At 41.4% G+C, this 130,299-nt stretch overlaps 3 protein-coding genes across 4 annotated transcripts; 1 reads left to right on the forward strand and 2 right to left on the reverse strand.

Annotated features, from left to right (window-relative positions):
• Positions 1-33,704: 33,704 nt before the first annotated feature.
• Positions 33,705-38,852, reverse strand: npas4l (neuronal PAS domain protein 4 like). The gene is made up of 9 exons (XM_034101322.1): positions 38,752-38,852; positions 37,539-37,702; positions 37,212-37,357; positions 37,027-37,126; positions 36,565-36,829; positions 36,357-36,466; positions 35,812-35,947; positions 34,485-35,713; positions 33,705-34,392 (listed from the first exon to the last, which is right to left on the reverse strand). The coding sequence occupies exons 1-9, from the start codon at positions 38,850-38,852 to the stop codon at positions 34,364-34,366; spliced, it is 2,280 nt and encodes a 759-aa protein (XP_033957213.1). The 3' UTR covers positions 33,705-34,363.
• Positions 38,853-44,631: 5,779 nt separating this feature from the next.
• Positions 44,632-74,091, reverse strand: klhdc3 (kelch domain containing 3). The gene is made up of 11 exons (XM_034100611.1): positions 73,996-74,091; positions 72,083-72,324; positions 69,149-69,325; positions 68,817-68,932; positions 68,657-68,728; positions 64,515-64,728; positions 64,099-64,185; positions 62,655-62,763; positions 50,998-51,071; positions 49,651-49,729; positions 44,632-47,364 (listed from the first exon to the last, which is right to left on the reverse strand). Exons 2-11 carry the CDS (start codon positions 72,234-72,236, stop codon positions 47,298-47,300), a joined length of 1,149 nt encoding a protein of 382 aa, XP_033956502.1. The 5' UTR covers positions 72,237-72,324; positions 73,996-74,091; the 3' UTR covers positions 44,632-47,297.
• A 12,195-nt stretch (positions 74,092-86,286) lies between these two features.
• LOC117459740 (uncharacterized) lies at positions 86,287-116,872 on the forward strand. 2 transcript variants are annotated; one of them, XM_034100831.2, is made up of 33 exons: positions 86,287-86,933; positions 87,707-87,796; positions 89,054-89,200; positions 92,015-92,161; positions 92,705-92,896; positions 93,820-93,903; positions 94,067-94,185; positions 94,266-94,380; positions 94,462-94,539; positions 94,642-94,757; positions 95,687-95,849; positions 99,855-100,000; positions 100,104-100,200; positions 100,786-100,935; positions 101,178-101,327; positions 102,041-102,297; positions 103,255-103,390; positions 103,808-104,002; positions 104,405-104,557; positions 105,510-105,727; positions 106,042-106,225; positions 106,310-106,465; positions 107,127-107,507; positions 109,760-111,655; positions 112,805-112,924; positions 113,030-113,104; positions 113,193-113,279; positions 113,381-113,472; positions 114,745-114,830; positions 114,919-114,976; positions 115,069-115,280; positions 115,807-115,956; positions 116,046-116,872. In XM_034100831.2, the coding sequence occupies exons 1-33, from the start codon at positions 86,433-86,435 to the stop codon at positions 116,318-116,320; spliced, it is 7,026 nt and encodes a 2,341-aa protein (XP_033956722.1). In that variant the 5' UTR covers positions 86,287-86,432; the 3' UTR covers positions 116,321-116,872. The 2 variants fall into 2 exon arrangements, with proteins under 2 accessions (XP_033956722.1, XP_033956723.1); XM_034100832.2 differs by having other exon boundaries at positions 95,732-95,849.
• The last annotated feature ends 13,427 nt before the right edge of the window (positions 116,873-130,299 follow it).

The following is a 130,299-nucleotide window of genomic DNA, read 5'->3' on the forward strand; positions in this document are numbered from 1 at the left end:
ATATATTTATTATATTGAAAGCCAAATTAATACATAGTCCCCTGAATCTGGAATAACGTACAATTTACAGCCTCACGATGTCAGGAACTTTTCATCTACAGATTGCTTTGGTCTGGTTTTGCTCTTCACTGATTGGTTACTGAGACTTTGAAATTAAACGGACCTCCCCGTTTATAAAACGGACCTCCCCGTTAATCCGCGCGAAACTACGCGCGAATTGTGGCGCAAAGGGCGTTCCATAGATTGAGAGGATGACAGCGCGTCTAATTTTGAGGTGGCCCAAGAGCCAATCACAATAATACCTGCGATGCAGTGAACCAATCACCTTTGAGGGGGGAAAAACCTATCGTTGATTAAACATTATCCAGTGTTTCCCCTACCATTGTCTTGGAGGGGCGCTGCGCCCCGCCAACGGAGCCCCGCGCACCTCATGAAATTCAAGGTGTTTAAAAAATATATATAATTTGTTTTTTAAAATATATATATAGCACCAAATTGCAAATAATCTATAACTACTGTCACTTTTCACATTGAACATGTGCTTTTTTGTTAAATAAACTAAACGCTTTCATTTCAAGTTGTGAATTTAGTATTTTTGACCCTAAGAAACACTGATGCATTAATCAATAACAATAAGCTCCTATCTCTGCTCCAGAGGATTTAAAAAATATATATCCCAATGCCACAAAAAATGCATCAGTGACGTGGTTGATATCTTGTCTCTAGAAAACAAAAAACTGAAACAAGCGGTATCAGTGACTGTGTGTTTGATGTGGCTCTTTGCAGTAACATAGAAAAAATGTGGCTCTTAACCTCTGACTGGTTGGCCACCCCTGCTCTAGAGTGTGATCCACAATTTCACAAGTATACTAAGGTGACTCACACAGGCCAATTCAAAGCAGAGATCACGATGCTTCATGGCACAGTGTATGCCAGGAGATTAGCATACCTGCACTGTGTATTAGAAAGCTTATCGAGCAGCCTATGTAATAATTCCCTGCTGCAATCACCATATTAGGTTCTCTGGTAATCCCAGAAGGTAAGGCTGTCCTTGTGGAAGAGATGAGTAGTATCATGGTGAGACTTTGAGACATTCAAAAGAAGTTAAAGATACCTTTTCCACTTGATTTTAACATATTTATTTCCTCACGTTATTGTCCCACATTTGGATCTTCATATGCGTAGATATTGGAAACAACTCTGAAGTGCTTTCCGCTGACTATTATGGAAAGAGAGGTGCCCGCCTTAGGAGGAATCACTGCAATGCTGCTGAAATTAGCGCCGGTGTTAATTAATTTATGCGACCAAAGGAACCTAATACACAGCCTCAAGAATAACATCCCCTGGTACTCGAAAAGGTGGTACGCTTCTTCTTTTTTTCGTACAGGAGCGCGGTCATAATCTGAGGATTTCTATTCAAGTATTTCCATAGAAAATGAGGTAGGGCTGTACGAGAAATATTCGCTCTGAGAGTAAAAATATGTCATTCTATGATTACATTACTACTTCTGAAAGTGGCAGTAAGTGGTGTTCTGCAGAGTTCTGGGGCATTACAGAGGGTGTTATACACTGAATATTGAAAGACATTCGTATGAAACATGGCCTGTCTATCTTTAACACTGCACACAATGTAATAAGATGGATGAGAATGTCATGCTGGTTGTTAAGGCATTCCATGTCATCTGGGATAACACCGTTAAGCTGAGAGCCCGGTTTGCTCCCTCTGGCTGGAGCAAAAACGCTAGAGGTGCTTCCCGGCTGTCCTCCTGTGGTCAATTAAGAAAAGCCATCAGGGTTTGTTTTAATCTAAGGTCGACACAACACTTCCTCTTACTTTGAAATTCTTAGGATAGGGATTTTATCATCTGGCAGTTCTGCATATTTATGGGGCTTCGCAAATACAGGTAGAATAAAATAAATAGAGAGCAGGGGGCTGGAAATATGCAGTGTGCTGCAAAGGTGATGAATAGGACACCTCTCACTATCTCTTTCATCTAAATCCCCTCACCTTTATTAACACATACACTCTGTCACAGTGTGTCCGTCTTAAGGAAGCAGCTCTAACAAATAGATATGCATTATAGTTTGCATAACCCCCAAAAAAAAAACGGCAGGAGCTACAGTATATTGCTGTTGGTATCACTCCAGCAGAAGAAGGGAATTCTACAGCTTTGTGTCTGAGGACTTTATTGTAGAGAGCCAGTCTTGAAAGCCACAGTGACCCTCTTTATTAATTAAAAGTTAATCCCAAAAAAGCAGGTGTTAAATTTGATTTAGACTTGGTCCCCCAGGAAAAGAAGGGAAACAATCCCTTTGAGATTTTTGTGTCAAATTGTGACCAAAAGTAAAGTAAGTTAATATCACACTACCCTGTCTTCACAAGTGATTATTAGTTTTGCAGGCTGCAAAAAACTTGTGCATCAACAGCCGCTAAGCTAAAGGAAGACTCTTATTGGATGACGTAAAGTAGTTCATTTAGTCACTTGCTAGCAACCTCTTTTTCTATGACAAATAGAAGCTTTGGACATTCACGAGTGGAATATTCACTGACGTATTTTATGTTGTAGAAATCTTCAGATTGTCTTTACCACGACTCATATTTCAGGCTTCTAACCACTAACAGGTTGAAAAAAAACATTGACTTTGAGACAAAGGAGTCCTGTTGGAGTCACGAGGGAGACACATGTTTAACTGTGCAAAGTATCTCTGGTGTTTTTTGTCCCCTCTTGCTAAAACATGTGTATATTCTCCATTCCTGTTCATGTGTCCTCTCGCAAATATTACAGGCCCCGTGCATCTCCTAATCGTTGTAACCAGCCTGCTCTCGTCTATCCCACATGCTCCACTGATATCCAACATCTAGTTTCAGGGGGCCTGTGGAACTGCTAGTCAGCTGTTCCTAAGGCTGACTTCATCTCTGGCTACGCTTCCCTGCAGTCTCTGGATTTCCTTGCTCTCACTGAGACCTGGATTACTCCATCCAACACATCCACCCCAGCAGCTCTCTCCACAGCATATTCCTTCACCCATACACCCAGACCCACTGGCAGAGGAGGTGGCACTGGTCTCCTGCTCTCTCCCAAATGGAGCTTTTCCCTCTACCAACTACCAAATTTCTCTCCTTCCTCCTTTGAATTCCATGCCGTTACTGTAACCCATCCTATACAATTAACCATTGTTGTTCTCTACCGTCCACCAGGCGCCTTAGGGGACTTCTTGGAGGAATTGGATAATCTCCTCTCACACATCCCTGAAACTGGCCCTCCCACTGTACTTCTCGGAGACAGAGAAGATATCTGAATTAATATGTATTTTAACCGCCTTTGCTTTCTCACTGTCTCCATCCCCTCCAACTCATAAAGCTGGCAATGTCCTTGATCTCATATTCTCAAGTAACTGCACTACTTCTAACCTCTCTGTAAACCCGCTTCACACCTCGGATCACTTTTTCATATCATTCTCTCTACCCCTTTCCAGACATAACAAACTAATCTCTTCTAATTCTGCACCTGTCCGCCGTAACCTTGGTTCCCCCTCCCCCTCCCCCCCCCTCCCCCTCCCCCTCCACTCTTGCCTCATCGGTTCTCTCAGCCCTCCCTTCCTCTGACTCGTTCCAACTTCTGCCTCCAAACTCTGCTGCAGAAACTCTCCTCTCGACTCTTTCATCCTCTCTGGACTTTCTCTGTCCTCTCACATCTCGGCAGGCTCGTCAGTCCCCTCCTGCTCCCTGGCTGAATGACGCACTGCGTGCTAATAGAACCATCCTTAGGGCAGCTGAGCGGTAATGGTGGAAATCCCAACACCATGACTAGGGCCACCAGGGTGGGTGGAGGGGGTCCGGGGGACGGGTCTGGGCTGACAACCCAGGGGCACAGCAGAGGACCAGGAAGGGATCTCGGGCGGACGGCCCGGGGGCAAAGCAGAGGACCAGGAAGGGATCTCGGGCGGACGGCCCGGGGGCAGAGCAGAGTTCAAAAAGGGGAATTCGGGCGGACGGCCCGGGGGCAAGGCAGAGTTCAAAAAGGGGAATTCGGGCGGACGGCCCGGGGGCAAGGCAGAGTTCAAAAAGGGGTTCTCGGGCGGGCGGCCCGGGGGCAAGGCAGAGTTCGAGGAGGGGCGAAGACCACAGCTCTCAGGGGACCGGGCAGGAGCCGGTGTTGACCGGACAGTAACCAGAGCCGGTGGGACAGTTGTCGGCAAGATTCCCCACGGAAGAGGACACAGGACCGGCAGGACCCCCGGCAGGAGAGTTGACGGCGGGACCTCCAACGAGACAGGAAAAAAGGGTTGGCAGGACCCCCGGCAGGAGAGTAGTCGGCGGGGCCTCCAACGAGACAGGACACAGGGTTGGCAGGACCCCCAGCAGGAGAGTAGTCGGCGGGGCCTCCAACGGCACAGGACATAGGATTGGCAGGACCCCCGGCAGGAGAGTTGTCGGCGGGGCCTCCAACGGCACAGGACACAGGACTGGCAGGACCCCCGGCAGGAGAGTAGACGGCGGGACCTCCAACGGGACAGGAAAAAGGGTTGGCAGGACCCCCGGCAGGAGAGTAGTCGGCGGGGCCTCCAACGAGACAGGACAAGGAGCTGGCAGGACCCCCGGCAGAAGAGTAGACGGCGGGACCTCCAACGGGACAGGACAAAGGGTTGGCAGGACCCCCAACGGAACCTCCAACGGTACTTGAGTAGGGACTTGAGTGGGAACTCGAGAGAGGGCTCGAGAGGGAACTCGAGAGGAAACTCGAGAGGTAACTCGAGAGAACTCGAGAGGTGACTCGAGAGGAGACTCGAGAGGAGACTCGAGAGGGGACTCAAGAAGGGACTCGAGAGGGAACTCGAGAGGGGACTTGAGAAGTGTCTTGAACAGGGACTCGAGAGGGGACTCGAGAGGTAACTCGAGAGGAGATTCGAGAGATGAATTGAAAGGTAACTCGAGAGGGGACTCGAGAGGGAACTGGAGAGGGAACTGGAGAGAAGGCTTGAGAGTGGACTCGAGAGGGAACTCGAGAGGGAACTGGAGGGGTGTCTTGAAAGGAGACTCGAGAGGAGACTCGAAAGGAGACTCGAGAGGAGACTCGAGAGGGAACTCGAGAGATGACTCGAGAAGGGACTCGAGAGGGAACTCCAGAGGAGACTCGAGAGGGAACTCGAGAGGAGACTCGAGAGGGAGCTCGAGAGGGAACTCGAGAGGGGACTCGAGAGGGGACTGGAGAGGGGACTGGAGAGGGGACTGGAGAGGGGACTCGAGAGGGGACTCGAGAGGGAACTCAACGAGGTGCTGGAGTTGGCCGGTACGCCGACAGGCCTCTGGGAGCTGGCGTCGGCTGGAGAGCCAACAGGAGACGAGGTGCTGGAGTCGGCCGGTACGCCGACAGGACACGGGGAGCTGGCGTCGGCCGGAGAGCCAGTCCTGGAGCCGAAACTGGAGTTGGGACCATGGCTACTGGGGCCGGTACTGAAGCCGGAACCATGGCTGCTGGGGCCAGAGCCATGGCTGCTGGGGCCATGACTGGGGCTGGGACCATGGCTGTGTGGGCCGGTTCTGTAGCAGGCACCATGGCTGCATGGGCCGGTTCTGGAGCCGGAACCATGGCTGTGGGGACCGGTTCTGGAGTCGGAACCATTGCTTCTGGGCACGGAGCGGAAGCCTGGACCCTGGCTGTGTAAGCCAGGTAATGGAGAATGGAATCATGGCTGAGTGGGCCGGTACTGGTGCATGGATCCATGGCCTTGTAGGCCGGTTCTGGAGCCGGAACTGGGGCTGGAACCCTGGCCTTGCGTCTCTTAGGAGTCTTTTGGAGGCTTCGTGGACCTCCAAACGCCAGACCAGACCCCAAGAAAGGGTCAGAACATGAAGACTGGCACTCAGGGCTACGTGAGAAAACCCTAAGCCACTCGGGCAACAAGCTCCAGAGCCAGGAATTGCGAGCAACCTCCTGACGTGCCTCCTTCAACGCAGCCTCTCTACCCCGTCTAGATGAGGCGCCTTTCCACGTATAAAAAATGTACTCCAGAGAGTATCCAAGACATTCCGCCTGTAGCATCAAATGGGCTGAGTCTGCTGGGTCCATAATGGTCGGTTCGTAATGTTACGATGTGTGAAGCAGGTAGGACCCAAATGCAGATTAACGTGAAATTCCTTTATTTCAAGGCTATAATGACAATGACAGAACAGAACACTCACCGAGGACAAGCCAATACACAAGACGAACCGACAAAGACAGACAGAAAAAACAGAACTTAAATACACACAAGACTAATCACACAAACAAGACACAGGTGAGGAGGGAGGAGAAACACAGGGGCCACAGGTGAACACAATCGGGTAATCAGACACACCAGGGAAACTAACGACAGGGAACCACAGACAGATCTAAACAAGACAAAACACAACGCAGACAGAAAACCAAAAACAGATATAGACAAGACAAAACACCATAAAGACAGATCGTGACACTCTCCTGTTATCTCCATCAGAACAACCTTCTGGATCCGCACCAGTCTGGTTTCAAGGCAGGTCACTCTACAGAAACTGCTCTCCTTGATGTCTCTGAGGAAATGCACACGGCTAAAGCAACCTCCCTCTCCTCTGTCATCATCCTTTTGGACCTGTCTGCTGCATTCAACACGGTGAATCATCAGATCCTCCTTTGCACTCTCCAAGAACTTGGAGTTTCAGGCTCTGCACTTTCCCTCCTCACCTCATACCTCAAAGACCGCACCTACAGGGTAACTTGGAGAGGGTCCGAGTCCGACCCTTGTCAATTATCTACAGGGGTCCCTCAGGGCTCTGTCATCGGTCCCCTCCTCTTCTCTTTGTACACAAACTCGCTCTGATCTGTCATTAGCCCGCATGGTTTTTCATACCATTGCTACGCTGACGACACTCAATTAATTTAGTCTTTTCCCCGTTCTGAAACCCAGGTTGTCGCACGCATCTCTGCTTGTCTAGCAGACATCTCTCAGTGGATGTCTGCTCACCACCTCAAGCTCAACCTTGACAAGACTGAACTGCTTTTTCTTCCGGGAAAAGATTGTCCAAGATCGGCCCCTCTGTTGTTTCACCGATTCAGACTGCAAGGAATCTGGGTGTGACCCTAGATAACAAACTGTCCTTCACTGCAAACATCGCTGCAACAACCCGCTGCTGCAGATACACTCTTTACAACATCAGGAGGATACATCTCCTCCTGACCCAGAGAGCGACGCAGCTTCTGGTCCAGGCTCTCGTCATCTCACAACTAGACTACTGCAACTCCCTCCTGGCTGGTCTACCTGCATGTGCCATCCGACCTCTGCAGCTCATCCAGAATGCAGCGGCTCGTCTGGTCTTCAACCTTCCTACATTTTCCCACACCACGCCGCTCCTCTGCTCCCTTCACTGGCTTCCAGTAACTGCTAGAATCCACTTCAAGACACTGGTACTTGCGTACCATGCTGTGAATGGTTCTGTCCCTTCCTACATTCAGGACATGGTTAAACCATACACCCCAGCACGTGCACTCCACTCTGCATCAGCCAAATGGCTCGCTGCACCCTCACTGCGAGGGGGACCCAGGTTCCCATCAGCAAAAACACGTCGGTTTGCTATTCTGGCTCCAAAATGGTGGAATGAGCTCCCCATTGACATCAGGACAGCAGAAAGCCTACACATCTTCCGGCGCAGACTGAAAACTCATCTCTTTCGACTCCACTTCGAGCAATACAAAAAAGAAAAGCACTTATATACTAACTAAGCACTCATAACTAAACACTTAAATACTAACAAAGCACTTATATACCAACAAAGGACTGGATTATCTAAAGCCAGTTGAGTAGCACTTAAAATGTTTTAGCTCTATGAAACCTAATGTATTTATATGATTCTGTTTTCTTCAAGTTTGTATCTTCTTGGTTGAATGCACTTATTGTAAGTCGCTTTGGATAAAAGCGTCAGCTAAATGCAATGTAATGTAATGAGATGAGAGAACTGTAACTGGTAAAATGTATTTTTCGGGTTTTAAGACTCATTACTGTCTCTCAATTTGGACTTGATGGTGACTTTAAATATGGCATGATCATCCGTCTAAGAATCAAACCACCACAAACCATCAAACTGGCAACTATCTGCACTGTTAACTTCTTTAAATCAGTATCCATTGCTTGTAAGAACTCACCAGATCAAGAGAAATCCAGCCATTTGCATGTAATTGGTTTTGCTTCAGGGAACACTCACATGCTGAGGGGGGCAAGCTAGGCTTTAGAGGCACAGTATACTATTGCTGACCCCAATAATAGCAGGATTTTACTGGTGTTTTATTTATTTGACACTCTACAGTAAATTAAGTCTATGGTGCTTGACTTGGTATAATATAGTTTACCTGATCTATTTATAGCCATGGGAGCTACATCAAGACAGAAATATCTATATTTGATTGCCATGAAATGTGGTACACACATGGATGTCTCCCTCAGGGTGATTTGTAATAACTTTGGTGATCCCCAGACCACAGGCGGTGCCAGGGGATGAAAGTAAATCAGAGCACCCCCCCTGTGTAGTCTTTTTGCTGGGTCCAACACTAGGTTATTGGAGCACCCATGGATGTAATAGAGGCATCTGCCAGGAGACTTTCCACTGACCGGCTTAAAAAGCAAATAAACACAACACTGGACAGTTATGCCTATTTAGAGCCAAGTTGTTGAAGTTTTGCAAAAGCGTTAACTAAAATCTCTAACTTCCCCAGTATGTCAGTTGACAATTAGCAATTAGCAATTGCAGTCATTGGATTGTTCCCCTTAAAATCATGCATTACAGTATACACTAGCCGAAAAACATCACACAATACTTGTTTACTTTAATGGTGACCAAACGTTTGAGACCCACTGAGCTGACTTAGACTAAAGTTAACTGACTAAACACTCAGAGTCCTTTACCTCACCTGAGCTGTAGTTATCAGAGCCTCTCAGTCTGACAGGAGATAACTCTCCTCCACCTTGTTGTAGAAATGGCTTCTCATATCCATTAGCATAGCTAGCTAGCACAAGATGCTAACAACAACAATCCCCGTAACCGGTGCGCTAGTGCCACACACAGACATTTTTTTCTTTCTTTCTTTCTTCCCCCCTTATTTGCGGCACCCCCCATCGATGGATGCGCCCTTTGCATTATGCCACAGGCCGGCCCTGCACCAGAGAACATTTATCTGCCATCCGACAATACATTCATTTGCTAGAAATGGCACTTTGCAGCCTATTGAAATAACTAATTATGATTTTTGAATATCCTTATTTGAACTAACCGGCGCAGAGGGCAAAACTAAATAAAAATAGCTTGGACACCGCGACACACATTATTAGCGCATGTAATAGCCTGACACTTATCATAAAATGTACAGCAGCAGAAGACAGAGATGGGATGTTTTGTGAATTATTATAACATATAACATGCAGCAAATGGAAGTCATGGAACATGATTTGTGTCACTTAAGGTGCTCGCTGAGTGGTGCATCAAATAAATGATACAATTAGGGCATATTTAACCTTTTTTCTAACCGTTCTATAAAAATTGATTTTTACTGACGAGAGTAAATGTAATGTTGTTACTTCGTCACCTGAACCCAGATTTGCCTACAAAGTCAGGACTTTCAACGTCTTTGTGTCAGCTGCTTCATTGATTCCTGTGTTTTTCTGCTGAATCCACACACCTCATTTAGGAGGTTTTCGTCACCATCAAGTGCACCACTTTTTGCACCACTTTGAACAATGTGTGTCATCAGGAATTACTCTGGGCATGCCTCTCTGAGCAATAGAGCTACACTTAAGGTTTGCCAAAACATTTCCCCGGTGGACACAGTTGATTTAGGCGGTAATAAAAAGCCAGTGGACACATACATTGACCCTATTTGTGCTTAAGTAGTTTGTGTCCAGTTTCCAATTGTCTCATTTATCTGTGATAGTCATTAAAAGGTAATGAAACAATCATAATCTCAGTGTGTCATACTATATATTAATAGAAGATCATAATGACACAGGAGCTTTGGAAACCGAATGAGAATATAAATGTTTGTCTTTTTATCGAGAGGAACCACACTCAAGTCTAACAAAAGGAAGGAATTACAGCTAAATACAATTACTGAAAGGCTGAATGGGTTTAAGATTAAGAGAGTATTGTCATTATTTGCGTGGGAGTGTTGATGTAGAGCAGGGGGTGAATAGTAAGTGAATAAATTGGCTGCGAGACCGGATCAAGACTGCGACCATGAGTCAGACCGAGTCCATAGTGGAGGAATACATCATCATCAGTACCACTGTATCCTGCCGCAGACTCGGGGTACAGGAGGTCGATTCACGCATGGGAAATCTACAGTGAATCTTAAATAGTTATTGACAGCCCTCCGGTTGGTAAACCTCTCCCGGAGCCCAGAATTGATTGTAGGTATTGTGCTGATGCAAATAGCTTTGCTGCTATGAATGTTTGATAAATGTTGGGTCGGTGCTGAATGCAGGGTGAAGAGTTCAGAGGTTTCATTTGCAGCGAGCTTTGGGGATCTGGTTGAGACGGCAGCCATGGCCAAAAGGTTTCGTCTGTCTGAGCACATCGATTGGCAACAACATACTAATGTGTTTATTGATGTGCCAGAGTAGGTATACAGATTGGATATACCCAGCTGATAAATATGTCAGTGATTCATATACACTTATTTTTGATTACAAAGGAAGTTGGCACTCTTGAGCATGTTGGAAGAACACATATTTTGGTATAATGTCCATCCACTTCCTTCAACCCGTCATATGATGTATATCACAATCTCCATTCTGTGTGTTTTAATATTGGCAATGCTTTAAAGGCAAAGCTGTTTGATCAAGGAGATAGCCTTTTTAATATTCAAAAAGAGCTGCTGGCACTATGGCGGATTGAGAGTAGCCCTCCTAAATCCTTTATCCTGTCCAGTTCAGTACAAGAAATACAAATGCTGTGTGCATGACACTGTTTCGAGGTAAAGAGAAAAAGATAACTCAGATCCACCCAGGGGGGTTGATTTTGTTAGTCCCCTGGGTGGAGAAAAGAGGAAGGGTTGTTAAGTGGACTGTCGAACCAGGCTGAAAAGTGTAATTCCGAGATTAAAATACAGGGACCACCTTTTTTATTTTAAAACAGTCCTTATAAAAAGAAAAATGACGTTGTTTTATGCCATATGGTATTAATCAAGATGTTTCTGAGATGATTAAGCTCCATACAGTCAGCCTTGAGGCATTTTAAAACCTGAAAAAAGACATTCAAAATACAAGATTATTTTTAAATATTTATTTCAGTATCCATAGAAGCCCAATTTCCACACTCTTCTACCAAAGCGGGCTCTTTAAAGATGCTGTCATTTATCAACACATTTTCATACTATATGTGATATGATTAATTATATTTATGGGAGGTTAACTTAAGCACAGACCCTTATTTTTTTACTTCTATTCCTGGGAAACAAAACATTGGGTAACACACAGCGTACTTTCCGCAGCCCATCTCAAAGTTCAAGGTTCTTTATTTAGTCATACGAATATACAGTAGCTACAGTGTAGTTATGCCGATGAAAATCTTGTGTCACAGGCTTCTCCAACAGTGTAACACAAAACACAGATAAACAGAAAATATAGTGCAAGTAAATAGTAATAAAAAATAAAAATAGTTTAAAAAGTGAAATCGTGCAACAAGAGTCTATATGCAAGTTATTGAAATATTATGATATACAGGTAAATAGATAAAAAATGTTTAAGTAGCAGCCAGATGAATATTAAGGATGTTGTTTTAACTGTTCAGGTGTTTAACAGTCTTATTGCCTGTGGGATGAAACTGTCCCTGAGTCTGGTGGTTTTAGTCCGGATGCTGAGGATGCCATGGAAATCAAATAGAGGCACATCAGCGCTGTCTGAGCCACCGGAGGGAGCCAGGAGAGACAAATTAGAATGCTCTCCCATATCCCTGTCTTTCTCATACTAAGAGGGGAAATTACAAGCCAATCTGCCAATTCATCAATGGGTAAAATTAGCTGTTAACACCAGGACAGACCGTGATTATCGCAGTTCATAGAAGTGCCATAGAAAGGATGGAGGAGAAAACATTGAGCTACACGGTATCGGTTGGCTTTGTGATAAGAAAAGTTGTGCAGCAACCTGAGAAAAAGAAATTCCAGGAGCTAAGTAGGGAATCGTGTTTGCTGGAGGATGAAGCCTCTGAGGAGATTAGTGCCAGATGAGAAAGTGTGGAAGGAGATGATTGATATGGACAAAAGATCACAGTGTGTCCCGGTGTTCACTTACACACTGCTGGATCTCAGGCTTCACATTTTAAATCAACACAAGGTAGGATTATAAAAGATTACCAGTGTGATCAAAAATAAATACATTAATTCAACATGTTTATGTTTTAACTCTCTTTTATTTCAAGGTCTAAAATATTCTAAAACTATTGAATCCTAAATCCACATTTTTAAGCCAGCCTTTCATCTATACCCCCCTTTTCCACCAACTTCTGCAAAAGTAGGAGAAAAGGTGAAATACATGCCTACAAAAAATACCAGAAGTATTGTGTTTGAGCATGCAAGTTGTTGTTTGAAAGGTCACTGATTCTAATGACATTTCTGAGAGGTTTTGTAAAGGGGCCAGCTGATGCATGGCGAGCACTCCACCACACGCAACAAAAACACGGCATCCTCAGAGTGGAACATGTCTGCTAATTGATGCCACCCCCCTTTCCATCTGTGTCGTGTTTGTGGGTTTGTTTAAGTTTGTTCTGTACCTTACTCACTTTGAGCTTGTCACACACCTCATTTCAAAAACATTTGACACAGCATGTAAGAGAGACGCTTATTGACAAGCCGTCATGTTTGAATAATGTGTTTCTCTTGTTAATTACTGCCTCTGCATTTCTCTGCTGTGCAGCCAAATATAGTGAGATTGCAGTTGCGGAATTAATTGCCTAATTGATTTAGCTTAGTGCATCTTCTGATTGTTTTCAATATAAAGAGGTACTAGCTTTGGATAGTGTACTGTAATCCAGGGCTTCCACATTTGTCATCAGCAGTTACATGTGCTGCAGCACCTCTTTTCACCCTCTGTCTGAAACCAGAGCCCAGTCTGCTCTGATTGGTCAGCTTGCCAGCTGTGTGTGATTGGTCAACCACTTATAGATGTCCCGCCCCTTAACCTATCTACAATAACAACCCGAGTATAGTGATGTCACCATGTTAAGGAAGTAAACAAAGGCGTCCAATGTAGGCGTTTCAGGCAGGGAGGGAGTGTATGGTAGAGAAACTCCCTTTGAAAGTAACAGGGATTTGTATTGCAAACTATTTACATGCACACAAAACGATATATAACACACTACTAGAAAGGGAAAACCCCCAAAAGGTACAAAGGTATTACAGTATTAAAAGTAACTAAAGTAGGAGTAGACTTGCACATATCAGAATAATGTGTATGGATTTTTATTATTGATACATTAATGTTTCTGCTGCGAAAAGGTAGCGATTATCTTTATTACTTTCTGCCATGTGGCTTAATACTTATTAATTCATCATCATTTATTAGTTGATTATATTTTGTCAAAGAAGCTAGTAAGTAAAACTGGGAAATTGAATGCAGTGGAGTGCAAAAAACAATATGTGTCTCCAAGATGTAGCGAATTACAAGTATAAAGAAGAATATATGGAAATAATCAACTGCCTTAATCGTACATATATCTAGACTGAAACAGTTTTTATTCAGACATATAATTCACCCAGAGAAACACAGGGGTCTGCAGACATGCAAGTGGCTCTATAAATATAAACATCTGCATGCTTTTAAAGTTACTGGTATGTTGTCATAAAGCTTCTGATGATGCTACTTGTTAAGGTGCTAACATAGCTAAAAAAAAAGCGTACATTTACAACACTAATGTCTTAAAAGTTGTTTTATAAAAATGTACATTTGAAGATGAACCATTAAGACAATTACATTTTTCCTAAAAGATAAGAGCCTTCTTTGGTCATCTTTTGTGCAGAGGAAAATGATTAATGCACCTGACGCTGCATGTTTTCACAATTACAAAATCCTCCCTGTAAAATCAATCAAGACATGAATAAAGATGACCTGACCCCAATGAACCAGCGATAATCATTAAATGGCTATCCTCATCAGGAGAACCTCACACTGCGGCCACAAACAGGAACCCGTGGTGTTTCCCGATAGATAACTAGTCTTTATGATCCGTGGCGTTCAATTTAGACAAGAAACCTCTGGATGGACTTTTGACATGCACGTGTTGGACCGGCGCTTAAGGACGTGGAAGCCGTTCCATGCCGTGCATGAGTGACCACATCATTATTATCCCATGAGCGGCTGAGCAATGCTCTCATTGTCACCTAACTGCTCTCTCACCTCATTTGCATTCAAAGAGCAGGATTTTCCTATTAAGGGAAGTTAATAACTTGCAAATACTCTAAAATGTCAAGCTCAGCAAAAGGCTGCTCAGCAATTTAAACGCACCAAAATGCCTCGAACACATAGTTGAGCAGTTGAAGTGCACTCGTCCAATGTTTAACCATTCTTAAATCCTCCTATAATCTGCAAAGTTTGATTGCTGCCGAGTAATGAGGACATTTCATCAACTTCACACAAGTCGGCAGGGATAAAATAATCTCTGTATTTCCTCACTCAATGGAGCAATTCACCTTTATAAGTCACTCTTGGTGAAGATACTAAGGTTAGTCCCAGTCCTTTCACTCAGTTCCTAATGTGGCCTGTAAAGTGCAGTAGTTGAACATCCAGAGCTTTTCATGCCCTCTCTCACTCAGGCTGTTATGTATTTAAGCGGCTACCACTGTCCACAGTGTCAGTGGGGACATAAAAAGAGCCTGTGACCTTTCATATGGACGGACATGTTCCAACTGCTGATCGATAGAAGAGGAAGAGACACAGACAGGGAGGACTGCTGCAATTCTCGCTCCGGGGGAACACACACATCTTTACCGCCCACTAAAGCTGTCAGTCACAGCCTGCTCTCCTCCAGTAATGGCTCTGTGATGGAAAGGCCACACTCCGCAGGAGAGCACAGCCCAGCTTAGATACACTATGTGATGTCTGAATTAGGATCGCAGCCAGGTTCAAATTACATTTTCTTCTGGACCTTCAAACCAAGTCAAAGTTATGTGAAGCATTATTGCGGGATTTATTGAAAAACTGTGTTAATTTGTGTACAACTAATTGTTGAAATAATTTGAATAAAAAGCCTTTATGAAACAGAGAATGCTTTATTATAATAATAGGATTGTTACTTTGTGTGTACACATTGGAAACAGTTTTTATACCTATTTAAAATAGAAAAATATAAATGAATACAAACTGTCCTCTGCTTGAATGACATAATTGTGATCCTGAAAGTAGCTTACATATCGTATCCTTATGTACCGATTTGACAATCAATTTGATTTTGGAAACATCTTATATCAAATTGTGAAATGCAATTCACACCCTCTCTGATTTGTGGGTTTTCAAAACTGAATACCTCTAAACACTGAGCTATTTATTGCATCATTACCTAAAACACCTTCATAGGTAATTGGTTATTCTCTTACACAGATACATTTTTATATGTTCATGCTTTCAGTGTTTTTTGTTCAAAGAGAAACTCACAAAATAATTATTGCTCCCCGTGAAGAATGGCCTGAGGTCTACAGCCAAAGAGGATATGAGAAGGCAATTATTTAAAATGACAATGCGTATTGTCATTGGACTCGTAAATGTACATTTACACACTCATTTTGACTTCACAGAGGCTTTTTAATAGCAGGCACCTGGTTTATCATGAAAACTGAGTTATTAGACAGAGAAAGACTGAGGGGGGAAACAGTAGAGGTTTAAATTATTTAACCTTTAGCTGCTTCTCTGTCTCACACAGCTGTGGAGGGAGAGCAGTCCTGCTCAGTGTGGGTCATTGGCTCTTTTATTCATGTATGTAATGTTCTCTCATTCCAAATCAAATCGTCTCTGGTATGTGAGAGTCCTTTCAGTTGAAAATATTAAACTCGTTTGAGCCAAGCTCCTCAATCATTTTTGAGGATCAACGTCTCAGGAATGTACAAGATGTTACAGATGTATGCTGTCAATACAATACTCTTTGGATTTATTGTAAATTGTATATTTTGATAACCACTATTCATGGTCCGACGTTTCTATTCTTATAAGCTCATCAATAAGTACACAAACCAAGTTGAATATTATTTGTATTTAAAGAGTATCTTATTTTTAACTGAACCTAAAATAAAGATGGAAACTGGAAACACAAGTCCCACTCTGGGAATTATCATTGCAAGAATTTCAGATATTACCTTAGCAAATGGACTTCACATGTCTCAAAACATCACCAGGTGCATTACCATTTACAGTGCATATGTCTCTGTATTGGCTTTAGTTGGCCATCTATAAAAAAAAGCCTTCAAAACCTGGTTTAGGGAAAATGTTACTTTTATTTAAAAAAAGAAATGAATTAACTAAATTAGCATAACATAACATAAATGTCTGGACACCACAGCGGGTACTTTTTCCCTCTTTTTCCGGCCCCATAAAACCGTGGTTCTGTCAGGCCAGGGCCAGGGCTGAACTAGTGACGTCAACACTCTCGACTGCTGATTGGTCAGAGATAATCGTCACAAGATCGCGCGCGAGATCATCCCTAGCGTCGCATATATATCTAGAAGCAAGCTTGCAGCATTTTTGTAAACGGAGGAGCTACAACAATGGCAACGTCAAAGAAAAGCACACCGTGGTCGACCGAGGAGGTGACGACGTTCCTACATCTCATTGGGGATGATAAAATCCAGCGGGAGCTCGACGGAACAACTCGAAATGTGAAGCCGATCGCCCCGCCTACACTGCGTTGCTACCCCAAGTCCTAAACTGTAATGGAAATGCGCCACGGCCTCGGACGGCCAGCGAGGCAGCCCGAGGCCTGAGCGAGGACGCTTAGGGACGCTTAAACGGGGCTACCCCGCTGCAGTGGAAATGTGCCATTAGAGCCTACACAAAAATGTAACAACTCAATAATGTCAGATGATTCAAACTTGCAAGTTTTAAAGAGGAAAATGACTGAAATAGTTCCTCTCTGGTCATATAGACTTTATGCACATATAGGAGGCCCCATTAACATGTCCAAGTGTCCTTTGGAATGTTAGTGATCCTCTAATTGCTCCTGATGACCTACGGTGTGAGTGCATGTGAATGATAATTGCTCCTGATTAGCAGGTCACACTTGGTACAGTACAGCATGCTCTGACACAGGTGAATGAATGTGTTTAAATCAGTTAAATGGATGAAAAGACTAGAAATCTATTTCCAGTCTGATTGGAATCAATTTACTATCATGAATGAAAGGTTGCAGGAAGACATTGTTATTAATGGTCAAATATAAAATTACTGTGCCTTTGATGTTAACAAGCAGGTGTGATGGGTTAAGTGCCATGTACTGTACATGTGGTGAAACGGCAGTCTATGTTAATGTAACGTTCAGATGAAAATGTATTTTCTCTTCTGCATGGAGGTCGGGTGGATGGACGGGTTATCCATTGTCCCATTTGAAGCCAAAAGACAATGTTGACTTATAATAATTTACGTCTAATTTCCACATGTTCAAAAACCCAACCGTTATGCGGGTGAAAATACAAGTTCACCCTGAAAACTAATACAAAATTCATTTTAGTTGTATAGATCGTAATTTAGTAAAGAGACACGATTGGAATTAGGACATCAAAATGGCTCAGGCATTAAAGGTAACTGTAAGATTTAATGTAAAACTAATGTTACAGTCACAACACTTCACACAATCAGAATCTTAACTATCGAATGTGTGGTGCAGAGGCGATATGACATGTATGTGCAGACTGGTGAGGAGCAGTGTTTGCAGATAAGAATACAACACCAGTGTGTAACTGTGAGCTCAATGCTCTCTGGTCCTGTGGGTGCCTCATTAGTGGAGTGAGTCATCGTCGGCTGAGAAATCGAGTGAATGCAAATGAGATGTGATGGAAGGCATCTCTCTGGGTGGCACAGCCAGAGTCTACTGTACTATAAATCATCCTCGTGTCAATGCCTCAGCGTTCATCATCAAAACTCCCATTAGACACCCAAACCTGTACAGCCAGAGTCACACAACCTCGCTCGGATTAGAAAGAGAACACAGGAGCGCTTCATGTTGCAACAACACATGCCATAGCTCACAGCGAAATCAAGACGTGAGCGCAGTACAGTACAAAGGAAAAATGTGGTAGGCTCTGTTGTTCTGGCCCTGGCTGTGTTAGTGGAGCCGAAAGCAGGAATTCTTGCATATTGTGTTAGAGGCAAAGATGGCCATGAAATGAACCTCCAGAAGTTGATTATTGTATTTTCTTTATTAGAAAGTGTTTTTCATGCCTGCTAAAGTGTATTGAGCATTCACAATGTTTTTAGGGTGGTTAAAGGATCAACCCTCGACAATGAATCTTAACCTGGCCTAGGGCGTGAGTTCTGTAAGAACACCAACTTCACTAATGGATTCAACTGCATAAAAAGTCTTACCATGCCATCCTGCCAAAAGAGGGGATGTCAGGTAGGAACATTTGGCAAGGAATATTTTCAATTTGCTATTCCCTACTCTGAACTCATGCTTAGTCAATCACCTTCAAACTCTGACCTTCAGTTTAATATCAAATTCAGTGTACAGCCCTGAAGCCAATGACCCCTTTATCATACTTGCTCGGAACACGCCAATCTTCGAATCCGCCTTGCATTTTGAATTCTAAAGTAACGGTGTAAAGTTTTGTGACTTCATCTTGTAGGGTTGCAACTCTATCGAAGTCCAAATCTGTCCGCAGACACAGAAATACGAACACCTGGCATATATGACTCAAAAAAGTTTTCAGTCTTTGTTTCTGGTATACAGAAGGTGTCTCCAGAAGCATATTTTGCCATGATGACACATACACAGTCTCACAAGCAGAAAAACAATACTAGCGTCGTCACTGGTAACCCTGCCAGACCTGAGGAAGGTGGGATAGAGGAAACATCTTCATCTTCAGATTCAATCACACATGCAAGAGAACAAACACAACACATTTGATGTAATCATTTTCACAATTCCTACCAAACGTTGATGTTATCTTCTCCACTCTTTTAGTATTTTAGGGATCTTTTCAATAAAAACTAGGCTCACTGAGAAGGCTGACTGCTTTAGGGTTTATTCAATTCAAATCAACTGCTTTCCTGTCCAAAATCCAAAGAGATCCTGTCAGATTAGCTGCACAAAATCATTATTGATTTTTGTTTGTTGGAGCACAAAGCTATGTGTGTGTGAGGACTGTATGTGTGGCTGTGTGTGCTCTGGGACGGCACCATAAAATATGTGTACAGTAGCCAATCCATGTTCATTTGACTTTCTAATTACATCTTTATTTTCCATTTGGCAGACAGCCCGAGCTACATTATCAGTCTTTATGTTTTATTCTACATAGCCTGGACTCTTGTACAGTTGTTCCAGCAGTGTAGTGTGTAGGAGGAGGTGTGCATGAACTGAATATGTGACCATCTGAGGTCCCTGCAGACGTGAGGCTACCAGGATCACTGTCAGCACATTAATGTGAGTGTAAAATGAATAGATTAATGAGCGGGTAATGCCAAAGTGTCACCCGGGAAGCATTGTCCTCAATCCTCATCATAGTGCGGACTGGAATGAGCTAAATAGTGATCAGCAAAGCAGATAGGTCCTGTGTCCTCTTGTCTTTTCAAATGAAACATGATTGAGTTACACACCAAGAGAGAGAAGGAGCATAAAAGGTGCCAATAAACAATACGTTAGACAGGATTCACAAATCACAAGTCATTTTCTAGCCTCAATGATATTTAAATGTGACAGAAACCTCTCAGCAGTAATTTATTAAGATTGTTCATGCTAATGAAAGTCAAGAGATGACCTTGATTGAGCAGAAGCAAAAACACTCATGGACGTTTTCTCTTTTAATATTTGAAAGGTAGTCTGACCGTGTCTGTAATATATTAGAAATCGTTTATTTTCAACAGTATTAGATATTTTTTCATAAAAAAGTATCCTGTATTGAACACAGCTAATAATCTGGTATATGAAATGCAATATCTAGGATGTTGAGGCACAGTCTATTTACCATGAGCTATAGCCGGTGTGCACTGTACAATCTCCATGGTAATGTTCTCCTATACTCTTTGTAGTTGCAAGCAGGAACACTTGTGACTGCAATATGAAGATGAAGTAGCTCATCATGAATAAATCAGTGTAGCCTACAATGATCTCGTTGGATCGCTTTGTACGTTTACAAAGGCAATTTGAGTATGTCATTCACTGCCACACGACACGTGTTTTTCACACAAACCAACAGAAAACAATGTTAATGCCCCACACATGAATGTGTGTCGTCTTTTCTTTGTTGCTCATTGTAATGAAATAGTGTCATTGAGTTGTGCAGGGACACCTGGGTACTCATATTTCTACATCACTGTTTTTATTTCTTTCAAGCATGCAGCGTCTCACTTCACCCACACATTGACCCCCCGGCTGGGTATATTTTGCGTAGCTGTGAAAGTACACGAGTTTTTTTCTTGTTTCTAGTGTTATTCTAACTTTTCTTCCTGCTTGATTTGAATTACCGTCGAGAGGGAGACGTTTCGTCTGTAGTTGAGAGACTTCTGCCCCTGCTGCGTTAACTGTCATTTTGATTTGTCAGAACCGTATGATATTATTCAGAATGATTCATATTATTTACATATCATATGTGTTAATAAAGAAGTCTTCCAAGTGTCCTGTGGAGAATGTTTTATTCAGAAATGCAACTTTCTTCCTTCTCTGTAACTTGACCCAATATCTAAACTCTGCTGTTGATGAAGAAAAAGATTGAAAGGCAAAAGTCTAAATGTGAAGATTAAACGTTTCTCTGAGAGTCAAAAGGAAAGATTGAGAGGCATCTCTGTTGTGCATGAGCTGAGGCCTTGTGCCCTTTAAGTGAGTTGCATTGACAGAATTATCAATGAGGGCTAAACCCAAGCTAACTGAGCGTTGAAAGGGTCTGATGATATGTTGTGAATTTTAAACAAGCATCCATTCAGCCCACACGCACAGTCACACAGAAGAAGACAAAAAGGCAGTTTAATTGTACACTCCTGTCAGTCGAGTAATATTGAATCCAGTAACAATGACTCATGGAGTGCTTTAAAACAAAAACCAAAGCAGACAACAGCCACATGAAAGGTTACAACACAGTGGAAAAAAGTGCATTCCAAAGTGGGTTTGAGCTGAAAGCAAATTGTTGCAAAGGCAACAGACATAACCTTTATCAATTACGCATCTAAAACATGGCCGTGTTTCTGTCAACCTGATGAATGTAAGTCCAGTATTTACTCAATTTTTTCCCTTTCTTTGGTCTCTACCAACTCTGGCTATTTGGCTACAAAATGTGTTTTTTGGTTTGCAGGGTATGTTGAGTCTGAGGTTGGAGATTTCAATGCCAGGAGAACAGGATGTCTTTTAACCTGGCTAGAAAGCCATATAGGGTCAAAAGTTGTATTCAGAGTTTCTGTTTGAAATCATTGATTAAATAAAAAAAGCGCTTTCACTCATCAACTCCTTTAGAAAGTCACTATTCTTGCAAAAATCCCATGGACCTCTGTGAGAGAACTGAGCTTCTCTTCGGAGGAAGAAAGTCTTTAGAGGGCGATTGATTTGTTGGCTTTTCCTGACAGTAGCCTATGTGAGTGATACGGGTTTCTCAGCCAAAGGTAATACACTATATGCAACTAACCATAACCCTAACCCTTAATCACCCTACCACACAAGGCTTCCCAATTATAGCAGCATACATTTTTAGTTTGACACATTACATATTTGTAATGAACAAAAGGTAAGGGTATACCACAAAGCTAATAGAACACTGATTAGACATTATTACTAGATTTGGATGTAAAAAACATATTATATTTTTACAGTTAGCAGTTTTCTGCCAAGCATTTTATTTAAATATGATTTAAGTACTTAGGAGGCAGAAGTGACAATCCCAGTTGTGGATTCTGCACCTGGATAGGACCATTGTTTACACACATTATAGATCATTTGTACGAGGTTTGGTATAAAAGTTACTTTCAAATCAATAAAAGTAATGTAAATGTACCCAATTAAAAATGAAAAGGCCTACATCAGCTTTTTTTAACAGGCCTTTGTACGTTTTGTACACATTTTAGAGCATTTTAATGCATGTTTTTTTAAATGTAGCAAGTCATTTTGTAATGTTGTCATGTCATAGCTATCTTGCCTTTGATGAAAATAAAACAGGTGTGATGGATGCAGTGTCATGCAGTGTACTGTACGTGGAGGCGTTAACTGTATGGCTACTATATTATTTTATATAAAGTAATGTCACAGTCAGAATACCTCACACAATCTGAGTCAAAACTACTGTGGGATGTTGTTTTTCGTTTTATTTCTTTATCCTTCATGCAGCATCTCAGATCACCCACACAGTGAGTTTATTTTGCCTAGCTGTAAAACCACCAGTGTTGGGCAAGTTACTTCCAAAATGTAATACAGTAGCCTACATATTTATTACTGTCTTTTTTAAGTAATAAGTTACATTACAATATTACTGTCTCTGAAATGTAATGAGTTACACTACTTTTATATTACTTTTGAGTTACTTTACCAAAATAACCGCAAAAGAATGGCTAGGTATTTTAAATGCTAAAATGTAGTTTAGTGCAGCTCATTATACATCCAGTGAAGGGCAATGTGGTATAGCATAACAACTGTGTAGGCCCTTAAGGCTACTAACAACTTGTATTACACGGCTTAGTGTAAGCAATCGATTCTGATTGTAAATTCTTAACATGTGACACGTTGTTAATACAGTAGTACAGTACAGACCACTGGCAAGGACTATAATGAAGGTTGCTAAGGAGGATCAAGAAAGAGAAAGGAAAAGAGGTTAAAAGACGGAGCGCTGGACGTCAGATAAATCACCAGAAGAAGGCAGAGAGGAAGTAAACAATAACAGGAACACGGAATGGGCTCTGTAGTTTGTTTAGTATGGCCGTGTAATAAGCGGGATAATGTGCAGCGAGGCGGTCATTACGGGGAAAATAACACCCGACAGGCTGATCAGGTAACCCGATCTTGATGAGCATGAAGGGTAAACACCAGGCTTACTAATCTACCCGCACAATTGGTCTCTGGTGTCGGAATGTTGGTCGCGATGTTGGTAAATTCTTAAAAAACAAAACACCATTTAATTTCGGGTTAAAATTAGTTGTAACTGCGTTACTGAGAATTGTAACGGGCAGTGATGTACCTGAACGCGTTCAATGAACGATCGTTCATGAACGCGTTCATATTTTGGGCGAACGTGAACTGAACGTACTGTATTTCCGCTAGATGAACGTAATTGAGAACGCGTTCATTCTCAGCGCTGTATAACGGCGTTCAAAAGTGCGTTCATTCTCAGCACTGTATTATAACGGCGTTCAAAAGTGTGCCAGATTTCATATGCCTTTCAGCCGAAAACCCAGTTAAAACACACCGTAAACAGGCTTCAAAATAATGCGGAAAACCACCCAATCTGGCAACAGCAAGCTGCCTGTGACGCGTACGCGCCTGTCACCCCTGGCTGTCGCACTAAAATATAAATATACTAAATATATCAGACTCCTCACAACAAACAATGTGGAACCGCGGAACCGGCGAGCATTGAATGAATGAATGAATGAATTAGTATGGACGAAGCCGAGAGCAGCTGCAGCAGCACTCGCTCAGAGTGAGACTCTATGGCAGGGGTGGGGAACCTCCGGCCTCCGTCCGTATACGGCCCGCGAGACAATTTGGTACGGCCCTCGAGGTAATTTATAAACACACGCAAAAAATAAAAAAATGAAAGAAATCTAGACCGCAAAAAAATTAAACAAGCGAGTGCCTGTTTTTCCTGGCCAAGGTCAGGGTCCTTGAACACAACACGAGCCTAACGTGTCATCACGTGGTATATGTCTCGACTGACAGGGGTGCAGTTCTGACGGAGAGCACCAGAACGCCACTCCAGCACTTCAGAAATTGCAGTACCGATAAGTCCATACACATGCCGCAGTTTCTGCGTGTCTGTGTCTTTAGTTGAAAGCCCAGTGGCGATCTGCTCATCTGTCATTCTGATCAGACAGTCAATAACTGTGTTGTTATCATTAGCATCTGGTAAGCTAGCTATGCTAACGAATATAAGAAGCTTTGTCTACAACCAGTGAGGTAAAGGCACATCTTTATATGATCATTTTTAAAGTTATAAAAAAAATAAGAGAATAAAGTAAACAGGTATAAAATACTATATGACAGTTATTAATAAAGAAGAATACAGTTTGAAAGGGTAGTGATTTGTCAAATATCCATACATTAAAAGAAAATCTGCTTACAGTTGTGTTTGGGTGTTGAGAGATGTGTCCATAGATCTCCTAATGTTGCTCTCAAAGTGCAACAAATCTTCCCAGGGGAGCATGCCCCCCGGACCCCTCTAGAGGAGGTTAGGTCCCCCCCACTTAAACCATGTTCACATGGATAGGAAACTAAATACATTTGCACAAATCTTGTGTCCATATCTTTCTGTGTTGGTGGTCACGCCACACCCTGCACGTGCATGCATACGGGAGTCATGGTGAGATATCTGGATTAGGAGGTTGCTTTTTCTTTGCACAGAATGAAATGAATGGGCTGTGATTTTAGTTTTTTTAAGCAGAGGTCAATAACTTGTACGGCCCTCTGAGGATATTGTAAACATTGCAATGGCCCATTAACATCGTACAGGAGACAAATAATAGCTCGCAGCAACGTATTGAAAAAAGAACTATAAACTATAAATTAGTTCATTTTTGAAACCATGAACTTTAGTTCAACATTTTGAATTATGAACTATGAACTGAACTAGTTCATTTTAAAATATGTGAACTGTGAACTGAACTAGTTCATGTAGAAAGTGAACTTTCCCAACACTGGTAACGGGTAGTATTACCCAAATGTCATTAATGCATTACATTACTTCGTTACAGCAAAAGGTAATACATTACTGTAACTCCATTACTTTTGTAACGCGTTACACCCAACACTGGAAACCACAAGAGTTTGTCTTGTCCTTAGAGTTATCCAAAGTTTTCCTCATGGTTGGTTTGAAGTAGGCTAGAGACGGTAGCTAAGGGAAGCAGTAGCCTACTTTTCAAATGGTTAAGGGAACAAATTGGCTAATGCAATGTGAATACATATTCAGCTGTTTCCACATTAGGAAGATTGAAGATGAACTTTTATTAATCCCTCATGGGGAAATTATTTCTCTGCATTTGACCCATCCTAGTGTTAGGAGCAGTGTGCTGCCATTTTGAACGGCGCCCGGGGAGCAATGTGGGGAACGGTGCCTTGCTCAGGGACACCTCGGTAGCACTTGGTCTTTCGGGGACTTGAACTGGTGACCTTCCAGTTCCCAAGCCAAGTCCCTATCGACTTCGCCACCACCGCCCGGAAAGTGGATCATTACATTGATTTACACATTACACCATTTAATAAGGTATTCAAACCAATTTCCAAATGGGTTAGCCCAGCGCCATATAGATAGAAGAGTTACGACACCGGAAGTCCAAAAACGGTTATCGTCACGTGGTTCATGTAGACGAGGATCGTTCCCCGGAAGTTCATGGCGGGCAATGTGAATGCATTGATAACAGGAGATAGAACTACGATTTTTGTTAATTATTAGTGAATAAATGTTTTGATTTGCAATATTTATACAACAAATCGATATGTGTATGTATTTACATCAATATGTTTTAAAAAATAAAATAGAATTTGCTAATATTAAGTGATAATATTAGGATTAGTGTGAACAACTAGTTTACATGTTACTAACAGTGCCTTGGTTAAAGAGCCTGTTGCTGTTTATTTATAGCTTTGAATTCTTTCAAACCAATATTATCTTCTTAAACTTGTATGGTATTCAGGAGCATCACTTTCTAATGTTTATTGATACATTTAGAGGGAGGGGATCTAAAGTAATGCATTAAAATTCAGATTGGATTCATTTCTACCATTTTCTTAAATTCATGGTAGTTTCAGTAATCCCCTGGCAATTGAGGACACAAGTTATCTAAATGACTAATGTCATCTTTATGGCTTTCAGAAAGGACAGGAGACCGACAGGTGACTATCAAAGGACTAGCAGCAGCAGCATGATGATGATGATGATGATGATGTTAAATGTGTTGTTTTAGGAACATCCATTGCAAATACATGGAGTTCAATAAACATTGAATAGCATATCATGCAGTTTGTCGGTGCCTTTTCCTCCGTGTTGTCCTGGTTTGCTGTGCTGCCTCCTAGTAGCCACCATGGTTTGATGTGCTGCCTGAGGATGCTCCAATCGCTCAGAGAAAGGAGTACGAATGTACGGCTTCCCCACTGACACAGAGCGGAGGAAAAAATGGCTGGCTCAAGTCAGCAGGAGCAATTTCACGACCAACAGCAACAAAATATGTGATGTAATTATATACAAACACTGCATTTGCACTTTTTCACAAAACGAAAACCACACCATTGGGAAAGCTTAATGTTTTGTTTAATACAAAAAAACAGGGAAAGGCTTGAAAAACACAGAGTTGAGACTCAGGGTGCAGGGTGAGGGTCTCAGTGCAGGTATTCAGGCTCCATTGAACCCCCCTCTGGTTCCTGTGCTGAGAGAGGGAGTAACAGACAGGAGAAAGGGTTATACACACACACAGCACACCTATTGGATGGGAAATGCCTTGGGGAGATAAGGTGTTTACTTATATAAAACAGTAGTATTAAACGTACCTTGTGTTTTCACTCTCACTTAAGTCCCTCTCCCTTTGCCATCAATCCAGAATCAGCTGAGCTGCAACATTATACAGACTAATAATCAACAGAATCACAAGGACACAATATGGCTCTGCTAAAAACACTCACTCTTACACGCACCAAAGTTATATTTATCTAATATTTAACTCCCTCCACCCCCGCATACAATCCCGTTTAGAAAACCCTCTTCTCTAATTCAACATGTTGGACGAAATGACATTAAGAGAACGGAATTTACAATGAAAAGGCTGTTCAATGTGTGTTGCTAACTTGCTTCGGTATGCTAGCTTAATCTGTTATCTGTAAACGTTCCCTAAATCTACTAATTTAGGGATAATCCACTGACATCCTTTAATACACATGTTCATTTGAATCAGATGTACTGATAATATCCGCAATATAAATCTTTAAACTTCTTCTTACCTTTAAAAGTCCGTCACGAACGGTCTATTATGCTGCAACTCCACAGCTCTGCCAGCCTTGGCGCTAACTTCCGGGGAACGATTGAGAGGCTCCACGATCCGCCATTGCTGTAAAAAAGTGGTCCATTGGAGTGAACGGAGATGTCGTAACTCTTCTATTAAATAGCTCTGGGTTAGCCTATGCATCAATTGTGATTTTTTTTTGTCATTTATTTTGTGAACCTCTTTTTATTTGATTATTTTCATTGATGGATTAATTAGCATCCAATTAATTGCTTTTTAATCATTTCCAACCTCTGAGCCCCATTCATGTTTATTTGTGCTGGCCCCTGCAGGATACTACAGAAGTGGAGAGATAAACATGTTTATGATGAATTCCCCCATATGGACGGTATATTTGATGCACCTCTGGCTGTTCTACCGCATGCGGGTAATCACTAGCAATCACTGCAATTTTGACCAATTACTTTAAATACCTACATTACACCAACAACAGCGGCGCTCCAGAAATAAAACTGTATCATGCTGCTGTGTATTGGAATTTCAGCACAGAGCATTGATTTTCAGAATGCTGCAGGTTGAGCCTATGGAGGGTACAAACACAATATGTTGAGAGACTTTACTCTCCCTAAATACAGTAGTATTGCTTCTGCAGGAAAAAATAAATAAACCCATGTAAATCTGTTTGGAATTGCTGTTAAGCACAATATTACATCCAGGCACGTATTCTCAAGTCCCCAAATGGAGAGCCTAACATTGTTTTCAATACACACAAATATCTATCATCAACAGAGGATAATGTGTTTGGCAAACCTTGACACAGTAGGATGCAATGTCTACTGTGTTTGGTGCACAGGTGCATGCCGTAAGCAGCAAACTCCTTCCTGAGAGAGAATGGTTAAACATAAATAAAATATTCATAAGCATGTGCGCTCGAATGTAAGGCTTCCGTTTGCATTCTTCTCCCTGGTTGGCTGGCCTTTCTCTTGTGAATATCAAGGAGATGTGTTGACTCTGCATGGCTGGGATCCAGTGTTTAATCAGAGCCATTGTTTCAGGCACGGTAACAGAAGAGACCCTAAAGGAACAGGCTGCAGTCTATTTTCAGGGTCTTTTTGTTTAACCCAATTACTGTGTCAGTGTGTGCTGACTGAGCCAACACCAGTCAGGTGATTCCTTTGAAAAGTAGGACAACAATGTTATAGAGATGCAAATGTGATGCAGTCAAAACAATTGTGGGCTGCTTTATACACTATGAAATAAAATAGACAACACACCAAGGATCTGCTCGTTGAGTGTTGAGAAATAATTCAGTTAAAATATCAGCTCGGGTCCCCCACATGACAGCGTGCGAGACCTTTTCTAGTGACCTCGGCGACTATTGTCTGTGTCACCGCTTCCATCTGCCAAACAATCCCGGAGCATAATAGACACAACACATTCAGGCTTTCCGCACTCTCCTCTATTTAAAAACAAATGTATACCTGAGATAAGCTTTCATTAGATCCCTCAAGCCCAGTTGCAGTGACAATAAAAGCATAGAGCCGGTACATAAACGAAAACACGGCAGCGCCACCTGAGGCCCTGTTGTCTAGAATCAGTGAGACTTCCAATTTGAGGTTTTTTTGCAAGAAAAATTAGGTAATCATTTATGAGAAGCCACCGGTGAGCCAGTATATGAAAACCTTTCTGCTTGTGGGAGACGTGGATTTGAAAAAGATAAATCCCATCCATGAGCTGCTCTGTTAAGCTGCCCTGATGCGCTTCTCCCTCACCATCCACCCTGCAGCCATTTACCTGAGAAAGCACAGAAAGAGCTACAGAAGTAGGGCGGATGACAGTTCTGCCGGTGTTTCTCTTTTGTCAGTTCCAATGAGCGCTATCATCTTTAGCCCCAGAGTCCCTCTCAGATCCCAGATATGAATCGTATAGCATCATCACTCACTTTCACTGGCAGACTCCTCCAGTACACTTCACCAATCCTTTGAGGCGTAGATTTTGTTAATTTTATCTCACTTCATCTTAATTTAATATCAGGGAGGCGGGAAGGCCACCTGTGTAATTAAAAGATACATTACACCACGTTATAGATATAAAGTGTGTTTGTATTCCTAATTGAATTTATCTGTATACACACATGTATCTTGTTGTTTACCCTTGGCTTGAAATCTACGTGCATGTATTAACACTTAAATGGTTCCTGGGCAATACATTTATTTGACAGGCTGTGTCCATGTTTAAAATGGGTGTAATAACAGTGTAATTATGGTGTGATATGGGGTTAATATTGGTGTTACATGGGTATACTAGGGGTGTGTAATTACGGTGTTATATTGGTTTTACATATTTGTAATATTGGTCTTAAAACAGTGTAATGTGGGTGTTATGTGTTATATTGGTGTTACATGGGTGTAATAGGAGTCGGATAACAGTGTAACATGGGTATAATAATGGTGTTATATTGGTGCAATACAAGTGTAAGATGGCTGTAATAACAGAGTAATATGGGTGTAATACGAGTGAAATAACGGAGTAATAGGGGTCTAATAATGTGTGTAATATGGGTACAATAACAGTGTAGTATGGGTATAATGTGGAGCATAGCAATTCATAATTTTCCAAAAGATTACATGTCCATTTAAAGGTTAAGTATTTACCTTCATGTCACACATTAACGTCCACTGATCTACTGTAATACTACTGCTGAACTCTAATACCTCATTCACACCAACGGTGTTTCAGGGCCGGTTCGGAGCTGGAGCTTGAAAAGCACCGGGTTTTCCTGTTCACACCGCAGCGGAGCAGCCTCTTAGCTCCGGAATCCGGTTCGTTTCAAGCACCAAAAAATTGTCCGGCTAGAACAAAAGCACCGCATACGTCACGCTTACGTCGAGGCGGGGGCAGGGGCGGGATCAACTCCTGAACAACAACAAAAAGCCGCGTTTTATCCAGTTTGTACACAACGATGGAGAAACTTAACAAGCAGCAGTGGTCCACTGAAGAGACCAGCTACCTACTGGGAATCTGGTCTTCCGAAGAGGTACAGAGGAAGCTGGAGCACAATCGGCCATTGTTGTTGTTGTCGGTGTCAGCTGTGAGGGGTTTCTGCGCGGTTTGGCTTTATGAAGCAGGCACGCAAACGGTTAGTCATGACGCAAACGATGACGCAATGAGGCAGCACCAGTCGGACTCTGGGCGGTGTGAAAAGAGCCGGAGCCAAACCGAAGCACCGGTTCTGAACCTGAAAAGCTCTAGCACGGAGTTTGAACCAGAGTTGCGTTGGTGTGAATGAGTTATGTGAAACACCTCGACGTGTCTAATAATAACCGTGTTTCCACAGCTACAGAAAACTGCCAAAGCAACCCAGTCACACGGCATTTCGTGTTATAGTCACAAAATTAATTGAATCTATTGATTCGTGTTCACCAACACGATTTTCGAATTTGTTTTGTGTCACAGAACGATTTTAAAAGCAATGTATTTCTATTGGTAGTATGTTTTGTGCCTGCAACACGTCTTTTTGTCTGGTCGGGTCTTGGAATACTAGAAGCTGTGTGGTTCATAAAAACATTTTCTTACTCAATATTTTTACCCTAAGCCTAACCCTATCCCTTTTATTTTAAATTGTATAATGTCGGAGTTTTTTTGCCGTCCGCGAGGAAAAGAAATGGGGCTCAGAGCCTCAGAATACTGAAATCTGTATTTTTTTGTCATCTTTTTTTCCTTCTAATTTGTTATTATTTGGTGCAGGCACGAAACATAGCCTACTACCAATAGAAATACATTGCTTCTAAAATCGTTCTGTGTCAGAAAACTGAAATCTGTATTTTTTTGTATCTGTTTTGTCTTCTAATTTTATTATTATTTACATTGCTTTTTAAATCGTTCTGTGTGACATGAAAAAAATGGCGAAATCGTGTTGATGAACACGAATCAATAGATTAATTTCGTGACTATAACACGAAATGCCGTGAGACTGTGTTGGCCAAAGCCTTATGGCGCTTTTCCACTGCAGGACCTAGCACGTCTTAGCACAGCTTAGTTTGGCCTTGGTAGGCCAGGCTCACTTTAAACTGTGTTTCCATTACAATTTAGTAACTGGGGTAGTTACTATAGTAACGCAGTGTAGGCGGGGCGATCGGCTGTTCGGCGGGCGGAGCAACGCTGTGTAAAACTGCCGTGACGTCATCTTCAATGCGAACCACAAAACCAAAACATCCGCCGTTAGCTGTTAGCACTCAGAGCTCACAGCTCCTCGTATCTGTTCAGAAACTAGACAAAAGTTAAACAAGTACAAACCACAGTCTGTCTGTGTCATGGCGAATACAGTCGCTGGTTTATTTATGTCTGTAGGCCGTTGTTGTGAGTGTGGACGGAGCATATACAACGTTAGCTTAGCCTGATCGATCCGATCTCCATTCAGAAAAACACGCATTTTAAAAGGTTTTTCGCCTGCCGTCTTGTCTGCAGACCGATATCAGTATGTTGTTACTTCGGCATCATTTTGAAACGTGTATTACAATTAAATCACGGTAAAATATGTTCATTTTGTTTTAGTTGTAGCCCCCTTGCCAGCGATTCTCTCTGACCATTCAGCAGTCGAGAGTGTTTACGTCACTAGTTTAGCGTATTCAGCCCGGTTGTTGGCCCTGTAAGAACCTCAATTTTGGAGGGCCAGAAAAAAGGTGAAAAAGTAGCCCTGAGCCGGAACTATCCCTAGTTGAAAAGCAAAAAAAAGTGGGCCTGGCTTGGCCCGGCCACTTAAACCGCGCTACGTGCTGCAGTGGAAAAGCGCCATTAGACTGTCATGCTCTCTAATCTGTAAAAAGACACATGGCTGTTGGGAGTGTTCACAGCCTGTCCAGGTGAGGAGAGGAGGTGGACGTCTGCTGTCTCCTTGGTGTGGACAAACACGTCATGCACCGAACTTGGTGTTGCCGTGCCCGGGGTAAAATATTTGTACCCTGGGTAACATTGAGTGATGCGGAAAGACTGAAGCACAGCAGATGTGGGGACTTGTTAGGAACTTTATCTTCCATTGTACCCTTCAACAGAGACCACTCTTAATTAGGTCTCCATGGATAACACAAGGCATCTGGACTGTTTGCTCATGAGCGAACTGAATGATACCCTTTTTCTGCTCTCATGGGCGCACACTCATACAAACGTGCACACGCTCCTCTTCTACTTTTTTCAAGCTTGTTCAAGTAATATTACTAATAACATGGATATAGCTGTATTGCTGGGAGGCTGTTGGAGCTATTACTCCATCTAGTGGCTGTTTCTAATCTGCATGAGAAACACATGGGGGCTGCATGACACACTGCACCAGCTGCATGACTGTCGTGCCCCCTTTTTGTTTCCCATTCGTCCACATGGACCCTGCTTTATCTGGCTATTCATGTATGCATTGACTGTTGTCATCTGTCAAAAGAAGTAATTGATTTCCTCTGTATACAGTTGATGTGCTCTGGTTGGTATGACCAGCCACGAGATGTAAAATCAATGAAGCACTGAGCTCGAGACGTTGCAATCTGATCAGATGCAGGGAAAGTGCACGTAAAGAAATAGTAGTCCCATTTGTTATATATAACTGTTTGAAGTACCTTTGTAGTGGAAAGACTCCTACTCCTGCTGTATTTACTCCCAGTCCACAAAACAGTATTAAATTGTACACATGTGTTGTACTTAAGCTGCAACAACCAATATGTCTGTTTTAAGAATGTCTCATGGTGGAACTTATATGAAATATGTTTTTCTCTGAAGCTCTGAGGAGTTTCTTGGCATTTTTTCAGGTCATTTATTTGGCTTTACAGCCTAATACTGGTTTACTAGGACCAGCCTCATATAACAGTGTTATCATAATTCAGCAGGCAGCTATTTTCAGCAAGGGAAAACTAAGTGGCAAAAACAAAGTGCATCCTTAAAATAGTGAAGCATTTAACAATCATTTATCTCTCCAAATCCCAAACATTTTATAAAGAGAAAGTTAATATTGGGCTTACATACTGTATCTCTATTAGGAACTACTGTATTATGTCAAAAATGCAATTTTTTACAACTTGTTGGAATATCCACAAATAGCCAAATGAATCAGTTTATTTTTAAATGTGCTTTCAATTATTTCACTGTCTCATTTTATTTAAATGGTTCATCTTGGCCCTAACTGTATATACATGTGGTATTGTGTTATATTAGTCTATGGCTGCTTTACTGTTAAAGTCACCGTGGCGAGTTATGCTTATCATTCATTGAAATTAGTTTATGTAGACGAAGATTATTCGAATACCCTCATCATATCACACAACGCATATTCATTTTTCATCTGTTTTATTTACATTACACATTTCAAGCAAATTGCAGTAATAACACGGTGTACCAGTGCCGTGAAAAAACATCAGTGGAATGAATAAAAAACATTTCAAAACTATTAAGCGAGAGTAAAAATGTTGTCAAAAATAAATATAATTTAATAATGAAATTCACACTTGGATTGTGTTTAGAAGTACCATCGAGGTAGGTGTAATATGTAAAAATCATCATTATCTTTTTTTATGTATTCATAACAGCATAAAAGCATTAATGTCATAGTCATCAAGCTACAGATTTTAAGGCACCTAACTCCAATCAATAATATATATAGTCCTTTAAATCAGCATACCTTCATATTTATAAAATTCATTTGGCAATGACATTGATAAAGTGCTCGATAGTAAACTGTGGTCACTCAGCATTAGAACAAAAATATACCTCCATTTCAGCGTGTAAGCGTTGTCAGACACATTATTAAAAAGTACCTTTCTCATAAAATGTGAGACATCAGCACAACATAAAACACAGTCGACAGCAGTGTGGAGAAATGAAGACAAAGCTGCAGTGTTGAAAAGTGCATGATCTACTTCAGACGCTTTTCTAAATTCAGAAAGTAGTCCTTTGAGGAAACAGTGTCCCAGCAAAGATGTCCTTTAAATGTCTTCCGTCGCATTCATCTTCGAATCCAGCCCTGACAATATGTCATACAAGTGGTAGTGCAGTAAGTCACAGACTTATTTCAGTACAGGTTTTCCTCAGTAAGTCCATCTGAAAAGAGACAGAAATAACATTAATTCATTGTAATTTCAATATCTGAACGGTTAACATTATTTAACTGCTGTATTGGAGGTATAAATCACCTTGCTGAAGTGCACTCTGCATATAGTGATTGAGTTGATGCAACCCAGTGTGTTGGTCATGGCGTCCCAACTGCAAACTGTAGGGATCCATGGCAGCGAACTGCTCTGCAGGCAGGGGGTCCTCTGCGATATTTGAGGAGACACAGAGGGGCCCCTGCACCAGCTGATGGGGCTCACTCCTGCAATGCAACAGGCCCTGCTGGTAGTTGTACGGGACAACCCCAGGGCCAGACGTGGTGCTTTTTGTTGGGACCATGTCCAGGTCTTTTAAGATGCTGTCAAACACGGCGACATCCAGGACCATCTCGCGCTTCAGAGGAATGTCTGAGGGGAGAGTACAGTGACAGTCGCAGGAGGAGGGCAGGGTGTCAGCAACTGAAGGTTGAGCCACAATTTGAAGCGGGTTCGGGCTTTGATACATGGAAAAGCTGCTGGCTAAGGAAGAAATCTGCTGAGCCAGAATACTGATCTCTTCCTGCTCCCTCTCATTGTAATGGTTAGGCTCTGTGGACGTGGGAGACTGGTTGGGGGTGAGAAGGCCAGAATGTGTGGGCAACACATGTTGAGGGACATGATGCACCTGGACCATGCCGCCCCCCTGTGGCTGCTCGAGGAGGCAAAAGTCATCTTGATGCAGAGCACAGTCCACTGAGCCTTCACACATGTCCAACACAGACAGGCAGTCTGGAACTAATCGAGCCTCGGCAGTACACGCTTGGTAATCATAGGTGGGAGACGAGGAGGGGAGCGGGGAGCGAGCGCCGAAGGCTGCCTGGTCGAAGGTGTGTTCAGTGGATGCGGGGAGGGAGTCGGTGGGGGATTGGTCACAGGTGAGCTGTGCCTCTGGGTAGGAGTAATAGGAGGGAGAGCACTCAGGGGAGGACAGCAGCTGATCAGAGTATCCATGCACATCCATCAGGAGGTCACGGCTGAGCTCCTCCTGCTGCAGCGGGGAGCCGGAGGAGGCCGGGCTGTAGGGGGGGGTGAAGAGAGAAGGACTGTCACCCAGAGGAACAGGGGAGCCTTGGGAGTAAGCACACGCCACATAGTAAACGTCTTCCTCTGACTCCCTCCTCACTTTGGCACCTGGCTCCTCACTTTGGCTGTTAGACGTCCTCTGCCTTTTAAAGCATTTTGGATTGGGGCTCTGAGCGTGGGGCGCCTGCTGGGAGGAGGGCCTGAAGGCATCACCGCTGATTTTCTCCTGAAGAAATCTGGCCTCTGTTTCACTACAAGAGCAAAGCAATGTATTAGGTCGGTTGTTGAATTATAAACATTTTCATACAACATCATCTCAGGTGTGCTGAAAAATGTAAGTTTGTCATACCTGATGATGAAGTTTGTGCAGCTCACAGTCTGGCTCTCAGAGTCCTTGTTAGCTCGGATGTAGATCCAGGTCCAGGACAGATCCTTGCACTGGAGTCTGAGCACCACCTCTACCTGGAAGCCCTCGTCTGCTTGCACTGAAGGAAATAGGAAAGAGAACATTTTGGTTATTATTAAGCACAATAAATAGGACATGCACACAATGAAATTAGAGCTAAATCTTTACATTTCTTATTACACAAAACTTAAGAAATTGGAGACACTAACAATCCCATTTCTATGCTCATTCATTCAAACCTTCTTAGATTAATATATATGTATATGTTTCAATATAGGTTTGTAAGAAAGCTAACATGAGCAACATATACAGCAAACTCTCAATAACAACAACATGGAGTATTTCATGTTCGAAAAAGGGAGTAGGAAGAAGTGAATACTACTGTATGCTTGCTGTTTGTAAATGCAGATAAGTTTGACCTGTTCTGCAAACATATTTTAAATATGATTAAAGTGTTGTGTATGGAACTTTTTTTTCTGTAAACTTACTTAAACTTTTATGACAAGCTGCACTCGAAGACACATCTTCAGGGTGGATGAGGCTGTACCACGATCGACTGATCATTTCTTCTGCTGAATACCCCAAAAAATACAGAACACTGAAAAACAAAAAGCACGGGAAATGTTTGTTAGTCACGAATACAATAACATTTACATTGTATATCTGTTTAAAGGGGGATCTATAAATGTACTGTACCTGTCCGATAGCTGAGTGAAAGTCATATCCAATCTGTGCACACTGTTGAAGCTCTGGCAGAAGCTGGAGTCACAGCTCTTTAAGCGGTCGACTGTGGGGGTGCAGAGGGTCACAAACAGAGGCTGGCTGGTGGGACAGGCTGAAGAGGAGGAAGGGTAAGGCTGAGGGACAGACTGGAAGCTCCCTCTCACCAGCATGGAGCAGCAGCTGCCCTGCTGCAGCTTGAAGGCCTTGGAGGTTTGCATACAACATATAAAGCTCCTCTCTGAAGAAAGATGCAAGGAAAGGATTTTTAGAGATTGTACCAGAATGAAATTTGGAGGAAATTTGGCAAGCAAAGAATTAGATAGATGGATAGATAGATAGATACTTTATTGATCCCAATTTGGTAAATTATTTCGTTACAGAAGCAGCAGTGTCAAATCAATACTGAAGAAAACATATCAAAGTCTTGAAAGTTACCTGTGGATGAGTTGCTGTCAATGTCCAGGTTAGATTTAACAACATGAATGTCAGAGGGTTCAACCATGTCATACAAAGTGTCTCCTTGGAGCACATCTATCTGAAAAAAAAGTGTTCACCATTAGATACAACACAAAGAAATATAGATTCAACTAAAGTATCAAAAGATGTCCGAATTGACTTACCATGGAAAGACCGAGATATTCAGATGCATTTTGTGACACGTAGACCAGACTCCCCTGTGCAGTAGTGACCAGGATGAAGCCGTGCATAGCTGGAAGGAAGGCCTCGTGTGGCACCGAGCAGTGTGATCTCACTCCAGCTGGGAGTCCTGAGGGAGAGAGGAGTGAGTTCAGCCTCGGAAACACTCCATGCATCTCTGCAGGTTGGCACAGATTATCTTTGAAATGGTACCTGCAGCACTGCAAACTTTTACTTTGACAGCGACGCAGGCTGAATGCAGATTAAGAGGCTTAAAGACATACAAGAATGACTGAAGTGTGAAAACTCACCCTGGAGGAGAACAGACTTCCGGATGTAGGCACAGATGGCGGCCATGGAGTGTAAGTAGGAGAGACGCTCCTGGTCCTCTTGGGTGATGGGCAGCAGAGCGCGCATGCTCCTGATCTCATGATTGATTTGGTCCCGTCGGGCTTTGGACGCTCCTTTGGTGGATCTGTGAGGGACCATGGTTCACTGAGGTCAGAGGTGTGAAGAGAAACTGAGGAAAACTAAAGCTGAGGAGCCAAAGTTTATTCTACTGCCACACTTGCATTTCATAAAAAAACTGTCTCCCCAAAGGGAAAAGCAAATCAAAAGTTATTGAGCTTGGTGTCTCTTCCTCAGGGGTTCCTATGGAAACTGCTGCTGTGTCTCAGTAGAGTGTGTGTCTATGTGATCAGTATCTGTCTGGGTCCATCCAGAGAGAGCCTGGGGCTTTTATAGCTGCCAGACCTCAGCGTGGGCGTCGCACACAAAAGAGAGGCTGGGCTTCAGTGCTGCCTTCACTGCCTCAGAGAGAGACACAGAAACGCCACGGATGGAATCCAATCAGTTTGTCTCCCAGCACCCTAATAATAATAATAATAATAATAATAATAATAATAATAATGATCAAACAACATGATGTCATTGATAGCCTCATTTGGATTTTGTTTGAGAGATACTCAGAAATACTAGACCAAGATTTAAAGTAGGGATTATAAAACCGCAATTAAATTCACAGGCAAGTTTTTAAGTCCCAGTTTAATTCTAGAAATCCTTTATTAAAATGTTATTGATATTTTGTATTTGTATTCCACGCAATTGTTCATTTTAGAGTCATGTGCACATGTTTATACTTTGAGGTAAATTTAACAAATAACAAAAAGTTACCAAAAGACAAAAGCAATACAATAAATCTATTACGAGGTGATTTATCAATGCTGGTGGTGTTCTCCAGGCTGATTCTGCATTCTTATCTTATCCAACCCATTGGGATTCAAATGCACTAACAGCATCATCTTGTTGCATTACTTTGCATCACATTAAAAGTAACCAGTCTGCAGACAGGAGAAAACGGGATTAAATGCTCCCCGCGGTGCACACGCAGCAGGCAGCAGCAGGGTCTTAATTTTCAAAACAGCCATGTCTCGATTTTAACCACTAGAGGACGTGGAACATATAGAAAGTGTTGGAGATAGGAGCAGGAGGAGGAGGAGGAGGAGGAGGAGGAGAGTCACTGACCTGAACCTCCTGCAGAAGGAGCTGCGCTGATCCGCGTGCTGAGGATGAGAGGTGCACGGGTAAGTGACATGACATCTGCACGTGTTGCACCAAATAGTCATTTTTTTCAAGCTGAGGGTAAACACATACAAAAAGTTAAAACATGTACATTTTATTTGGAGATTCTCCATACAGAAACACACACTTTAAGTAAAAGCTGATAAAATAATGCTGACCAAGGATAATATCTTACCTGCAGGCTCAGGTCTGGAGGATGAGTGTTGAGTCATCGTGCGCGTCCCTCCATTTATAGCCCCAAACCCGACCATCCAGCCTGGCAGAGGAAAATATACACACACCGGGGTAATATTGCTTGTTGTGACGCGATGACAAACGATCGAGGAGGGTTATATTTAGTGAAGTGAGTGCTATAAATAACCCGTTAGATGGGACGCAGTAGCCCACCTCATTAAAGCGAGTCATTAATTAGGAATTATAAACGTGATGTTGCACGTGCGTAGATGGTGAAGTATTGCCACTGTGTGCTCGTGTTGGCTCGTAATGAGTAGAATAGGTGTTATATATAGGCCAGGTAATGAGTGATATATTAATTGAGTGATCAAAAAAAGGCAGTTTCGTTTATTGAGAAAAGTTGTACAAGTCGTATTGTACAAGTCAGAGCCGGCCCGACCCATTAAGCGACATAAGTGGCCGCTTAGGGCCCCGCGCAGCCACTAAGGAGCACCCTAGAAAGAACGAGAACAAATCTCAGTACACCGTCGCCGTGATAAGTATGTTTAATTAATTGTGTTAATATGCCTAGATTGCCTACTCTCAAAGTCATGTATTATATTATTGAGTCAATAATATAATACATTAACCGTGCTTTACCTGAACCTCATCATGACACAAGAGAGGATGGCAGGATTGTAATTTCCCGTGTTCAGTGAATGCAACAAAGGCAAGACACCAGACCAACCAGAGAGTTGAATGGAAATACACATCTGTCTTATTGGCTGACAGGTACCTATCATGTGAGCTGTGACAATGTTTAAAATAAACTGTCAGTCGGACTCAGAGTTTTTGAAGATGGACATAAGAAAACATTTTCTTAAAAAATACGACAATTCTCAAGTGGTGGCTCACACAACAACCCCAGAGCCACCACTTGAGCCAGGTAAACAAGGTATGTAAATGTCAGTAAACTGTAAAGTTATGCGAACATGTAAGCAAAGCATAAATTACAGCTACGTTGACGTTACTTTGAATCACGGGGGTAAGCTAAACTGTTAGCAAGTAGCTATAGCTAGCCAGATATATTAAATAAACACTTTGTCATACAATATAAATGTAATGTTTTTTAGCGTTACCTGGTGATTTCAAAGAAAGCTCTCTGTGAAATGTTGACTTACTGTTCGACATGAATCTAGAAGCTACCTTACAGTACACAGTTGATCCTGAGTCCTGTCAGTTAAAGTGTTTCATAGTTAGCTTAGCTAAGCATCAACCTAGCACTGACATAATAGGATGTTATGTGACAGTATTTCTGAGAAAAAGTCAGCTGAAATGGTGGCATATATAGTTGCCACTGCTTTACGTGTCAACAGCATGTTTGAACGTATTTGCAGCAGTAAATGTGATAGTTTGGCCACTGACGTTGCCATAACAACACCTGAATTTAAATGTGCAACCTCTTTTTGTGACAGATTTTTGCAAGAAATTATAATTCTTCTGAATGATATTCCTATTGACAGATAGTTTCTATGTGAACATTATGAGATGGACAGCCAGAGAGAATAAATGAAAAACAGTTATGAAATACTATATGACAAAACAAGAATACAGTTTAAGTGATTTGTAAAATGTCCATAAAGCAAAATCTGTTTACAGTTCTGTTTCATATGGGTGTTGAGAGATGTATCCATAGATCTCTTCATTTTGCTCTCAAAGTGCACCAGATTGATACTTTTAACTTCAATATTTAACAAAAATATTCTTCCCGGGGGAGCATGCCCCCGGACCCCCCTAGAGGAGGTGAGGATCCCCTTAGAGGAGGTTAGGTCCACGGTGTTTACATGCTTATTTATACAATATGTGTGCTTATGCTAACATCATAAGTCAAAAGTTGGTTCCGCGTTGTGTGTAGTGAGAACGTGCTAGAGTGAGGGGGGGCCCCAAGCCAAAGATCGCTTAGGCCCCCCAAAAGTTGTATGTGGCTATTAAATATTCATTAGTTTATTCGGTACTTGTGAGTTATCTGTCGTCACCTATTAATAGCGGATAGCAGGCTCCTCCACATGAACTTTTTCATTTCTCAAAATAACAAACATTAATAGGGGGTTAGGGTTGTTTAGAGATTCTAAAAAAAATGAAAGAAGTGTGTATTTAGAGAGACTGAAAAAAACTTTAAAAAGTGGTGACAGATAACCCACAAGTATCGTTTATTCTTATTGCAACAGAAGTCATTAAACGTTATTTCAGCTAACAAACCCTGACACAGTGGGACTAATTCCTAAAACGCTGTTTGAAAATATTTTCAAAACAGCCTTTACACTTTGAAAATGCTCCATTAAAAGTACAATTCAAGAATTTAAAATATGTTTGCATACAAATGACACCATGTTTATGCTATATTGCCTACAATGCAATATGATTGTTAATAGATGAATGTGTTAGCAGCTTGAGGACTCTAAATTCAGTTTGTATACCTCATTGGTTTTCAACCTAGGGGTCGGAGCCCTCCAAAGGGTCTCAAGACACATCTGAGTGGGCGTTGGATGATTAATGAGAGGAGAATGTAAAACAACATTGTCCAATTGTTTTTATATTTCTCCGTCCAATATTTGGTTTGTGTGTGTAAAATATTACACATTGTAATAGTACATGAAACCAGAAGTTTAGAGGGGAAATGTGTTGTTGGTCTAATTAAGGCATCTCAGAGATCTAAAACCTGACATGCTTTACAAACTTTGAAATGCTTACATAATTCTTCAAGTACACTCATTTGCAAACAAGACTTTGTCTTATTACGCATTTACTCATTTGCATACATGTCCGGATAAAGCATGAAGAGGATTTTTTTTTAATTTATTTACATGAATTAAGGTTTATATCAGACTATGATATGAACAAACCCCTTAGTAAAAACCTCCATAAAACAGATTAGAATGAAACAAGAAAGTGTGGTGTGTGATCACTTCTTATATTCTCAGTGTATCAGAAACAACCACATTTTGAGAAAACAGTCTATAGGGGTAAATAAAAAAAACGATATTTTAACTAATTTCTATCACCAGGACACTTCCTCTATTCATAACAAATATTATGGCAATTATGTTTTGTATATCCACTTTACTAAAATGGTGTATTTGGTTATGCAAATGAGGCATAATGTCATGCTAACCTTTGGTGAATTAATGAGAAATGTAGTCGCAGATAGAAATAGTAAAATAATCATTAGCATCTTTTCTGGAGGTTTTCTTTCCCCTTGTCTGAAATCAGAAAATACTGACTGCAATTTGTTTAGTGCATGATGAAACGCTGTTCTTGCTTGTAGTTTCTCATCTAAATCTGCTAGAGGCTACACATTGAATATGCCAATGCACCCACTCCCCTTCACATTATGAGAGTTCAGTCAGTAAAATCCAAACGAAACAATGGGAAGGTGAGCATTATATAACAGCCAAGCTATTTTTCACGAGGTAATTTAAAGTTGAACACTGAGTACAGCGTCAGAGTTCAAACTGCACTTTCATTATCTTCCAAGTCTCAGCAGCAGAGAAAAACAGCTTGATGCATCACTGTTTAATTTCTCAACAGATTTCTGAGGCAGTCAGCTATGGCAGTTTGTCTTCAAAGGGCTTTAACTGAGTGTGTGTTAGTCACTCAATTAAACCCCTGTTGGAAATGGAATTAAGCTACAGGTCTGGGAACGTGACGCACTGTGAGGCTTGCTCACTCACACAAAATTAGTTCCTTTCGCAGTTGATTAAGGGCATCACAAAGCATGAGCAAGGCATACTGAAACATTTTTACAAAAGGCTGTAACTCATCCTACAGATACTTTTCCATGGAAAAATACCAATTGAAGTTGCTTCTCCATGTTGATAAATTGTGACTTGTTGCTCTTTTTTCCATTTATTTAGAGTTCAATCCTCTAAGGGCTCTTGCTCCTTTAACGCCTCTTCTCTCAAATGCCAAATTTGGTGGCCTCACTTATCTGGCAGCAGAGAACTAGAACTTGAGTGAGGGAATTGTGCAGGGTTTAGGGGGGGACAAGACAAAACAAATCACTCCGAACAAATCCTCAGTCTGATTCTCAAGGGCCAGAGGGATCGTCTGAGTCCTGAGGGGAAATCAGAGAGTCATTTGGCCGAGTGTCTCCTTGCATTAGCGCCTTCGTTGCTGGCCGAGGGGAGGCCCCGGGGCCAGACAGAGACCCAACGCAGCCCCGCTTCCTGTGTGCGGCGGGGCCAGGCGGGACAGGGTGTCTCTCCTGCCTCACTTTAAGCTGACCCTCCGTCTGTGGCCTGCACTTAACACTGCAGATAACACCGGCTTTATAGCACAGGGCTGGTGACAGACAGGAACAAACTGCCAGGCCACTACTGAAGGCAGAGGAGAAGATTGGACCTGGGGTTCAGGGTGAGACACTTTCTAATGATGGGACCCCCAAAAGCAGCCGTACGCGTCCCATTGGGTAGTCTGACAGCCAGGGGGGGTTTGGTGGCACCATGGCTTCAGAGTACCCACTGAAGGAGATGATGAGGGCTATCAGACAGGCCGGCTGGGGAAGGTTCAGCTCTCTGGATGTCAGCAGGAACTGGAATCTGCAGGGTTCAAAGGACTAGAACTTTAAAGAGCCTCGTACAGTACATCCAAGAGGGAGCCGTAACACATCTGGCTTGTTTTTTTTTTAACTATCAATTCAGGTCTTCCTCTCAGAAAACATGTTGCTTATGATGATTTTCATCTATCTAGTGTTGCCTTTTAGTCTGACGTCCATAACCCTAAAGCCAATTTTAGCCATCGTATGTTGCAGACTAGATCCCAAATAAAAGAATAGAGAAAAATCACAATGGGAAATATAACATATGCAGCGCTCATTTAAAGGAATGGTCATTCGTACATCAATTACTTTTTCCAGTGTTTCCTTAAAATAATGGCGGGACATTTTTTTTTTTACTATTCACGATGAACGAATGATCAAAACACATATAAAAGTCCTAAGGAATTAAAGTAAAACTTCATCAAAATGTCCATTCAACAACTCACATAAGGTGTGCGGTATAACTTCACAAAGAAATGCATTTTTGCTCAAACCTTAGTTGTCTGAGAGGGAACGGATGTTTCAGTGTTGCTGTTTTTAAACGCTTCCCACTAAAATTCATCAAAACTTTTCCATTTCTGAATTCTTTGTAGGAATAAGAGAAGATCAAAATGTCCTTCATAAATTCAAGGCAACACTGGGTGAGTACGTGATGTAAAAACGTTCACATTGGGGTGAAGTATTCCTGTAATTAAATATCGGGTTTGTGTCTGCAGTTTGACACAACATGAAGTCTGTATCAGAACCCAAAATATGTGATTTTACACATACAGTATATCACATATATTAGGAAATCAACATTTAGCTCAAAAGGTTCTGATAACAGACTCAAGAGACTGAAAGTATAACAACAAATGTTAACTCAAATTGTCTCAGATGTATTATTGATACAGTAATAAAGTATATTGCACAGGAAGTCCTGACCACCCTTGACAGCCCCCTCAGAATAGCAAAGAATACAATAAAAACAATAAGCATAGGGTGCCTGTGTTTACAGTTGTAAAATGACTCCAAATTCACTCCATACTTTGTTCTGTTTTTTTACCCCTAAATGAAGAATACACTCCTTGGTATAAAATCTGTTCCGTTATTTATTGGAAAATAATTACCGAGCACACATAACTTTACGGTGTGGGTCATAACGTGATAATACACTTTTCTAGATGGCAACTGCTGTATTGGTGAAGCAAAAGACCCCCTGCCAAGTTTGATCATACATTTGCTAAAGCATCCCCCCAAAGTGTACTGAAGAAATGTAACTGCCTTTAAAATGTAATAGGCATACATCCCAAACAATTGTCTTGAGCATTGCCTGACCGGAGGTAAGTGAGTGACTGAGGATATTAGTTGTGCAGATATTTTATTTTTGACCGATGTCCACATTGTCAGTTAATATTTACTTCCTGTTAAATTCCTGAAGAGTTCTTGACTGAAAATACCACACCCATAATCTTCAAACGCAACAAGGACCCAAATCCTTAAAATAAGTTGACTTCCACACCCACACATTTAAAAATAAAATAAAATCAGTTTTGCCATCAGGTGTTACATTAACACCAGTTAGCCTCCCTGTGTTTTTACTGCATTAGCTGTTGTATAGTCCAAGTATCTGGGGTACTGAGGAATATCCAGTGTGTGATATGTCCATGAGCAGTTTACAGGGCATAAGACTGAGTCACATTGGCACCACCGGTCTATAAATACAATTCAGACCGGGTTTGGGCAGGCAAACGTCTCAAACTAGGCAAAAAGCAGCATCGACATGTAAGGCCTGACATGCCACGGTTGGCTTTAGTGCAGTTATCTGGTGACTTTGACCTGCTTTAAGATTGTTTACACTGCTTTACATGAAATACACTGATTTGTAAACATTTACCGTGGAGGTCAGTGTTATCCAATCCTGATGTTTGGGACCAAACAGGCTGCAGGGTTTCATTCTGACCAGCCATCAGAGGCTGATTACAGATTACATGTAACCCTCCGAGCAGGCAGAAAACACAGGGTCCAGAACAGCAGGACTGAAGGGCACTGTGTGTGGTAACAGTTCCTATTCACTCCAAAATAAACAGGCAGCATAAATGTTACTATTTTGCCTATATATTCATCGTCACCAAGTCATTCATTTCAATGCATGCTGTATTGTTTATTATTCCTTATTTGTAAGATTCAAAAGGATGAGTCTGGTGATATTCTGTATCTTTCAACACACAAAAAGACCAAAACCAACAATTAATTGTGTCAACTTTTTGTGTAAAATTACTTTCCAAAGGCTGATAGATTTTCCATAGAAATGAACATTAAATACACCCTTCTGATGCCTTAAGTACTTGCAAGGGCACCAAATCCTCAACTGAAAGGAGTCCTTACATTTTGTTATTTACAACTGCTTGAGTACAACTGTTAAAACAACATTACCCAGCTGCTTGAGGAAATACATTAATTCCAAGTTGGTGCCTTTGAGTAAAGAAAAAGCAGCACATGTGGCAGGGTGGAGTTGAAATACGTCGTACACTTAGGGCGTAAGGATTGATTCGTTTGGTCTTTTTATGGGATTTGTACCTACATCAAAAACATAGAATATCACCAACCTTATCCTTTAGTGAATCAAGATAAAAGCTTTAAAAGAAGACCACCATCAATAATCCTGTGTTTTCAAAGTTTTGATCTAAAATGTATAATTCGAATAAAACACACAATGTGAATAAACATCCCAAACTTTTCCAAGTCAGTAAGCCCTTTTTGTGTTGATATCATCCGCTTGGGTTTAGCTTTGCTCATCATCGTATACTAACACATGTGCACCACTGTACTGTGATTAAACAGCAGAGGATTGTCTATAAGAGGGACAACTACATTATGCATATTGGTGATCGTCTCCCTCCAAACAAAAGGAAAACAGAAGCAGGTGGGCTAGGATTATGTGTAGACGGGACCACGTGCTTACACACATACACAGTATATATCTGCATCATGATTCCCTTCTACATTTGGCACTGAAAAACAAACTGCAGGGTGAGTCACACTCTTCCACATTTCTTGGAAGAATGGCCACTAATACAAACTTCCCTGTGTAAAGGCTTTTTTTTTTTGTCTGGGGGAAAGAGGATGCCTAATGTTTGAAAAGTCTTAGAGACTCAATGATACATGCTATCGAGGGAGGTGGATGGACTTGATTGTTTTACAAGGCGGATAGAGGGCTTGCTTCAGATGCCCTGAAATCACCTTTGAGACAATTAAGAGCAGAACGGTTGGTTAGGACCAAGCTTCAAGGTGTACAAGCTCATCACCATCTTAGTCTCTTTATATGTGGAGCAGTAGGTTCCCCTTTTTGTCTCTTAGGGGAGATCTTTTAACATCAGGACGACAACCTCAACCAAGAGGTGAGCTGTGAAGTTCTTGTCACTTCCTGTGCTCAGGATTAGAAGTCTAGGATTATCATAGGCTGATTGGATTTCTAGAGAAGCTAGAAAGAAGACAACAACAGGTGTCAAGAATTCCTATCACACCTAACCAGTCTCTCAAAGGTTCAAAATATCCCTTGCCCGCTCACGGTGTCAAATGTACCTCACGCAGAATAGTTTGGTCAGTCAAGAGTTTTTCACTTGGAGAATGTGGGAAATTCATCCCATACAGATTCAAATTCTACAAAAAACAGTCTGTCGGAGCTCAGGTGATTTGAAAGATAAAAGCTCAAGAGTCCGGAAACACAGTCCTGGTTCTGCTTCACATTCAGGCGGTGTCAGCCGTGGGAGGAGAAGATGGGCCTGCTGATGCTGCTGTTGGTCGTCATGGCAGCCAGTTCCCACCTGGAGAGAACAACAGGAACACTCAGAGGTGAGAAGCTACCTCCACATACTGGGTCTAGAGTTCATTCAGGAAAAAAACCTGACTTGATATGTTTGTGAAAGATGGCAGTGGCATTATCAAACCCTTACTGTGATATATCAACATGTACTATTGTTGATGAAACACACCCAAATGTAGTAACAAATAAATACTTTACCAATATATCTCGTAATGTTTATGAACAAAAAAGCAGAAAGTAGTATACTACAAAGTAGTATAGCATCTTTGTATTTTCCTTTTTTGGCAATGACAACAGGGTTTGGAATGAGGTGACATTCTTGCTTGATTGAAATGTTCAAAATCTGATAACTGAAACATATTAAAAGTTTCCTTTGAATAAGATAGTACTAAAATGCAAAGACATTTAATTAACAAAATCTTCACTTTAAAAAAATGGATGAGGTGGTTTAAATATGTTAAAAACTAACAAGGACATTTGACTTGTATAAAGAAACAAATTCTTGGTTTTAGTTGTGGTCTAGCTTCTCTTCATCAGTCTATACTGTAGAAACGTACACATAGAAACATGCATTTTGGATTGTAATATTGCAATAGGATAGTTATTGAGTAGTCTATGTGGGTTATTGTGTGCTGTTGTCTTTATTGGGGGGATGCTAAAACAGAAGGGCTAGGAGGCAAACGCAACACATATTTGATTCAAGTCCTTTCCACTTTCTAATGGATCAGGAACAATTATAGCACTTGTGCTAAAGTGCATACTTGTAACTATGGTGACCAAATTATCTTGCATTGCATGATCGAGCTATTTTTATTCAGGTCAGGTAATTGCAGGTTAATTTATGAAAGCACCCTTAAGTATTCAGGAAGGCTAAAGGCTCCAGTATACTCCAAACTAATCTCACTCATATGGATTGCTGTCGATAATGACACAGGTTTTTATAAACATGAATGTTGGAGTGTTTAGGCACAGCGGATGACCTCGTACATCCTGAGGCTTATATTAACTTCAACCATAAAACAGACTTTAACGGTTAGATTTAACCAAACTGCTAAAAATGTACTTCAATGACAGTCAATCAAGCAACAGTGTGACATTTGCTCTTTGTTGGAGTGAAGGGCTACGATGTGGACGTGGATGAGGGAAGGGCCCGCGGTAACACGAGAGCAGGGAGCAGGGGCCGAAAGCAGGGTCTACTGCTGACCTGCTGACAGGTCAGAGGTTGAGCTGCAGATTGTTATCACTGGCTCTGGTTTCACACTCACTCCCTCTCAATTGCTTTGTTCGTTTTTGTGTTGTGCGCGTGTGTGTTTGAGAGCGCAGATTGGCACTGGAGCTGGAGATGCCAGCGAGGGGCAAAAGGAGTTAACCAGAGTCCTGTGACCCCACAGGAAAACTCTCTACGGGTTACAAACACAACTGCAAAGTGGGGAGTGTGCAAGGTGGCAGTGACAGAGAGGGGATGAGGAGCTAAGAGGAGGAATTAGTATCAAGTTCCATGGGGTTCATGTATAAGAAAAGCTCAAATGGTTCAGATGCATGTCTAATAAATCTGTAGATTAAGATTATTAAATTGCATACAATGGAATGATTGTGTGAGTATCAAGAGACATTTTACTGATGTAAATAAAGGAAATTGAAGAGATAAACATGTTTTCTGTGATTATAGTCACAGTCAGTCGCAAACTTCTGAGTCTCTCTTGCCAGTTATGTGTCAAATAAATGTGTCAATGTGAGTGGAAAATGATATATTATTAAATGATAATACTTGTTTCTTTGGGCAGAAATGTTTATCTTATTCTTTCTTATTTTACACCTGCTTTTCAGTTGCAAGCAGGTACGAAATGAGCTTAATTTAATATTTTGTTAAGTGAGAAAAACCAAAAAGTTGCTTACCATTTTGAAACCACATTAGGTGACAAACATTTTGTCAGCTGGATTTGGGATATTAGGATGTACAAAAAGGTTTTTCCTTCAACATTTAAGGTTTGATAATTAATGTCCGATTCTTTTATACATGCTATTAGTTGGAGGAATATATAATAATATACAAATTGTACACTTATGGACTTGAAGTAAAGTCAGACAAAAGCCTGAGTAAAAGTTACCACTGGGTAAATGAAGCATAATGAGTCATAATTTGCCTCTATGAAAAACAGCCTCATTATTTAGAGAAACAGATGGGGGGCAAAAAAGGATGGGCATATAATACAAACAGCATGGATAACAATATGTCAGTTCTGTGACCAAATGGCGCTAATGTTAGAGAAGAGGATGCTCTGCTGACCTGATATCATGTGGGAGTCCTGAATGCTCCAGACTGTACTGAATAACAGCTATTTTGCATAACGTCTTCAAATTGGGTTCTGAAAAGAAAAGAGAGCATGAGTCATGGACTGATCACAGACACTACTCATATTCAGAATATACATTTGAGCTGTAGGAATTCAAAATGGATCAAGGCAGGTCAGATCTAAGAATATCGAGATGAAAGGGCTTTGATTTCCTCTCCGTGGTGTAAAGATTACCATGTTCCTGTGTCTACCATACCCCAGAACAACAGCTGAAACAGACAATGCCGTTTCATAAGGACATGCAGGACATTAATGCCGGTATTAAAGCATCATATTACAAACTTCCTCTTGGTTATTATCAGCGTCATGGCTGCTCCACCATATGTTCAGTGGTAAACAGTGTGAAGGCACACGCGACTGGCACGTGGAGGCGTGTGCCACAGGGGATGCCACCGGGTACTGCCAGCCCAAACCGGGCCTTGTGTAAACCCACCTACACACACTGTGACACCACAGCGTCACAGGCTACCCCAGTGCAGGCAGGAAATGGCTATATTTGGTAGTGCAGGAGACGGAAGTGGCCCATGAGATAGCAGGCAGGGCCAAGGCCAGGCATACAGGGCTGGGTGAGAAATGAAGCAGTGATGTAATAAGGTTCTAAAACGTGTGGAGGAAAGTGTAAGATAGCTTATTCAATATTGCTGAAAATACTTTATCAACAATAGCAATCTGGGTTCGCTTGAGTATTTGCATCTGTAAGATTACACACCTTCTTAAAAAGGCTAACTTGTGTTTCAACCAATTTTCTATATTTTTGTGTCAAAGTGAGAACCACTTTTGAAGTGTGTATTTAAGAAAACACTGCAATTGACATCTGCAAAACTGTCTGCAAATTCCACATAATTCATTTTAAGTGCTTGTTTTTGCTACCGACAGGCTTAGATTGGTGAAATAAGTGTATGACAACGTTATGAAAGGGACTCTACAGACAATAAAAATGTTTTCCTTAACCTTTAGCTTGATCAGGTTTGTTTGTTTTTGTGTAATGTGACTTGCTCCCAGAAGATAACAGAGGAAACAAGAGTGAAGATTGGAGAGAAGAGTGTTGGTGTGATGGAGTTAGATGTGTTGGAGCATAGCTTAGTGTCTTGAAAAGGATCAATTTCCAAAATGTTGTCCTCATTAGTCACTTTGGCATAAAAACCAGGTTGAGAAAAAGGGAAGTAACCTTTGAATTAGCTGAAAATACTTACAATACCTACCTGGGGGTGTTTAAAGGGATGTATCAATCAGATTTGATAGCCAAGAAGACAGATATGGATTATGGCGAGGATACTTACTGAAGTCTAAGATATACAGGTCTGAATGATCCATGAGGTTAAATTCATCCCCCATTCCTTGCTCTGGACAGGGGCTGTAAAGACAATAAAGAATAGTTGTTTTAATTTACAAGTGGTCAACACTTTAAACCTGTCCAAGAGGACAACAGTAACTCTTAAACTTCCTGTCTGTTATCATGAGCCCGAGCCACACAACTTGCCAAGGTTGTATTAGCTACTTAAGTGTTTAATGGGGCAACTTTATTGCTTTTTCACCTCAAATCATTCCTTGAATTCCCAAGATTTAGTTACCAGCAGACTCCCAATGTCATCCACCCACTTACAATCTTTTTTTTTTCACAGTGTTTCATAATCAGGGAGCCACAGATTATTCTCAATGCTGTTAACACAGTGCTCTGCTCTTCTTTATCATGGGCTGGCATGATTTAAGCCCACAGGAAGTGGAGCGCTGCAGTGAGACGGCAGGCTGGCCCGCGCTGATAGTCCCTCAGACCAATGCAGCTGTTGATATCACTGCACATCTGTTTCCTGCCGCGGCTAAAGACACACACCTGCCACACACCTGGTGCACCACAGCTAAGATACCTAGCTGCGTCACAACTCTCTTTTGAAACTATTTTAGTTGGGACTAATCAATTAACTTAAATGCAAGGGTAATTATTTGGGAGCATACTGTATGAAAAAAGCTGAAATGGAGCGAAATGCTAAGGAGGATGTATCCCCACGTCCAGTACATTTATTACATTGCTTCATCATATATCCACAGTGCTCAAGAGACATTTCCAGATTAGTGGATAAAAAAGCACTTTAGAGTTTTACACTACCCAAAGGACAGCTTCCTCCAGACAGGTGCCTTCACCAAGCAGGTTATAAATATCTATCATTGAGAATGGGGTTTGGTGTTTAACAAAAGCTTTGCAAGATGCTTTCTGCTACGCATGGATCGGCTAATGACACAGCTACTGTAGAGTACTGTTGAAGCAATGGAGCAGAAAATACTTGTTTTTAATACCTTGGGATAACAATTTTGATACTTCCCCTTTACTTCAATCTCTTTCCATTTCTCACTCTTGCCCCAAACTATTCTCTTGTTGAACACAAAGTACTTTCTCCTCCAGTGATTCTCCGCTCATCAATCTCTATTCCTCTCTCCCGCTGTCTCTCCCTTTGCTGCGTGTTCAGGATGTTGTAAGGGTTTTACGTTGCTAATCTTCCCTAAACAAACATAGTAGTGGCTTAAAGCGGCCAGGAGAGGTGCGGAGCACGAGCACAGTCGTCCCAGGGGGCCAGCTGGGGAAGTCATTACGCCCCCTGCCCCCCAGGAGGTGATCCACCCGGGCTTAAAGCATGGGCCTTTATCAGAAAACCCTCAACCACCTTCCCATCCTCATTGGTCACTGTCTACTCCTGGACCTGCCGTTAATTACTGTGCTGATTCAAATGGTAGTTTCCAATTCTAGCTAATTACTAAACCAAGAGAATGAGCACTAATATGTACCTCACAATCAAACTGCAGCTATAAGAACAATTGATAGATTGCTACAAAAGCCTTGTATTTATTAAACGTTTATTAAATGTTAATAAACCATCTTTGTGAATTAAGTCTGAAATGTCATGAGGAAAAATGGAAAAGAAAATAATTTCCCAAATTGGGATCAATAAAGTAAACATCTATCTATCTATGACACACCAAGTATACAGTTGCTTATTAGATGCCATTATTATGCATTAAAGGTGGGGTAGGTAAGTTTGAGAAACCGGCTCGAGATCTCTAGAATTTGAAAATACACAACCGGAGAAAATCTGCCACTTCCTTATAGAGCCCCTCCTCCAACACACACGAACGCGCACATGACCAATGAGGGCACGAGATAAGTTTGTGCTCCGATGGAAGGCTGACAGGCAGGTAGGCCAGGTTGTACTTTTTACAGTATTACGGCTTCTACAGATGAAATTTTTTTATGGATTTTTTGTCAAAGCACTTAAGATATTCATTGCTATCGGGATGTTAAGAGCATTCCATGGAATATAACAAAAAGTGTATCTCGAGCCGGTTTCTGAAACTTACCTACTCCACCTTTAATGGCCACCAATTGCCAAATATGTCATAATTGGCTCCTTTTAGAGCTTTTCAACTGCTGTTCTCAAATTCATCTTGTTGAATGTTATGACCTTACTATTTTTGTATGAAATTGGTTTTACATTTGGTCCAAATCCCAAATATTCACTGCCTCATTGTGAAAAGTCAAAGATTGCCACCTCATTTAAAAAAGTAAATATGTATTGGTTGCATTAGACTCTGCATAACTGGAACTGACAACAGCAGGCTGTCTCCATAACAGGAGTAATGAAAAGTAGCATCTCTATCTAAAGAGCCCACTGTAGTAGCTGTCAACTACTGTGCGGAGGGTACAGGGCTTGGATGCTGAAGCGTGAAAAGGTGCAGATAAGAGGGCGCTTGAGCAGAGAGCAACAAGAGAGATCAAGATTGCATTCCCCTTGGAAGAAGCTTTCTCGCATGCTCATGGATGATGTCGGCCTGGGTGTGAAATTCGGCAGAACATTAGGGAATGTTAATGCTTTATTGGTCACCGCAAAAGAAGGAAGAGCCTGGATCATAGAGGCAGAGGAAAGGGAGGGAAAAGGTGTCTGATGAACTGGCAGTGTATGGAAGCGGGAAAGTCACAGTGTACGACTTTATGTGGCATCCTGGTGTTTCACGGCTCACTTTGTTACTCGATCAGCAAAGTATCGCTATGTGTGAAAGTGCTCCTCCCCCTACCGTGGTTTCCAGTCTGAATGAGGCCTGAGTGATGCCGCTCCCCCGCTAAGAAAAACACTGGTTGCTATTTCAAACAACACTCAATGAGGGTGTCTAATCACCCAATTGCCAGTCCTTTCTAGCAATGCACTGCCTGCTCCACCTCATTATCTCCTCAACCTAAGTCTCAAAACGGTAGAATAAAGAGCTCAACTACAGTCCTAAAACTAATGAGGGAACAACACAGAGCCTGGGAACACTCCACGTTGCCTGAAGTGTCCAGGAATGTAATTGCCTACAAATTCTTCAACAATGAAAATGAAGCAACAAGAAAAAGATTGAGGGTTCAGCAACACCAAGGATAAACACTATCTGGAAACCGTCCTGTCGTAGGAGTGTTTTCAGTGGCTCCATTGGCCATATCCTCATTCTTTACGTGCATCCCTTTCCTACCTAACTCTGGTCCCTCAGAAGCATCAGCTAACAGGAACTCATCGGGCACTACAACTTCCTGCAGAGCACCTTATCAGGAACACCAGACATCATATCTAATTATTTCAGCACCACTTTGGTACTGAGTGAAAACATTGGGAACAGGAAGTGAAACGGCAGGAAACTAAAAAACAGACAGCTATTTGTAAATGACCAAATAAATCAAATATAAAGAATATTATAAGATTGTGGCTGGTCTGTTGCAACACTGTTCTGATATTGTAGGAGGAACGCATATCTCTTTTCAAAAGGGTTATAGCATTCATTTAAAGATATAGCTATGTGCCTAATAACACACTACCAAGCTGTTATTAGAAAGTGTTTAATGATACAGTGCAAGTCGCCAAAATTATTTGGTAATCATTTTTCCCTAAAAGTGTTAGTCAAAGTATTTTTATTAAATAATTACTGATAGTATCTGATGGGCGTTTGCTAGACTGTGCAGAATCGAAACAGACCTCGCCACAGTTTGGGAATGAAACTTTCGTAAACGTATCCAATAGACTTGGTTATCACGATCGATAGATTCCCGTCCATTTCTCCTGCCTTAATCTCGACTGTCTCACCTCGTCTTACAGAGTTATCTGTGCCCCCTCCCGGGCAGTGGCTGGACAGTGGATTAAGAGCTGCAGTTGCCCAGACCTAATCCCCATGCAGAGGGTGAGACACAAACTACAGCTGGCTCCCAGAGGGAGACGCCTGGCTTCAGATTAGACAGAGGAGATGCCAGCCGCTGGTGAAGCATCTCAAAGTGCAGCCCCTGTAGACTAAATGTATTTGGACTTGGTGGTGGTATTGGATAGGAAAAACTGATCCTATAAATCTCAAGCAAATGTAGTCCCTTTTATCAGAACAGGTTGTTATCAACCTAGCTGCCTATAAAAATAAGGGAGAGGACATTTATTATTGCAGGACCTTGAACACAGCTGGTTAATATACAGGGGAAACTTGAAAGCTTTTGTATAGCTGGGGGACTCATTTCGGGGAAACAAGGTACTTCCTCTATAGCCCCCATCCTCACCTGCAGCTTAAGACTACAGTCAAGGTCAGCCACATAATAGGAGACACTCACAATAGGAAATACTCACAGTAAATGTACACTACAAACCACAGTTGTAGTACTGTTCCATCAGAGTAGCTCAGTAGTAAGCTACTCCAGGCCAGTGGTTATCTCTTTAACAAGTGTTTCTTGTCATGTTAGTTGATATATTGTCTCTCACTAACAAAAGGCTTTCAAAAAAGTATATTCCACTGCCAAGAAGGGTTGTTTAAACATGACTTGCCAAGTGTGAACGATAGCCTCCTATTCTGTAGGTGGGTGTCGTCTTTTTACTTTGTCTACACAGCATGGCATTGTTACACAGAGGGGACCTAAAACCACCATGAGACGTTTTATTTGCGATGACTGTAGTAAATCACATGTCAAACTACTACTATTTAGACATTTGAATGAATGTGGATAGCAGCCACACAAAGCGGCACCTATGCAGGCTGTTTATTTGAGCTGCAGTGTAACACTCAACCCTATGACACCTCAACGTATACAGGCTGTTAGTGGGTTAAAGAGGGTTAAGATGCAGATGAAATACTATCATGAGCTTGTCTTTGAAGAGTAAATCAGTGTTGCTGCGCTGCCCAAAAGTCCTGTCCCGACACGTGCGGGATGCCCTGTATCCTGTTGGGGTCACCTCCACTGTTTGACAGGTTTTATCTCGAGCACCGAGCGCACACACACTTGCATACAGACAATTAATAAAGGAAACTTCTGCAGCCTAGCCTTTGACACTAAAGGCCAAACGGCAAGATGTGTGTGGCATCATAATCTATGGTGTGTTGATAGCCATGTGTCCATGGAGCCGGCTTCCATTATAGCAGATCTAAAGATGATATAGGGCGCAGGAAGAGCAGCCATAATGATATTTATATCGAGAATGAATGAAAATCCGAAACAGGGGTTTTTGTGCAATGTCTTGCATGAAAATAACGTGTTTCAGAATTAGCCCTGCCTCAGTGCCATGTTGTGTTTAGTCTAACATTTGAACTGTCAGCTTCAACAATGATAACAAGCCACACTTTAACCGGCTGGACTATCATAACACCAGCCCTTTCAGTCATTGATAAGGTGCAAAATAGCCATGCATGTGATATCGAGGCACCAGGCTTTTGACCTTGCTGATCTACTAAACAAAATCACTGGACTCTGAAGGAGCTCTGCAGGGCTCAACAACTTGCTGTTTTGAAATGACCAGTTGAATTCCACACAGATTAAATATCACGGTGAGATTCTGGTGGATTAAACAAGTGGTTTTTTGGGTGGGATGTTTTGGCTACCAGTGAGATTAACTGCTATGTAATCAGAGCATTTAGCAGCCACACACTCTCCTTACCTGAAAACTATATGGAGGCAGGACAACTGACAAATTAAACCCATTTCAATTTAATATTCCTTACAAATATGATTTTAAGTTTAACACCTATGATTAAGTAGTATCAGAACAGACAGAAGCATACGAAAAGGGGACTCAATATTTAAAGTATAAATGTTATAAGATGTCATGTTTCCATCTCAACTAAATATACAGAGCGACAGAACATATTTAGAGCTTGCAGACGAAAGCAAGCATGTGCGTGTGTATGTAAAACGTACTCACGTCAGCTGAACAAGAGGAGCTGTGAGTCATTAAGTCATGTGAATCTATTGCAAAGGGAACTGCAAACACACACATGGCACGCTTCATGGGAAGTAAGACATCTCAGCAGTTGTACACCATTTGAATTTTTGGATTCTGATCAAGGGGAAGTCAAATGTGGGCATTGAGATATTTTAAGAATATGGAGAGATGCCAAAAACACAATGCATTGGGGAAATCAGGAAGTTAAGATGCAGACTGCAGCTGTGCCTGAATTGAAAAGATATAAGAACATAAACTGATATTTATAAGAAGCATCTAAAACTAGAGCCCCTCAATATAATGCGTCTTTGAAGCCAGTGTCAGCAATTTCAAAACTGGGTACGCAGGCCTCTGATTGGCTGCATTTTAGATGTTAAGAACAATTATATTATGATAGAGTCATTTGCAAGACAACACAGAGTCATGTAAGTGGGCCTGTAGTCAGCCTACAAAGTCAATTATATTTCTTTTTGTGAAGTTAATTACCAATGGAGTGTGACACAATATTATCAGTTTTTATTAACAATTGTTCTTTAGCATATGGAATGCAGCCATCTAAAGAAAACACTGCAGTTATAACACTTGCCAGCAGGTTGCACAAATGTTGAAAATGAAGCAGCTGTTTTGTTTTTTGCAGGTCTGAGATAATGACCTTGTTTCTTCCATTATTAGATTACATAATGGTCAAAGACCTTACTTGGGCCTGCCTCAGCACAGCGATGACATCAATGAAACTCATTCAAGGCCTATGGCCACTTTGACGTTGTTCGAGCGAAACTGACAGACACACTGCTCCCTGCTTCTCACAGTGAAAGGCAATTAAAACCCTTTTGAACAACACTCCTCATGAGCAGTCCACACACAAGGTGCTGAAGGGCTAAAATGGCACAAAATGTCCCTTCTACAGACAACTAGCGCGTGTTCCACTTACACATTAAGAACAAAAGAGCAAGCTCTCACAAACAGATTATTTTAATTAGTCATCAATTACATATGGCAGGGAGAAATAAATCCCTGTCACAGCAAAACATATTATAAAAATATAATGAAATGATGATTAATACATATTTCCATGTCCAAGTAGATCAAGAACCAGTCCCAGATTTCCCTTCACAGATTCCAAGCTGTCTGCTCCCAGCATGCCAATCTGTCCTGTCCTTATTCACATCCTGCCCTGCGTAGGATGCCCTGTTCCTAAGCTACAAATGTTTCCCGATTTAGCCCAACCAGGGTTTGTTGTAAGCATTTATACACAGAGTGTGACGAATGCCAATGATGACCACATACACTCTGCAGGAGATTTATAATCTTTGTGGCACTGTTTTTATATGCAAGTCAACATTAGCAGGTGAGAAAAAAGCCCCAAACGTAGAGGGTTTTAGCAGAGTATGCTGATTGTGTGCGTAGGTGAAGGTCAGTGCAGGTGGAGTCAGTCATGTGCGGGTCGTCCTACGTGGGGCAGCGAGCAGGTCTCAGTAAATGAGTGTAGCAGAGGCGCAGAGGGTATATCAAATTGCACTGTGTGAGAAAGAATGCTCCCAAAGGTCATAAATCAGAGTTGGGGCAAGATTCCGCGCCCTTCTGCAGCTCAGCAGGCCTGTTTACACTGACGTAAGTGGCACTCAGAAGACTGCCACTAATGCCAAGCCCATCATTCACACACACAAATTAATTTACCCTAAAAGAAAAGGAAGTCTCTGTACCCTAAAAACAATATCATGCATTTAATCCAGCTGAATGACAGCTCAATTACTGCCAAAATAAGGAAACACAATCTTTACATTAGATTTCATTCATCTAAATCCAAGCATATTAGAGGCGGGAGAATGACAACTATATTGTAATGGTTTTGTTTACTCTAGTGTATTTCTATTCATTAGGACATTTATCCCAATGTTGATGTTTGTTTTACGAATATGTTAACACTGCTCTGTTATTGTCTGGTCCAAAGTGTAGTCCCTTTGAAAGCAGCGGGCTCGTGGACTTAATAGTTTTAGTGTCCTTGACTAAAGTAATAAATTATTCCTAAACAAATTCCTGCAGGGCAAATAAATATCATAAACTGGGAATACGTATCAACAGCAGGGTTCTGTCTTGGATCAATATGAAAGGACAACTAACCCAGGAAAACAAGTTGTGGACCATAAATTTGAAAAACAATTTCCTTTGGCAGGCCGACCACAATGAGACGCCTCGCAAGAAAACACAAGCAAGGTGTCCAGTAAATCATTCATGGCGGCATGTGCAAGCATTTGTCAGCGGCATTGAGACAGACACCAATAACTTACCAGCCCTATTAACGGCCCTTGTGTTGTTAGGTCATTGACAAATAAACACAGCAATGGCTTGTTTTAAACCCATTGTTCACATTGGAAAGAAAACTATCCTTCTTTAGAATAATATCAGAAATGAAAGAACACCAAGTTAACCTTAAGAGAAACGTTCTTAGTTAAGCAATAGAGTGTGATAGGAAGCTGGTCGCAGTCTGTTTGTGTGTTTTAGCATGTGTGTGCACGTGCTTTTGGGGGTTCCTGTGTGTAAGAGGCTTAAGTGTGCTCATGTAAACACCAAACGTGTAGTGCTGCTCAGGAGAAGCCTGTGTGGCCGGCTCGCTCGGCATCTGCCAGGATCATGCTGTCATTTCTACAGTAACAGGAAACAACATCTTTGCAGACTTAGAACAGCTGAGCAACACAATCCTCCACTTTACAAATAACACAAACAAACCAAAGTTCTCCAATGTAGAGATACTCTGTGTTCATTCGTGAATGTTACACATTTAATTGGACCTATTTCTCCAGGGGGAAAAAAGAAATCCAGCATGAACTTTTTAAACAGGATGTTGGAGATACTGAGTGGAGTTTGATTCCTCCCTCTGCTCAACCAGCACCCTCCATCATCCCAGTGACACTCCCTTTCCAGCCCCAGCCCTATCTGCTCCCAACAGGAAATCATGACTCCTTAGAATCCATCCTGGACTTATCCAAGCGAGAATCCAAACAACACACTTCAGTCAAAAATAAGTGTCTTCTAAAGCCCTCGATTTCTTAAGAAAACCTTTCTTCCTCAGTTCTATATCTAGAACTGACTTTTGAATCCTTACATTTAGAAGCATTTCGTTTCTTTGAATTGTAATGACTCATTTCAATAGGAGAGCATACTTTAATAATATATCTGCTGGAGTGTAATAGCAGGTTCATGAACTAAACATTGCACTGAACTACACATTTTCCTTTTCAAAATGTCAGACTTTTTCAGACTCAAATTTACAGTCCATATTTTACACCTTAGTATTAATTGCTAGATGTTTATAATGCAAATAAATGGTTAAATATCTAACTGTTAACATGTATGAATAATTCTGACTATGTATGCTATTTCTTGCCGTATCATTGACAGACGATTGAAGCTAGTTACCGTAGCTCATACAAATCCATCATTACATGTAGTGGCCAGTCTTGGAAAACAAAGTGACAAGACTTCAGTGCTTTTGCCCTTGCGTATGGCTTACGATTGCTGCCTCCCCAATGTTGTAGATGTCAAACAGTTTACAGTTTGCATCTAGCTTTCATTTCTCATTTGTAAATCTTTTGCTACCCAGGCTTTATATATTTGCAGAAAGTTGGTTGACCCTCCACTGACAAACATCTTGCGTTTGGAGCGCTAACTCGCAGGCTGGGATGTTCAGACACACACGATAGCTCTTGCCTTGCTTTCGGCATCATCAACCTTGCTCTTATCTGTGATCTTTAACTAATTGGTCAACTTTAATGCTGCTCAATATTAAAAACACTGTGAGATCAATTTATTGTTAGAAATTCAGAAAAGGGCAACTGTCTGGAAACACAAAAATGTTTCCATTATCTCTTATTCTTTCGATAATTAATGACCAAAATCAAATCGCATACTTTTCTATACTGCATTAACCCTGACTTTGAAGATATCCTTAGAATATTGAGGGACACTTTATCTTTTGCCTAATAATCACTTTATTCAGTTAAATAAACAGTATATAAGTAGAAAACAATCTTTCTTAATGTTTTTGTATTAGGCTGCTAGTCGAGGAATCAAGATTACACTTGTGTATTAGGCTGTGCTTCTCCCCATGATGTGGTGGAGCAGTAGGAGAACGCATGGAGCAGCAGCCAGAGGCCTTGAGGACTCCAGGGCCTGCAGACGTAGTGGGGCTGAGAGGACTCTTATCCTCAGCCTCCTGATCACCACTATCAGGGGGTCCCAGTGGGGTTTGCCTGATAACACAGCATTGCTGATAACAGTAGCCCAGGTCTCGTTCCTCTACGGAACATGCTAATGCCGTTAGCGCCCTCATTACTCCACCGGCTACTGGCCTATCAGAAGCCAGTCACCAGCCCAGTGGCACCATAACATCTACGATCCCCTGGCAATCACTACCGTCTTACAGCCAACAAGGGACTCATCAGACTGCTGTCTACCGGACCCTCCGTATTTAAGAGAGGAGAGTTTGTATCCACTAACACAACATGCTGTTTGTCTTGAAAGCCTGTGCTTCATAACAATTATAATCACTAACAATAAAGAGTTAGGAGTATATCAATTTAAGTGTGTGTAAAGACATTAGTTGTCAACAATTTGCATCTTTTGTCAATCTTTAATCTTAGTAGACAGCTTTTCATTCTTTATCTATGAACTATTGAGCTATTCCTTTATCTGTCAGAGACAGCGTATCCTAATAGAATGGCGGTATTTCAATATTGTTATAAATCTTAAGCAATAGCTTGTCTCTTAAAAAACTAGGAGCTTATTCAATATGCTGGCTTTAGTGTCCATATCATTTCTCAGAGTCTGGCATTTTCTTTGAAGCAGTAAAAGTGGGAATCCAGGCAAATATATCTTGCAAAAAATACTGTCATGACAAGTGGTTGTTGTCACCAAGTATGTAAACAAACAAGTAAAGTTTTAGGGAAGTAGTTGCTGTTTTCAAAGTTGGAGCATCAATGCTGAGGAAATGTGGCGTCTCCTAATAAGTAGTTTGACATATTAGCTTTATTCCTATCGGAGAAAGTTGCATTTTTGCATCATCCTCCTGCTCCTAAATAGTCTACAAAGACTCAAATCCCACCAAAAGAACACATGCTCCATCTTCAAAACTATTATCAAAACAAACACCATGGTTCATCTTTTAGTCAAAGGGCATCAAACCTTTGATCTTTTGGAAATATTCTACAGACAGACAGATTTGTATTAATAAGAAGCTGAAAGCATACAGCACATATTGAATAGTGTCAGCACCTTCCTGCATTCAGCTGTGTGGCACTGCTGTCTTTAGAAGGAAACAATGGCTCAGCTGGCACACAGAGGCTTATTATCATGTGATGTCAGATTACGCTTCAATTATGCACTCTCGTGGTACATTGATAAGCCAGAAACAATTGGATATTTGAACACTGAACTTCAACTGAATTTCAACAGAGGGATATATGATTGCTAAATCAAATTATAATTGTTTAAGCACTCAAACTAATAAGGGTGTTTTTAAGATATCCGTTATGCGTAATACATTTAGCTGTGTATGATTGTGCATTGCTGCATATATGTAACTTTGGGCCCTGGTACATATATATCTGAATTTTACTTAATTCAGGGTACAGTGTAAGGTTAAGATTAAGATACATTTGTAAAATGTAGTCATTTGTTTTTTAATGTTTTGCAACTTCCTGTCAATATAATGAAATTCTTAAATTGTTCCTCACCTGGTTCCTCCGAAGAGGATGATTCGGTCTCCAACCATACAACAGCACTGCCGTCTCCGTGGACACGGGCCTTTCCCCTTGGGTTCTATTTTATTCCAGGAAACCGTTTCTGTAGTTTGTACACACAAGAAAGGAATTAAGTTGACAATATTTAGACACTATGATGTAAAAATAAGACAGAAGGTGGAGGCCATTAGTAAAGCTTCAGATTACATCCTGCTCTGAATAGCTACAAAGAGGGATCTTTAGCAGAACAAATGTTGATCTGTGGGCTACTTCATAGCAGTAATACAAACTCTCAGACACTTACATACATACATACAGGTACAACAGCTTCCCATTGTGCCTGCAGTTCATTCAGATGTACGCTTTATGTAACGAAAACAAGGCCCAAGGATAAGGGAATGAAAGGGAGCAACAAAACCTTTAATTTGAATATAAAACTTTACATTTCAAAAATAGAAACAATCCTCTCTCCGGCTCGGCAGAAGTGTAGTACGACGGTGGAGATCTTTTAGGTGCTCCATATAAGGATGAAATGTTAAGTCTCTCACCCTAAGAGCCAACAGCATCATTGCATCTCTATAGCAACAACAGGCACTTCACACTGTGTTGAATAATTAGGACTATAATTGAGGTGCTGCCATCTAGTGGACTGCAGAGTACAGGTTTAAGTGGTTAACAGCAGTTCACCCAGTCCAAGACTAACTGGACACAAAAGATCATACCTTGTATTCCCCCTATGAAAACGGTGTTATGTGCTAAAACTGAACAGGTAAGATCAGTATACGGCTAATTTCATGATACACAATTGGTGACATAAAATATTTCACTAGAAATTGCCACAGGCATGAGCAATGCATTGGACTTCTATCTACTTAAGGTGTTGTATTCTAACTTTTCTTTTGTATCATACAAAAATAATCCTACAATAAATAAGTAATCGATTTGAAGTGCATTCAAACACCATACAAGACACCATATTGATGCAGAATACATTGCAGGTTTGCTGGGTTTGCCGACAGCTTTGTTTGGAACAAGTGTGCAAGGTTTCTCCCAGAAAACACTTAAACTTACTTGAGAATCAATATGGACAAATATGTAAGAGCAGACAAAGACTCCAGACTCTGAGTGATTGCGTGTTATAGTTTTCTATTGCGTGTTTCTAGTAAAAAGACAGGGCGGGAAAGGGAACAGCCAGCTACTAAGATAAGATTTAACCTGATGCAATGAGGCACTGTTTACATTGATCTCAACAGAGGGAGGAGGGAAGTGGGTCAACATAAGCTAGCTCTACAGAGAGACAGTAATCGATACAGGTAGATCAAAAGCAACATAATCATGTACTTTGCAAAGAAGTTCTCCCAGGAATGATACAATATATAGCAGGGCTCGACAGCAGCACAACACGTGTTTCCTATCTGACGTCAAAAAGGTGAATCACCTGGATTGAATTTCCAGAGGTCGTTGAAGTGCCGGTCCAGACGAGCATTGTATCCGCCAAAAATATACAGCTCCCCATTGTAGGAAACTAAACACAGAAAGGAAAACAAAACAATTACCATTTGTTCATCGTCTATCATGCAGGGCATTTGCAGCACAGTAAATGCCATCATATGAAACAGCCACATTAGCTTTGATTTGTTTAATCAGACAAAGACAAAATGCAATCTTGAGCTAATTAAAATGATAATGAACTATGTATACTGTCACTACGCAAAGCATAAAATAGCAAATCACGCTTGAGAACAAACAGGGAAAGGTCACACTGGAATATTGCAGGATATTTCATTTTTAAGGAGACTTGTAAATTAATCGTCACAAATGTGTTTATATAATTGCTTTCTTGATGCGTCTTACAGGCTGAATGACTCCTGCGTCCGTCTGGCAGCGGCAGTATTGAGGTGGTGCTCAGCCAGCAGTTGGTCTCCGTGTCGAACACTTTGATCTTGTTGCAGTAGATCTCGTTGTTGGAGTGGAAGGGGCCGAAGCGGTCTGCTCGCCCTCCGAACACAAACATCTTTGTCCCGATGATGGTGGCTGAGTGGAAGTCCCTCCAACGTGCTGGAGTGCCCTGTTAAGATAGGACAGAGAGATGATGCCGTGACTGTTTCAATTTGAGTAGAGAGCAGGGATGGGCAAATGGCGGCCCGCGGGCCGCATGCGGCCCCCACCTCCTCTTTTTGTGGCCCTCAGATTAATTTATAAACAACGTAATTAATAAAAACAATATATATATATATTTTTTTTTTTTTTTTTTTTTAAACTTGTAGTACTGATACCGTCCACTAGACTCCTAGTTACGTCGCGAGCTGCGTAGATGATTTAAAATAGCGCGAAATAATCTGTGACGCATTTGTGTGTATTGTGTTTGTTTCCCGGGGAAACCCTCACAAGAAACACCGGCTGTTGTTATGCCTGCTGTGACGTTAAGTTGCCTCTTGTAATTATGCCTTTACAAGCTGAAAAGTTGTTTTTATCATCTGAATTTGGCGAAACAAGTTTAATATTCTTAAAACCAAGACTTTGTTTATTTGAAATCAATGCCGTCCTATTTGAAACCCTGCTGTCCGTGTTATCTATGATTACTACGCTTTTCATTCATAATTTCAGCGGGAGGGAGGGGGAGTGGTGCTGAGGAACAGCAGAGTGCGGGCTGACGGGTGTCTGTGTTGACATTCCCCTATTGTGGAATAAGGCGAATGCAGAGACTGGCTACAAGTGTTTTAGGTTCAAGTTAGACAACTAATGTCTGGGTTAGTGTTCATGACTTAATATGTATGTCATCTAATGGTTAATCTCAATACACACACATTTTCCGTGCTTTCCATAAAATAGTTTTATTCCACTGTTTAATAACCTGTTCAATACAAACATGCCACTTGTAAAAATGAAATAACATTTCTGTGAACTGATATTTGTTTAGTGAGCTTATTAGAGGATGTTCCCATTTTTTGGGGATGTTCCCTTTGATTGTAAAATGTCAATGAAGATGTCAGACTTAGTATATTTGTTAATTACATACGACACATGGAATTTTTGTGTGCGTGTGTTCCAAGAGAATCTGCAGTACCCTGGTGGCCAGTACATCAATGATGTGGCCCCCACCACCATCAAAGTTGCCCATCCCTGGAGTAGAGAGACGGAACATAAAGCAGTGTACCCAGGAAGGACGCAGGATGCTAACTACATATTTTCTAGCTTAACCTGACCTTCAACATCCTGAATTAGCTTAAGATCAAAACTCAATGGCTCTTGAAATGCTCATCATAACCCTGGGTGTAAAGCTACATCTACACACAGAGATAAGGCTTTTTGGCCAACAACTTAAGGTAAACACTGCCATCTAGTGGACAACCTTACATCTACATTAAAAACCAAATCCCTTTTTAGGAACCACAAGCCTTTGAAAGATAATGTACAGTATTTGGTACATTGTATTCATTTCAGTAGCAACCAATCTCAGAATAGAAATTGGATTGACACTGTCAGGAAGAACTATAAAAAAACATTCAATGGTGAAACGTCCTTGCACTGTACGGAGCTGCTCGACTCCACTTCGAGCAATACAATTACTAACAAAGAACTTATATACTAACAAAGGACTGGCTTAGCTAAAGCCAGTTGAGTAGCACTTGAAATGTTTTGGCTCTATGAAACCTGATGTACTTCTATGATTCTGTTTTCTTCAAGTTTGTATCTTGTTGGTCGAATGCACTTATTGTAAGTTGCTTTGGAAAAAAGCGTCAGCTAAATGCTAATGTCACAAAGGCAAGCCTCTACTCCCTATGCATTCAGCTGGCCTATAGCCATGGTTAAGCTTTCCAGATGCCTTTCTTTTCAGAATGTGCCGTCATTGTCTTCCACAAATGCTATGCAAGCAAGAAGGCTAAACTTCTTTTATAAACAGCGCAGCAGGAGAAAAATGAAATCTTACAGAAACAGTCAATTTGACAGAAAAAAAGTTGTAAATAAAATCACAGCAGGTTTTGTCATCCAAAAAGGAATGCAAGCTGAGAACAGGCAGGAGAAATGGACTCAGTCACATGCTCAAATCAATCTGTAAGCACCAAAGTGTAATCTCCTTTATCATAAACCAGTTTGAAAGTGAGGGACCGGTGGAGAAAGTCCTACTTCCACCAGTCCAAAGTGGCCCTAGGCACTAGTGTCTATCTCCAACATGTACTTCAGAAGAGTCAGTCAACCTGACACGTGCAGGTTGACTGACTACAAAGACAATGGCATTTCCCAAAAGGGGACTGTGTATAATCCTCTTTGAGGCTTTTTACACTTGGCCATCTACCAGAGAGCAGCATTACAGAGCAGAGCCTTTGTACCCGGTAGGGCTGTGCAATTAATCGTATTTTAATCGCGATTCCGATTATGGCTTGCGACGATTATGAAAACAGCATAATTGACCAAATACGATTATTTTGCTGGGTGCGCTTTCGCCCCTCCCTAAAAGCCCACTCGGCCAAGTGGGAGTGACATGTGTTGTGAGTGTTCAGCGCGAGCGAAGATGTCAGAACAAGAGCAGCAACTCGTTAAAAAGAAGGGTAAAACTATTTCCACTATTTGGAAGTAATTTGGCTTTCAGGAGTCCGACGTGGAGCAAAACAAAGTACAGTGCAGGATTTGTTACCAGGTTGTGTTGGCACCACACGCTAACACAACCAATCTCTTTAATCATCTGATATACAACCACAAAGTGCAATACGACCGGGCATTTATACAACAAAAAGCAGATGCCCGCTCGACTTCATCCACCACATCATCACAGTCATCGATTCAGGACGCTTGTACAGAGCAACGGCCTACGCGACGAGCTCGCAGAGACACAGAGATATTACAGGTGCCATTACATTTCACATCGCTAAAGATATGTGCCCAGTTAGCACTGTTAGCAACCAGGGCTTTAAGCAACTTGTCAACACGTTGGACAAGCGTTACGCGATGCCGTCTCGGTATTATTTCAGCAGGTCTGCGCTGCCTGCACTATATGACAAATGCCGTGGGGAAGTTGAGAGAGATGTGGCTTCAGCTGACTACTTTGCTACCACAACAGACCTATGGTCTAGCCGAGGGGTGCTCAACCAGTCGATCGCGAGATGTGTCTAAAAATAGAACAACAATATTCTGTTTTATCGTTAATGTCCTGTAACATAATCTTCCTGTGCCAGAATAATGCACTTGAACGCATCAAAGCTTTGCGATTGGCCGGCGTCACCCCATGTGTCGGGGCCTGGCTGAGGGTCTTCAGTACAGGTGGCTTGTCACCTGCCTGCGCTCATCTCTGAAACCAGACCATGTCAACAGGCTGGTGTTTCTTGCAAAAAATCTTTAAGAGATGACATGAGCAGCCCTACCAGCATTTGCCATGGTGGCCTAAACATTTTTATTTGGTCTTAAATTGTAGTTCAACATTTATTTCCTGTTAGTTCTGGACCATGAGGGTTGGCCAGCCTTCAACGTTTAACTGAGTGGAATAATGAATATGTTTTACCAAAATGTTGGCTATATGTTAAGGAGTTTTCAGAAGGTTGTGACAGTGCACTGCAACATATTTGATTTAATTTATTTTGGTCTGATTTATTTTTATTTATCATATTAATAATATATGTTTAGTATGGTTTTGGAAGTGCGCTCCAACATATTTGTTGATCTTGTTTATTGGTAAAATATTATTTGTTTTAAAGTTCAATAAATGGTCAATGAATAATCGTCAAAATAATCGTGATATCAATTATTGACCCAAATAATCGTGATTATGATTTTTGCCATAATCGCATAGCCCTAGTACCCGGTCAATCTGTCCCCTGAGTGCTTGTGTAGCAGAACTGCCAACACCAGTAACACCCAATGGGAATGTAACTGAGCGTGTTGCCAGTCTAGCTTTGTGTTTCTTTGAGTATGTGCTTTTCGTCCACCTTTACTTGGAATCGAACAGTCAATGAAAGACATTCTCTGTACAGGAAGATTTGTTTTAAATGAGGTTTACTCACCCTGGCATTAATTAACGACCACACCATTTCGGTGGTGTCCAGCTTGTGGATGTCATTGGAGAAGCAGTCAGCCTTAAAAAACAAATGCAGTGGAGATTAATTAAATAATGTTAGACCATTTAGACAGAAAGTACCGCAGTGTAGAGTGATGAAGACCCACCAGCTGTTCATATCCTCCAAATATATACATAGCCTTCTTCAGGACGCAGGACGAGTGGCCATCCCTCGCCCCTGGAACAGTCCCTGAAACCTTGGGTGTGAACCATCTGTGGCTGTCTATAAAGGGGGAAACACTTTAGATTAACTCTAAGCACTCTGTTGAGGGACCTCTCATTTTACAGTACTGACATAACACTTTTCGATGTTCAATAGTAGGTGTTACAGCTCCCAGATGTCAAAACTGTTTTCTCTCTTGCCATCATGGCTGTAACCATCCAACAGGTGTATCTCAAAGTAACACTTGCTCTGTGAGTTATATACAGGTTTACTTACTGACATCAAAGGCATAAAGCACATTGCAGGCCCCCTCTGTGTCGTTACGGCCCCCCCAGAGGTAGATTGTATCATCCAGCAACACAGCTGTGTGGCCATAACGCATATATGGCACTTCACGGGCACGTTCATGTCCCAACGTCCTCACTGGAGGCAGCTTCATCCAGCGCAAAGACACTGAAATACAAAGAAAACTTTATTTGTTAAATATTGAAAAGTAACATGCTGATTTCATGTTGGTGCTTCGGAAAGAACAACCTTAAATGCAGAGACATTTCATCAAAATAAATGATAAAATATGCCAATTTTAACTCAAGACAAGCTATAATGCCGAAGCAAAAGTAACTAAAATAAAAATACCGCAATACAACGGTAACCTTCAGGACGTGTGAAAAGGAATAAAAAGATATAAGAAGCAATAACAGTTAGTAGAACAATTGGGAGATACTTATGCAATAGAAACTAAAACAAACGTCACTAGTGACATTACACTAAGCTCTTAAAAGCTTGTGCCCTTTTAACATTTTGTTTAGTTAGACATACTGAAAGATAGTGTAAACTATCGCAATTGAATCCAAACATCTTACTTGCCAGTTATTATTTTTTTGTGAAAGAAAAAGGTAAAAATATAAATCAAAGGACTATGGAAGACAGAAGGCTCCGCTGTAAACTATACATCAACGGGAAGGAGCACAGCGCAGGTGACAACATAATAGACGACACAAAAGTAAAGGTTCTCTTCTTTCCATTTCAATCAGGAAAAAGGCATCTTTATCAAAAGTTTGGTGCCACAGATCTTTTATGGTACAGCAGTGGCAGCTAGGCTCAAGTTTCTTTAGGAAGATGCACAAACCTAAAGCAGGTGGCTGACCACACAAAGGAAAACAAATATATAAAATGGGTCACAAGGAAAAGTTTTTAGCTGTTTTATAAAAGCAAGAGCCCATTTAAATAAACACCTGTTTGTGAGAAAGCAACTGAAAAACAACTAACGGAGAAAACACCACAAACCGCAATGGAATGCTTCGGTTAGAGTTGCCAGCTGTGATAAGTTACTGTTAAAGTGGTGCGGTTCAACAAACCCTGTAACACTCTAATCCTTGCATCATAGTTGGAAAAAGTATTATTTTCCTATTTCATTTATCACTACAGAGAATACAGGGCATTTGAGGAATGCCTAATGTAGCATACAAACAGAAACAGCAGATATTTACATAAATATGTATACTGGAGTTCAAGTATGGTTCTCATGTCAAATTCCAACTCTTCTCATTAACAAGTCAGAGCTCTCGTGAGACCTGCAGAATGTATCCATTTTTTATTAACTGTTATTTTTTGGGTCATAAAACTGCAAATGACTATATTACTGCGTTCTCCAAATAGTTATACTCTCTGTCAGTAAGAACAAGACAATACTTTAAAAATGTATTTACCTCAATTCTAAGCTTTTCCACGAAATCTACAACCAATCTGATCCCTTAAAGGTCTCCTATTATAATATTGTTCATCAATATATTATAGGTCTTGGATATATACTAGGGCTGTCAAACGATTAAAAATTTTAATGAGATTAATCACAGCTTAAAAATTAATTAATCATGATTAATCACCATTCGAACTATGTCCAAAATATGCCATTTATTTATGTATATTGTGGGAATGGAAAGATAAATGAAAGAAGGCGGATATATCCATTTAACATACAGTATCTATGTTTATTATAACATTGTTCTGTGTGTCAAAATGAAAGACAGCCCACACACCTATCAATCATCAAACCGTGGGGTCTTACTTCATTACGTGTTGATTTCTATCAACGGGGAGTACTTCAGGAAAGTCGACAGAGGGGGGGGGGGGCTAGTGGAGTACTTCGTGACCACAGAGTGTGAACATTGTGATCAGCTGTTTTAGCGCAGTTCTCCAGTGAGGGGGGGGGGGTCTCCCTCCGCAGGCGTAGTTTTGGCACAAGTCCGTTGTACAGACCGACGTTAACAGCAGCCCTGTCTGTGCACACGGAGACCGACTCAGTCGTCCGGTGATATAACCGCCTTCTGGAAAAGCTTCACAAGTACGTCGGTACGCAAATGCGCTTTGTGACACAAGTGTACGCATTTCAGATTACATAACCTGCGTACCAGTTATGTGCACCCCTCAGAGCCCTGTACTACAGCAAAAGTATTCTCCGTCGGGACTTCCTGCAACAACACCACGCCGTTATCAAAGATATTCTATTGAGAAGACGATCACTACGTGACAAAAGTTTTCAAAACCGTGGCTGCTGAAATCAATCTTACTAACTGCTGTCTGTGCAATTTACTCCGCGCGAGTTGGCAGACTCTATTTTGCTTACTTTACATGGTGGGGCTAAGCCATTTCTTGGTATGGGTGTAGCCTACCCCAGCCATACCCTGGCGCTGCCACTGGTGGCACGTATGGGGCGGGCCATTCTGCACATGCGTTAAATGCGTTAAATATTTTAACGCAATTAATTCAAAAAATTCATTACCGCCGTTAACGCGATAATTTTGACAGCACTAATATATACAAAAGTGTCTCTGAAGTGTTTGGCTCGAAATACCAAACAGATCATGCATTGTACATCCCATAAACCCCTCTGTCATTTAAACCCCACGCCCCTCTGAGAGATATTTGGTTACAAAACTAAAATGGTGCTCTAGGTTACCTTGGTTGGTGATTGGCTAATGGTTACACAAGCCAAAAAATCCTTATGACATCATAAAGTGGCCAAAATCTGATCAGCTCATTTTCAGACAGGTTTTTATATAAAATGGATCAGGACAAAAAGAGAGAATCTTTTTTCCTGAAACTTTCAGAATCTCTTTACACAGAGGGGACACATGTTTATGTATCTAAGACATGAAAAAGTGGATTTTGCATAATAGGTGACCTTTAAAATGTATATTCACCACCTACCTGTGTTGAAGACATGCACGTCAATCTGACGCAGAGTCTCGTAGTCCTCCCCGGAGCAGTAGCCTCCAAAGGAGAACACTTTGTGCCCCACCGCCACAGCAGCATGGTTGACTCTCCGCGGCCCTCCTTCTAGGTGCACCGACCAGCGAAACATCCCACGCGCAAGCACCTGTGTGACTGCCAGTCCTTAGACCATCACTTTGTCACCCGCCTGGATCCCATCAAGCTAACACCATTGAAACCTGCAACCAGAAAAACAAGGAGTTGCACTCTGCGGAGGAGAACAGTGGGGAAAACAAGGAGGGGCAATTGAGGGCAAGAAAAAGGGCAACTGTTTGTCTTCTTGGGGTTAAAGTTGTTCAGCTCTGCTGTTGCTGACAGGCTCGCAAGCCCCCGTTTTATCTGGCAGGGTATTTTAAGAAGTGATTAGACCTACATGTACCACTCCTCTTTCTTTCTGGTAACTCTCATCCCTGTAACCTCCCACTGCACTACAAACGATCAAAAATAGAATCATGTACATGAAAATATGCACCCCTTATGGGCTATACCAATAAATATATAATACCATTAGACAGTATCAGGTTCAGTGATCTTACTTTAACATTAGTATATAGTTTACACGGTTATTTATTTAAGTGTAATAAAGTGAGTGTGTTACTTATCTATTAAAGTAAAAGAGCAAGGATTAAACTGTCAATTGGCTATCATCAAAAATATTCATAGAAAACTAAAGAGAACACTGAAAAAAAGCAAATCTAAAAAGGTATGTGGTTCAATGCTAACTTCTTATTAATTCCACACACAATTGACAACTGTATATCAAAACTCATTCGCTGCAAAAAGTTCTAAATGTTCAGGTAAACTGTCACTCAATACTCATATGTCTTGAAGAAAGCAAGTGAAAGTGTTGCTAAACCCTATGTACCCCTGCTAATTCTGTCTCAATGACTCAATGACTTACTCACTGACCTCTAACCTTTTGCACTCAAAATAAACTCCCAGGAGAAGACCATTGAACATAATCACGAGGAGTAGCACAGGCCACATGCAAGCAACAGGAAAATATGAGTTGGGGCTTCATTAGAGTAATGGGTTTACCCCCACTTTTTAGGCCATTTGTTTTGGAGGATGCAGTAAAAGCCCCACATGGAGTAGGCTACCGTGACTTCTGAAATGACAGGACACTACAAAAGGCAACATTTTCTCATCTTTGTTGCAGTAAACCGGCTTTATCCAATATTTTCACTTTAGCTCTGAATCCTTGTAGTGTAGATTTTGAGAAGAGGGGCACACCTATTGACACGCTGTGTAAACCCCCTCCTTATACAGTACAAAATATACTGTTGTTATCAGATGACTATCCATGGCATCATTTGACTACAGTGGCTTTGTTGAGAATAAGAAAATGCTAATATACGGTAGGATTGGTGCTTAACTCATAATAAGGTGTCGTTTGTCCATGCATATTGTGAGCTCACAGATAGTTTATGGATAAAAGCTAATCCTGAGCCGGTGACATTGAACATTAACATGGTTACTAGGGTCCAGCCAAGCCTCATACACTAGCTAGCCGACGTTAGCTAGCTTTAAGACAGGAATAGACAAACACCTGTGAGCGACAGCGACTGACCGACAGGGTCGTTTCATAACAGCAACTTTAACAACCATGAAACTAAAATAGTGTTACTGTATCTAGCTCCTTAATAACCAACCATACAGGGGGAGATATGTGGATAGCTAAGCTAAAGCTAACGTGCAGGAGCTACCTAATTTAGCTTCTAGCTAGCTAACTTGAAATGATTAAAAGCAGCCGGCAGGAGTTAACACAGAGGCGTTTATTTGAAACCTTTTAAATTGCAAAGTGGTTAGCTATCAGACAGCAGTATGAATGTAAGAATATAGTTAGCTACCTTCAGGTCGAGTCAGTTGTGGTTAAACAAGCAGTGCTGTCCACACTGGGAGCCCCTACAGACTCCCTCGTGAGGGGAGGCGTACGATAGCACCCTCTGTCGGCGGCGGCAGATGTTGTTGTTGTTTCTTCTTCTTCTTCAATTTACAAAACCAGAGCCCTAGAGATACTAGGGCTCTGGACAAAACAACATGGCTTTCATATTTTTCTAAATAAATTAAAAGGTAGACCTACATACATTAAATATTTGTGAAATAATCATGCCTTTGCTTTTAAGACCCTGGTTATTAAACATGTTGGTTCACTTTCAAACTGTCATGGCTTACTGGGAACCTTGAATACGGCGATGTTACACCTGTACTTTCCTGCTATTCCAAAAGCCTAGGCCCTACAGATACTTGAGAAATTGGTCTGACGAAGAACCACAGGATGCAATGTGAACCTGTAATGTTTGGGGTCCTATGGGCCTATTACCTACAGTAGGTTACAAATATGGAGTTTAACACTGGTTCCCAACCTAGGGGTCAAGACCTCCCTAGCGTTCTCTAGTATAAATATGAAGTGTAGGCTAATGACTGACGGAAAGGAAATACGATTATATATATATATATACTTTAAGGCACTTGTGAAAGGTTAGGAACCACTGTTTGAGCAGTTTAAACAGTAAGTAAAGAAAGATGATGGAGCATGCTGATGAAATCACCACCACCACCATTGTTAAGGTTGTATTTAGCCTATTTCTGTCACACAATAACACAATTGTAGCAGTAGATGGCGCTGTCACACATGTTCTGTATTGCTCATGAGGCTGTCAGAAACTCAAATACATAAACTCCTGGCCAAATGTTTTCAGAAATATGATCCTTACCCTAGCATTATCGTATTATTTTTGTCATATCGTTATATTATCATATAACGTAGCCAGATGATTAAGATTGTCTGGTCGAGGTTGCACAGGATGCTCTGTTTTGGCTGCTTGTATACCTGCCACTCAATAAGACATTGTTACCCAAGCAGAATCCCTGAAGATCTCAGTGTTATTGTGTCAATCAGCATTGTAAGCATACTGACATATAGGCTTAAACACTGCCTTGCTGATACGGTGCAAGGCCGGTGTATTTAATATGGATTTTCTTTGATATGATTTATGTTTGATAAAAGTTCTCCAACTTGTAAGCGATTCCAGCTCGATGCTGTCAATAATAAAGAATGTTCTCTTGGAAAGCTTGCCTGAGTAAAAGAACAAAATATGTACTGACCTAATCCTATCTGTGCTCTAGGTGATGGGGCCAAGCATAAATGAATCAGATTCAGAATCGAGTTTATTGCCAAGTAGGTTTACACGGAATTTGCTTTTGTATATATTGTGAATACATAAACACACTAAGATTGATTAAGTTGAAGAAAAGGGTCAAATGTGATCAACTCTGGTGAAACTAGGTATTTTCTAATCTGTAAAAAATATCCCATATAGTGAATTTTACTGGAGCCACTTAAACAGCCCATTTCACACTTCTAGATTGTAAATGTGACACATGATGCAATTTAATTTGACCATTTCATTTTTAAAAGCTTTGAATTACAAAGGGCTGGGTTAAGTGACATCAAGCTGGTTCCAAATGCTCGGGCTGAGGTGAAAGTAGAGCCTTGTAAAAGGATTATGGCACTGAGGAGCCATGTTACAGCTGCCATGGATCTGCCCATATCACTGCCCAGGTCTGGTCCACTTAGGAGGGGCTTTGATTGATTCATTGTGGCGAGGCATTCCAACACCATGCCAGCTGCACGTCATGCACAATGGTGAGATTGTGCCTGGGGCTGACCAAGCAACAGCTGCCCAGGGCTGCCCCTTGGAGCTATTATAGGTGATTACAGACAAACAGACGGACACTGAAAAACAGGTTACAGTACAACATACTTATAGTAGATTTTACAATTATTATCACTCATAAAGTTAATCTTTGTAGTTTGTTGTTTTGTAGGATCACCATAGATGCAATGATCTCAGTTCATTAAAAATCCACTTTTCTCAAGTCGTTCCTTTTCTCGACCCGTTACATGCAGACAAAAAACTTTGCTCTGAACTTAAGATCCATAAAACTGTCTACTTAGCAGTCCTTACTATTACACAATTGCAGTTAATTGTTTTGCTTTTGATCTAGTATTATGCAAACGTCATGTTGTCTAATGATATGGGATATAATACACAAATATTACACTGATGCACGCATACCTTCTACTATAAGATCTCATGCCTGGCCAGAGTCTATAATATTGGAAATCGTCATGCCTCAACAAAGATAAAAGAAGTAGAGCTGGCGTCTTTACTCCAGAAAATAATACAACTGCCCCCTATTTGGTTGCTATAAACATGTTTCTCTTTCCTTACCTATGTGTAAATGCTAGTTGCAAAAATCATACAAGAACAGAGTCCAGCCCAGCCATGTGAAATAATCTCTTGGTACAGTATGACCCCCTATTGGCTAAAAACTCTGGCCTGCCATCCCAGCTGTCAGCATTTTGCACAGATTGCATCACCCATCTGACCCTGCTGAGCCACTCTTTGACACATTTGCTTAGTGGTGTGTTTTACACATTTTACAGCCGACACATGTGTCGTCTGTCTGTTGTCATGCTTTGACATGGAGAACAGGAGTCACGCAACTGCAGCATAGCTCTGCGAGTCAACAACAACTGCTGAAAACCAACTGTTGTTCGGTATTCCTGGGCAAACCCAATGATGGAAGCGCTCTGCAATGCCTTGTGGCAAAGAAAAACACAGCCTCTACTTAGAAATGGCTCGTTTGGTTAACCTTTTGACTTGCCATGGCTCGTAAAATTCCTGAGTCTGCTGTTATTGTGAACCGTAAAAGCAACTCTATGCAAAACAAACCTTTAAATGAAGGGAAAGGGAAAGACATTTTTGTTGATTTTGACATGAAGTTAAGCACTGTAAAAGTAGTTTTTCACCTGTTTCTCTTTTGTCTTAAAGTATTGTGGGAAAATTATTATATAATATAATATTATTGACATACTCCTAAAGTTCTTCTACCGTTTCGCTATTTTTATTTCTTTATTAGGCTCAATATGAGATTATGTTGAGCACAGTGTTGAGGTAATTGCCTCAAAAATGGGATATAAATCTAAATAATAGGCTCTTCTGTCAAAATATCAAACACTATGAAAATAGTGCATTTACCAGCTAAGGTCAGTGCAGAACTACACAATCCAGGGATATTCCCCGGATGTTTAACTTACTGATTTGACTTCCGCTATAGCTGGATAAGGTCCACAGCACTAAGCCGCTCAGAATGATGTCATAGAGCATGATCTAACTCTGTGGCCAGATGATTGAATCATACATTTTCCTTTAATTTGGGGTTATTAAATGAACAGAGCTCCTCTCTGTGAGTTTCTAAAGAAGACGATTGGTATTCGCCTTAGGTCATTTTTTTCTCGCTTATGGTTCATTTGTATTGGGGGGTAAAATTAGTGCATTGTAGCAGCTTTTTTTATTGGTTAGGCTATGTTTCCAATGACCAATTAGACCAACAAGCCATAGTTTATAAGCATGTGGCCGAGCAGGGAGGCGGGTTATTGGACAACGTTTCAAATCCTTAACAGATGAGTGATTTTATAGAGTATTATTCTTTCTACTCTTACAAAACACTTTGCAAAAATGCTGTTAGGATTGTTGAGAGGTTAAAACCCTTTCGACAGTTCTGTAGTTCACCTCTGACCTTCAACACAACATTTAGTGTTTGCTGAGCTTCATTAAAACTGCATGTCTGTGGTCTGTTCTTCATATTTTACTCCTATTAGATAGACCAGGGAGTTGGTGGTGGTTTTGTTTGTTTGTTTGTTTGTGGCTCTCTGGCATCTAAAAATAAAACCAAATTAGGGTATAAGAAGCTCCCCTATGAGGCTTACAAAAAATGTTGTTCCTGCATGTGTGCCAGCTGCTTTGTTTTCCCACAACAGTTCCATTCTGTTTGATGTTTGTGATATTGTGTTATTAACTCATTTTATTGTTTTGTTTGCATTATGATATGTATCACCATCCCGTATATAATAATTACAATTCCTCAGGGTCTTTTAGCGTGCAACACTAGACACAACCGACAGCTACAAGTATTTTCATCAGAGCCTCTTTAATTATGCGGCTCACTTTCAATTTTTGCCCCAAGAGAGCCCAACCTCCCCCACACAGTCGGGACAGTTGCTTCGTAGATTGTACAGCACCTGTTATAAACCCAATTGTTACCCCACACCCAATTGAGGACACACACCTGCTCTTATAATACCCATGATGCTCGAAAAACAGAAACGTCTGATGCTTGGTTTTTGCGGCATGAATACATCTCCAACCTGGAATGTGAAAAGGATCTTGTTGTCATATGTTGTCTCAGTTTGGCTAACAATGTGTATAACAATTTATACCAAAAGGGACAGGATCGTTCTACTACTAAATAGGACATTGTGAGACCCAATGGGAACAGTTTATTATTTGTGCTGGCTGAAGGTTATTAAAAAGAAAGCATGAAAACAAGATCCTCCAAGTTTTGTCTTATGGTCACACCGCAAATATTCACAAATAGGGACTAAACTTTTCAAAATCTTGTAATGTCTGCTTTTATTTCCAATGTGTTGGTAATTGTCATTCCACTCAAAAACAAAGCTCTGGTGGTTAGTTCAGTTTGTAAAGGGTCTAAGAGGGTTAAAGTGTCAGCGGCCTTTTAGCATCAACAAGCCACACATAGTTCACACTGGTGTCAGCAATGAGATCATCCATTCCACAGGAGGCGACACGAGTGAGGCAAACAATAACGCAGCGCTTTCAGGTGGGTCCGGCTTCTTATGTAAAGCCCCCGAGGCCTTGTCTAAGCAGGGAGAAAAAAAAAAGCACATCAGCCTGTCCTGTATTGAATCCAGACTATTTGAGGTGAAGAACAATAAAGTCCTCATAGTGTAATAAAATGAGTTTTCTCCCACTGCTTTTCAAGAAGGTTTAAGAACATCTGTGAACGTTTTTCCAAGTTGTCTGTGTACTTATTGGTATTTTCTTATTTACCTCCAATTCGAAAGGTCAGAGATGAATTACCTCAACCAAACATTAAGTTAATCTGTAAAGCCATGGTGGTGTTCAAAAATGACTCAAGATGTGCTTGGCTATTTGTTTCCATTTGCCGGAAGCACTCAGTTGTTTTTTCTAATTCTGTTTCTCTTGTGAAGTTTTAAAGGTACATCATGATTACAGAGCAGATCCATCAAATGGCTGGCCATGTAAATGCTGAAATGTAAATGCTGAAATGTAAATACGCGTTTCACCTCTTCCTTGATTTTCTGCATTCAAAATGTTTAACAAGCCTTTCCACTTGGCAACAGTTGGCCATACAGATGTCAAGCACACAGGCAAGCAATATACTCCAGGCGGGCTGCGGCACCTGATTAAAGTTCCTGTATGTGATTAATAAATCACACCGCAGGGTCAACAGAGCTTCTAAATAAAGGCTTGAAGGCACACAACCTGCCGCTGGAATGACATCAGAGGTCAAATGTTAAACTTCCCTCTTAAGGTGATTGATACTGTTGGAGAGGGCAAAAATAAGCTACAGCTTTTTTCTGTTATTCAACCTTTGATATGGGAAAATTGCTTCCTGCTGCCAGAGCACAGTTGCCATGCCAACCTATGATGTAACATGATGGAGTGACCTCATCCAGCCATTGAGCCCGACTGCCACCTGAGAGTGTCTCCAAAAAGGACACAATAAAGGCCTGTTTGACAGAGCGTGTGCACACTTGAAAACTGATGCAATATGTAGGAGCTGCACTGCTAACATTTGTTAACCAGCACCTAACACAAGGTACAGCTGAGGCTGATGGGAAAGTCATTAGTTATTCAGATTGTTGGGCATAAAGCAAGCTGTGTGTTCCATTACCCATAATATAATCCCATTTGTATTTACTCTGTCCCAAATGATATATCAAATTCAGTGTGCCAAAAATAACAGTACTTTTAAGGTGTGATTTAATGATGAAGTAGTTTGCCTTAGACACAAATACAAACTATCAACAAAAAACAACCAAAATGAATAGTAACCACGTATTTTGAAGAGAATACATTTATGTTATAGAAGTTAAGGAATCCAAAATATACAACAATTATCCTCAGGGAGCCATGAAATGCATCGATGTCATGGCGACTTATCTAAGAGCTGTCACAACATTCACCTACAAATAAACACGACCTTGTGGTAATACTGTAGAGTAAATGTCAAGGGATCACCAAAGTTGATAGAGTCCGCTCACTGAGTATCATGATGGCTTCAGAAAAGTTCATGGCAATCCATCCAATAGTTTTTGAGATGATATCAGCCTGTATCGACAGGTGGAAAGGCCGTCATTGTCTTCCTTAGAGCAGATAGCTACAAAGTATATATTATTTCTTTGATATCACAAACTTAGCTAGTACAGCCAAGAAAAATCAGCTCATTCCCAGTGACCCTTATACTTGTTGAAAACAAACGACACCAAGGACGTCAATCTGTCATCAACTAGCATCCAATCCAGAAGTAGAAACACAACGTTTCTGTGAAGTTGATACATTTTGATCATCTACACATTTCTTGTCTGACCTGTTCATTGACTTGATGACAAGCCTGAATGTTGACTTTGAATTTTAAGATTTCCAGTGAAAGGCTCCTTTGATCTTTTACAGTCACTCTCTCAACTTCAGTGCCTTATGGATTGTTCTAATGTCTTGGCCAATTGTTATGGTAGGACAATAAATCCATGAAGGAGGTAAAACAAAGGCCCTATTGTCTAAAAGCCATGTCTGAATCCTGTTATTCGAACATACTGACTGACGCAGGGTTTCGCACTGTTTTTACTCATGATACCACTCTGCTGCCAAGGTTGGAGGCTGAAAATAACAAATATTATGCGTTGCATGTTTGCATGGAGGAATGCTGCAAAGAAGGCCAGATATCACAGTATTATTGATGATGTCAGTGCAGCAGTTACCTTTGTATTGTTTTTTAAACAACATGGTAGTTTTAAAAAAATATATGCGTCATGGAAGACGGTTGAGATTTGTTGTCTCTGCATGCCTCTTCCTGCTTTGTGACTAACTTGGCACACTGTCTCTCCAAACCATGAGCACTGAATGACTAACATGGCATTTTATTGCTCTTTAAGGTTGTGATAAGAGTAGACATGTTGAGGAGAAACGTGTGAAGCAGGACTCCCAGGATGAAGCGCCACAGGTGTGTGTGTGTGTGTGTGTGTGTGTGTGTGTGTGTGTGTGTGTGTGTGTGTGTGTGTGTGTGTGTGTGTGTGTGTGTGTGTGTGTGTGTGTGTGTGTGTGTGTGTGTGTGTGTGTGTGTGTGTGTGTGTGTGTGTGTGTGTGTGTGTGTGTGTGTGTGTGTGTGTGTGTGTGTGTGTGTGTGTGAACGTCAGCTGATAAGCATGCAGTCTCATTAGGTGAGTGTCAAACTAGGCGCCACTATTATATAAGTATAGGTATTAAACCAGTGATAAAGGGGTTTGGTACTTTTTATTTGACAGGTTTCAAAGCTGCAGCTTTTATGTTTTTAAAGTACAAACCAGTGGTTGAAAGTGAATAACTACATTTACTCAAATACTGTAATTAAGTACAATGTTGAGACACTTGTACTTAAGTGGAGTGTTGTGTGTGTATTAGTGTTGTTTAACACTTCCACTACATCTATGAGGACATGACATCTATTTATGAGGCTTGGCTTACTTAACTTATTAATAATTTCAATACATTATTATTAATGTATTATTTTTGTATTGATTTAGACTATTGTTGCAGGTTTTGACTCATAATGTGAAATACTGTATACATAAAAAAAAAGATTAAAGACAATAATAATAATAATAATAATAATAAATTGTATTTATTACAATTTAATATTTAATAATAATAAATTGTATTTTTTGTTATTATTATTTTTTGTAATCTTTTTTTTAAGATCATCATCATCATCATCATCATCATCATCATCATCATCATCATCATCATCATCATCATCATCATCTTTATTTAAAGAGACTCTTGGTCCATTATTACAAAACATACAACACTCAAATATAAATGAAAAAAGGCAGTTATACCAATGTTTCCACAGAGGTGACTGGTATCGTACAGCACTGAAACACGGATTTGAAAGCAGCATAATGACAGAGTTATGAGAAACATTCAATCGACAGATGCATTTGTACATTCGATTTCTCAAAAGAGCATGGAACGTGTTGACTCGTGCATTACAGAGCAACATTAAAGTGAACACATTCATTTATGAGTAATTCTAATATAATTGATATCATTTTGCATAATGCATACTTTTACTTTTGGTGCTTAAAGTATATTTTGATGTTAATACTTTTGTACTATAATGAAGGTAGAATGTTGTGCTGCTTATATTAAAGCAGTTCTACAGTGCAGTATTACTAATTGTACTCAGTTCAATGACTATGACTTCCTCCTCCTCTGGTATAAACTATATTGAGATCTAAACCCACGGCTGAATAGATTACTTATGGATAAAACTTCACAAAACCAATGTGGACATCATGTTATAAATGCTGAAGAAAATGTGGATTACGTAATGTGTTTATTTTTCTCGGTGTCCATAAACTGCAGCTGTCTTGTTGTTCTGTTCAAGCACAAATCATTTCATTGTTAATGCGCTGTATTAGCTCCAGTGGCTGCAGTACAAAAGCCCACAGGCGGGCCATCTGAGGGAGGCTAGGTCATTGTCAAGATGTGGGTTTAGACTTGTTAGCTAATAGCAAAGGAATGTAAAGCTATTTAGATCAACAGATAACTGTTAATATAAATGTATGACTTCACAACTTCCTTGGCACCATGCCGTCACTGCCTTGATGTTTGCGTTTTATTGTCATTCACAGCTTTTTCTCGAGTCTAGGTTTAATCTATTTAAACAGAGTAAAAAGGAGCTGGACTGGTGTAAATATGCTCATGTTGATTTAAAACTTGGCCAAAGACTTTATGTATAAAGATAGTCTGTTTATGCTTTGTCTGTCCTGCCTGGAGAAGCTTAAAAATAGGCTTTTGTGCCATGGGACAAATTATTATTTGGTGGCATTCAACATTATAGCTAAAACTATAAAAGTAATAAACAGAAAGTTTATTCTAATGACATTGGATTCGACTCTTTTAGAGGAGGTTTTTCTGTGTAATATTAAGAGTTTTCTAGGGTTAGATTTCTCTGGATATTGTCAAAAGCTCTGGCAAAACACGGCTGACATAACACATGTAAGAATTTTCATTTTTCCATTCCTTTCATATCAACCACAAATGTTTCATTTTTGAAAAAAACTTAATCTTATCTGTACTGAAATTTGACCAGCAGGCCGATCATGCCTTTGTGATGACATACACCAAGTGGAAAAGTACAGACCCCCTCTAGCACCCATGCAAACTCTCTCCTCCGCTGCAGCTATCACTCTCCTTTCATACGGCCGGCATCAATGACATCACCCCTTAAAAACAAGTCTTCCAAGTCGTATTTACTGACTAATGAAATGGAAGATTTCTAATAAGTTTGATCACAAACAGAGGCCTGTGGCGAGAAAACATCAGGATTGTATTATCAACTTGGGAGGCAATTATATCAGCCATCAGGCCAGAACCAGCTTGTCTTTAACAGTCATCTTCAAAGATGCACATAAAGGAAGATGGCACAAATAAAGATCTTTCAGATGCAGGCTGGATTATTTGGAACGGATGTGGGCAGCACTGTTACGCACGTGGATGAGAGCTGTTGGGAGGAGGGGGGACTTCCTGGGTAAACACCATAAGGAAGGTGTTACAGTAGCGCTATCGGACTTGGTAGGTAGAGGTGGGACAGCTGGTTCAAATCTTATCAGTAGAGTGAATTTGTGAACAACTCTCCATCCTTTAAAAATGTTTGCAGAAGGTGGAAAACAGTGGCTTTACACAAAGTGATCAGAAAAAAAGCATACGTTTTCCTTCAATTTTCACTCAGACCTTAAATGAAGTGAACAAAATAGTGTTTGTGAACTTTGAGCAAATCTAACATTGCTATATAACACACCCACCTTTGTATTATCTTTTTAAAGGACATCTGAAAGTTAGATATTTTGGGAAATGTATTTCAAAATGTTCTATCATATTGTTTACTGTAAGGTCTTTTAAGTAAATATTAAAATATAGACAGTAGCCTGTTAGCTTAGCATGCAACAACGTTTGGAAACAGTTTTACAGCTCTGTCCACAACAAAACTTTGTCTACCAAATCCTCAAAAGCTAACTCATAAACACATTTATATCACCCATGTATCGTGTAGGCAGGCTAGCTGTTTAAGGTATTTGTGTTAACCTGACATTGGTCAAGGTTACACAGTCAGGGTTGGAAAAATGTGTTGGAAAACTGGGTAAAATCGTCCATGTCTTTTTTATTTCTTGCTTTAAATTGGTTTCTAGGCTAAGCTCTGGATGGCAGTATTTTTTAGTAACATCTCTCCGTGGACTGGTTTGCTTTAACATTTTCAAAAAGATCTGCCCATATATTTCTTTCTAACTAATGATCCTAAATTAAAAATAACCCAAATGTTCCAGTTGAATGCGACCAACATTTCGGCATGTGGTGGTGTCATAGTCACAGTGTGCCCGCAGCGCACATAAATCGCACACTTTTAGAGCCTCTCACCCAGCAATATGAGGAAATGGCATTTTAAAGTCAGCGAAACCCCTTGAACTCCACCCATCCAGCCTTCTGTGAACACCACCCAGCCTGTACAGAATTTATCTCTGATTTCAAGCTGCAACACATTAAAACTCTTCCTTAAGATGACTTCATCATGAAACCAGAGCTCTTTTAAAAGCATAATTAACCGTGTCGACTCCGAGGGCTAACTCTGTCATACGGAGCCCTGCTGAGTGACTGCTGTCCCACTGCTGGCTGCTTTGGTCCTGCTGGAACACTGGCAACTTTAGAGCACATCAATTAATGTATTTCTTTAATGTTTCCATTTCTAAATGACCAGGATTTTACACTGTGTTGTAAAATGAGGCATTATCTCAATATCATAGTGACTGGGTTTCGTTGTTAGTGGCTGAGCAGCTACTTCAAGCGAGTTGACCAGGTGTGGCCTGGGGTCATGACTGAGGGCAGCTGAGTGAAGAGGGAGAGTTTCCTTTTTTGGGTAAAGCTTTCAACAGTGGAAGCAGATTCTCCGCTGTACTCCCAAATATTTTCTCTGCCGTCTGCTCTCTTCAATAATCCCTGCTCCCCTGACATACGTACGCCACCCCTAGCATTCCAATCAGTCAGCCCAACATGTGCTCTGTTGAACCCCAGCCACCATCAAGGAGTGGTAGGGGTCATCATCTGCTTGACTGTGATTTCCCCCCCCTACACTTGTCATGCCAGCAGCTCTGAGGTTTAAGGGGCTGTTCCATTCAGCTGGAACCTGTGTGACAACTGCTCCTGGCTGATGGGGAAAGGCTCTGAGCTTGGGAAAGCACTCTCACTCCTGGACAGACAGCGATCACAAGAGCCTCTGAAGCGTACTCTCTCCTCAGATTTCACCCTGGATTTAAAGAAAAAGGCCTGCTGCCTTTGAAAGACTTTCAGAGCAAAACACCTCGGGGCTAATTCTGTTCTTCTGCACTTCAAGGTGCAGGTAAGGGTGAGGCACTGTGGGTGTGTGTGAGTTTTAGGATATTACCTCATCGAGGATAAGCTGTGATTGAAGAGGTCTGACAGAGGTCTCTCCCTCTGACTCCATTACTCGCCTCTTATCTGGACAGAATTTATGTCCGGGTTCAGAGGGGAAGTTTTGACAGCCAGACTTTACAGCCCCCTCACAGCTCTGTCGCTTCTGACAGAGAGAAAGAGAAGAGAGAAAGAGAAAGAGGGAGAGTGTGTGTAGAGGTGGTGACTTCATCCCCACTCTTAACCAACCCTCCTCTTTCCCCCTCCTTTTTTGAGCTTTCTTTTTTTCATTTTTTTCCTCCGCACAGCCCTGTCAGGCAGCATGCCAGCAGTTTTCATCTTGCTGCGGTCCCTGGTTATCAGGCTCCTCAGTAGCAGACTGGCAGGCTCAGTGGCACAGTTCCTCAGGAGAACCCTCTCTACAGGCGCTGCACACATTGGCACGGCGCTGCGCCACGTCTGGGACCGTATTCGATCCCAGGAGTCCAAGGAAGCCGTCCTGGGCTGTGTGTTGTGCCTTCTCAACATGCACAAGAAGGTGGAGACCTGAGCTCTCCCTTCACTTTCTGTTCAACTCACCACTTGCCTGCTGAACAGACTGGACAAACAGCGCTGGTGAGTGAGTAGTGGTGTACAAAGGGATGTGACAGACTTTTTTCAATGTACATTTGGACTTCAGCATTTTTTGTTTTCTTATCTGGACACTGGCAATGTCTGAAAGCATAGTAAGGAAGGTTCAGCCCTTCACGATTGGGACGAGGCTGTCAGTCCCGGCTGTGCCAAAATGCCAGGAGTTTACACAAAGTTATCTGCAGAGCCAGAGTTTGGATAACTGCACTCTACAGCACAACCTGAACTCACTCTACCTCAGTCGATCCCAGGTCTGCACACGCGGCCCCTGTCTCGTCTCACCCATGGTCAAGCAGGTAGCCCCTGTGAAGCACAACCAGGAGGACATGGCAGCTGAGGACCATCTGAACCAGAACGTTGCCTCTTCCTCTGCCGTCTCCCGGTCCATCAAGAAGATAACGATCTCTGGAAGTAGAGAAAGATCGGAGAACAATGTTTCAGTGGGACCAGTACAGCTTTCAATCACAGGGTCCACATCCGAAAACAACAATAACAACAACAACGTCACCAGCACCTCAGATACACATCTGCCCCGGATTGTGGGTGTGAGCTGTGAGAATAAACCTGGTTCTCACTTCAAGGTACAAGACACACTTTACTTATTCAAATATGCCAATTTAACACCCAAGGAAATAATAAATCACAGAGGTGGGATTTCTTCGAATATTGCTGTTTGATTAAAAGCTAATAAAGAGGATATGTAGGAGTTTATATTTTTAAATATATTTGTAAACTGCAGTTTTGGTTAGTTTAGTTTATGTGATAGGTGTATACTTTAAATGGCCATATCATAAATCAAATAAACTACAGAAGAAATTAACCTCATCATTGAAAATAGACATTCTACACATTTTCAACATTTCCTACAGTGCAAATATTTAGCAGTAGGCCTATAGGCGAGTGTTAATTTCTGTATTTCAACTGTTTTTATTGATTTTGAAGTTCTACTGAGAAGAGAACCGAGCACATGAACATGCAGACCTATAGATACAAATAATTCAAGTAGCGTAGTAAATCAATATACGACCATTTATAATCTCACCATGGTAGCCTACTAACTATGCACATATATAATTAACGGTTTAATAATGTCTACTGACGTCTCTCAATATGACACAATGTATGACATATGTATTAAAATAAAATGTTAAATATTGTAGTTGTTACCAATATTTGATCGAGATATAAATTGTAGCCTATGTAGTTTAACGTGTTGCCTTGGAGTTTGTCTTTCTGCCTGCCACAGTTTCCGTCTTGTTGTCCAGCTTGTTCGACTCATTTACGGCTCTTGTTCTGCACTCTCAGCTGCTTATTTTGATATTATTATTATTATTATATATGATTATTATTTTAGGTTTTACTCAGAAAAGACAGCAGTGAGGAACTTCAGCCAGCAACGGGACAAACCCAGCCGAAACTAAACGGAGAAAAATACGTCCAACAGGTAAGATGCTAGCTGCTGTGCAAAATTAAAACTGACGAATGAGGTAGCTAGCTTGAGACGACAAAAATTAGGACATTGTTTTTTATATCACGAATATAAGTTTAATTAAAAAACCTTTGAGTATCATATTAATTAAGGCTTACGTTTTTTGATATTCAGTGTTTTGTTGTGGATATTGGTGCTATTTGACCAACTGTATTGACACTGTTTTATATTTTGTGTGAGACAGTGGGGTCTTTATAGCCAGCAGCGGTGTTTAGCAAGTGAAGTCATGTGCTGTGTTCGCCAAAATTAAACGAGTTTATTATATTAAACGAGTTTATTTTATTAAACATTTGGAGCAATGTTACACAGAGGTGGAAAACCAGTTGAGCTATGAAAGCAACGTGTCTTTGAACGCCACACACATATCGTACTGTAGGCCTATCCTCTTTTTAACTGTAATGCATTAAAGAAGCAGACTCATGGAGAAAAACAGAATACGTATATTGTAGGATATTGTTTAAACTCAATGGGCTGTTGGATTTTTCCTGTTTCTTGTTGAAGTCATCAGTGTGTGTTGTGGATGAAGTGCTCTGTTACAGAGGCAGGGCTCACTGGAAAACATGAGGTCAGGGAAGATGTTAACAAAAGAAAAGGCTTGCTGAAGCCCTCATGGTGGCTGCTTATAATAACACACTGACACAGCAATGGCCTCATTTCCCCTTTTAGGACAAAAAACTACAGTCTACATCAGCTATTATTGTATAACCACAACAATACTTTCCTTTTCCTCCTCTAATGTATTATTCATTCAAGTGCCCAAAAATGGTTATAATTACATGGGAGAAGCTGGTGGTGCCTTTACCTGTTCAGGTATGAAAGAGCAAACATGATCTACCAAAGTCCTTTTAAAGGTGATATGTTTACATGTGAGGCTGACAGTAAAAAAATTCCGACATCCCAGGATCTGTCTGTTCCTGCTTCCTTCATGTGCCCAGATGTTTCCTGATGGGCGAGCGGCAGGAACGCTCAATTAGGGAAATGGTGCCAGTCCTGCAGTGTTGACAGTATGTTAAGAGGGACCTTGAGGTAACACAAATGTGTAATGTCTCTGTATGGTGACAAAAATCCCCTCATTGAGAGATCCACCAGCTTCTTATAGAGTTTATCAGTCAGGCATCATTTTGGTTTTGTTTGGTAGATTCAAATGAATGTTGCAGTCAAATTGCCATCATATTTTCAACCATTTATTGTCTGTCTTGTTTGCTTACATAGATATCAGTGCCTGAATCGCATCACAAAGAGACGCAAAGGAAAGAAAGTCATCCACACACGCAGAATGAAGCATCCGCAGCTGTTCCCACGTCCCAGAGCGACTGCTTCACTCAGCGCTACTCACTTTTCCACAAGGAAGTACTGCAGGTAAAATGTGGCATGCATACACAATATCAACATCAACAGTTTGTCGAAAGCTCCACTTTCCTCCTTCTTTTTTGTGTTCCCTTGTATAACTGGAAACTTATAAAATGTTTAGGAGAGTGTGCTTTTTCCACTCTCCATAGATTGCACATGGAGATTTTTTTTATCGGTAAAATTAAACCTTAACTTATCTCTCATCTCCTCTAACAAATACATAATGTAAAAAAGCTGCAGTGGGTTTATCTCAGAAGCAACAAGTTAGGCTGTTTCGATGAAATCACAAAGGAAGCTGTCGTATGACCCGCATGACAAAATATGTACTGGTTCTTATTTTGTCTCGAGAACTGTACGCGCTGTGTTCGGCTGAGGCGAAGAGAGGGAGGGGAAACCGCCACAAGTGAAGCAATTATTTAGGAGTGAGATCATTGTTTGGCTCCATCTCTTCACGCCTATGTCCCAGAGAGACTCAGCCAAGCAGCACAACTGGCTGTGTTATCTCATCGCTGCGTCCACCCCAGTGTACAAGGACATTTTTCTGCGAGTTCGGCTGAGGGACATTTTGTCCGGCAGTCGGCTTTGTCATCAACCATCCAAGTGATAGGCTGTTTACTCCCAGTAATAAGAAAGTCATTTAGGATGTGTCCGCTGAAGGAAACATGTGATGTATGTATGTGTTGAAAACAGCTCTGTGGCACATCGTTAATGTTAACAAGCTTAGCAGCCCCTTTGCTCTTAAGTGGAGCTTGCATTTCTGTTGATTTGGTGGAAACAGCCTTTTGTATTATAACTTTATTCGTACTTTAAATAACCAGAGTCGTTTGTATCTGGGGACTTAGCTGTTTTACAGGGATTTGGTTGACTGCTATCGCTGATGAGAATATGTTATTTCAGTATTATGTCGCTCTGGAAGTGGAAGTGAGTTTTCCAGGGAGAGACTTTTAAAGGGCCCTAATGTTTCGAGCTAAGGAGTGCAAAGCAGGTCACCACATGGAGAAGCCCGGTGCTCGCTCGCTGAGAACCATCTGTCTTCGAGGCGGAGAAACTTCCACTCCCACAGTCTTGTCAGCGCCGAGTTATAAAAAGGCCCACAAAGTAGGCTTGTTGGTAAACACTTTTATAAAGTGTGAAGAGGTGGGCACTCGTTCTCCCGTTAAGATGGCAACATTGGGTTACTTTGACGCTCGCAGAAAGGAAAAGTGGCCTTAAAAAAAAGAGAAGGGTGGTTTCTGTTTACAGTTTGTAATCAAACATGGAGTTTATTTTAAAATCCGGTCTGTGTTGACTGCAGTGATTTTTTTTTTCCTGTGTGGACACAGATTTTTCACAAATAAATAAAAGGCAGTGATCCAATCTGAGCTGCATGCATTAGCCGTCTATTCTCAGCGGCTGCACTAAGGCCTTACTGTACCTTTTGATAAACAGACAATTGTTGTGGAGAGCAGACAGGAAAAAACAAGGGACTCAGACTTCCTGTATGAGGTCATTATAGAGCCAGTGTGAGGAGATAGGGGCAGGCCTGTTTTGTCAAGCTCTTTTCCTTCTGTTCGGGGGGGAAATGCTGCACCGGGGGGATTGTAAAGTTAATGACCTGCCTCTCTTAAGGGGGAAGGGACATCAGATTTTAATCTCAAGCAAACAGTCGTTTAGAGGCTGTGTCATCTGTGGTGTTTTATTGATCCAAAAGAGAGGTTACTGTAGAGTCTATTATTCGTCAGTCGTACTAAATTCCTTGGGAAATTATGCTTTGATCTGAAGTTATAATCACTTACTTGTGTGCTTAACTGACAGTCTACATAATCGCAACACACAAAATAAAGTTCTGCAGGTTTTATCAATTGTATGACTCACTAAAAATGTGTCTGTGTTGATTTATTAATCCAATCAATTATAGGATGGGTCGCTCACTTTCACACTGGGCTCGTAGCAGAAAGCAAACATGTACTTTCCAACACTTTCTGACTTTGGGCACCTGGTTTGTAGTTCTTCTCACTCCATACAAATGTTGCCAGAAAAGGCAACTCTGCAAGACAAAGCCTTATGCAATAGAGCCCAGACCCTCGCCAAGAGAAACTTCTGCTCTGCATAACATGACATTAGAGAACAAAGAGCTGTGCTTGATGTGTCTGAGGCTCTGTATTACTCTAATTCGGGGAAGAAAATGTAGTTTGCCTGAGTGCTCTGTCACACAGCTGATATATCACAACCTGTAGGCTGAAGATAAGCCTCATATGTGTTATGAAATGATTCATACAAATATATCAACAAATATGACTTCTATCCATAAATAATTATTGCCTCCTATGCTAACATTTTTATATTCTATCAGCTTTCTAAAGGTGAGACATTCTCAGATTTCACTCTCATCATAAAACAGGTCTATAAACAACAGACATATGTGCAGATTGCAGGGTCGGGAGGGTTAAAACAGTTTTACTTTAAAAACGTTATCTTATACAATAACAAATTACTTTCAAATTGCGTCAGTTTCAAAGTATTACACTAGTTATGATACCTTTCTGAAATGTTATCATTATATTGTATGTAAAACACAAAAAGGAAACAACATAATGGTACAAGTTCTGCCTTGTGAACATGCTGTCATCTTCCAATGACAAAACTAATTTGGCACATTAGTGTTTTAACCATCCTGCCTTGCAGTAATTTGCACATTGCTGTGATGTCATTAACCTTTTAGATTTACATACAAAGTTATGGCAATAATCCTAATTACATAACACTGTTCCATGTAGTCATTACTCCCAAAAAGAGCTTGAAGCATATCTTAACACTTTGACCGTGTGTCTGTTTGTGATGTAGGCAGAGGCGTGGATCAAAGGCAAGCTGCGGGACCTGAAGGATGGATGTAATATTCAGCGCTGCCCCCTGCAGGACTGGGGGGAAGCCTCGCAGATGCTCCACAGAGACCTCAAAGACTTTGAGAACACCCTAATACAACTCAACCAGGTAAGATAAACATTGAACACGCGCCCGGGCTCTAACTGAAATAGAGACCAGAGCCAGCAGCACAGCAACCCACATCACAAATGAAATGTTTATTTAAAGCTTTTAGCAGGTAATAGAGTTCCGAATGCAAACACTAATCACTTTCCATAGTGTTGAAAGAGTCCGTAAGATCACATAACATTATGGTAGGCATTTCCAGTCGGCCGGAAAGAAAATCAGAGCCTCAGTGTTCCAGACGGCTCTGACAAGCCCGTTTATTCTTTCTCCCTCAGGAGAAAATGTTTGGAAATGGTACATTGCTGATAATTAACCTCCCCTGACACTCAGGCAGCTCAGGAAGGGTAGAAGCAGAACCGGTAGACTTTTCAAGAGTATATCCAAGAAATATATGGCAGTTTTGCAACATCTGTGAAGCCGCATGTCACATAAGCAATGACTCCGACAAACTACGTGTGTAGTGTGCGCCGCCACTGTTGTATGTCGAGTCTGGCGGCTCCCTCTGCTCTACATCTTAAATGAACAGCAACTTTCTGTTTCTTAAAGATGGGTGAGCAGCTGATCTGCAAGCTAAACCCCACCTCTGACCTGGTGAAGAAACAACTCAGCCAGCTCAGGGACATGTGGCAGACCCTCAAGCAGACGGCCGCAAATCAGACGAGGGCGCTGGGTGGAGCCAAGAACCTGCAGGAGTTCAACAAGAAAGTGGACAAGCTGGAGGCGTGGATCAAAGACAAGGTACACAATTACATCTTTCTCTGAATTTGTGCTAGTGTAATACGTGGATTTCATCGCATGGGGAGGGTTATTTTTACCCCTTTTCTCATCCTTACCAGAGCCAAATTTGCACAAGTGTTTCATTTCTTAACGATTGGTCGTTTTTAGGCACTTAATGCAGTTATTTTTCATATATAGCTGAATGTATGACGCTATCATTCTCTACTGATACTTTCATTTGCATGTTTTCATTCTCAAATGCAAAACTAATGTGAAACAGGGTGACATGAGTACTTAAAATAAGAGTTATTTTGCTTTCATGTACTCGCTTTTGAGTTTCACAGACATTTCCCTCCTGACCCTTTTTTACTTTTGATAATTATGAACCTGTTCACATGATTTCCACAAATGTCATCATTTTCCCATTTATCTAAACATAAAAGCCATCACGCTCTCTGACTGTAATAATTACCAAAAAACTGTTGGCCCAGAGGAAAATAAATGGGTGGACAGACAGCTCTGATCAACAGTTGTCAAGATAATTGGCAGGAAAAAAATGACTTGCTAATACAGGAAATTATCTCAGCATCCTGAGGACGCTTCTTGTTTGTGTATATTATTCACCGGTGTAAAACATCTGCCCGTCATTATCAAGAAGCAATCTGCGTTTCATGTTTATCTTTCTGTTCATGTCCATGTCTGGCACAAGGGAACCTGTGATTGATAATGGACCTGTGGGAATGTAGCGGCGGATGTTAGTCTATAAAACATCCATCCCTACAGGAGACTGCATTCTCCATTTAGTTCCACTCAAACTTCCATACGTGCATTAGTATCGAGTTCTCACCTAATGCTGTAGGCTAGCTCTGTTCAGCATCTTCCCTGGTAATGTGGTAGATCCTGGTGCCTCTGAGAAGAAATAATGGTTTTATGTGGGCCAGCAGGAAGACGAGCAGTCTCTGGTGAATGTCCTCGGGGAACATGTTGACAAAATGCAGCTGACCAGGAGGATCTTGGATCTAAAGCAGGTGAGCATGAAACATGCTAAACAACATTCTTCCAATATGTTAATAGTTTATAATACATTTCTGCAGAGGTCATTTATCTATGGCCGTCTATAATTGTCTCCCAGAGTGTATGGTAGAGACAGCTGAGGTCATAGTTGGATTGTGTTCCCCTGTTTCACTACAGGATGAGCAGCTATACGGAAACCTCCACGAGGAGATCAACCACTTGGCCCTAAAACTGGAGAAACAGGGGAAGACAGATGGGAAAAATATCTCCAGCAAGAGGAAACACATCAATAAAATGTACACTTTGAGTTGAACTGGTATGCTGCATGAAACATCCTTACTCTAGGGAGAAGACTTATTTGATCTTTTCTTTGTAGGTGGCTGAAGGTCCAGTCGCATCTGAAAAACTACCATGAGAATCTTCAGCTGGCACTGGAGGTGTCCTCGTTCTACCAGCAGGCTGATAACACGTTGCTTGCTATTAATAACATGGTACAATTCCCTGGTGGTTTCATTCTTTCTTTTCTGCTGAGATATAAGACATTTGACTCACATTACATTCTCTTTTTTCAGAGGAAGAGCATGTCTGAATCCAAAGAGCTGGACAGCGTCGGAGATAGAGAAATACGCGACATCGCCAGTCAAATCATGGTAGGATTTTTTTGTTGTGTTTTTTAAGAAACACTGCCTGATCAGATCCTGGAAGTGTTGCAGAAGCCTTCTCTACCTAACCTACAGGCCTGTGTGTGGTAGATGCTTGATGTGAGCGTGTCCCAGGTTTCTAATCTCCACCCCGCCCTGGCTGCCGGCGTCACGCAGAAGCAGAGCGAGGTGAAGGACTGCTGGGCGCTTCTTCAGAAGGTTCTCAGGTAGGCCAAGGATACAGCACACAACTCTGGTGGCCCCATGAGTGCATGCGCCATTTCCCCCAGTAATTGATCCTCCACAGGTTTCCACTGAGCTGGAACATTATTTCTCCGTTATTGCTTTTCTTGTGCCCTACATTAAAAGTACGCAAACCCTAGAAGACGTTTTCCATTTTAAGTTTGTATAACGTTTTCTTTCCTCTTGATTAGCCTTGCTGTATTTGGGTTTGAATCAGTGAAAAATTCTAAGCAAAGTGAAGCACCGGACTGTCTGGAGACAAACTACCCACAAAGCATCACTCGCCACCCACTTGTTTGAGTTTAATATATTCAGTTCTGCACTGCTGGAATTACACCATGTGTTTGATTACTGGACGAGGTGAATAATGCTTTGGCTTACTGAGTTGCATTGGCAGTACGGGTCTCTCTCTGTTAAAATCGTGCCGTCACCTCAAGTAGTCTGCCGAATCTGAGATATTACACACACACAAGAATATTTTGTAATTTTTATGGCATTTGTAAAACAAATGTATTGGTACTTTAATAGCCTCGAGTATGAATATCCATGCAAACCATTTTATCTGTCCGTTTTCTCTTATCTTGTTCTGGATCAAAGTGTTGGACTGTCCAATGGGTAGCATTGCAATATTTATACAAAATGAATATTTTCATAATAATATAAACAGTCAGGAGTGACAAAAATCCCAAGTTCTGACATCCATCTCTAACATCTCCCACTTTCCAAATATTCCTCAGCCTGGGAGCCTCTCATGTCGATGGGCTATCTTTAGATCCAAATATGACATCATCTGGTCCGTCTTATCAGCTGCGTCTCATGGCTATTCAAACCAAATAACACAAACACTGGTAGAAAGCTTCAGAGCCATACTTGGAGTTTATGGCGGGGCTCTGACGCTCTTCTCCTCCTGCAGGAGTGACAGGACTGTGCTCTCTCCCAACGGCTCCGCTTTCACCAGGGAAGATGCTGACCCCCTGACACCGGCCCGGGAACCCCAGAGCAACGTGGGAACGGAGACGCAGAGGCTCATGGGAAAGGAGGTGAAGGAGGAGCAGAATCGGCTGAAAGGCTGCGTGGTAAGAAGCTTTGGTATTTCACTCTATAACTGCAGAAACCACACTCTTCCTCTTCCAGTCCTACGGCATCTGTGGCTGCACAAAGTGACGCATTTCTCTGGTTTGGAAAATGCCTGATTTACTATTTAAGCAGGTTTTTCCTAAATAACAGTGCTTTTGGAGTCGTCAGATGGTCCGTAGAGCTGTGGCTTGTAGTCTTGGCAGCCGCTGCTTTTCCATCCTCCCAGCTAGTTAGTTGCACTTAATAACACCATATGATGTAAGAGTCGTGAGGAAGCCCTTGATAAGATGAGGGAAAAAGACACCTTGGCTCAACTACACAAAGAAAAGTGCTATACAGTATATACTATATACTGCATTTACCTCAGTCACAGGAAGAGCTTTGAGAGGTGTTATTTACCCTGGCACAAGAATACCATAAGTTGCCATGAAAAATGTCAAGCTGTGACGGTACAACATGGCTGAACACTGGACCAGAGCAAATAAGTCTCTGCCTCCAAACCCACATTTCTATGGTAAAATAGTATCTTGGCTTTACAAAGTACACAGTCATTGGACTAATGTTGTATTAATAGATGGCCTGTGGGTCAGCTTGGGGTGAGTGTATAATCTGCAGAACATGTGTATTCCTCAGACATAACATTCCTCATCTTTGAAGCACTTTATTGACCTGCCACTGCTCATAAACCTAGAGGCAATACTGTTAGCGTCTTTTAGAAGAGGACGTATCGAGGAACTTAACTGTGGGCTATGTTAAAACCAGTAATTATCTTTATTTGTAGTCTTTTAAGTTGGCACATTACATCTCTTTACAATCCGTAAGTAAATGAACAGTCGCTATTTGTGCCCAGCCCAGAGGAATCCCACAATTCAATGCTCCTGACCTTGAGCTCATGTGAAGTTCCTGCTGAGCCTCTGGCCTCATTTCGCCTCGGGAAAAAGTACCCAGATGCTCAAGGAAAGAAGACTTCACTCTTTCCATTCTTGCTTTGTTTCAGGGTCAGTTTATTTCCCTGCTCATGGCTTCAACCACTCCTTCACCTGTGACTGGAACCATGAGGCCAGCGAGCCTGGCTCATTTGTTTCTCTTAACGTCCCGATTCCTTTCACTGCAGAGCTAGGAGTTACGTATGTGCTGCTGTCTGTGGGGGCCCCTCTTGTTACTCTTTATGGAAGGACTAATAATACACTCCAAACAGAACCCTGGAGCCCAAAGGCCAAACTCAGTTTTACTGTTGCACCACCAGTTGAACAGTAAAAGTCATTTAATCACATACTTTCACTTTAACTCCAGCTCCTGGGTGTGTGGAATTGATTACAGTATTTTGAAAGGGTACGAGATGCAGCTGCAGCGATTTGCATATGTGGTGGTAGACATAACTTTCAGTTTATCTGCAGACGTGCTAACATACACACTTTGTTCCTCGTAGTCTATCCCTCGCTGGTGCAATTTGACTCGATAAAAGGTTACTGTAAAAGTGTTGGCGTCCGTTCGAGTATGGATACATGCAGGATAATCCATATTATATATCATGTCTGTGTCAGCAGTAGTATGGCCTCTTGTTGCTGGAGGTAAACATGGCTATCGTCTGTTTCTCTGGCTAATTGTTGCCAGATGCCGGGGCTGCGGACCAGATGGGCTTGGTGCTAAGTAATAGTTCTTGGCTGACATCACTTTGTAGCACATTGTAGAAAGACACAGGGGAGATCAGCAGATAAGAATCAACAGTACCAAGATAGGGAGAAGTATGCTGAAAGAACAAATGATTGGATGATGCCTAAAATCACAGAATACTTTTGAATATGACATAGTAAATAATGAAACATCATTTTGTTAAGACATATTTCTCTTTCAAATGGAAGAATGGGATGTTGGATGCACCGCAGGAGTTGTTTACAGTGGAAGCCTCTGTGAAGGATGAAGTACAGAAGCAAATATCGGGGGAGGACACGTCATTGATGGTTATCGCCCCTGTCAAATGAATCACAGTAGTTTGTTAGTTCTGCAGTTTCAGCGCAAAAATCGGCCCGATAATGTTCCTCTATGAAACTCAGACCGGTCTATAAAATGACTGGCGTGTTAGTAAATGATGTTAGAGCCTTTTAATTCTCGCATCATCTTTAAGGCAACGCTTTCCTCCAGGTCCCTGACTCACTTCTTCTTTAAGCCAAGTCTGAAAATAAATTAAAGCTACTCCATTAAACTCTATTATTAATGGCTGTTTCGTGCTTTTTAGCTGTCATGTAAATCAGATTTGTTTTGCATTGACAGTCGCATATTTGGCACGCTTGTTCATAGACCTTACTTATGTCAGATTTTACTGGCATATGGGAAAGACATTATGTTATAAAGAACAATTAACACAGCATGGTCTGTATTATTCATACAGTTAGACAGGGAAATGTCAGCGTAAGAGAATGTTCGACTAGTTTTATAGCTCATTTAATTGTTTCATATTTATGCCAAGCGGTCTTGGTAACCAAAGCAAGTAAAACATTATTAACAAAGAACCTAAAAGTTGTGTTGGCTGATATATGGTTTTAAATGATCCATACAAACAGCATACCTAAAATGAAATGGGAACAACCAAAACTTTGAACAAGTATTGTACATGGATTCTTGTTTTTGGTTCTGTTGGACCCTGTTGAAGTTTCAGATGTTTGCAGCCAATAGGAAACCCATAGGGCTGTGCTGCTGAATAGTTGTACGTTTCAAAGCTTCAAATAACGTTGACATTTCTAGTTCTAAAACAACAATTCAATGCTGCACAGATGAAGACACATATTGTGCTCCACTTGTATTATTAGTATTATTCTATAAGTATGGTTAGGTTCCAGTGGTGGAGGCGTATGATTTCCCTTCCTTTTTTTATATAAACATTTCCAATTCAAAGTCAAAATGCATTAAAAAAAGAGATATGTCATCATCTACAAAAAGCGAAACATGTTCTCATATTACAAAATATTCGGCTTCAATCTATATGTCAATTTTCATACACAACATTATGTTTTTTTATTTATAAGATATTTTTTGTGCAAGAGGGGGCCTTTGTTGTATCGATGCAGCATTAAAAGAGCAAGAAAAGGGGATAAAATTGCCAAATTCAATACTTCTGCGTGTGATAACGTCCAAAAGTATGACGAAATCGTCGTTTTAAACCTTAATAGAGGCTTTGAATGTAAAATGAAAACGATATGCCGTCCCGCCCCTAATATCCCATTTTATGATATGCCAGATATATGTAGCTCTCTTTGGAAACCCTCATGCAGAGTCCTTTGGCCAACCTTTAAAGCACTCACATGGTTGTAAAAGAGGTGTAATGGCTGCTGCCGATTCTAATATATTTCTACACATCGACAAGTTCTATAGCTCTGGCGTTGACTTTGCTAAAGTCTGCACTGCATAGTTCTAAACACAGTCTGGGTGGAAATCAGTATCTAAGGCCGACAACACACTGCAGCTGTTTAATGAGCGCTGGGGATAGGGGATTTCAAAGAAGGGTTATGTTCCTAACTGCAATGGCTCTTTTTAGTCATCAGAGCGTTATAGCACATGTTGGCCACCTTGTTAGACGGTAGACCTAATGTGTTCATTCACAAAGCAATTATTACATATTTAAACTTTCACTGCCATCTTTAGTGTTTTTATTTCAGACGTTGGTGAAAAGGAGCTTGTGTCTTTAGTCTGGCCTGGGTTCTTTCACAGACAAGAGCCAACCTTTTTAAGAGGGAGTTCGCTTTGTGCCATTTACAGGAGAGGCTTTACTTGACTCTGGGCAGACGTCCATGTTGTCCCACCTCCAGCCACATTGTAGCATTCACATTAGCAGCGAGCTACAGCAACGGCTCATTGTCTTGTGACTCCTCGCACTATAAATCCTCCATTTGAGATGTTTATGCCTCCAGGGGACATTTTATTCAATGGACGGCTGACAGAAAAAGCCAAACATTACTCACATGTCATGATGCTGATCTCTTGGATTTTATTTTGACTCTCGTCCATAGAGTCCTGTTGAATGTGGGATGAGTAGGAGGACACCGAGCAGCCTCAGCCAGGATCAGCCATCAGGGAACCACACCTCGTCGCCCACGGGAGGCGGTCCTGCCTCCGCAAATGATGTCATCGTCCGACATCAATTAAAGGGGGAAAGGTGACTTTTCGGCCTGGCTTCTCTCTCTCTCTCTGTGACTTACATAATGAGAGGTCTTTATGTAAGTCATAATTGGAGTCACATGTCTGTGTTTTCTTTGCAGCAAGAAGCCCAGAGCAGAGCCCAGGCTTGCCACCGCCACACGAGGCCACCCACAGCTCCCCTCGCAGCTCCAGAAGTTCACCGTGTCTGCTGACAAGGTGATTGACCGGCTCGGCCATACACATCCGCAATTCCCTTTTTCACCAAAAATCCCCTTTCAAAACCAAATCCTGTGTCCTCTACCTCACATTATTATTTACTTTTTAACACTTAAAAGCACCATTTTCTTGTAACCAGCCACAGACATTATGACTGTAAATGATACAGCGTTGTCAGGAGTAATACTGTGACTATTTACTGACATGTGTGCTACTGTGTTCTCATTTCCAATAATTTTATTTATTTGTATTTATTTGTACAAATTCTAAGTGTGTTTACCTTCCTTTGTTTAGGATGTACACTAGTTATAACCGTTATAACAACTTGTTTTCCTTTGGTTCACACAAAAGACAAGACATGTAATGTATTTATAATAAGACTGAGTAAATATATGTCTCACATTCATAATGCCACCTCAGCAGTATATGATAAAATGATAGAATTGGGTCAGAATAAAAAAAAAAAACACCTGGTTGCTTTGGCTTCCTGTGGAATCTTAAATGTCATCACCCTTGTTTAGAAATATATCTCTCAGCTGTTCTCCTCTTGAACCCTGTTCCTGTTTGCTCCCCTTTCCATCTCAGACTTTGTCCTGGCTCAAAGACAACGTGTCCATGGCCACGCAGGTGTGCTCAATAGCCAGCTCTGAGGGCCTGGAGGCAGCCAGGAGGTGTCAGCACGCTCTGCAACAAGAAATCCTGACCAACAGGGCCAGGATAGAGGTTGTCAAACGGGTAAGCCAAGTCCTTTTCACAGTTTGTCTTAAAAACATACGCACTGGATGAAGGCCAATGAAAAATATCCCCCCACTATTTTCAAACTGGGCACCTGGACAGGCATTATTCCAATAATGAGCTGACATTTCATCTCTCACGGTTTTAGTAAACCAAAGCTGCAGATTAGGTCCGTATTTCAAAACCCAAATCCCAGTCTTTAGTCATCACATGCTCTCATCAGTTTAACGCTCAATCCTCAGGAGGGCCGCGGGCTGGTCCGTGCACAGCACCCGGGCAGCGCCAAGATAGAGGAGTTCTTGGGACAGCTGGAGGTCCTGTGGGAGGAGCTGCGGAGGAGGCACCAGAGGAACAACGCATTTCTGCAGGCCTCAGAGGAGCTGGGCTTCAGGGTGAGGTTCATCAAATATCTCACACAATAGGCACTCCTCTTGAGTAACAACGAGGCTTTTACTTTAAATGTATGGTGATGACGGATGATCCTGGATTCCATTGGAGAAGCTTTCAACTGGCAAAAAGCCTTTACATCCGCTCATGGTTAGAAGCTCATTTACTTTCATCTTTAACATCCTAATTGGAAGAGTCTGCAAGCTAGAGTCCCCGAATTTATGAAGGGTAATCCAAGGTACATAAATTGCACTGCCATATAATTAGATGATGGGATGGAAAGAGGCTACAAATCTGCCCAGATTGATGACTTGGTTGGAAAGTTGGAGTTTCTTATTACAAAAGATGGTCTACTTACTCTAGGTAAACCCATTATTGTCTTCTCTGTACTATACATCACCTCATTACAATGTATTTATTACTACAATAAACAGTTTTCATTTCCCTGTACACTTACATTTTGTTCTTTTTTTATTCTATTAAAAAGATGTAGGTGTATACATTTCACTTGTTTTTCAATTAGTTTTGTTTTTCAATTAGTTTTATTGTGTTATGTCATAGAAATATTATGTTGCATTGTGGGAGCAGCTGGGACTTAAGATTTCCATTGCCATATCTACACTGTAGCTACTATGCATATGACAATAAAGCCTTTGTTTTGTTTTTTTTAGCAGCATAGCATGTTCATCATTAGCTTCTGTGCTTGTGTCCTGTGCAGGTTGTTAAAGTGCTCCAGGCCCTCGGCAGCCTGGAGGCCTGGCTGGAGTCCGTGGAGCTCTCCATGAAGGAGTCTGCTCTCGCCGGTGACCCTGAAACAATGAGCATGGCCGAGAGGGAGAGCTGTCTGCTGGAGAAAGAGGTGGCAGCTCGCAGCCTGGAGCTCAGCGCTCTGAGGCAGGAGGTGGAGCGCCTCCACAGCGCCAGTCACCCCCACACACGGAGCCTGCCGGCACGCATGGAGGAGGTGGAAAGAAAGTGAGTTTGTCAGAGGAGGAGAAGGAGGGGTCGTATCATCAAATAAGAGTCATGCTATGGGTCTGAACAATCACACGAGTCATGGAAGAGTTTATTCATAAAATCCCCGGTTTTTATTTAAGATAAACAATTTCACCCCATAAACCACAAAAATATATTAGATCTCATGTTTTTTCTCGGGGTTGCCAATAAAGAATGCTCTCCATGCACTCATTTATTGCGAGGTTCGAGTTTATTCATTCGTGATTCATGCAGCACTTAGCGAGTTTACCCCACTGTCCCGAAATGCACTTCAGCCCACAGCTTGTCAGTGTGTGTCAGAGCCACCCGCTGCATGTGTTGCAAGATGACGCCTTTCTCTTTGCTTGGCCCTGGAAAGACAAGTCGTTGCCATGGACTCTTGGTAAAACCCCATGATGTTGGTCTGTTTAAAGGACGTACCTTTGTCCATAAACACACGTTCAGACTCTGTAAAGAACACAGTTGACCAAAGTAAATAAAGAAATGGAAAGGGCTCAGTTTAAGTGTTTCCAGGGTGGGGGTGTTAGATAGGGGGGGGGTGACATACTGCAGTCTGAGGAACCTTTGATGCAGGTAGAGGCTCTCACCAAGCAGCTGTAAGACACTTGCGATGATGTCATTATCTAATGCTGCGTACAAGCAATTTAAGGCTCATTTATTCTGGGGAAAATACCCTTTGAAATTCCTCCCTTTACCATCTCAAATATAAACTGCATGGACAAGGTACATTCATGCCCTGAAGTACAGGAAATGTTTACGTGACACATGATATATGATAACATAAACAGCGCTGTAGCACATGAACTCTGTATTCTGATGGAGGTCTCTTTAATGTGGTTCTTCCAACGGATGCAGACTTGTACTGTATATACGTATGCGGAGGTGTAGCTTGTCATTAAAAGCTTCCTACTGGTTGTTTCTATGTGTGTCCTTCAGGTACCATCGTGTCCAAAGTGCCCTGACCCAGCAGAACTCCGAGCTGCAGGACACACGGATGCTGACGGAGTTCTTGGAGCGCGTGGAGCTGGAGGAGAGCCAGGAGCTCAGCGGGAGTCGCTACAGCCTCGGCCAGGTGAGGAACTGGGGCTTCTGTGTTAGTTAGCACTACAGTAGGTCTCTCCAGCAGCACCTATGACACCATGATGACACACATTAACTAGATGAAAAGTATACTAAAGTGACTAGTGTCATGATTGCAGCTCATAATAGAAATTCTTGAGGATTTGTTCAGATACTGTTATGTAAGGATTTTGTTATGTGATGTTAGTCTGTGAGATGTCATAAAGGTGACATTTTCTTTTGGTGACTTGAAGTATTACAGTTCAGTTGCAATGCTTTCGCACCCTTAAATTATCCACAAACCTCCAGATTATTATTTTGTTGTCGTATGAGCAATGAATATCTCAAAACTAAGAAACAAAAAGTAAGACAATTAAAAATGTCCAACCACCCTTATAATTACAACTCTGTCTCTTTCTGTATCTAACAGCCTCTTCACAGTGAGATCTCCTCAGCTCCTACACTACTGGGACTCCAAAGCAGTGGCGGCAGTGAGCCCCTGATAGAAAGCATGGGAGACCCTGTGGAGGAACTAAGAGAGGCCGTAGAGATGCTCAATGACACCGTTAGGGAGAGGGGCCGATCACAGAGCCACGACCAGGCCATCCAGGAGCTGCTGAGCAAGGTGAGGAGATGGGAGTCACTTTATATTAGATCTAATATTCACTGCAATGTTTGTGAAATTACAATAATCTGAGTGGGCTGAAGGTTTTTGTTAAATCCCTCAACTCCTTACAACAGCTGCCAACCCATAGAGTCACATCTGGTTTCCTTTTGTCTGTGGCTATGTTCTTTAATAGGCCCTAAATGAGCCACAAGTCCCCCTCACATGAGTGTTTCCGTGTTAATTCCAGTTATTCCTGGTACAGAAAGCAGCACACATGTCAAAATAGCACACGCACGGCCGGAAGGGATTCCATGACACCCTTTTAAACATTTACTTGCAATGTGGCTAGAACAAATAATACACAGCGAGGCGTAATGACATCCTACGAGTACTCATGATGAGTTTGCGTTCCCCCCCCAGCACGCCAGCCTGGCGGTGCACGTGGAGGAGTGCTTGAGCTTCAGCAAGGAGCTGAGCCTGGACATCCTGGAGAAGGAGACAGACATGGCCGTCCAGTGTGAGCCCGACCGCTGCGGCCTGGAGGCTCTGCAGGAGAGGCAGGACCTCCTGGAGGTGAGAGGAAGACGCTATAAACACTGGAGCTAATATCATTTAGCATCCCATCCAATTGGCTTTGGATTAATGACCTTTGCTTGGTGTGATTTAAAAAAAGGGAAGCCCCCCCTCTCTTTCTCGCACACATTGTTCCACAGTCTGTTTCCTGTTGTGCCAGATTTTTCTCACATCTAAAAAAATAAAAGAGGGCAGCCCATCATGCTTTGTGCTGTGTTTAATTTATTACATAAACTGCACCGTGCAATCATACACATAGAGCGTGCAAACGTTTATTATTCACACAGGATATTTATTTACGCTTGTGTGAGTCATTGTTCTGTAAACCTTCAAAGTGTGTGTGTTTGTGAGTAAATCTGGCGGGGTTTTGTGTTTCTACACATCTGAGGGGTCACAGGGTTGGAGATGTGAGGTTGGTACAGTCCTGTGTGAGTCATTTTTGGGCAGTGTTATGTTTATCACACACACACACACACACACACACACACACACACACACACACACACACACACACACACACACACACACACACACACACACACACACACACACACACACACACACAGCTGTCTGGACTTGATACCATTGAAGAGCAGAAATGACCTAATCGTCCAAACTGAAATAACTGTGGCGTCAGCAGACAGGCATCCACCACTCCGTGTTCTTGAGGCCTTCTGTAGCTGAGAAATGTTATGAAGCATAACTCCCAGAGAACCCTCAACGCTATTAATTACCGCCTCGTCAAAAGGAGAACAAAAATGGTCAAGATTGCTAGCTTGCTACGGCATGGGAGCCCATATGCGGACCATATGGGTCTCTCGCTGAATGATATGCATACAACTATGGGGATGAGGTCATAGTCATACACAGAGATACAATTGGTACAAGCTGTTTGAGTGATACCGAGGATGATGGACGATGATAGATTTTTTTGTATTGTGATTCTCCGCAGATTGACTATGAAGTCATCAGGGAGGAGGTGAAGGAGATGGAGAGCCAGGCCTCTCGTTTGGAGGAGCTGTGCCCGGAGAGAGTGCACGTTCTGGAGGCAAAGATCCGGGCCATGCTGCAGGGCTGGACGGAGCTGGGGAGGAGTGTGGCGGAGAACCAGTCCCGTCTGCAGGAGTTTGTGCAGCTCCAGGACTTCTTCAGGAGCTACCTCGCCATGATGTAAGCAGGGCGGGCTCGGGTGATGCTGTGAAGACCTTTTTCCTGCCAGACGTTGTTTCGTAATCCTCTTTGTGAGAAACATCTGCACATTACAATGTCTTCGCAAGGGGAAGGACAGGATGTTCTCGTTGTCAAGCAAGAGCATGTCCCTGGTGAAATGTATAATTGAGGATGTGCTAAGGAGGTCAGCGCACAAGGCGATGAATGTCTGTCCTATCAGGGAGAGTCTGGTCAATCTCATGTTTTGTTAGAACGTATGGCTTTTCTCAATGTTCTGCTCCTTGTCTTCTCCCTCCCCCCATTCCTCTGTGTAGCTCTTGGACTGAAGACACCAGGTCGTGCATTTTCTCAGATACCGCCTTGCATCTTGGGAAAGACGGGCAGAGGCCACTCGCTGCTGAGCTGGACTTGCAGATTGAGCAAAAGTTTGAAGAGTTTGATGAGCTGGCGGACACGGGGAGAAACCTTTTAGACAAAGGACACCACCTCACGCAGATGGTGAGTTTGAATGTTGACTCACTGCGGTCTTTTAATAAACTGTTGTATTTGTCCACCTTTACAACCCTGAGTAATGTCTTACAGGTAAGAGAGCGCATGGAGGAGCTGAGGAGCATGCTCGGCTGGATCTCAGTGCACTGGAGGGCTCAGAAACAACAGTCGCTTCACAAGATGGGCAGAGATGAGCCTTCACAGGATAACATCTATTCTGAGGCCACTATGTGCTCTACATTGACAGAGGTACATAAGCACAAAGGCATTTATTCTAGGGACAGTCATTGGTCTCTGGAAAAAAATCAAGCAAAAGTCCTTAAAAATCTAAAAAAGATTGTACCATGTCAAGTTTTACACTTATACTAATTGCAGATTTTCAAATACGATTATTGTGGCCCAAACAATATAACAATATTTTCCAATACCTATATGAACATATGATTTTTTTTTAATGTGTTGGGTAATGAATGACACTCATCTGTGTGAGTGTGGTGTTGGAGGAGGGAGAACAAGTGAGAATGTAAAGAAATTAAAATAACTTGAGACACTAGGTTATTAACATAATATCATTATATTTATATTAATAACATGACCTCAATACTTATTTATATATTTATTACCTATTTCAAACCAAGAAGTATTTATTTTTAATAAAAAATCCCAGCAAATGTTATCATAGCCTGAAGTAGAACTGAAGATGTTGGCATTCACAAAAACATTTCTTATCATAATGATCAAGAATCATCCTAATAAGCCACCAAACCTTAACTATAAAGGACTGATATACTGATTGGCTTCAGATAAAGAGTGGGGAATACAATTCCAGTTCCATTTCCTAAAATACTTTTACTGTACAAGTACTTATTTACCAATGTGAATATTGAATCATTTTTGTTTCCATACATAGAGTTCCGCTCCTGATCTAGAGGCCTATGAGTCCCACATGTCCCCTGTCGTCACCTCCATTGAAGACAGATTACGGGCTGCAGGAGACGGCCCACCCTCCTCGCTGCCGCAGAGACAAGCTGAGCAGCAAGAGGAGAAGCAATTCGAGGACGGGTATGAGGTCATGAACAGTATCGGGCCACGGGGCGGCGAGGCCCCCTCCTCAGAGTCTCCTAAATCCTCCATCGTGATCCTCAAGGAGCCCGGCAGCCCCGCTTTAGGGGGCACGGTCAACCTCATCCTGAGCTTCGGGGGGCAGGGGGACAGCCAGGTTCAGGTGCTGGAAAACACGCCTGCTAGGACGGAGGAGGTAGTGGAGGAGACGAGTGAGCCTGTCCACAGGGTGAGAAACACACACTGTCACCAAAGTGCACTATGGGAAGACCCTGTTATTGGCTACATACATCTCTCCCCCCGCATGGGATCTCCCTCCTGCTGCTGTTCATTCCTTTCTCCCCCTTTGGCCTTCACATCTTCCTTTTTCCCCCTCAGTCTACTGCCTGTAAAACCTTTTGGAGGCGCTGCCAGGGGCTTTTGGAAAATACTTTTGGTAGTTTAAAGCAAAAGAAAACGATTTATCGGCAGAGTGCAAACAAGGTAAATAGCGCGGTGTGATTTGGCGCTGCATGCTGCGTCTCGAAGTGTGCCGGGACTGCATGCTGTGTAGTTTTCTTGGGGCAGCATGCTCAACTAACCCCTGTTACGAGATACAGCTGGTCTTCCCTGTGCTGTCGGCCTCTGTAAGCCAGGTAAGCGTTAAAAGAAACAAGACAGGCCAAAGTGCTATCACAGTGTCTCTCATACCATCTCTGGGAAACGGACACTTATTGTGAGGAAAGATAACAAACCATTTAACTGTCACAACTCGGAATGTCCCTACTTTACAACAGTCATAAATACAAATTCAAAACCAAATAAATTCAATTTTTAATGAACACATTCTGTCGTTATGGGACGGAAAAAGAAAAGTGTTGATTTTACAATCCATTCGTATAAAATATGAACGTAATGAATGAAGTGAGGCAATACATTTGATCTCCAATTGGTGGACAAAAAAGATGCAAACAATTAATGTATATATCAATGTGTATAGTATAATGACAACCCAAAAGGATATGTATGTTTTAAAAAGATTTTACTATTAATGTAGTGACTTCAGGAAACCAAAAAAAGTAATTGCATCAAAAAATGTGGTGAAAAAATGAGATGATCAACTTATTACAACATGCACAGAGGAATTAATAATTACAACTATCGAAATATCGCTGTCAACAGAGACACACCTCACATAGCGCTGACCATATCCATGAGACCCACGCAAACCAACCCCTTGCAATCACACAATAATATATTATAAAATAACAAAAAATTACCAATACCAAAAAAACATAAACTACAATAACGTAATTGTTATTAAAACAAAATGCACCACTCTGTAAGTTTCACGAATCCTACAATTCGTTTTCTTCAAATGAAAGTGCCATAAAAAACTAAACTCTATGCTATTTTATTTAAAAATAGACTTAAACATATTTGCAGTATTAATACTTAAAGGACTCATGTAACCCATCCTACATGCCAGCTTGAAAAACAACCTATTATCTTAGTAATCTTGAAGCACTGAGAACAAATGGGTATATTTTGGAATCCATCTTTCCGTAATCTGTCACTTGCCCTTTCAGTTGTTCCTGTGTAAACTCTGATAAAAAGCTAAATCCCCGACTGAATATCCCACAATGAATCTGGATGTTTACAATCCAACTTTCCTTAAAAATGTTCTTTGGAGCTCAACGTGTTGAACACGCCAGGATTAGAAGCTGTAGAGCGCTGATGGCAGACACAGAATGAGAGTGATGAGTAGGAGAAGCCCACACAGTCTTATCCCCCCCACTGTGAATGTTGACAGAAAGCTTTCTCTTCTCCTTCTGTCACTTCCCCGCACGCCTGATGCAGACCTGCTCTTGTTTGGTTCTCCTGCGGCTGTGCCTCGCTCATTTAAAATAAGTGACCTCACCTACACTTCCTCCAAAATGGCTCCCAGCAGGAGTGCGTCCCGAACACCAATACAGGCGCAGTCATTAGACCAAGAACCGGTGCTGAACTTTTCAAGGAAGGCCCCCAGACTGCACACAGTGATTTATAGTCTGGGGCTTCCACAGAAACAAGAGATTAGTCACAGAGTTGAAAGGTCAAGCCATTACAGCTGCATATGACGGCATGTGCTGCCACATATGTATTTCGTTAAGTCCGGCAAGTGTGCGATTGCAATCATGTTCTTTTGTCCTTTCATCTAATTTTTATGTCTTTTTCGTGTGTTTTTTAAAAATCATTTGCATTGCTGTGTGAGTGTTGTACATTCCTGAACCCATTGTTGTTTTTACTATGTGGGATGTAGAGGGAAAGGAACTGATGTTTGTCTCTGAAAAATGGCTAATTGTCTTGGTCAGGTTTGCTCTCATGTCATGATTCATCTGTAACACATAAAACAGCTCTTGTTCTCGCAGAGGGCTCTAGCCTGCAGCTCACACGATTCCTACGGGGTTCACTTTTCAGATAAAGACTTTACAATTGCCTAACATCCTTCTCTCTTTCTAGGTAAGTACCTACTTGCATGTGACGGATAACAACTTGGCCGTGGCGCCTGTGTATGAGAGCATCACCCTGCCCCGCCAAAGGAGGCGCTCTGCAGCCTCAGCCTCCCCTACTTTCTCGGCATCCTCCTCCTCTTCCTCCGCGACTGCATCTCAGTCGGCGAATGTATCCTTCCACCCTTCAGCAGGGAGCACCTCCATCTTCAGCAGCCTGAAGAGGATGGGCAAGAAGAGAAAGAGGAAGAGAGACACTCGCAGGCACACGATCCAGAAAATCATGGGAGTGGAGGACCAAACGGAAGACATGCCTTATTACGACTGCGAGACAATAACGTACGACACGCATACATGGCCACTGAAGGAAGCCAGGAGGAAGAAGGGTTCACCAAAGAGTGGGGATGGAGTAGAAGCGATGGCCTACATGAAGAATCCCCTGGTGAAAGACATTGATTCGGAATGTTCAGGAGAATACAGCATTATTCCATATGCCATGTCAGAGAGCCCGACCACAGATCAGGCCAGAAGCCACTGCAGGTTCCTCTCTTTGGGCTCCGTGCTGAGCTTCGAGCTGCCTAAGGACATGACCCTCATCCCCAGCATTCAGGACATCATTACTATCGCCCCACCAGAGACCAAAACACCAGCAGGGACTGATCCGGACCCCCACTCGCAGAGGCAAACGGCTCTGAGCTCCTTCAAACAGACTCGACCCACTCCGTCCGTCACACGCAGTTCAGCGGATTTTAGTCTTCCTGAAACACGGACAGTGAAAGATCTGATTGATATGGGGAACCGCTTCCAATCACCTCCTTCTTCTACAGATGAAGATCAGGCTGTACCATACGAAGACATGTCTAAACAGCTCACCTTGCTTGAGGATGCAGAGCAGGAGTGGGACAAAAGGTCGTCCTGTACGGCTGAAAGACATGGGACCAGCAAGCCACCTTGCCAGCCCCCGATTTATGTGAATCAAACCCAAAGCACAGCTGCACTCAAACACAAATGCCCTAGCGTCCACACGCTGATCCGAGACCTGAACGGACACCACTACCATAAATGTGCAAAACCCCAGAATGTGCTTGAAGAGAGTCCAGGACCACAGTGTCAGAGCCAAGCTTCTCATATGGTCGTGAATCTGAAGTCGACAGTGAGCGTGAGCGTTCGCCAGGACTCTGTAGACTCGGGGATCTCCACCTCCAGCAGCATCAAGCTCTGCACTGAGGCTCCGTGTCCAGACAACCTGCAGCCAAAGGGCGTCGTGGGGAGGCTCATGTCCCTTCAGGTGGGAGGGATGGACTGCGCTAAAACAAGAGAGAACACATCTTCGGGTCCATCGACAGAGCAGGAAACAGAGCCGGTCCTTCTCGACCACCAGCAGTTTGAGGAGGAAGAAGAAGAGCTGGAGGATATCTGGAACCAGACAACCAACTACAGACAGAGCATCTGCTCAGACATCATGTACGAGCCCAAGCAGGAAGAGCCTGAACCCTCTGACCAATCTAAAGAGCCCCTCTCCCGCTCACCGTCACCCAAAACCCCGGCTGTGCTCTACAGGAACCTGGTCACAGCCTCAGCCCCCAACCTCCTGGTGGCAGAGTTCAAACTGCCCCCCTACCTTCAGAGCTTGCTGGGATACGACAAGGAGCAGAGTCCCAGAGGTCACCTCCCCCCGCTGGCCACCGGAGACAGGAAGTCCTGGGCGGCCTTCCCCAACAGGGAGCCAGCCGGGAAGAGCTCGGCGACGGTGAACGAGACGGCGTCGGACCCAGTGAAGCTGCCGGACGTGGGGGACAATCAGAGATACATTTATCAGTACAGAGAGGAGGAGGAGGAGGAGGAGGAGGGGGAGGAGGAGACAAAGGTGGGGGAGGAGGTGGATGAGCTTGCAGGTTGTTCCAAGGTGAGGTTTGAGATGTTGTAATGTCCAGAACTTTGAGACCTTATCAGTTCACCCAAATTACAAAAAAACGTATATTCCTGCTGGCCTGTAGGCATAGGGTTAGAATGTTGTTGGTAAACATGCTCACAGCATGTAAGATTACAATGACAACAAATTCATTTAATTTTCTTAAAGGATTTAACACTGTTTTGTGTAACAAGACGTTCATTTTTATTTGTTGTAAGAACCGCAAACAGAGTTCTTTTCTCCACCATTCGGCCTCTCCTTACACATACAGTATCTAAATCCTGAGCAAATAAATCCCAAACTATCAGCAAGTCTCGATAGTACAACTGTCTATGAGCGATTGTAGCAAATTAAAATGAAGCCTTGGGAGGAGGGTAATATGCTAAGAAAAAACACGAATATTCTCTGAGGTTAAAGTGGTACATTTACGAGGAAAAAGCTCAGAAACGTAGGAGCAAAAGAAAGGAAACCACATCACAGAAGCTATTACCTCATCTAAACCAGTATGTTGTCTTCTGAATAGGACCAGTTTGGATTCTTATGATAAATGTTGAATCTGGGCAAACATTTTGTTATTGCTAAATCTGAGTGCAAAGTGATTAGGTCATCCACTGCAGGCAGGATACGCAGAAAGTGGTGGCGTCTGTGGTAGAAAGTAATGCCATGTGGTTAAAAAAGCCATCTATTCTCCAGATATTTGTTTCAAATGTACGTAATTATAGTGAATAATCTGAACATCAAAGATGTTTTATTTTTATAGGAATACTACCACCTCCCTTAGGCTCCATATGTTATATACTATACTAATACGCTGTCATTATATACCATCAAAGAAGAAGATAAAGCAAGAAACGTTTTTCGATGTGTTTTTCATGGAATTTGGGGGAACTGAAACTTTAACCCACCATGTCTCAATTATAAGAAAACCCATTATCACAATATTTATCAATTCAAATGTTAATAAGATATATGTATATGTGTTCTTTTTCACATATATATAGTGAATAGAATCTAAAGACATTTTGCTTTTAATCTGTAGTTGGAATTAGTAACATTTATCACTGTTCTGGCCTTGATATTTAAAAAAATGTGCAACTCGTCATGATTGATTATTGTGACATTTCTCTCTCTGAACATGACCAGTCGATGAGCCTGCTCTCAGTCCATATGGGTTTGGAGGGGGTCTGCCAGCAGAGGAAAGCCCCTCAAAGCCTGGAGCAGCAGGAAGAGTTAATGACCACAAGAGGGCGCTGTGTTACTCTGGTGAGAGGAATCAAATCTGTTAAGCTCTTATTAGAAGTAAGTAACTGTTTGTATTCATCACATTGAGGAGTTTTGCCTAAATATTGTTAATTCAACTCCTCTCAGAGTGCAAGGCCTGAGCTGCAGACTATGGAGGGAACACTGGAGAGGAAACACAAGCTTCAGCTGGGAGGAAAGAAAGTAAGAAAGCCTCCGCTTTATGTTTTCAGCGGTCAGCAGATGTAAAGCCCGCAGTCAGCAGCAGTCAGCTCTTATCTTATTTTCTCAGGCTGCCTCCAGAGGATGGAACTCGTACCACGCCGTCCTTTACAGACACACCTTGTGCTTCTACCAGGATAGGAAGGATACACTGAGGGTAAGCAGAAGACATGACGACAATTAAAGCCCAGAGGAACAGAAAATTATGAATAATTGAAGTGGATGAGTCGATGGTGATCACTCTGTGTTATTCTGCAGAGTTCTGTCTGTGGCCTGCCGCTCAACCTCCTCGGAGCGGAGTGCTCCCCGGCTCCAGAGTACACCAAGAAACCCAACTGCTTCAGACTGCGGTAAAACATGAATAACCCCTGCATATATTTACAGAAAAATTCATTTGACTAAGAAATAAACCAAAAAGTTAGAATAAGCTCCCATACACCTGCAAAAGTAACTTTTCAGTACTAGACCTTGTACAAAATGTAAATTAGGCGAGGCGTCTCATGAAATAAGTGTGCAAAGCGTTTTGCTGTACTAGATAATTAACTTAAAATAAAACATAAATAAAAGACACATATCAAATCAAATCAAGTTTTATTTATATAGCACATTTATAAACGATTTTTGGTCGAGCCAAAGTGCTGTACATATAATAAAAATAGCCTACAGTAGAGACACTTTACAGCAAATACAACAGCACAGATTGTTCAGAATATCAGTATGAGAAAAACGACACCCTCTATCCTTAGACCCTCACATCGTACAAGGAAAAACTTCCAGAGAAAACCCACAGTTTAAGGTGAAAAAATGGGAGAAACCTCAGGGAGAGCAACAGAGGAGGGATCCCTCTCCCAGGGCGGGCAGACGTGCAATAGATGCCGTGTGTAAATCGAAGAGATAATACATTTTACAGCATATAGACCGAATGTTAGGAAATGCATGTGTCTGTAATAAGAAGATGAATCCACGAGGATGTCAGCTACAATCCTGTGGAAGCCATCAGGGAAGCAGCATGACGAGACCCAAGGCAGGACCGCAGAGACAGGTTCAGCCACGACCCGAAGTCCACGACTTAATCCAGAACTCAGGATAGAGGATCCAAGACGCAGGACTACAGCAAGAGGATCAGCCTCGACTCCGGTTCCCGGCGTAGATATAGATACAAAACAAGAAAAAAGATTTGGCTGGGTTAATCGGAACAAGAGAATACACAGACAGAGAGGGGAAAGGTCATTGGATAAAAGTTATTCTTGATAATCCTCTAGAAAGATCTCAGGAACTTCCCCACTCAATCTATCAAGACCCGAACAGTTATATTAGATATAGGATGAGAAACAGAGATAGGGAGCACAACAACATATACAATGTAGATACACGCAACAACACACAGTCATAAAAAAAGACTGAACCTTGAAGTCCAGGAAAGTCCAAGAAACTCCAAAAAAGGTTTCCACACTTTTTTTGTTAAATGTTTCCCCTTCCTCTAGCTTTTGAACACAATATGTCATCATCATCATTCACCCCTACATGGACATAAATAACATTACTCGTAAATATACATAGCACCCTTCAGAACATTAAATAAAAGTGTAAAGTGTGTAAACGTTGTATTTTGTGGCCTTCAGGCTCCGTGATGGCTCTGAATATCTGCTCAATTCCTCCTCACGCTTTCTGATGAAGAAATGGATGATGAAAATACATGCAAACACGGGTAAGCATTTAATCTCAAAGCAAATGTTTGCTAATTCTGACCTGATGAGAGAATAATCTGCTTCATTTATTTCATTTTCCAAAAAAAGGTCGCAGTGAGACTTCATTATCGAGTTTCCTGGCTGATCAAGGCCTCCCTAACTCCTCGTAAGATCAACAATTTAAAAACCTCCAAGTCTTGATTTCCAGGGATGCTTCCGATCTTTACAATAATGTTTTGTTTCCCTCCCACCGCCCAGAAAGCCCTTCCTCTGCTCCCATTGTCCCGGCCCCTCCACATGCCGCTGCCCCCCCCGCCATGAGGTCACCTCCACGTTCCCCAGGCGCAAAACCCACGGCGCCGCCCAGACCAAAGAGATAGTGGTCCTCACCCGAGAGTTCAGTCACATGACGCAGGGTCATCTGAAGAGTGTGGATGAGCAGACCCCCAGCTCACATGGAGGCTGCTGTGGTAAGCCCCGCACTCCATTGTTAGGCTGTGAATGATCCCACTGGTGGTTAAAGGATGCAACTAGTTATTGATCAAACAGGACTTTTATACATTTTTCCTGTAACGATTTTATTAAAGCAAGTTGTGTTTGCTTGCTTCTTAACTCTTGGTGATACATTTTATTTAGCTTAGTAGTGTCTGCTATCAAGCTCTCTAAACATAAAATAAAATAGGGAATAGTTGTTGCAGGTCTAGTATGTTCCACTAGGGGGAGCTAAGGTATTGTCTTAGCTTATTAAACAACTGTATCAAAGAGAAGCTCACATCTGTTATGACAGTTGTGACACATCTGTGTTTTTTTAATTTGAAAGGTCCAAATTGTATTGGGCATCAGAAAGTGATAGTTTGAGGAAGGACAAAACAAAAGCTAGGAAACTGATTTCCACTCTCTCAGATTAACGACCAGACCAATCATGCTGGCCTGTTTTAATGAGAAAGTAAACAAGTTGTTGGAGTGACTCAATGCTAATGTTCTGTCCCTCTCCAGATGATGATGAAGAAGACACTTTAAAGCAGTCACTGACTCACAGGCTGTCTGGAGCATCCAGAGACAACACCTCTTCCTCCCCTCTCTCCCCCGTGTCCGGGGGTGAGGACTGGCTCAGCAACAAGCGGCGCTCCCACTCCTTCACATCAGGTTAGTCATTAAAGATCTACGGCTGAGAATCATAAACAGCTGTTGTTTTTTTAGTTTCCTAACTTTCGCTTCACTGTTTTTCTTTTCAGCCACGTTTCAGAAGATCAAGCCCATGTTGCCCCCCCCTGCAGGCAGAGTCCCGGAGAGAGGCTCCAACTACTGCGTGACTCTTGTAGTTGGAGACAAGTCGCCAGACTCTGAGCCCCCGCTGATGGCTGCAGCCGGGTGGCAGCAGGACCCCCGTCAGCAGGACGCCTGTCAGCAGGACCCCCTTCAGGACTCTTCTCTGAGGAGCTTCTCCAGCCTGCCGCGGCCTCGCAACAAGTCCGTCTTTAAAAAGTTATTCTGTAAAAAGGACCTCTGAGTTTTTACTTATAAAAGGTTTTACAAATTGTTTCTAATGTGCAGTGCACATCTTTGTTGAAAAGCAAAAAAAAACGCCACTACTACTGACTATATTTATGATGGGAAGAGCTTCCATGGTTTTATGTTTGATGTGTTTTGTCTTAAATCATTTAAGTCTTTTTTATGAGTGTTTTTATATTGTTTTTTCACGTAAACGGAACAATACTGTGTGAGTGTGCACTGCGTAGTTGAAGATTGGATTTCTTGAAACACGTTTTCTCAACAGTCTTATTTCACATTTCCTTTTCTATGCTTCTGGATTGTTGTGTATTAAGTCAAGCTTTCTTCTCAGTGGAGGATCAGTTTAGAAACTACATAAAAGAATAATCACAGTGAGTAGTAGTATTAACAATATCCTGAACTCATGACACTAACATGTACAGCGTGTGGTGCACCAAAACATTGTTTTCTTTTCTTTTTAATCAGCAGTTTGATACTGCCTGAGCTTGTTTGATTTGAACACTTTTTAAATACAAATTGTAGCAAAGACTATTCATAATAAAACATTGAAAACCAATGCTTTGCTTCGTCTGTGATAATGAGTGATATTTATTTTTCATACAGTTTTGCTGAAAATGTGTTGTTATTCAAGCTTTGTTGTCATCTCTGGAGGCTTTGAAGAGAAAGGGGATCATATGAAGAGAGATTAAAGGCCAGGCCATGCTAAGAACATCTTCACATCATTAGCCGTCTTTTTGAATATTAAAAACCCGCCACCGTTCAAAGACGAGATCCACACAAATCCATAATCAACGATATTTATGCTGAGAACCCAAACATTCTCTGCAGACATGGCTGCATAATGAGTTCTATGCATAAAGAATTTGCAAAACACTACACTGTTTAGCATTACAACATATTCAGCGATTCCCTTCATGATTATGTGAAGGACAAATTAGATTAGAGATTACTGCCGAGAGGGAATTGGGGAACTCACTCGGTGCTAATTTTTAAACATTTTTAGAAAAGGTTAGGTTATCTGCAGAAAAAGTAAGGAACATGCCACTTACAGGTTTGAATGTAAGCTGTTTACATGCACCATGTCTTATGAGAATTGAAGACAAAGCACTGAGAATAGTGGAAATGTCGTGTTAAAATGTAGGCACTATTCGAATTTGAAATGTCTTTCGAAATGTAAGGGCCGCAATCAGTTGAGCAGTAATCGATGAAAGAATTTGCTGTTTTAATTCTAAGTTAATTCTGTGTATGCAGGTGAATTGTCCTTTTCTATGTTAGAATTGAAAGTAGTTCCACTGTGTGTGATGTTGAAGATAAAGCAGTTGAAGTGTTATTTAAAGAGTGTTTGTGGTACTGTGATTTTGAAGCATGTGTACTGTACTGGTTGGTATATTAGCAGTCATTGGTGAATGTTCTCATTATAAAATGCACCATGTGGTCAGCATGTTGATACATGCCGCAGTAGAGAAGAAACATTCTATCAGTTTACTGACAAACAACATTTAAATACTGCATGTGAAAATACAATGTTACAGGTAAAATTCATATAAGAATGGTTATCAAATAAAAGCGCAAAAGTTTTAGCATCAACATACACTTAAAGTAAACAAAGCGATAATGCAAAATGGCCCTTTTTCTTAATAAGATAAGATGGAGCTTTATTTTTTCCCTGTGGGGAAATTCAGGAACCTGTTAAACCCCGAGCCTGTTTTTCAGGTTTCAGGCTCGAAAATGACATTCCCAGAACAAATGACCATATCTTCCCTTCTAAAAGGGTTAAATTAATAATCTTTTTTCTCAAAGTAATGATAAACCTGTGAGTTGGATGTAGAAAAGTCAGAATAAATATAGATGTTTTTTATTTTAAAGAAAATTCAGATTGAACATGGTAAAAAACTGTAAATTATAGTGTCCGTCCAAAAAATATTTTGTACTTATAGTGAAAACCAGGGCCGCCCCTGGCCAATTTGGGGCCCCAAGCGACATTGTGAGATGAGGCCCTCCCCCAACCGACAGGAGTGAAAAAAAATGTTTGGAAACAAAGTAGGCTACTTTGCAAATATAATTCCTGTTTATTATTATTATCAACACAGTTACTTTTTTATACAGTGAGGTAAATGGTAAATGTGCATGTATGTCGTTCAGTTTACAGGTGAATACATCTGCATTTCCTGCCAAATACTAGCCTCAAAAGGATTACAATATAATTAATGCAAATAAACTACTTCTACTAATAATCATAATCATAATCAATTAAATAATATAAATACTATGTTATTTTATTATAATATTGTAATATAGTCAAGACAAAACATGACAAAACTGATATTTCTTAAATCTGTATTCTAGTTCCCTCTGTCAGCAATGTATCAACAACTACACACACATTTCTCTCAGTATTTCTCTGTGTTGTGGTTGACATGATGATGACTGTTAGGAGTTAAGGGGAGAGGCTGAGCATCACCATGAAATGTGCAAATTGACATAAAAATGAATAAAAGGGGGAAAAATGCTCCATGTTTTTTAGGCTGTAAACTTGAACTGTTATGTAAGCCAACTAGACAGACAGTTTATCACTCTTCCTCCTGTACATTAGCAGATAAAAGGCATCACATACTTGAATGAATAAAGAATGCTGGAAATAACTGCATCTCCTTTAGCCTATATGCTATGCAGAGACTGCCTTCTTCATGTCGTGAATTGCAGCAGATGTTTTAATATGGAAATTGGCAATTTGACTTATACAACATTCGCAAGTTGTACATTTGACTCATACAATAACCCAACTTCGAGTGATGCTCTAGTTTCTTCATGTTTTGTTTTTTTCCCTCTTGCTTGCTCCGGACTGAAACTGTCTTTTCACCGACATCTCTTCACCTGCATAGTGGCCGTATCAAAGTCGTGATTGGTCAGATGTCGATTCATTGCATCGGTGTCAGGTTACAGACGTGCTCCCCTTTGTCACCTCTCACTCTCGCGGGGGGTGCGCGGAGAACTGAGCACAGCAGCTGAGGACCTCTGGGCGAGGGCGGGGCCCCGTGCAGCCTGCGTGATTGGCCTGGTGAAAACTAACCTTGGATGATGGGTTAGTAGACTAAAAGCTTTAGGAATCCAAAGTACAACATGTAATATGTACCCTGTATCAAGATTGATGCAAAACAAGTGATATTTGACCTTTTTAGACAGATTTAGCAAAAAAAAACCTCTTCTGGGGCCATTTGGGTGGATTTTCCATACAACCTGATCTCACCAGAATGCGTGACTCCACCACGACTTCTTAACACCACAATGCGTGCTGGAGTCACAAACTTTGTTACATTTACGTGTCGGCACCACGCAAACAACCCCAATGTAAAGTGAATGAGGCTCCTTTGTCGTGGTGCATATTTGAATGGTTTCTGTAGCTGAAAATAAGTACCAAAGTATTGGCTGAAATAATAAGGGGAAGAATAAAGTTTTGAAGTACTATAGTGGAATACTGTAAACAGTATTCACACTAATGAGGCTCCTTTGTCGTGGTGCACACACGCATTTCTACAACGTCCCGCAGTGAGCTTTTATTCTATAAAACGTTTTTTTAAATCTACTTTATAGCTTGTAGTAACTCACGGGAGGCTTCTTTTATTTTATTTGTATTCATAATAATTTTTATTTTTCGTCAGAATGTAAAAATTACATTAGTTACGAATTTGTGTTCTCAAAAAACAGTGCATTGTGTGTAATACAACTGTGATTTTTATTAAATTAGTTAGTTTTTAAGGAAGGCCAGAGCTTCAGCTGTGTCAAATAGATTGTTCCCTTTAGTTAACGTTATTTAAAAGATAATGATCATGTCCCCTGTATTGTATTACGAGCGTCCATTCCCATTGGATAACGGAGAATTGTACACCCGGAAGTAAGTATTCTCCTTACTGTCGATTGATTATACAGTGATATCTGCACTACTCATCGACTAAAAAACACCAGATTATCCTTGTTAATTACACAACATTGATTGGTTTGAATTGTGGGCAATGCTTTTGTATTTTCCCCCTTCGATTCGGAGAAACAAATGTTTTTTCGGAGTTTTAGGATGGCCGAAGACACTACACTACCCAGAATCCTCAGCTTTCGTTTGGGACTACACCATTTGCTTAGCTTGACAAACCCGTGATCAGTCCTCAACCTCTGTGATTGGATGTTGGAGTGGCAGTGTGCGAAGTACACAGAGCGTCAAAAAGGACTTTGAAATGGAATGAAACCCATCGACGGCACACTATTCAAAACAGGAATCGAACGTGTCCTACCCACCCCCCCCCTTAGGTCACAGGCTCCTCCAACAGTGCTATGCAATAAAACAGATAGGCCTACACAGAAAAAATTGTGAAATAGTGCAATAAGAGTCTACAAGTGATTGGAATATGATATATTAGATAAATAATTTCTAAGTAGCAGCCAGATGAATGTTATGGATGTCGTTTCTAAGTTCAGGTGTTTAATAATCGTATAGCCTGTGGGATGAAGCTGTCTCTGTGTCTGGTGGTTTTAGTCCGGATGCTGCGGTACCGCCTGCCAGACAGCAGCAGACAGAACAGTTTGTGGCTGGGGTGATGGGGGTCTTTTATAATCCTGAGGGCTTTCCTTAAAGGTGGGGTAGGTAAGTTTCAGAAACCGGCTCGAGATACACTTTTTGTTATATTCCATGGAATGCTCTTAACATCCCGATAGCAATGAATATCTTAAGTGCTTTGACAAAAATCCATAAAAAAATGTCATCTGTAGAAGCCGGCCCGGCTAAACGGATTGGATGGCCTACCTGCCTGTCAGCCTTCCATCGGGGCACAAACTTATCTCGTGCCCTCATTGGTCATGTGCGCGTTCGTGTGTGTTGGAGGAGGGGCTTTACAAGGAAGTGGCAGATTTTCTCCGGTTGTGTATTTTCAAATTCTAGCGATCTCGAGCCGGTTTCTCAAACTTACCTACCCCACCTTTAAGGTTAATCTGGTATTTTTACTCCACTACATTTATTTTAGTTACTTTACAGATTTGGATTAATGATGTGAAATATAAACAACCCTTAAATGAGACTTTAGTTACACCTGAGTGAAATTCAGTGAAGGTGATTGTCAAGTGCCAACAATCAGGCGAGATATTTGATAGTTGGTGCTTGAGAAGACTAAATATTTATCTGCAGATCCGTTTAAAGCATATTCATTACTAGTTATTCTCTAATAGTTAATTAAAGACTGTATATAATTGCTATTTTGCACATCCCTTTCAAGATTTCAAGATTTTCTAAGGTTTATTGACATATCATATACACAATAGTGTCGTTATGCAATGAATGAAAAACTTGGGTCACAGGTTCCTCAACAGTGCATTACAAGACATCTATCAATATGTGTGTATACTTCCACCATTACACTGTCGTATTCTGCACATTTCTTATACTATCTACATACATAAGATTATAATTAATGTGTATAATATCAGTTAAAATAAGTGCTTCAACATAGTTAACATTGCAGGAAAGTTGATTGTCAAGTTCCAAAACAAACCATGCAATTTAGACTTTGTCAGGCTTAATATTTATCTGTAGATAGATACCCCCAAAGCTTTTTTCCTATTTAAAAGAAGACCTTAACCTAAAGTATTCTTTAATGCTTAAATAAAGCCTTATTAGTTAGCACATCCTCCTATCAGGCACGAAACTGTTTTATTTAGATATCATTTGAGTATCTTCTTGATATTTTCTATTCTATATTTATATCATTGTCCTTCTACTTTCCCACTATTTTGTATGTACTCTTAATATTTAAATGTTTTCATAAAATATAACACATTCAAAAGTGCTTTACAAAAATATTAAAGACATTAAGAAAAAGGCATTTTAAACAGTCGTTAAAAAGCAACACAATCTTCCTGCATTGCAATTACTCTAAACGTGCAATAACGTGCTTTAACCAGTAGGTGGTTTGGGTTAAAAGGCTGTCAAGTTTACAGTGTTAACAAAATAAAATATACTGCTGTTTCTGGTTTAGTTTACGACGAATATTATTTTGTTATTGTTTTGATATTTGTAACACAAAAGCGATGGAAAAACCCCACAGCAACACAGAAAATATGGTCTTAACATGACCCAGTGGTCTAGAAGTTAATAAAAAACAATAATATCAAAACTACTAACTTTATTGTGAAATTAAAACAGACCGGTAAAAGAATAGTTTCCGGTCTATTCTGAGCCCGATCTCTGTAGATAAATAAAGAACTAAGACAGATGTGTAATATTTAATGCAGCCAAACCATTTATTACAATGCATTCATGTGATGACTTTCAAAGAGTAAAGCAAGCACTGCTGAATAAAGTATGATTTTCTCTTTTACGAAACCTTTTTTATATGGAATGCAGTTGGATGTCAACCAATCAAAGAGCTTGAGGACTGATCACGGGGTTTGTCAAGCTAAGCACATGGTGTAGTCCCAAACGATAGCTGAGGATTCTGGGTAGTGTAGTGTCTTCTGCCATCCAAAAACTCCGAAAAAATCTTTGTTTCTCCGAATTGAAGGGGGAAAATACAAAAGCATTGCACACAATTCAAACCAATCAATGTTGTGTAATTAACAAGGATAATCTGGTGTTTTTTAGTCGATGAGTATTGCAGATATCAGTAAAGAGAATACTTACTTCCGGGTGTAAAATTCTCTGTTATCCAATGGGAATGGACGCTCGTAATACAATACAGGGGACATGATCATTATCTTTTAAATAACGTTAACTAAAGGGAACAATCTATTTGACACAGCTGAAGCTCTGGCCTTCCTTAAAAACTAACTAATTTAATAAAAATCACAGTTGTATTACACACAATGCACTGTTTTTTGAGAACACAAATTCGTAACTAATGTCATTTTTACATTCTGACGAAAAATAAAAATTATTATGAATACAAATAAAATAAAAGAAGCCTCCCGTGAGTTACTACAAGCTATAAAGTAGATTTAAAAAAACATTTTATAGAATAAAAGCTCACTGCGGGACGTTGTAGAAATGCGTGTGTGCACCACGACAAAGGAGCCTCATTAGTGCGAATACTGTTTACAGTATTCCACTATAGTACTTCAAAACTTTATTCTTCCCCTTATTATTTCAGCCAATACTTTGGTACTTATTTTCAGCTACAGAAACCATTCAAATATGCACCACGACAAAGGAGCCTCATTCACTTTACATTGGGGTTGTTTGCGTGGTGCCGACACGTAAATGTAACAAAGTTTGTGACTCCAGCACGCATTGTGGTGTTAAGAAGTCGTGGTGGAGTCACGCATTCTGGTGAGATCAGGTTGTATGGAAAATCCACCCAAATGGCCCCAGAAGAGGTTTTTTTTTTGCTAAATCTGTCTAAAAAGGTCAAATATCACTTGTTTTGCATCAATCTTGATACAGGGTACATATTACATGTTGTACTTTGGATTCCTAAAGCTTTTAGTCTACTAACCCATCATCCAAGGTTAGTTTTCACCAGGCCAATCACGCAGGCTGCACGGGGCCCCGCCTTGAGCAGGGGGCCTCGCCCAGAGGTCCTCAGCTGCTGTGCTCAGTTCTCCGCGCACCCCCCGCGAGAGTGAGAGGTGACAAAGGGGAGCACGTCTGTAACCTGACACCGATGCAATGAATCGACATCTGACCAATCACGACTTTGATACGGCCACTATGCAGGTGAAGAGATGTCGGTGAAAAGACAGTTTCAGTCCGGAGCAAGCAAGAGGGAAAAAAACAAAACATGAAGAAACTAGAGCATCACTCGAAGTTGGGTTATTGTATGAGTCAAATGTACAACTTGCGAATGTTGTATAAGTCAAATTGCCAATTTCCATATTAAAACATCTGCTGCAATTCACGACATGAAGAAGGCAGTCTCTGCATAGCATATAGGCTAAAGGAGATGCAGTTATTTCCAGCATTCTTTATTCATTCAAGTATGTGATGCCTTTTATCTGCTAATGTACAGGAGGAAGAGTGATAAACTGTCTGTCTAGTTGGCTTACATAACAGTTCAAGTTTACAGCCTAAAAAACATGGAGCATTTTTCCCCCTTTTATTCATTTTTATGTCAATTTGCACATTTCATGGTGATGCTCAGCCTCTCCCCTTAACTCCTAACAGTCATCATCATGTCAACCACAACACAGAGAAATACTGAGAGAAATGTGTGTGTAGTTGTTGATACATTGCTGACAGAGGGAACTAGAATACAGATTTAAGAAATATCAGTTTTGTCATGTTTTGTCTTGACTATATTACAATATTATAATAAAATAACATAGTATTTATATTATTTAATTGATTATGATTATGATTATTAGTAGAAGTAGTTTATTTGCATTAATTATATTGTAATCCTTTTGAGGCTAGTATTTGGCAGGAAATGCAGATGTATTCACCTGTAAACTGAACGACATACATGCACATTTACCATTTACCTCACTGTATAAAAAAGTAACTGTGTTGATAATAATAATAAACAGGAATTATATTTGCAAAGTAGCCTACTTTGTTTCCAAACATTTTTTTTCACTCCTGTCGGTTGGGGGAGGGCCTCATCTCACAATGTCGCTTGGGGCCCCAAATTGGCCAGGGGCGGCCCTGGCACTCCATAACTTCAGCTTATTTTCAGCTACAGAAACCATTCAAATATTAAACTATTCAGCCTGTTCAGGAATCGATGGGAAACCTTCAACTTTTTCAAAATATTTCATACTTTTTGAAATATTCAGCTTTTTAAACTCTTTTTTTTACATTGAAGTCAATGGGAAGAGCCTTCAAATCAGCCAATACTTTAGCTCTCCATAACTTCAGCTTACTTTCAGCTACAGAAACCATTCAAATATTAAACTATTCAGCCTTTTCAGCAATTGATAAGAAACCTTCAACTTTTTCAAAAATATGTCATACTTTTTGAAATATTCAGCTTTTTAAACTATTTTTTTAACATTGAAGTCAATGGGAGATGCCTTCAAATCCTGTTTTCCTACACTTTGCCCCAAATGCATCTCCTTCCACATAATTTCAGCCAGACCCTTCATTCCAACTTTCAAATGACCACAAGACCTTCAGCTATTCAAACTTGACTTTTACTTTTGATATCTTTTAAACATTCTGAGATATTGAATTTAGTTTGGAGCTTGGTAGAGAGGCATTTTTCAGATTTTTACATTAGAGTGGATGGAGCAGCTCGTTAACTCTAGAGTGCTTTGATCTCAAAACAGAGTGCAGGACAGCTCAAAATTCTCCCCCAAAAATGTTTTAAACTTGCCATACTTCCCAAACCCTACACTCCTCAGACATATTTTTTCATGGAAAACGTAGGAAAACCTCTCCTAGGTTGGAAAATAAAAATAAAATAAGAAAAAATATTAGACAAAATGCCTCTTGAGGGCATGAAGTGACAAAAACGTTCAACATTCCTCCATTGAAGCCCATTGTAATTTCAGGCAGATATTTCCTCACGGTAGCAGCCGCACACCTTTAGTTAAACTTCCAAAAAGGCCACATTATTAACCCGAAACTACACAAAGATTACACTTCAGATACTCAACTTCGTTGACATGCTTCACGTTTTGAAATTTCACAGATATCTGTTACGGTTCTTCCACAAAACGTTCACATGTAAGAGGTTCATCTCTCATTCAGAACAATGGAAACCTGTGATCTCTACAGAGCTCGTTAGCTCAACTTTATTACATGGCTTAGTTGAATACTCGATTCTGATTGGTCAATTCAGAACACGTGACACGTTGTTAATACCGAACAGACAGACCGCTGTCAAGGACTTATTGACCGTTGTTAAGGACGCTCACATCTTCAGAAAGAAGTCCGGTCGATTGAACTGTATACAGTTGGGCCGAAAAGCAAACTGCATGCAGTTTGCTTTTGGAACTGGGACAAGAAAAACTGCGGAGAAGTAACGGGCAGAAACCCTCCTTTTTACGCAGCGGTCCAGACATAGACATCAAACGGCGACACATATTCACTTGCCAGTTACTTTGTCATTAGGGCAGGGATATCTAGATACTTTCCAAGGTTTGACATCATGAATTGTGCTACTTTTAAAGCAAGGAGCGATGTTTTCAAATCTGTAATCAAAAAGCTCCTCAAAAACGCTATCGAAGCCTGCCGTTGCTACGTTAGTTCAAACAGTAACAACGGACTATTTTTCTTCGCGGATGCATGTCAATTTAAATCAATACATACAACTATTTTTTAAATCAATAAAATCATTTTCTAAATCCATAAAAGCATTTCAATTAATATTGGGAGTCATAACGTTACTTTGTTGAGAATGTGGCCATGTAATAAGCGGGATAATGTGCAGCGACTTGGTCATTATGGGGAAAAGAACACCTTCATGCCGATCTAGATCCCTCCGCTTCGCGTCGGGCTCCTGATCAGCCTGTCGGTGTTCTTTTCCCCATAATGACCGCGTCGCAGCACATTATCCCTTACATAAACACCTGTGTAATGGAACACGATGATGTCATCACTCCAACTGACATGCAGCAGACTTCAACAGTCCAGCTGTGAAGACGATTCCGGACAATTTTGAGATTTCTTCGAATGCCGTTGCCATGGCAACACAATGCTCGCCTTGAAACACGGTTTTCTCATAGCTTTGTCACAGGTTTGATAACGATGCAGCCATAAATGCATCTAAGCGTAGTATGGGGTGTCATAAAATGTCGTTGCCATGGCGACAGACCACTCACCATGAAACACGATGAGGCTGTAAATCCAATCAACACTGTCCAATCGTCCCCCAATCTTCACTTGTATATCACCGGTCCATGCCTCAACAGCTCTACGACAAATCTGAGATCTCACCATATGCCGTTTCCATGGAAACGCATCCCTCGCCATAAAATATGATGTCACTATAACTCCTATGCAAATGTTCAAAGAGTGCTCAAACTTCACATGTGTGCTAACAGTCCAGCCGTGAAGAAATCTCCAGGACAGTTTTGAGATTTCTTCAAATGCCGTTGCCATGGCAACACAATGCTCACCATGAAACACGGTTTTCTCATAACTTCAATGAAAATACTCGAAATGGCCCAAAACTTCACAGGTTTGGTAACAATGCAGCCATCAACACATCTACGAGTATTATGGGATGTCATCAAATGCCGTTGCCATGGCGACAGATCATTCACCATCAAGTTAGTTCAAAAGTTTGCAGTTCAAATATTCTTCTGCTTTCCCAAGCCTTTTTACATTCTTTTCTCATCTTAATACAAATTCATTCACTACTACTTATTAGGGGTGTAACGGTATCCGTATTCGTCCCGTGCCGTCACGGTTCGGCACATGCAGTCACACGGCGAATACGCCTTTTTTTTTTTACGAGTGGGAAGAAAGTAATTCAGGGCAGTATCCACTACACTATATATAATCCAGGGGGCGGTATTGCGCCTAAAAGCTGTTTGCCAGCCGCCCCTTAAACAACAAATGAAGAACAAGAAGAAACACAACAACAAAACGAACAAAATACAAGAAGAAGAAAAGTTAGTATGGTGAGTTCAGATAACACACAGGAGCTACAACCCACCTGCTTCTTTTAAATCAGCTGTGGGAACATTTCGGGTTCCCTGTGGACAACAATAACGATGAGGTGTGCGAGTGGTGGATCGGACGAGGACGGTGTGTCGGCGTTGTTCTACAGCAGGGGTCAGCAACAGGCGGACCGCGGTCCGGATCCGGACCCAGACGCCGACCTATACGGACCCGAAGCTATAATCAATACATTAATAGGGGATTTTTCGGCGCCTCCCTCTATTTTAACGCTGATTTGGGTGACTTGTGTAATTCGTTGAGAACCGAAGAGTTTTCGTTTTGGGGGTGGGGGGGAGGGAGTCCGTCTGTCAGTCCGACTGACGGACAACTTCTCACTTCACAAAAGAAGAAGAAATCTAGACCGCAAAAATAATTAAACAAGCGAGTAGTGTTTTTCCTGGCCAAGGACAGGTTCCTTGAACACAACACGAGCGTAACGTGTCTTCCGTGTATTCACGTGGTTTATGTCTCGTCTGAAAGGAGTGCTGAGCACCGGAACGCCGCTCCAGCCCTTAAAATATTGCATATAAGGATAATAATCCATAAGGAGCCGTACACATGCCGCAGTGTTTGCGTGGCTGTGTCTTTAGTTGTAAACACAGTGGCGATCTGTTGTTATTAGCATCTGGTTAGCTAGCTATGCTAACGAATTTAAAGAGCTTTTCTACAACCAGGTGGAAGAGAGCTAGATGTTGAGAGGCTTAAATAACCTCAGCTCAGTGAGGTTAAGGCACACCTTGATATGATCATTATAGTTATTAATGAGACTAAATGAAAAACTGGTATAAAATACTATATGACAGTAACAAAAAAGTTGTTAAAAATAACAAGAATAGAGTTTATAAGGGGAGTGATTTGTAAAATATCCAAAAAGAAAAATATGCTTACAGTTCTGTTTCATATGGATGTTGAGAGATGTATCCATAGATCTCTTAATGTTGCTCTCAAAGTGCACCAGATTGATGCTTTTAACTTCAACATTTTAAGCAAAGGTTGAGTTCAATAATTTGTACGACCCTCGGAGGATGTTGTAAAAATTGAAAGGAAAAAGGTTCCCCACCCCTGCTGTAAAGAATAATAAAAACCCTTGATTTTTAACTTAAAGGTGGGGTAGGTAAGTTTCAGAAACCGGCTCGAGATACACTTTTTGTTATAATCCATGGAATGCTCTTAACATCCCGATAGCAATGAATAGCTTAAGTGCTTTGACAAAAAATCCATAAAAAAATGTCCCCTGTAGAAGCCGTAATACTGTAAAAAGTACAACTTGACTCGATGATCAGCCCAGATTTACAAACTCCTGGCAGGAAAAGCTCCAGCTCAATTCTCACACTGAATTTAAAAAAAGTGAGTGGGGGACTGCAATATAAGAGGGAAAGAAAGAGAAACTTTGAAACTGTTAAATTGTTATGATGTGTAAAGACTGATATTGTTCTTTATTACATGGCTTAGTTGAATACTCGATTCTGATTGGTCAATTCAGAACACGTGACACGTTGTTAATACCGAACAGACAGACCGCTGTCAAGGACTTATTGACCGTTGTTAAGGACGCTCACATCTTCAGAAAGAAGTCCGGTCGATTTAACTGTATACAGTTGGGCCGAAAAGCAAACTGCATGCAGTTTGCTTTTCGAACTGGGACAAGAAAAACAGCGGAGAAGTAACGGGGCACAAACCCTCCTTTTTACGCAGCGGTCCAGACATAGACATCAAACGGCGACACATATTCACTTGCCAGTTATTTTGTCATTAGGGCAGGGATATCTAGATACTTTCCAATGTTTGACATCATGAATTGTGCTACTTTTAAAGCAAGGAGCGATGTTTTCAAATCTGTAATCAAAAAGCTCCTAAAAAAACGCAAGCAGTTCCTACCGTTGGCTTTTCAAACTGACAAGAGACGCTCTCACTGTTTTTCAAATGTAACAGTTTGAAAAGCAAGCAAACTGTCTGATTGTCTTTAGTTTTCCGCTGGCGTGTGATAGCAACATAGAGGATTTTAACATTCATTTTAATATATTTGGAGAGCACAGTAATTTGGAGTAATGGTTAGTGGCTGATGAGTCCCCAGTGAAGAAAAGAAAAAGACAAGAGGGACAAGAAAACAGCGGAGAAGTAACGGGCAGAAACCCTCCTTTTTACGCAGCGGTCCAGACATAGACATCAAATGGCAAAACATACAGTGTGCAGTTACTTTGGCATTAGGGCAGGGATATCGAGATACTTTCCAAGGTTTGACATAATGAATTGTGCTACTTTTAAAGCAAGCAGCGATGTTTTCAAATCTGTAATCAGAAAGCTCCTCAAAAACGCTATCGAAGCAGTTCCTGCCGTTGCTACGTTAGTTCAAACAGTAACATCGGACTATTTTTCTTCGCGGATGCATGTCA

This window comes from Pseudochaenichthys georgianus, chromosome 15, assembly GCF_902827115.2.
Source record: "Pseudochaenichthys georgianus chromosome 15, fPseGeo1.2, whole genome shotgun sequence".
Taxonomy (NCBI): domain Eukaryota; kingdom Metazoa; phylum Chordata; class Actinopteri; order Perciformes; family Channichthyidae; genus Pseudochaenichthys; species Pseudochaenichthys georgianus.

Coding starts and splice junctions, on each gene's coding strand:
- npas4l (XM_034101322.1), bottom strand. CDS start 38,852: ATGACTATTTGGTGCAACACGTGCAGATGTCATGTCACTTACCCGTGC. Junction 37,358..37,538: donor GAAGTCTGTTCTCCTCCAGG/GTGAGTTTTCAC, acceptor TCTCTCCCTCAG/GACTCCCAGCTGGAGTGAGA. Junction 34,393..34,484: donor GCAGAGTGCACTTCAGCAAG/GTGATTTATACC, acceptor GTCTCTTTTCAG/ATGGACTTACTGAGGAAAAC.
- klhdc3 (XM_034100611.1), bottom strand. CDS start 72,236: ATGTTTCGCTGGTCGGTGCACCTAGAAGGAGGGCCGCGGAGAGTCAAC. Junction 64,729..68,656: donor GGTCGTTAATTAATGCCAGG/GTGAGTAAACCT, acceptor CTATCTTAACAG/GGCACTCCAGCACGTTGGAG. Junction 49,730..50,997: donor CCTGTATATCTTAGACTTCA/GTAAGTATCCTC, acceptor TTTTCTTTTCAG/AACCCAATTTGAAGACGTTA.
- LOC117459740 (XM_034100831.2), top strand. CDS start 86,433: ATGTCTGAAAGCATAGTAAGGAAGGTTCAGCCCTTCACGATTGGGACG. Junction 95,850..99,854: donor ATCGGCTGAAAGGCTGCGTG/GTAAGAAGCTTT, acceptor TCTCGTCCATAG/AGTCCTGTTGAATGTGGGAT. Junction 114,977..115,068: donor CAAGGCCTCCCTAACTCCTC/GTAAGATCAACA, acceptor CCCACCGCCCAG/AAAGCCCTTCCTCTGCTCCC.